A 144,179-nucleotide genomic window follows, 5' to 3' on the forward strand; every position below is an offset into this window, starting at 1 on the left:
CGACTCTCCCGGTGTTAGTTCTAGTAAAAGTAAAAGGTAGTTAGTAAAAGGAGGGAACATCAGGGGGCTTGCCGGAGATCTCCAAGGAAAAGTTTGGTATGCAAACTTAATCAGTTCATAACAGTAGTCACTATGTGACCCACGACGTGTGAGCAGTAAAGGTAGCCTGGCGCACTACAAATATAAGCGGGAGAATGTTATCATTGCAAAGTGGTCAGGCTAATGTCTTGTGTTTATTCCACGATACATATGGATAAGCTGTTTGATTTATAAATATTAGAATATTTTCACATTTCACTTACCCTGCTGTGCATGCACAAAGCTGTTCCTCAATTTGTGTGTTTCCCATTTGAATATTCAGCGTATGAGGCAGCTGCTTGCGCTGAGACCTAACGTTATAGACTTTAGCTTAAATTTTGATGAAATTATTCTCTAATCGTTTGCATATTATGTCGTGGATATAGCCCTCGAATGCATACTGCAGTCTTGTTCTCTCAAATTTTCACCTGTTCGCTAAAAATGACTAATTATCTCCTTAGGAATGTCTGAAACCAGTGCATACATACTGTAATAGACGTGCCAGGCGCAAAAGCTTGACAGGCGTAGCAACAGTAACTAAGGAGGGCGGGGCTTAGCGAAGGGTCAATTGAGCCTCATTTAATAAAAACTCTTGAGTCATTAATCATATGCTATATAGGCTACAAAAAAAGAAAGATGGAATGTATGCATGTAATATGAATTAATTTATGTAGCCTAATAATGGCAAATTATTTTTAAGTTTTGTGTTATAAGTGATACTTAAGTAAAATAATTGTTGAAAAAGCCAAGACAACAGTGACAGCTGCTAAAGTTTCAGCATCCATCTTTGTGGTGTCTGTCTCCATGGCAATAGATTTGCTCCTCTCTGATTGGCTACTGCCAACTGTCCATTGCCCTAATTAGTTGCCCTGTGTCTCACCTGGTTCCCCATTGACAGCAACATTGCCCGGCAACATTGCTCAAAAAGTTGCCCCATGTATCATCCCCTTAAGACAGGTTGTAGCCTAAAGCTTTCAGCAGCAATGTGGATTGATGTAATTGGCAGACGGGGTGCGCTGCAAATTCAAACAAGAGAACAAATCAAAAGCATCAGAATAGCATTGCTTTACCAAACGGCCTTTAAAGGGGTCATGAACTGAGAAATAAAATTTTCCTTGAGCTTTTGACAAATAAAAGGTCATCATACTATAAGTATATCCTGTAAGTTTCAGAACTGAAAACGTCCTTGTTAGTCCAAAAACGGCTCCTATTATAACGAAGCCCAGATAATGACTTATTGTGGAATGTGCCTATAGATAGGTGAAAGAACATCAAGGCCTACTTTATCACTGCATCTTTGGCCCCGCCCACTTAGTGAGATGACGAGGAGAGAACAGAGATACAGGATCACTGGACTAAAATAACATTAACTTCCAGAGGATCCTAATGCTAGAATTTTGGCTATTTATTTTTAACAATGTGAATGTCTCAGTTGAGCATTATTTATTTGTATTCAGTACATTTCACTGTGGATACTTTGGTAAATCAGTCGCAATTTCGGCGCAGGCTTTGCAAACAGACTTTTACGAAATGGACTCAACAGTAATCCGACAACATGTAAGTCACTGGGTTAATTCTAATGCTTGATCTGTGACCAGTGATTTCTGATATGTAATGATTCATGTACAATCAAATGTTATTTGTCTACGTTTCAGTAAATCAAACCAGTGACTAAACAGTCAATTCTCATTGTTTCTATAAGTAGGATGAAAATAATCTGTTATTTAAACAAATTAAATTATATATAGAAAGTGTTCAAAGAACGTTCCCTTTACACTTCAATGCTTCCAAACTTCTGTTATAATCAATTAATCTCTTGTTTACATTGTGTTTGCGCTGTTAGTTATGAGGAAAGCATTCGTAAATGTGCAGAAATCGATTTGCTATGACAAGATCACTGCATTCATGCACTCAACAACCTGCAACTTTTCATGCCACGATCTAAATATAATGCTAAAATCAAAACTTTTTTACGAGTAGTTAACCTTGAGATCTGTAATAGTAAAAACGTGCTAAAAGTTTTCGAGAGAATTCCACATGTAATATTTAGCTATTACATATGCTAAGATGTTAGTCAATCACAGTGTTTACGCTGAAGTCTCACAGCAGACACGCCCTTAAAAGAGAGCATTCAAAAAAGCTTTTTATTTCTAAATTATGACCATTTTTGATGTAAAAGTCACACTAACATTATAAGCGCACCACAGGAAACATGATAAAACAATAAACCAATGCAGTTCATGACTTATTTAAATGGCCGGAAGCATTGTGCACATCAAAAACAGGCAAAGCAACAAATTAATATTCTATCATCCTAGCTTTTTACAGAAAATATTCAGATGTAATTCTCTTTGTAATCGTATAGATTTTCATAAGTAACTAATTTAATTACACATTTTTTCTCAGTAACTGTAACAGATTGCAGTTACATTTATTTTGTAAATAAATTATGTAGCACCGCTAGATGCAAGTAGTTACTCCCCAACACTGCTCATAAGGGTCAAAGACAAATAAGTGTCCGTACTAAAGAAAAGGGAACATATTTTAAAAATGTAGTGCCAAGATCTTATAAATGTGCTTTTATTATGTTGGTTTCAAATGGTTTGTAAAAAGTTTAACAAATTCTCAGCAATTTAAGTTTTCAAGAAAAAAAAAGAATTTTCCTTACACTTGAATATTCCTTCCTTACACTTGAATATGTGAGAGTAGCTACACATCTTTGTATTAAAAGTTTTTTTTTAAACTATATTAAAAAAAACAACAACGTTTTTTGGAAAAAATAATATAATAAATAATAAAATGAACAGTTATAAAATAATAATAAAAAACATTATTATATATGTATTATTATATATTATTATATATATATATATATGGGTATACGATTTTCTTCATTATGACATCAGGACAGTTTTATAACTTTATTTTTTACTTTATGCCTCACAAAAAAAGTATTCTGTGTTATAAAATAAAAAAGAATAAAAATAAAAAACAATCCACACTAAAACATGTACCTGTTTTGATTTGATTTAAGTTACTACATGCGTATTTGTGCACACTGAAGTTTGTGTGTCCGAATGCGTCGCTGCTTACAGAAGTGTGTGTGTGTGTGTGTGTGTGTGTTGCAGCAGGAGTGGCTTTGACGTGCTCATCCATCAGCACAGCGAGCTGAGGTCTCCGTCAGAGCGGCAGGGATACAGTGGGCCGCAGGGAGGGGAGGTGTCACTCTTAAACAGGATATATGGCCTCTCACTGAGACACAAATTACAGAGTAAATACATTATGGTGCTGCAGGACTTCCCCACTGCAACATCTCTTTACTTGCTGCGGCCCAGCGAATGCACACAGTCCCGCATTAGACGGCTCCACACCGCATACGCAATCACATTAGAACGGCCTGCCAACACCCCATACAGTCACATTACACAGTCTCGGGAACTGTCATGCAATCACCGCCGGAATAAAATGAACTCGCTGGATCTAAATGTTGATCGACCCACCACACAGCGAACAAATTTAAGCACCGCATTCAGCTCCCAAAGCATACCGGATTCAAGATGGTCTCCAACTAGCATATATCCCAGTGATGGCTTTCAAGGATACAGTGTGATCCATCATAATCCACCCGGCCTCTGCACTTTGAGGGAAAATTGCCCTGTCTGCTGTATTTTTTCTCCTTTTTTTCCCTAATTAAAGGAATAGCTGGATTCAATAAAATTCAATCGGCAGCATTTGTGGCATAATGCTGATTACCACAAAAAAATGATTCACACTCATCCCCCCTTACTTGGAAAAAAAACCCTCACTGGGTTAGTGAGGCACTTACAGTGGAAGTGAAGGGGGCCAATATTTTGGTGTGAAAAACATGATTTTAGTGTGAAAAACATAATTTGCTTACCTTACCATTCAAAAGCTTGGTGTCCAGAAGCCTTTAATGTTCACCAAGACTGCATTTATGTGATCAAAAACACAGCCAAAAACAGTAATTCTGTGACATGTTATTACAGTTTAAAATAAGTGTTTCCTATGTGAATATATTTTAAAATGAAAAGCTGAATTTTCAGCATCATTACTCCAGTCTTCAGTGTCCCTTCAGAAATCATTCTAATATGATGAATTGATGCTCAAGAAACATTTCTTATTATTATCAATGTTAAAAAACATGTTTTTGTGGAAACTGTGACTTTTTTTCCCCTCAGGATTATTTGATGAATAGAAAGCCAAAAAAAGAACAGAATTGATTTGAGGTAGAAATCTTTTGTGACATTATAAATGTATTTTGCTCAGTTTAATGCATCCTTGCGGAGTAACTTATTGTTAGTGCCTTTATAAAATTCACTTTTCTGATAAAAAACAAAAACAAAAAAACTATTTACTTCCACTGTGAGGGCCAAGTAATGCTACAAATTATGCATCAAATGCTGTTAAGAACCTGGAATATTCCTTTAAAACAACAACAAACTCCTGTGCGATATCAATCCTGCTGGCCACCAACGTAAATGAACCAGTGTGGCGGTCAGTGCAATCCATTCATCAAAAGCCCACAAGCGCTTCATGTTTTCACCATCTAATAAAGACTGATGTCCAACAAGAGGCTCAGGATTTCACAACCACCTTAAAAAGCAAAAAAAAAAAAGAAAAAGAAAAGAAATAATACTACTGTATCATTTGCAGACTGTCAAAACAGAGCATCTTCCTCGACAATCAGTAAACAATTCTCCATCTATAAAATATGATTTTTTAACTTGGGGAGCGGTTTGACATGAATTATGCCCCGTTTGTTTGAAGCACAGCTATAATTTTCATAACTACACCCACTGATAATAAAGTGCCACGGGTGGCTGTCTGTCACCTTGCTGGCATTCTGTGACAGATGACATCCTGCTTGGTTTATTCCCAGCTCTCTGCTCTCGTCTCATGCCCTCAGCGAATCACAGCAGCGCCCCGCAAAAGCACAAACATGCTCGACGTGAAATTAAGCTTCTTTTTTTTTTTTTTTTTTGTGCCTCCGCCGCTGTCAGATAATGCGCCAAGGATGACGGTGACTTGTTTTACGACCTCATTTCTCGTTTTCAAACCTGCAGCTTCACTCTGTATTTTCCTTTGTGACTTCGCCTATGAGAACAGACAGGGCAGGGTGTGCAGAACGTACGTAGACAAATGGGCTCTCACTTTCGTGTTTATAGATACCAGAGAGAAACAAAGATGACCAATGAGACAGAGGGGAATAGGTCAAGCGGAATCTTTAATTGGAGCACCAAAGGAATTAATTTAAAGTAGCGTAAAATATCATCGTATATTATTTTGGAATTACTGCTGACAGTGTGTGCAGGTTTCTCTGAGGCAAGGAGCACAGTCCAGGGTGAGCGGACAATTAGATCCAGATAGGCTGATCTGTGCTGAGTTTTCCTCCAATTATCTCTGGTGTAAACCACAGGGAGGGGGTGGGATGATCCTAGCCCTTAGCGAATAATGATGTACAAATGAGTGCAGGGAGGGGAAGGGGGCAGGAATGAGAGAAGAGTCCACGGCGACTCCATGTGTGAGGCCGGTCTGTATATAGGAAGGGAAAGATCTCTTCCCTCTCAGTGGTTTTTCCTAGACAATTACACAATAAATAGTGAACAAATGGAAACTTCTGCTGACATCTCTCAGATGTGCTGTCTGGGGAAGACAACTCTCAACATCAAAAACTGTGTTCAGATTTGCCAAGATAAGGAAATCAAAAAGATTTTGACGTGAACTCAAACATCTCTCATTAAAAATCTACTAAATGGCAAAACTATTCACATTAAACATGTAATTTTTTTTCTCTGTTTTGTTGAAACCTAGCTAAGAACGCCATTAAAGGTGCCATATAGTTAAAGGAGCTGTATGTAAGAAATGTATTTCAATTAATCATAAAATGGCCCTGATATGTCACTAGACATTAATAAATCATGTTCATTTCAAATACTTATATCACTGACAACAGTAGTACGGCCAGGATATTGTCATTTAAAAAGTGAAGTTGCAGCCCTCAACTGATGTTGATGTTGTCATCTTGTGTTTTGGCCTGATGCCCCACCCTCCACCTATCTACCAATCACAAAGTCAGTAGTGTTTCGGCATCCGGGTTGCCAGCTCTGCTCTAGTTACCACAGCTACGTTCCTGCTGGATCCTGCAGCCTATCTGGCAACCTTGAGTCAGGGGGGAGGGGGAGGGGATACACCGCTCTACAGTAATTTGAAAGTGATTGCAGTACCAGTTTTGGCCACAATCTTACATACAGCTCCTTTAACATTAGTTAAAGCATTAACTAACATGAACTAACAATGAGCAATATTTGTTATAGTATTTTTTAAATCTTTGTTAACATTAGTTAGGCTTAAATTAGGCATTAAAACAGATACAACTTTTGATTTTAATAATGTATTAGTAAATGTTGACATTAACAAGATTAAGAAATGCTTTAGAATTATTTTTCATAATTAGTTCATGTTAACTATATGTTAACTTAAACGTAATCGTGAAACAGACGCCTTAAAATTAATTAGATATACAATATGGTATGATTACATATTCATATTTAACTCTTTCCCAGACAGCGTTTTTAAAAAAAAAGTTGCCAGCAATCATTTTCACGAAACTTTCCTGGCCCTCAGAATATTTTGTTGTATGAATATCTGAACATGCATTATATAAAAAGAAAGAACAGAGCCTCTGCTTAAAAAAAATAATTTTATTCTAGCTTCATTTTTTATCAACACTTGAATGTAAGTTTAATTTTAAAAAAGCAACATTTTGAACAAAAAGCTGAGAAAAACGTGTTTCTTTAAATACTACAAGCTTTTAGATTAAAGACGCATCTTTTCGGCCAGGCATTCATATAATATTTTTAATCTTACAGTTCAAACTACAATCCGGCCTCTAGTTCATAAATGCCAGAGGAGAACTGGCCCCCGACTGAGCCTGGGTTCTCCCAAGGTTTTTTTTTTCTCCATTAGGTCACCTGATGGAGTTTTAGGACACCATTAGGTCACTTGATGGAGTTTTTTTCGGTTTCTTGCCACTGTTGCCTCTGGCTTGCTCAGTTGGGGATATTTTGGGGATATTTAATTTTATTTTATCAATCAATAAATTCCACTAGAAACAAACCTTGTTGTATTATTTTATTTTAATTTAATACTGTGAAGCTGCTTTGATACAATCTGTATTGTGAAAAGCGCTATACAAATATACTTGATTTTTATTTATTTTTTATTTTTTATCGCTTGTTTCTGCTTCTTCTTCTGTGTTTTGATCCGAAGATTATGCACTCTTTCAGAAGATGTGTAATAGCACCCTCTACCGTATAACAGTGAAACAGGGATTCATACATTTTGGGGCATTTCGCCCGGGGGGCGGGGTTACGTCCTGCGTCACATCTCTCATGCGGGTTCTCGTCGACCAGGGTCAGCGCGCACCAGCGGGGACCCGTCAAAGATTATATAGTTTTTCCAACTGTCTCTGGACTCGTCTGTTGAGTGGGAAGTTAACGTTACCCTGTGTACATCTTTTTGCACGATGGAGGGTAAGTTTTTAATCATGTTAGATTGTTTTCCTGTTTAGTTAAGATTTCGACTGTTAGATAGAGTTAGATAGATTAGCTAGATAGAGCAATCTTGACCAACTTCAAATTACGTGGTGCAAACCTGTCCTCTTTTGGTGAAAATAGTTATTGTAAGACTTTTGTAAAACTTTTTTTAAAAACTTTTTTTTAGCACTGCTTCACCTGTAGTCTTACAGAAGCCTCATCTGGTTTGCACCCCTGGTTTGTGTTAACAAAATATTAATGTTTTATAGATCACAGAGAGCAACACAGAAGGCGCACCAGGTCTCCTGACAGACAGAAAAGTCCCTCATGCTTTCCTAATGGGCAACACAAGCAACGCCTGGGTCAAGAAGCCTGGTGAATAGGACCTGTACTGAAGGATCAGCACAGCCACACTGCTTCACTATGTCTTGTGACTGCCCTGTGAATGAGTCTGGTTCTTCAGCGTTGTGGTCAAACTGGAGGTCTGGGGGGTTCAAAGCCAGGTGTCATGACAGCTCTCTCTTTTCCCTACAGGTGTCAGGAGTAGGATGGCTTACCGTGAGGTCTTGAGAGGCGTGTCAGGTTTCAGCCGTTGGAGGCCCACCAGTTAGATGACCCCCTGTGTGAGTGTTGCCAGAGATGGGTGAAGCCCTACCATGTGGATCTCCACAGGAAGGAGAGGTATGGTAGTGGTGGGGTGTGTGAGTGACACCCCTGTGCACCCAGCGCATGGACAGGCCTCCTGAAGCGTAGGAGTCTGTGACAGGGTGCTTTCCATAGTGGTTGAGGATGTACTCTGATGGTGATGCCAACTAGACTGGTGCTTTGGCGTTGAGCACAGGGGTGTCTCTCACACACCCCACCACTACCATACCTCTCCTTCCTGTGGAGATCCACATGCTAGGGCTTCACCCATCTCTGGCAACACTCACACAGGGGGTCATCTAACTGGTGGGCCTCCAACGGCTGAAACCTGACACGCCTCTCAAGACCTCACGGTAAGCCATCCTACTCCTGACACCTGTAGGGAAAAGAGAGAGCTGTCATGACACCTGGCTTTGAACCCCCCAGACCTCCAGTTTGACCACAACGCTGAAGAACCAGACTCATTCACAGGGCAGTCACAAGACATAGTGAAGCAGAACCAGGGTGGCTGCGCACCATCACTCTTAAAACAATCAACAGACATACACACAAGAGTTGCTTTGTAAATAGGTGTTTCTTTTTCTTTCTTTTTTTTTGTTTCTTTCTTTTTTTGTTTCTTTCTTTTTTTTGTGTGTGTTTATTTTGTATGATTACTTCACACATGTATTTGTACTCTGCTAACTAATGCTGATCCATGTGTTGTTGGTAAGGGATTGGGGGTGGGGGTGGGGGTGGGGGGATTTGACAAATGGTGTATATATTTCCCTATGTTGAAAACATTGCATAAAAAAAACAAAAAAACAAAACACATACACACCATACACAAACAATTAACACACCATGCACACCATGAAATATTATTTTTTAATTGACTTGATAACGGCTTAAGGTTAACAACCTTTTTTTTTACTGTGTATTTGTATTTGATTTAACTATTTCACTACCTGCATGAATGGGCTGTCCTGACTCATTGATTAATTTTATTAATTAAATGTTCTATTTATTGTGTATTGACATGATTAAAATCTTGCATTAAGGCCTGTTTCTATTTCATAATTCCACCTGTAATAGCAGTATTGAGTCTAATTAGTCGTTACTGCTTGAATCACCTAAAGAAGAAACATGAACTGGTTAACTGGAGTTTACTGGAAGTTTACTTTTCTTTTCTGCAATACAATAAGTAGGCCTAACTTTATCGAGGTAAAAGTTTCCCCGCTGTCACCAGACGTAGGTCTAGGAGTGGAGAGAAGAGTGACAAAATCACGGTAGGACTGTGCAAACAAAGTAGGCTATCTGTCTAGCATTGCCATGTCAGTGTATTGATTCATTGTCCCTTCATAGTTTGTAAGAGACATTTCAGGTTGGATGTATTTAATAAACTGAGCGAAGCCTATTCATCTGTTAATATGAAACGCGACTTGGCCATTGTAATTAAGGCTACAGCACATCTGATCTTGTACAACTTAAACCCTTGGTAGCTAGGTAACGATAAACAAACTGAAAGACCGCAATTCCTGATTTCGCTTTCGTTCACTAAACAAAGACTATGGAAATTAAACATCACTTTTCCATCAAAAAACGTGTTGTAAAAAACATAACTTATTAGATTTAAGACCTAGGTTCGCTAGCTAGTTCTGTGCCTGCCTGTGTGTGTGCGCTATGGTGCGCGCTGACCCTGGTCGATGAGAACCCGCATGAGAGATGTGACGTAGGACGTAACCCCGCCCCCCGGGCGAGATGCCCCAAAATTTATGAATCCCAGTGAAAACACAGAAAGCCGGAAAATTCCATCAATGGAATAACCGACTTCAGTGGTGCTGCCTTCATGTCGTGTAAGAAATAAAACAGCAACAATTTCATTGGTTGGCATATCTTCAGGTATTTCTCACATGACGAACCACAAGTGTGTTCTAGATCAACTTTGGAACACACTTGAAAGCAACTTTCATTCGCAATTGATTGACAGATGAACTGTGTTGTTGTTAACGTCCTCCTGTAGTCAATAATTGTATCCCTTAACTCATCTTTGATCACCAAAATTACATATTTAAATGTTTTTTCCTTGCAATGGTGTTGACATGAATTTGTACATGGTTTGTCTTATTATTAAAAACACCACATAGCATATAAACAACATTAAAAGCTTGATTTTCACCACAGGGGGACTAAATTTAAATATTTATATATGAATGCCTCATTATATCTGTATATACCTTTTTTTTCCACCTTGTGAAAGAATTATAAGTATAGGCCTATATTAAAATTATGGCATCTTTGAACATTTTATCTGGTCATAAGATGATTGAGGCTCTGTATTTGCAATATGGAGAGTAATAGACTCCGTTCATAATTCATTTTTAGGTTTGAATTTTATGGGTGAAAATAGACGAAGCAGGTTATCTCACAGAAAGCCTTTCATTTATGCAGGCCTATAAAATGATGAATTCATCTCATCCCCAAACCCGAAGCTTAAGTGGGTTTTTTCCCTCAAGATCACCTCTTTATAAAGCCGCTGGGAGAGGGTTAGCACTGGACCATTTTCTCTCTGCGCTGTAAGGTAAGAGAGTGTTTCGTTCATGATATGAATCTCATTTGAAGCAGCCGGAAACATTGCTTTGCATGAGTGGCCCTATTGCACGACTGACGTGAGGAACGCAGCGATTTGTCACCCGCTTCCCGTGCTTCTGCAAAAGAGCTCGCGAGTAAACGCTCCGTAACGGCTACAAAACAGCCTGAACCATAACAGGCCATTAAAGTTACCTCACCATGAAGAGAGATTACACCACCTTCTGAGGAATAAAGGTGAGAGAGATTTCTGCCTTAACTGAAACCTTTCAGTAATATGGCCTCATGCAAGGTAGACAGCTAGACGCCATGTTTAATCTTGTTCTGCCGTCTTATAGTGTGTCTGATTTTCAATCTCGAAAATGGTTCACATCACTTTTGTCCAATTTGGAGATACATGGCTCAACAGTAAGGTTTCTTTTCTGCTTGCCTATCAAAATTATTATTACATATATATATATATATATATATATATATATATATATATATATATATATATATATATATATATATATTAGTGCTGTCAAAACGATTAATCACGATTAATCTCATCTAACATAAAATATGTCTGTAAATATCTATATGCACACACACACACCCACAAACTTTTATGTCAGATTAATCACGATTAATCGATTTTTTTACACACACAATATATGTATATATGTACAAGAAGCTATAAAATGATGCCTTTCTGGTCTTCAGCAAGCGTTCTGTGTGACTGTATTGTCTTATTTGGTGTTGTCTGTCTGTTTTCACAAAAGCACGACTGTGATTTGCTCCTTCTCAGGACGCTCCGCTCCCGCCTGGCTCTGTTCGATGAATCAGGCCAGGGTCGCACTCCCCGTGGATCGGGACCCGCATCTGTTGAGACGGCTTCGGCCCTTTCTCAGCAATCAGCAGCCAGCTCCATTGGTCCCGTTCAAGAGTCGGAAGTCCGCTCTTCATCTGCCCAGGATGAGGACCCGATGCTCGAACTATCTGGCTCCGAGGAGTTCGATATTTTGGGCATTGAGGCAGGAGAGGACTCGCCATCTCATTCTCCTGCCTTCGAGGAACTGCTGGAGGTTGTGACCAGGGAAGTGGACAAATGAAATATTGAATGGCCATCAGAGAAGCAGGAACCGGCCAAAAAAAGCAAACTAGATGAACGCTTCCTGCAAACCTGATCGCAGCCTTCGTGCCGGAGCCTCCCTTTCTTCACCGATCTCCACACCGAGGTGTCGGTGTCCACGTATATTCCTCCATTGTGGGCTCGAAAGAGAACAGCTATGGGGTGATGCTGTGGGTGGAAGAGACACTCGCTTCCTATCTTTCACCCGACGCTGCATCATCCCTGAGAGCTCCGGCGCTCCCCTCCAAGCCCTGCCGTACTACATCGGCCTTGGTGGGGAAGGCATATATGGCGGCGGGTCGGGCTGGTGGATGCCTGCATACAATGGGGTTATTACAGGCATACCAGGCCAATCTGCTCAAAGAGGTGGATGACAGCGGGGAGGTCGCCCTCGACGATATTACTGTACTTCATCAAGTGGTTGACTTGTCTCTCCATGCTACTAAGGAGACGACCCACGCCATTGGCCGCTCCATGGCAGCACTAGTAGCTACGGAGAGACACCTGTGGCTGAACCTGTCGGACATTGGAGAGAAGGACAGGGCCTTCCTCCTCGATGCCCCACTTTTGCCTTCTACTCTTTTCGGTGACAATACTGTCGTCGAGAGGTTTCAGGAGGCGAAGCGACAGTCAGCTGCATTTAAACAGCTTATCCCCCACCGTCGTTCCAGATCGAGCCAGCCGCCAGCTCCTTGCAGAGAGTGTTGCCTCTCGTGCTCCCCCACAAAAGGCCTGGGGCCAGAGATAACACTCTCAGCCGAAGTCCTCCAAACCGAAGGCAGATCTGAGGACCGTCATTCAGGTGAGGAAGGCTTCGGCGAAGAGGCCCTGACGCGATGCGCAGGCCTCTGAGGGCGGTCCCCCACCCGAGGCCAGTCCCGAGAGACTGGTCCCTCTAGTAGTGTATTTAAACACCTGGAAAGGTCTTCAAAATATATCTCAGTGGGTCCTGCGCACAGTGGAAAAAGGGTACAGAATTCAGTTCGAGTTTTGTCCACCGGAATTCAGCGGGGTGGTTCACATGCTTGTCAGCCGACCGAGGGTCGGGTCATGGAACAAGACGTTCAGTCCCTCTTAGCGAAAGAAGCCATAGAGCAGATTCCTCTTCAAGAAAGGGAATCCGGGTTCTAGAGAAGATCCCTAATGTGTTGATTCTCGACGCAGGGAACGTCTCGTTCTGCATCCCTCGGCCACACTTCTTGCGCTCCTGAGAACGACTTGCTTTGACCTATCAGAAGCTGATGCTGTTGCGATCCGGCGCCCTTTTATAGCTTCCGCATCACTGTCAGATGTGGCGTCATGAGTGACGTAATGGCGCAACACCAATCGAGATTGGACTAGTTCCATACAGGCTTCAGACGCATCACGCTGAAGGTGTTCCCCAATGTGTCGATTCTCGACGCAGCGTCTGAGAAGGGAACGAGGGTTACAGTCATAACCCGAGACGTTTTCACACATATAAATGCTTTTCAGCACAGACCAGGGTCGCACTCCCCGTGGATCGGGACCCGCATCTGTTGAGACGGCTTCGGCCCTTTCTCAGCAATCAGCAGCCAGCTCCATTGGTCCCGTTCAAGAGTCGGAAGTCCGCTCTTCATCTGCCCAGGATGAGGACCCGATGCTCGAACTATCTGGCTCCGAGGAGTTCGATATTTTGGGCATTGAGGCAGGAGAGGACTCGCCATCTCATTCTCCTGCCTTCGAGGAACTGCTGGAGGTTGTGACCAGGGAAGTGGACAAATGAAATATTGAATGGCCATCAGAGAAGCAGGAACCGGCCAAAAAAAGCAAACTAGATGAACGCTTCCTGCAAACCTGATCGCAGCCTTCGTGCCGGAGCCTCCCTTTCTTCACCGATCTCCACACCGAGGTGTCGGTGTCCACGTATATTCCTCCATTGTGGGCTCGAAAGAGAACAGCTATGGGGTGATGCTGTGGGTGGAAGAGACACTCGCTTCCTATCTTTCACCCGACGCTGCATCATCCCTGAGAGCTCCGGCGCTCCCCTCCAAGCCCTGCCGTACTACATCGGCCTTGGTGGGGAAGGCATATATGGCGGCGGGTCGGGCTGGTGGATGCCTGCATACAATGGGGTTATTACAGGCATACCAGGCCGATCTGCTCAAAGAGGTGGATGACAGCGGGGAGGTCGCCCTCGACGATATTACTGTACTTCATCAAGTGGTTGACTTGTCTCTCCATGCTACTAAGGAGACGACCCACGCCATTGGCCGCTCCATGGCAGCACTAGTAGCTACGGAGAGACACCTGTGGCTGAACCTGTCGGACATTGGAGAGAAGGACAGGGCCTTCCTCCTCGATGCCCCACTTTTGCCTTCTACTCTTTTCGGTGACAATACTGTCGTCGAGAGGTTTCAGGAGGCGAAGCGACAGTCAGCTGCATTTAAACAGCTTATCCCCCACCGTCGTTCCAGATCGAGCCAGCCGCCAGCTCCTTGCAGAGAGTGTTGCCTCTCGTGCTCCCCCACAAAAGGCCTGGGGCCAGAGATAACACTCTCAGCCGAAGTCCTCCAAACCGAAGGCAGATCTGAGGACCGTCATTCAGGTGAGGAAGGCTTCGGCGAAGAGGCCCTGACGCGATGCGCAGGCCTCTGAGGGCGGTCCCCCACCCGAGGCCAGTCCCGAGAGACTGGTCCCTCTAGTAGTGTATTTAAACACCTGGAAAGGTCTTCAAAATATATCTCAGTGGGTCCTGCGCACAGTGGAAAAAGGGTACAGAATTCAGTTCGAGTTTTGTCCACCGGAATTCAGCGGGGTGGTTCACATGCTTGTCAGCCGACCGAGGGTCGGGTCATGGAACAAGACGTTCAGTCCCTCTTAGCGAAAGAAGCCATAGAGCAGATTCCTCTTCAAGAAAGGGAATCCGGGTTCTACAGCCGGTACTACATAGTTCCCAAAAAGGATGAGGGGTTACGTCCTATAATAGATCTCATGGTGTTGAATCGGTCTCTGAGGAGATTCAGATTCAAAATGCTAACCATACCTATTATCGTGAGTCAGATCAGGTCCGAGGACTGGTTTGTCACGATAGATCTAAAAGACGTGTATTTCCACATATCCATCCTTCCCCATCACAGGAAGATTCTGAGGTTCGCTTTTGGTGGAAAAGCGTATCAATACTGAGTTCTTCCATTCGGCCTAGCATTGTCACCTCCCACCTTCACAAAATGCATGGATCCTGCTCTAGCTCCACTGAGACTTCAGGGCATTCGTATTCTCAATTACATCGATGACTGGCTCATTCTGGCACAGTCAGAGGAGATGGTGGATCAACATCGAGATGTTGTTCTGAGCCATCTGAGGTGCTTGGGGTTGAGACTCACTGTCAAGAAAAGTTCACTAATTTCTCTTCAGAGAACGACATTCCTGGGGGTAGTGTGGGATTCAGTTATGATGCGGGCACAGTTGTCTCCTGCTTGTATAAATCTCTACTGGCAGCAGCGTCCAATGTAATATCTTTTGGCCTGCTGTATATGAGGGCCCTGCAGTGGTGGCTCAGGACCAGAGGGTTTCCCCGAGGGGGAACCCATTTTGCATGATTAAAGTAACACGCAGATGCCATTGTTCTTTGGTCATGTGGAAGAAACCATGGTTCCTGTCCCAAGGCCCTGTGTTGGGAGCACCGTGTCAGAGAAAAATAGTGACCACGGATGCGTCCCTCACAGGCTGGGGAGCGGTCATGGAGGGCCGCTACACCAGGGCTCCATGGAAGGACCACCATCTCTCGTGGCACATCAATTGCCTGGAGATGTTGGCAGTATTTCTGGCTCTCAGACATTTCCTTCCGGACCTCAGAGGTCATCATGTTCTAGTACGAACAGACAATATGTCGGTGGTCTCATACATAAATCGACAAGGGGGCTTGAGATCGCGCCCTCTATGCAGACTGGCGCACCAGGTTCTTCTGTGGTCCCTGGGCAAACTACTCTCAATCAGAGCAATGTTTATTCCCGGGGACAAAATGTGGGGGCAGACAGGGGGCTGAGGCCCGGGAAATGGAGACTCCACCCCGAGATGGTGGAATTGAAATGGAGGAAGTTCGGTCAGGCGAAAGTGGATCTGTTCGCCTCTCACGAGAACACACACTGTCCGCTCTGGTTTTCTGTTACGCATCCAGCTCCCCTGGGACTGGATGCCATGGTGTAGGCGTGGCTGAAGCAACGCCTGTACACATTTCCCCCGATCGCTCTGCTCCCAGGGGGTTCTAGAGAAGATCCCTAATGTGTTGATTCTCGACGCAGGGAACGTCTCGTTCTGCATCCCTCGGCCACACTTCTTGCGCTCCTGAGAACGACTTGCTTTGACCTATCAGAAGCTGATGCTGTTGCGATCCGGCGCCCTTTTATAGCTTCCGCATCACTGTCAGATGTGGCGTCATGAGTGACGTAATGGCGCAACACCAATCGAGATTGGACTAGTTCCATACAGGCTTCAGACGCATCACGCTGAAGGTGTTCCCCAATGTGTCGATTCTCGACGCAGCGTCTGAGAAGGGAACGAGGGTTACAGTCATAACCCGAGACGTTTTCACACATATAAATGCTTTTCAGCACAGATTAGTGTACTTTGCAAATAAAATCTTCAATAATAGCTGGAAATTACACAGTTATTATAATTACAGACTGGCCAGCAGGTCATGCTTATTGCAAAGCCCTGATAAACATGAAATATAATTATGTATGTTAATTTCACTTCTCTTTCGATTCTCCTTGTCTCCCTGCTTTGAACAGGCTTGGTGAAATCATTTGTGGTCACACAAGCAGTGGAATAAAAATATTCATAATTTTGCATTGCTGAAAATACAGAATAGTATTAAACACAGCTCTTTGTACATGGTCCCTTATTGTGTACTTCTAAAAATTGATATAAAATATATATAAACAAAAAATGTTGTTCTTGTGAAAAAATGTTCTCTCTGTTGTGAAAATCACAAAGCTCACAATTCGACCTCCATTCTGTTGCTTTCAATGGCAAGTCCATCTCTGATTGAAACAAAATTACAACCCATTGAACAGACTGTACATCTTATCCCCCACAGTATCGTTTTCATTTGCGAAAATGAAATATGGTGTCTCTCCTGAATAAGGACCATCGCTATTATCTTGTTCTCTGTCAAAACCTCTGCTTTTTTCTTGCAGAATTATACCAACGCAAACAACAGCAATTGACTTTGGATGTAGCTGCTTTATTCATTTTAATTTTCTGACTGTCTGAGAAACCTGGCCGCACTCGTCAGCTTCACTTCAGACACATTCACAATGATGAGAAAGAGAGAGAGAGTAGAGCTCCACTGGCATCCTCCATCTCACAAGAACAAAAAGGAAATACAAGTTTAGTCAAGTGTGAAGGGAGTACTCATTATAAAAGTGAAACATGTCAGTTTTGGTGTAAGAAATACATTTAAAATGCATTTGACTTCCTGGTTCTCTCCAGACAATGGAGCACTTTTACATTACATAATTAGTGTTGCTTGGAAAAAAGGGGCTCATTTTCACACTTTAAAACTCTTTATGAAGTCAACATATCCTCTGGAGAATATTCTCCATTCCATCATGAAATCTTTGGGAGTTCAGCTGAGAGGTTATCAAGTCTCACTTTTCCCCCAATTTCCTCCCCAGAACAAAAGACTTTCCGTCTCCTGGCAACAAAAGAACAAATTTATGGAGAGTGGAAGAGAAGAAATGTGACAGCATGTGGGACCCAAAACATATGCTTTATTTTTATTTTTTACCGAGACTATTCAAAGTCCCTCAACCGTTTCTTCAAAAAACACATCATGCGCTGAATAATGGCTTTGAGACTCGCCATTATCTTGAATTCAATGTGTTGTTGTTTTGAGGCACAATCTGCACTATCGTAATTGGACAGCCAGGGCCTAGTGTGTAGTTCTTGTCTGAAAACACAGCAAGTCAGACCTGTGAGTTAGTGAACTGGGAGAGATACTTCTCCTGGGAGAAACAGGGACAGTGGAAGAAAACTAGCCGAAAAAAGTGACTCTGCACTCTGGGTTTCGAGATGGAACCTCCAATTCCACATAGCTTTAGAAGATCCAGTCTGAGAAGCAACAAAGTAGATGGGCTGAAATTGGCTGGATGCCGAGGGAGAGAGGTGTATTGTTAGGGCTACGGCGAAGCCTCGCTGCCTGAGGAGGGAGACAATGATCTTCAATTACCAACAACTCTCAGTCCAATTTACAGCGGACATGAGAAGAGGAAGGACGAAAGAATTGTCTTCAGAGGAGAGCTTTGGGTTGTAGAGGATGAAACTTTCTAGAGAGAGCTGCGAACTGAGAAAAAGGTGAGATTTTTTTGTGTGGCTAAGTGGATCGACATATAGAAAAGTGAATGGGAGCCTGTTAATTAGATGACGGACACAGAGAAAGGGTGGTTTTAATTAGGAGGGAATCGATTGCGAAAGGAAGAAAGTTTTATTCAAAAGGGAGAGTGGAGGAAAAAATGTGAGCTTTAATGAGACTGCAAGATCAGAGCTTGAGCGAGAGGGAGGATAGCACGTTTTTTTTTTTAACCGAGGTAGATGGGAAACGACATTGGGAAGTGCCTGTCATTAATGGCTGTGACTGTCATTAAAATACATTAATGTATTTTATATCTCTTTCACTATAGGCCAAGACGCACATGCTGGAAGTCAAACTTCAGCAGATCTGAGAAGAAAAAAAAAAAACCAAAGAGTGCGCTTCACAAACAAAACATTGTAAGGCTTCATTGGTGGAGTAAATCAAAAGCGATTTGCATTATCCACCGAGACCCGCTCGCTTTTCTCCCTAAATCACGTGCATCCAGCCTAAGATATAACCGGAGATATAACCACAGACCTAAGCTACGTCTACATTAATCCGGATACATTTGAAGTTTTAGTTTAAAAACGCTCTCCATCCACACTAGCGGTTTCAGGCGTTTTCAGTAATAAAAACGTGTTCTCAGTGTGGACGGAAGGCCAAAACGGAGAGAAAAAGATGCGTTTTCAAACGAAAACGTATTAGTCCAAAAGCACGGCAATTATACTTTGATATGGAAGGATTGAAAGAGCAGAAAATGAGTGACTGGGATTGATCAGAGTCTCCCATGGCTAAGATCAGCTGATGCCACTCAGCCACCCAGGTGTGTGCTTAATCAACACACTTCTCCTTTAGGTTTCACGTCGGACAGAAGGAGCAGGTCCGCCGGGAGACCGCCTGTCAGTATTCATCTTCTAAATGAGAGCCCTCTTCCCCACTCCATCATGTAGCCTGTCTCTTCTTCTCTGGGATCTGCCAGTTCTGCTCTCCCAGCAGCTACAACATTTCTCAACAAAACGCCGTGTTTTCCAACTGTACCCTGACTGTCTTTACAAAGCCATCAAGCAAGTGCAGGAGAGCCGCCTCTGCACCCTTAGAGGAAGAGGAAGAACTATAGCTCACCGTGCCTGTAGGGCTCATTCAGGTGCATAACAATATCCGACAAACCTCTAGAATAAATGCAAATGATGTTGCTACACAAAACGGCGTTGAAGTAATCCGGCCCTACTCGCGCAAGATAAATATGTAAAAGCGGCTCTGATTAGGCTCTCAACTGAACTCCTTCCCAAATAAAGCACTTCTCTCTACCATTAGCGGCATGTTTTGTGTACTAACTCCGTATGGCATTCAATAAAATCGTTCGGAGCAGCTGTACACATGATGTTTAATTGCACCCCCAGTGTTTACAACAAAAAGATCCATCTTTTCTTTGCTCTCCATTTCCTTGCCTTTACCATCGTACCTCATGAGCATCTGCTTCTATCCACTTTGTCTGAGTAAGTTTCTCATGGGAGAATCTTCATGTTGCAATATCGAATCTTCTCTTAATTTGAAAAGTTTATATTTTCTCTAACTTTCCTTTTAGGTTTCAGTTGCATACTGAAGAAGAAAAAAAAACGCTATTGCCTGACTGGACCCTTTTCCCATAGGATTAGAGGAAAAAAATAAAGGCTGCCCACAAGTGTAGATGCAACGGAGGATAGATGCAGAAATACACAATGTGCTTCTGGAGAAGAAAGGTATTATCAAACACCAACTATCATCTAAATCATTTTTTTTTTAATAAAAAGGATACGTCCTTCGAGATTTGAGTTTGTTTCCTCTTTTTTCAGATTAGAAAGGAAATCTGTATAGGAATTTTCCACTAAAATGGCTAAAAAATATCAGAGGAGGGTAACGATGTGATAAATGACACATCCAAGGTGTAAATTGTGATTCATTAACATTAATTGACACCTGTAAGCAAAGAACCTCGTTTTTTTGTCATGCTTAATGCGATGTGTCACAAGTGTGATGTAGTAAACATAAACAGCTATCATATTTGCTAACCTGTCTAAATGCCAGGATATTTTAAATCAATTTCTGCCACACAATAAAAAGTGTTTATTGCATAGTTTTGTTTTCTACAGGGTGTCAAGGCTTTGCAGATGCTAACCAGACCTATTAATGCAAAACGTCAGACAAGCATCAGGAAACTATATGCTATACATTAGTCTAAATCATGATGATCAGCTGGAGAGGAATAATTAATATGGCTGCACTGTGAGGTGATTGAAAGTGCCATGATAGTTTCTAGGAAAACTTAATGGAGAATGGAAAAGCATAATGCACCCAGATGGTGTAGTTACCATGCCTACCAGTAGGGGCTAACCTAACAAGCCAAACCTTCAACCTTTGTTAAAATTCCACAAGATTGTCAGGCATTTGTGGATTTCAATCATAATCAGTGGATTAATTTGACACAAATTATGGTTGTTCACGGAGACAGACAGCATCACTTCCATAATTGACCGCATTGCCCCTAGCTGGTGTCAGTAGATTTGCATCACTTTCAGGCATCACACAAAGCCTGAACAAGTGACAAAAACATGACCAGGATCCAGTCTCATCATTACTATAGCACAAACTGCCTCCTTGTGAAAGGATATGCAAATGATGTTTTTATTGAGGAGCATGTTCTGATAATCTACCCAATCAGTGTGAGAGGAGGCTTATATATATTATATATATATATATATATATAGAGCTGATTTACCTCTATTCCACGACAGTTTTTCCAGCATCCCTCCTCCACCTCAATTCCTCACTCTCAATTATTCCAAACCCAGCTCTGGGGGAGTGTTCTGGGTTCGGACCAAATTTCAAGCTCGGAGCCCTCTTCTTGGACAGCATGCCAAATACACATATTTTATACTATATCTGATTATATGTAAGTCTGAACTCATGAAGTAAAATTCATGCAGTACTAATCTGCATTTATTTTGAATGTAGTAAATATTACAATCAAAGCCATTAAATCATATCAAGATACAATATTATTAGACTGTGGTGATGTGTCTTTAAATGGATATTTCACCCAAAAATGTTAATTTTGTCATAATTTACACACCCTCATGTCATTTCCAAACCTGTCCAAAGCAACATTAGACCCCCATGTGTACTGTATGTAGTTTTTCGAAATATCTTCTATGTTCAACAGAACAAAGAAAGTCATACTGGTTTAAATTACATGAAGGTGATGACAGATTTTTAAAAACTGTTATCATTTTACATTTGTATTTATATACTGTACAAAACACTATCCCCTTAGTCCCTGACTAGAATGCATGTTTGAGCTGTTTTAACAAAGAAACTATCCTGAAATATGTCACTGCCATTGTTTTGTCTTGAGATGCACACCAGTAATGTTTTTTTTTTCTAAGGTAAGGTCTAATCCTGGTTTATCTAAGCTCTGTCTGTGAAACCAGGCCTAAAGATTTATAGGATGCATTTAAGGATGTTAATTGGAACATAATTGTTTTTATGTTGTGTATTTAAATACCTTTTGCACATCTGAAAAATTTAAATACTGAATAAAGTAGAAACTTTTTTTTTTGTCTGACAAAAACATAGATTATCAGTAGGCACGTCTCCATTACAGATTTGCGCAAAACTTTTGCAATTTTTTCTAAATGTCGATAAAAAACTATTGCGAAATGACGGCGTTTCCATTAACTGATGTTATGCGACTAAAACTTCATTTTTCCTCTCGCGATAAGTAAAATCATTCCAAAAAACCATGGTAACGGATGTTGGTAGGTTTATGTATATCCCAGCCACTGCACTAGCCATTATTATTAATTGAAGGAGATGTGTTTTCCAAGCATTAATGGTAAGGAGCGACCCTTATTATACTTGTGAGCGGCACATATGAGGTGTTTCTGGGTGTTTCTCCCTCATATCTGCTTCGAGGTCTTGATTGTGGCATTTATTTGAGGTTTAGAATCCATTATTCCTGTAATTCTTTTGCCTTTTATGAATTTAATAAAGAGCTCTGTCTCGTATTCTGTCCAAACATACCGCGTCATCTACGTCAGGTGACCTGTAAATGCGCAAAAACTTTTTCCATTGCAGTTTTGCGAAATATTTCTTTTTCGAATTGCCTGAAAAACCACCTCATGTGAGCGTAAAAACTTTTTTGCGATAAATGGGAGTTTTTGCGAAATTGACGTGTTTCCATTGGGCGTATTTTCAATTCGCAATTTCAATTTGTGTGTGATGTCACAGTTTCATACAGTAGATGACAAATGAGAGTTTGCAAGGTGCAAAATGTTGTTAGAAATCTGTGACTTTCAACACAGACATATTTTTTTTCATATAGACATAAGAGCTAAAACCTTGAGGTACAGAACATAAATATTCACACATGCATATAAATACATGCAGCAGGTGACTCAGACATTGTTGAATGCGTGTATGCCAGTGGATTGAAAAGCTGTTTTAATTCCATTTGGCCAGAGACTTGCAGTAAATTAGATTAATGTTAAAGTGTCATGTTTCCAGGATTAGAAAATGAATTCAAACGAGTCTCTAGGTGTGATGCTCAGCAGGTGGGCTGGGAAAGTGTTGAGCTACCTCTCTTGACGCCACCGTTGATTCGCCGCTCTCCGCCGTGTCTTTGCGATTTCAATAATCCTGTTTTAACAACCCGACAAACACGCGTCAATAAAATATGACTTTTAATAGTAGCTCCTGTTGGACTACTCCACAAATGTGACTCTTATAGTACACTATAACTCTCTCTCGCTGCCAGGCATAAGCTATTGGCCGTTTTTATCAAGCAGAAAACCACAGACGAGGCTGTGAACGAGTGCGAGAAGGACAAGTAGTTATTCAGAAAGTGATTTTCCACTTGAACATACAGGAGAAGCCTCCTGAGGCCTAAGCAACTGTGGAAAGGGGGCGTTTAGGCCCAATGAATGGGTGAGGAGGCACTACTATGAGGTGTGGCGTACGGTCGCTGTGTTTGTCAGGGCTGATGGATGGCTCTAGGCTGTTTCGGGATCATAGATGATTGGAAGATTGAATCCAGGTGGGACGTAATCGGGTGTTAAATGAGACAAAGAGACGTTTTATTGACGCAATTGGGCACCAAAGGAGTGTAGTAGCCCACCTTCCGCAAACAAAAATGGTCGTGCATGTGTGATTATGCTGTTTTGATGTGCGATGTTGCATGTGCCCACGGTTCCCAAACATCTCCACTGTGCTTATTGACTTTGCACATAAACCTTTTTAATGATGATGCTGTTTAAATTGCACCATTGATTTTAATGCGCCAATTACACCTATAGTGTATCAGAGTCGATATGTAGGACAGCGGTACAAATAGCTGAATATGAGAGGGCTTTAGTCCAGCAATTTTCTATGAGTCTTAAGTGCCTGCGATCTGTAAAACACCTCACTTTCCTGAAAAAAAAATCTGCAATCAATACTGTGGAGAAAACCTTTTTAAGGCTTGCAGCTACATGCGTTTTCTGCTGAATGAAAAAATAATCAAGTTTTTTAAGCACCTGCAGGAAAAACACGACGCCTTTAGCAACATTACGGAAAAGGCCGTGAATCTGCGCGCCATAGATCTACGTGCCTGCTTATTTTGGCACGATTGTAAGTATTTTTCTTTTAGAGGCGCGAATGTGTCGTGTGATAGGAGGGGACGGCGGGAGGCGGCGGGTTGAGATACGGCATTATTTGACAGTGTTTAATTGGAGAGTACATTTGAGAAGCAGCCGTCCCCGCCGCTGGCTTTGCTTCTAATTGCCAGCAGCACTGCGCTTAACGAAGCGAGCGAAAACGAGCGTGGGTGAGGGAGAGAGCGAGGAACAGAAAGAGAGAGGGGCCAGGTTTCCACGGCAACAGCAGATCAACAGTAGGCAGTAGCCGAGGGGGTAGTTTCATCTTGAAGAAAGACCCCTCTCTACTTAGACTCCCTCTTCAACAGGAAACAAATGCCCCAGCCGCACGTAAACAAAACACCAGCGAAACGGCTCCTTTTAAAGCTCAGCCTGCAGAGAGCGAGGCGAAGTGAAAACCTATCCATTAGAAGGAGATTAATGAAAAAAACTCAGTGGGTGCTCCCTTCGCAGCCTCGGTTAAATAAGCCGCTTCGAGGATCCCTGTCTGCGAAATGTGCTTCTATGTGGTCAAGAACCACTATCATCCCTGATCTCAATTATTATTCATGCAGCTTTGCTCGTTTCATCCGCCGTCCTCGGGAACGTGTACGCTGTAGGTGATGTCAACAAGAAGCTGAAGAACACCAGCAATCTGATTCATTAATCCTGACTGTTGAGTATCTGGTATTAAATGCTAATCCTTCGCCTTGGTGTAGTTCTCCTGAAGACCATTAGAGGGCAGTTTGGCCTTCTAATCTAAACTATCCTGATCTTACGCTTGCTTTTCCCACAGTTGTCTCTTTACTCACAAATACTTGCTCTTGAGTATTTACCTCATTTTCCATCTTGTACGTTTGATATTCTTTTTAACTTGTTTATGACTCTCGCTTTTTCCCAGCGTTTGTTCGCTGGCTCACATCCATTTATTTTTATCTGTGAAAGCTATCATTTCAGAGATGCGCAAATTACATCGTGGCATATCTATAAAGACAGTGCACCAAATGAAAGCCGGATTGATTTATTGTCTTTCATCTCAGCGTTATCATCTTTATGGCTTCGTCTTTATTGTGCTGTCGAGTACTGGGAGGTCTTGGGTGTAACGGTTTAACTCCTTGTAGAGGAGAGAATTAGGTTTCAGAGACTGAGAAAATTCAGGGTCTTGCGTTTTTTTGATCATTAATATTGATGGACAGCTTTTTGTGAAGTGAGAGCTTCACATTACTAGATCTCACATTCGCTATTCTGTTCTATTAAGTTCCTGTCAGTCTGGCGGAACTGTAACCTTTTCCTCTTTCTCTGTTTACACAGGCGAAGAGACCCAGAGAGAGAGAAAAAAAAAAATGAGTCTTATATCTTTGTCAGATCAATTTGCTTTATTAATGAAAAAGCTTTATGGAGAGATCACAGTCCCTAGATTCATTCTTAAACAATGACTCACCAAGCAAATGAATTTCTTTGTTTTTTTTTCTTCACTCATTTTATTACAAACTTTGCAAGGACTTATTACAAGGGGTTTGTTTTCAACATGCGGAAACGGAACAAAACGAAACACATGGGAATCAAACAAACAAGTCGGATCGGACAATCCACTGTTCACAATAAACATAAAATCTGATAAAGCCCTCGGTGACAGGAGCCAGTGAATGACTACGGTGCAGGCATACGACGGCCACATTCACACTGACTCGGCAAAAAAGATCGATCCATCCAAGGCATGATGTGCACATCTCAATAAACACTTTACGATTTTTATATGCCATCGGCTTTTGTTGTAAGATTTAAAAAGCTTCACTTGCATGTACATAAAACTGTACAAAAACAGATCATCACAAGCATTTTTATTCCTATATAAATATAACCAACAGTTAAGGATAACAAGTTTTGAACTCTCCTGCAAAAGACATACTTTCAAGGCAGCTGTCTTCAGTTTGGGGTGAACGGTGAAGATGAGTTTTGTGCAGTGAACGTCGCTTTTGTTCTCTTTTGAACCGGCACTAACATTTCAGCAAGAACAGTAAACGGTTTCTACCAATTATCTTTGGAATTCATGCTCAACTCGTCGCCTGCTTGACACCACACACGGGGGGATGTGGAGAGCTATGTACAGAACGCTTTCTAAGAGATGTTTACCACAAACACCAGTTTTCGTTATTCTATGAAGAAAAGTCTCGCTCTAAGGACGAAGAAAAGACTCCCTCGTTCGATACGGTCGTCTCGTCACATCCAGACATCTAACAGCGAAAGAGCACAAATCTAAACACCAGTTTAAAAAACAACCACGAGAAGTGGACATTCCTCCGTCCGTCCTCCGGCATTTTGGCCGAAAGGATTCTAGGAGACTAGCCTTAGAATTACTAGGAATAAAAAAAAAGCCAGAGGAGTCGAAACCTGCAATTCAGACTATCTGACTCAGGCTGGCATCGGAGTGGAGGAAGGTCAAAGCCTGCTTCACTCAGAGTTTGAATAGATGAAAGCCTTTAAGTGGTGGTAGAGTTTTGTGGTCATCTCTATCTTTTAGCCGTGTTAAGTCCAGGTCAGCGATCTCACACGTTCGCCTGGGCAGAGCGTGGTTTGCAGTGGAGAGGAGGGAAAGCGAAGCTGGGCTAATTACGCTATATCATGACTCTCGTTGGATTTTTTTTCCCCTCCCCTATCAGAGTCACTAAATGGCTTCGAAAACAGCATAATGTGCTTTCTTTCCTTAGGGCGGGATAATCATTCGCCTTATTTAATCATGGCTACGTCCAGTAATTTCCATACGTTTCAGCCTTAATTATTCGGCGAGATGTGCTGAAGGCATTCGCGATGAGGTAAGTGCAGTGAAAAAATGCGACTCGCTTAAACAATTGAAGCGCTTTTGGACTGGGATCTTTTCCGTGATCTGTGCTTCCTTTGGGGGGCTGGAGTATTCGCATATGCCAACTGCACTACACTCATTACTCACCCCAATTAAGGAAATGCCCATTGCAGTACACCTCTTCAACCCTCCCGGCAGACACACGCGCTCGCCCGAGCACCGGGATCTGGGCAGGGACTGTGCTGCAGCAGGTGAGGAAAAAGTAGCGATGTCGAGGCGATGCACTGTGATGCAGTAGTAATGATAATGTCCATCAGATAGATGGTCCTTGAGCACAATAGATAGTCATTGTCAAAATGGTCCCCCAGAGATTCTCTCAAACATGGAGGGAGACACAGCTTTAGAGCAGGTTAGATAGTCAGCACAGTGTCAAAGAAAAAAGAAAAAAAGCCCCAAAAAGCAACCAACCCGAAGAAATACCCAATTGATGGAGGACAGAACATTTATGTGAAAAAGACAAAAAAAGAAAAGTGGCTGAAAAGATGGTGATGTGATCGTTTGTAACATTTGTCTTTTTTTTTTTTTTGATTGTGGAAAAAAAACATGCACAATTGACATGCGAAAGACAAGACAGGATTATCAGTCTAATTTGTCCATTGTGATTGTTATATACAACTGTTTTAAGGCATTAATACATTTGTTCATCAAACAAAGTCTAAATAGGACACAAAGGTTTCATTTAAAACGGTAAAAACTATGTAAACCAAGGACTGTGAATATGCAATTTGATGGAGATGAGGCGCGTCTGTGGACTTCACATACCATTGAGTTAACGAAATGATACTGATAATTTGAGGGGAGGCAGGTGGTCTCCTCCTCACTGAGGCTGTGCTGTGTGAGCCGTAGGCGTCTCCTCGAGTGCCAGGCAGCGTTTGCACTACACCGTGGGAGTTCAGGGGAGATTCACAGTGCCAAAAAAACACAAGTTCTGCCACATGACACAAAAGTATGCACGCAGATTCTCATCTGTTGAATAGCGTGTTAATGTGCCAGAAGCCACATGTGTTACTTTTCGTGACAGTAGGTCCCCTGACGCACAAACGCACACACCGGCATATGCTAAGGTCTGTCATAGCGAGTTAATCGCTGTTAAACCCACCGCCCTCCCTCGCCAAGCGCACACTTACACACAAACTATACACCGGTTTCAGTGTGCACATGGACACACAGCACCGCAGGTGAGGATCTGGGTCCTAGTCGGACACACCGTCAGGAAATCTTCCAATCCAACTCGTCTAATCACGTTCCCATCTGGCCATTACAAACGTTCAGACCCTCAAAAGCAGCAGTAAACACACACTTCAGGTGTTCAGGCTGATTTAGATGTAACTTTTTATTTTTTTTTTTATTTTTTTTTTTTACTATTTTTCAACTCAAGCCGGATAGTGATATTCATATATACACCATACAAATGTATTTACAGCGTTTTACATGTATAAAGACTGCTCTCCTCTGAGGACAGGATCAAGTAAAGAGTGTTAGACACTCTATGTGGCTCAAGATCCTTTTACAGCAGTATCTCCTGCCCACTACAGCACTTGGTAATCTAGTAAAAGAACCCATGAACATTCCGTAGGCTAGCGAAGCTAAAAGTCGGTTAGTCACGTAAAAGTATTTATCGGTTGTTTTTAATGGTATGCAAAAAAACAGTACAAATAGTTCCAAAAGAAATAACGTGTTAAAAGTGATAATAAATAGATGCATGAATGAATGAATGAATGAATAAATAAATAATAAAATAAATAAATAAATCTACTCTGATGACAATAGCGTATTTTTCCACTATTCAATTGATATTTTATCCTGTCGCAGATCTGATGTTCTCTTCTTGCAACCATGTCTCTGTAACTTCTGATGTGTGTCAATCACAGATGGTGGGTGTGGTTATCTCACAGGTATATCTCTCTTTTCGAGGCGTGATTGGAGGGGGGGCTGGTAGGCGGGAACTCTGATGTCACCCTCAGAGGCACCTCCTCTAGTGGGGCGTGGTCACTGGGGGTGTGGTCACTACTGGAGTAGGCACTACGGGAAGGTGGGAGGCGTGGCCTGTTCTCCTCTCCTCCCAACCTCACGCTCCCATTGGCCAGGCGTCCCAGGCTCCCCCTCTCCTGATAAGGCACAAACGTGGACAGTTTAGGGGGGTTGCGTGTCTTGCGGACGGGCGAAGGCTGACCGGGCATCCAACAGGCATCTGAGTGACCAAGCTCGCTGCACTCCTGGCTGCAGTTTCCCGTCATGGCAACATCAGGCAATGAGCGAATATCTGCAAGAGGAAGGCACACACAAAAAAGGAAGTCTTTAATGATCACAGTAAATGATTTTAAAGAACAACAAATCAAAACTTGTTTTGATACACTTGAGTTCATCTCTACTGGGTTAGTCACAGAGACACTGCAGTTCACCTAGCGTCAAATGCAAGCAACTAACAGGGAATACACAAAGAGCTGCCAGTGGTTGCTATGCACTGTGGTGTGGTTGCTATGTGAGAGACAGTTGTTGCTATGCACAGTGCTGTTGTTATGTACTGCACACTGGGATTTCTTCAGTGGCTACTGTGGGTCAGATTCGTCTGGGTTGATGTGAATGAAAATGGTTTCTTCAAAGTGTTGGTATGTCGATTGACGGTTGCTACTCTGTGTGAAATTATTTTCATGATATGTCATCCCAACTTTTTTCTTCTGTCAAATCAACTTATTATGAATTATGTGGTTCAGACAAAATAATATTTTGAGTTTCTGTTAATTAAACCAATCTCCTTCTTTGTATTACCTAAAAAAAATGATTTCAATGAACTCAAAATTTTAAGGTATGCCCACATACATAAATGGAAAGTGCAATTAGCTTTTCACTGCATTTACAACCCTTAGACTGCAAACCCCTGATATACATGTCTTGAATATTTATGTACTTATACACATACAGGCACGCCTGCATTCGGTATCCTATTTCAACGCTAAATGAGACCCACTAAGGCCCCTGAAGGAAAATTCAGTGCTAAGGCTTATTGATTGGCAGGTCTGAAATTAGTGAGCCTCTGATTGCTATTCATTTTCCATTCCACTGTTCCCTAATTAATTAAATAGGGCCGAGACCCAGTGACCTCATTCCCAGTGACAGAGCCACACACAGAGCTACATTAACACACACACCCTGTAATCCACCAACCACATGCGCTCTTTCTCAGGAGCCGTTCGCTCCGTGTACATGTTCCTCACCCCTGTACTTTCACACCAGAGGTTCTCAACCTCACAGTCTTTATTTTATTCTTCTGTAATTGTTTCTCTAATATCAGGAGAGTTTAATATTACCATGACAGGTAGAGATCCATATGTGTTAGATATAGATTGGGGTCGCTAAAGACCCGAATATGTAATAATGATATGTAATAAACATTCATGCATTTAAGGGATAAAGGTAATATTTCAGATTTTTGTTTGTATTTTCAGTTTCTTTGGATACTGTCATTAAAATATGAAATAATTTTTTAGACGACTTGAAGGAGATCCCATAATAATTTAAAATGGCTTTACACTAGTAACCAAAAATATGATATTTTATTATATGATTAATATGAAAATTAAAAAAAAAAAAAAATTAAATATATTTTTCATTATCTCTAAGGGGGACACCTAACTTAAAATTATATTGATCATCTAAATCTAAATATGGAAAATGGAAAAGACAGATTACTATTTATTATAATGCCAATTATTGTGCCTTTAGCACCTGCTGTTGGGGATAAAGGCACAATAATGGACACATTTCCACTTTCATAATTGATATATTTCCACATTCATAGTGAAACAAGGATGTGTATGAAAGTACTGCGTAGAGTTGTGTCATCTAGTGGTTTAGAGGTAGCACTATATTTTACAGTCCTGTTCCCCATGTACATATGTTCTTATTATAGTTATTACAACAACTGGGTAATAACTAGATCCTAACCCGGAACTTGCCCCTAAACCTAACATTAACCCATGTAGTTACCTTATATTAACCAGTACTTTCTTAGGTAAGTATACTGTAAGTACACGCAAGTGTGCGTACTGTAACATAAAGTGCAAACAGATTAGATGAGAATAAAATCAAATGTTCCTTTTACTCCAATCTGCCTTTAGCACAGTTGTATCCTAAAGTTAAGGTCAATTATTGAATTGCATTACAACACCTCTAAAAAGTGAAAACTAAAACATCCAAAAGATCATTTGGGAATCAAATTGCATGTCTTATTTATTTACAAATATTTATCGGTTATGAAAGCAGAATCCTTGAGAAGCCTCAGAATCGCTAAATTATATATGGTTCCCATCCCTATTCGCACATATTTTGGATCCTAAAAAAAAATTGGTTGCGGAACGTTGAGAACCTCTGATCTGCACACTCCTGCCTGCCATGTTACCTTTCTCTCCACTTTGGATTCATTCTCGCCACAGCTCCAAACTACTTCATCTTCCAGAGACAGAGAAAATAAAGAGAAAAGTAGTGGAGACCCTTAAATGTGCAAGAGATCTACAGATGGCATCCCTGAGGCAGACGCCGGGGCCCAGGGGACGTACATCCACTGGCCTTGAACATCTATGCAGCTTTAATGCACTCATTAAAAAGAGCTCTGTAAGGCTCCACAGGCACAACATAACTGACAGTTCTCTCCGCACGAAAACACAGCACTGACCCCACCAAAGAGAGCGTGCCGCACAAACGTAGGCTTCAAAAAAACTCCCAATAAGCAGGAGCCGACATGGTCAATACATCAAAGAGGTCTGGAATGGTGTAAAAGAGGGCGTTTACTGGAGGAGGAAAGAGGCTTTATATCTCACCAAGCGGAATAGATCAACTCGCCCCTCTGGAACAAACACATTAGAGTCCTGCAGTCCTGTTTGTGTGTGTGTGAGGGCTAAAGTGTGTGGGAGAAAAAGTGTGTGGTGAACTCGGAGAATAATCAAGTGTGTGTGTTAGAGGGATAGGATATGCGTAGGATCGTGTGCATGTGTGTTAAATGGCGCTACTGTCTGTGTTTGTAAAGTAAGAGTGTGTGTGTGCATGTGTTTGTGCAATAGAGATGTGTGTGCTACAGATGGTGTTTGAAAGGTGAGGCGTTGGGAGGGTGAAAATGTGTGCGTGTGATGTTCTTGTAGGCAGGTGTGAAAACAGTTTTTCTTTCATCTTATTTCTTCCAATTATTATTACTAAAATTGTAGAATAGCCAATCACTTGTTTATAAATGCAGATTTCATATTCTAATCTTTCTGTAGTTGTGTAGTTCTGAAAAGTGGAAAAGAAATCATGGATTTCTGGTAGATGTGAGCATGTTAGACGACATGGAATCAAAACTTTCCTAAATTTATCTGTTCGTTAATTTGTCTGCTTTCATTTGGAAAATGTTAAATTAAAGAAGTATATTTTAATAAACAAATACTGCAGTTATGACTCTTAAGTTCTGATTGGATGAGCCACATTTGACGTCTTTTTAAAACGCTCATACACAACCTTCAAATCAGGTAATTAATATGCTACATTAGGTATTAATGCACTAATTTTCATCATTCGGAATAAATCCAATATGATTTCAAATTCTGAAAGTCCTGTTTATGAACCCTAAATGTTGCAATCCGATTCACATATTCGTTTACATGTGGATTACATGTATTCCGACATAAAACTTCAAACGGCATGTTTAAAACATCGCAATAATGCCACCGGAGCTACCGTGACTATAATTGTTGTTTTTGCATTAATGACACATCTAAAACGAAAGCAGACATATTTGTCAGAAGAGCTTTTTTTCTTTCTTTCTTTTTTTTGCAAATATTTAGCAAATATGCAGTCTCCTCCACTGACCAAGGCATGAGTGAATAAACGTACAGGTTTGTAACCTTGTCTACACCGATTCACTGATATGTAGGCTATCTTAATTTAATATCTTAATAGCCTACTTACAGTACCATATAGCCTACTGTTTTATTTAGGTTTAATGGGCATAGTAATAATAATAATAATAAATAAAGACACAATCAGTGAATGGATTTAAAAGGCAGTGAGATGGATGGATACATTTTTTTTGTTCTTACATATTCTTACTTATGATACAATCAGCAAGTATGTTTACATGTACTTTACACAGGTTTTATTCAGCTGGACTAAACCAATAATTATTTTATTTTTTTAAATGTCAAGTAAATGCTTTAGTCAGACTGAAAATTACAACTCACAGACCTAGATTATGTGATTGTAGCTTGACTTTGGCATTAATTGTCAGATGATGACTGTAGCTCGATTATTATAACTGCCTTTCAAAGTGTACTTACTGTAATGCAAAGCTTCGAGTAGTTTAATTGTTACTGCTTATATAGCTTACTGAAATGACATTCATAAATGTCATTGGAGTGTGTTTTGATGTTTACTGTGGTTGGCATTGCGTATGGGGTTTGGACCACACTTTGGTATTCTCTCTATGCAACAAAAGCTTAAAACCATCCAGGTTTACAGCCTTAATCACAGCACACAACCTGGAAGAGACCAAAGGAAAAGCAGAAAAAAGGAAAGATGAAAGAGCACAAAAATGGTAAACTGCGCGCTACAGGCGCTTCGCCGTGACCACCTTAACATGCAAAACTTGCCCGTCCTTTCGTTTAAAGACGTATGTAAGGGTGGGTTTGCAGTGTTCTTGCATCAGGGAACCAGTGGGATGACTGGTCCCGTGGATCTGTGGCAGGTTTCCTCTCTGTCTGATCTCCAGCCGAGGGGTAGTGGGGAGGGGAAACGGGCATGTTGCTCTTCCTGAGATTTCACAGAACACCTCCTGTTTGATCCAGCATGCACACTTTCTAACGTACCCTCAGCCTTTTGCCCTCTCTCTGTCTCTCTGATCCTGTTTTTTTCCAGTGCTTTTGCCCAATGACTCTACCTTGCTTTTCTCCTTTTATTCTCCCACCCCTTCCTTTTCTCTTTTACTTTCTCTCCAGTCTGCCACATTTTTCTCTCCTTTCTTTACCCCCCTCCATCCTCTACCTGCTGCTTCTGAGTGCGCCGCTGTGCTCTAATCAGCTGGAAATTACAGTCCAGTTCACGGAAAAGCAGGGCAGATGAAAAGAATCTGTCTGACTCCCCGATTGTCCACGGTTTTAATCAAATGTGCAAAATTCTCAGGTAATTATAAGAATCTATTACCAGAAATCAGGTGCCCTGTGGTTAACCACGAAAGAAACAATGATGTCTGTATTTCTGTAATAATTTGTGGCAGCCGTCTTCTTGCCGAGGGAAAATGACACAGCTTGGTTTTGCCTGACATGCTGAGGTTATTATCAGACACAGAAGCTCCTCTAACAAGCTGGCACTGCTGAGTATATCATGTTCCTCTCTGGAGCAACCAGGAAAGACAAAAGAAAATGAGAGAAATCAGCCGAGAAAATAACACAAAATAAGACAGATCTTTCACGTAATGGCAAAGGCATTCCAGGAAGGATCCGTATTTAAGAAGCAATGATGGCAAATTTTCAGGTGCTGAAACCTTATGGATGTCTATTATCCCAGTTTTGTTTCAGTGACAAGGACATTTCTGTTTCTCCATGACGGTATAGGTCATTTCTCAGTTACACATAGCACAATGCACATAGCACCCTTTTGAGGGCACAGCAAGTAACATTTCAACCAACTGATCATGTCTACCCACCCTTCAATCTCCACCGCCTCAGCATGGGGCTTTTGTTAAGCTAATCTCGGCCTCTACATTTTTCACTCAAGAAAGTGCAAAAAAAGATTTCAAGGAAGATTTGATTCATTATTGAACACAGCACTACTCTATTTTTGTACTTGTAAGAAAAGTGTGTTGATTGCAGCTCGGAGCGTTCGAGTTACAGTTGTATTCGGTCTCTGTTTTCCTCCTCTTGTGTTCGGTGTGCCGTGACAAACCTTTCCGTTTGAGAATGAATAGAATGGATGAGAAGATTCTTTTAGAAGATCCTTTAAAGAGAGAAGAAAGAGAGAGAGGTTGGAAAGTGGTGCGGCCATTTTGATGAACTGATTAGCAACACGCTTCTGCCAGGTCCTCCTGGTGGGCAGCAATTTTTGGGCTAGGGATCATTTTCCTCTTGGCGCCGGAGCGGCGCTGCTTGGCTGTAGCATGTCCTGGGTTTTATTATGGTGATTGCTGGCATTTGTATGGTCGTATCTGGCTTTGATGCAACCCACTTTGGCACTATCAGTTTGCTGTTGGATTATGGGGTAACAATTAAAGTCTGGCTTTCTGATGTGTGACTGTATAATCACAAAGCATTAGAGCATGGAGCGAATGGGCATTGGTGTGTATGGCCACATCAATAAGTGCAAGGGGAAGCGAGCGTGTTTTTTTTCTGCGGATTTACGACATATGTTTGACTGCAAGGACCGTGTTGCCTTCGGCTTGCTGGTGAAGATGGAGAGCGGCCGCAGTGGACTTGCTCCTCTCACCACTGCTGAAAATAAGGAAGTACATGTCAGAGCCACACAGCTCCGCTCCCTCTAGTGCCATCCATCATGGCAGGCCAGTTCAGTAGTTAGAGAGCGCTTCGCTGGCTCTCTGTATGTATGTGTGTGTGTGTGAGATGGAGGTATGAGCCCCAGGGCCTTTTTTGCCTGTATGAGCAGCCCAACTGGGGTGGAAGAGGATTTGGCCGCAAGCCAGCAGTCTCTCAAAAGTGCCCTTTGCTCTACCTGCTCTAAGAGAGCTTTTCTGTGCAAGGCATTGCGGTGCAGAGGTGCTGCATGGGTTTTGATGGCGCCTAACCCCTTCTTGATCATCTAATGCAGTGCTTCTCAAACCTGTCCTGGGGACACCATTGCACATTTTGGATGTATCCATCATCAGACACACCCAATTCAAGTCTTGCAGTCTGTACTAATGGGCCCAATTTAAACGATCTAAGCGCCTGGTCTAAAGCGGCGCACTTAGGGCGTGTCCGAATCCACTTTTGCTAGTTTAACGACGGGAAAAATGGTCTAAAAGGGTTGTCCCTATTCTCTTAATGAGTAATGGGTGTGTTTTGGGTGTAACGTGCAATAAACCCATCAGAGTCTCATCTCCCATTCCCTTTAAAAGCCAGTTGCACTTGCGCCATGGCGGATTCGCTATTTACATGGCGGAATTTGCAAGCGGAAAGACTGAATACGTCTCCAGAGAGGAAACGGAGGTTAAATCGCGCAAGCAGACCATCTACAGGACAAGCCAGATTCCACCATATCTTTAATATTTGGCATGTTTATGTGGTGCTGCACATCCCTGTGTGTGTAACAAACAGACTGTATGTGTGTTGTGCACCCGCCTATAGGCGCATATTACTAATGCGCCCTTTAAATAACAACATAAATATTGCGCCATTGACTTTAGACCAGGTTTTTGTTGGTCAATGGCACAGTCTATTTCAGTTTCCTCAAAGTAGTGACCACCAACAATGCGGCTGAACACACCTCGTTTTCAGACCAGCACACCCATGGGTGCACAAATGGGCGCAAATGTATTTGCTATTTAAACAACGTGGCGCAGGACGTGAAAATGATAACTGCGTCGGGCTGAATCTAGCAAAAAACACTTGCTTCGCGCCTGGCGCCACATTGCACTGGGTATAGGATAGGGCCCAATGAGCTGATGAGCTGAATCAGATGTGTTAGATGAGGGAGACATGTAAAATGTGCAGTGGTGGGGAGTCACCAGGACAAGTTTGAGAAGCACAGATCTAATGGACCATTTTCACATTTCACTGGGTTCTCAAAAGAAGAAATCGTCATAGCTGGGTAAACTTCTTTGGTGGTGAACGGAAGCTACTGCAAATATAATTCTTGAGTTCCCATTTACTGAAATAGCAAAAGAAAAAATATATGATGGCATTTCTCTGACTTTACAAAACAGGTAAAAAATATTGAGAAATTGATTGCGTTGGTCAGAAGAGAAAAGACATCAAATTTTCGCACAGCAGCATTAACCATTTTTTCTGTAATTTAAAAGGATAATTCACCCAAAAATGACTGTAATCACATCACTTTACTTTAGTTAATCTTATAAACACAAATCAAGATATTTTAAATGAAACATTTCCGTCCCTCCTTCAGGTAACCAAAACTTCCAAAGATCCAAAAAGGTGTCGTTAAACAAATCCATATGAATTGAGAGGTTTAATCAAAGTCTTGTGAATAGATACAATCACTTTATCTGATGAACAGATTTCATTTTTATGTGTGTGTGTGTGTGTGTGTTTTGGTTACTTGGACTTTTTAAATGGAGAGATCAAAACTTCTCAGGCTTCATTAAAACATATCTTAATTTGAATCTAGAAGATTAACATAAGTGTAAATGATGACAAATTTTCATTTTTGGGTGAACTATCCAAGGTAACATAGCACAAGTGTAGTGTTATAAATGAAGATTATTTTATTTTAAAATTGCTAGGGGTAATTGCATAATCACAGCCTGTGAAAAGGGTCCATTGGTTTTGGACTTTGGACTAACCCACTAACAGCGACTGCGGAGCTCAGATATGTTGTTCTTTCCTCTTTGTTTCGAGCTAATCCTCTGTCCGGCTTCACCTCATCACATCCCATTGGCCAGTGTCCTGCAACGTCAGTCTCTACAACTGTGCATATACAAAAACTGTTGAGTATTTTTATGAGCTTTCTTAAAATTATCCCCCGCGTCTCTATAATGTCTAACAGTTCCCCTCACTCTTCTATATTGTCAACTTCCCCAACTTTGCGTGTTATTTATTGGGTTATATTGTGCTATGTGTATTGTAATGTTCTCCATCTGTCAGATCATCAAAGGTGTTTATTGTGTGAGCAATCCACATGGCAGTATAATAAGTTTCACTTCTGATTAGCATACAGGCACACACACACTCACAAGAATACATCCTAATGTTCCCAGAGAGCACGCTCAAATCGACCGCCCACAAAAAGAATATTGAATCTATTGAAACTCGCTGCAAAAAAAAAAAAAAACTTTTGAAGCACCAACATTTCAGCTTTACTGATGTTTATAAATTAACTCATATCTCACACCCATTAAATAAATCATAACGGAATGATATATTATTGAACTTTCACGCTGGATTAAACAACTTCTGGCTGGGCCACATGAGCAGATCAAGATGAAATTTGGATCAGAGATGAATTATATGTAGCATGAAGATGAGGAATCTTGCCGCAGTGAAAGTGTGCTTTGTAACACCATAGTTCGATATACAACATCCAGCCAGGCCTGTCAGTCCACATGATGTAACTTAAGGGAAAAATTGGGCGTTATTTGCAGGAAAATGAGCGAGGAGCAGGCGAGAGGTTTGAAAGGGCTTATTTGTGCTTTATTGTAATGTGACATGATGAGGGTATAATCAGTTTCATTGAGGCGCAAAACGAAGGCTGATGTTGACGTTCCGTGAAGGCGATAATCATCTAATTTTTATCTATGATCAGCTCACATTGCCGAGACCCCATCAAGCCCTGAACCCGCCGCTGTACTTTGAATGATCCACTTTGTCCTAATGACAGATGTTATCTGCACCACTTGGGCCAATCGCCTCGTAGTCATTATAGACAATCCTGGGTAAACGTCTCAGCAATGTGTGAAGGGAGGGCTGAGTAAAAAACGGACGCTTGGAGAGGAGGAATAGAGTAAATGCACCCGAATATATAACGCAGATCAGATTGGACCACAGATGCTCACTGTTTATTTTAGAAAATAAACAGCTAAATAAAATTGTAATAAATTAATTTGTTGAAGTCATTCATATCTACATCTTGGAGTATTCCTTTTATTCCGTTACGAGCTGAAACGAAGTTGCATTGAGCTGGAAGATGCCCTTTGGTTTGGTTTTTAATGCGTTGAGCTTTCAGAATAAAAGCTTTAGAAGAGGAAAACTGATTAAATAAAGCAAACATTTCTTTATTTTTTAAAAAGAAAAACATGTTGAAAAGTTAGTCTTCAAACAATTCCACCTACATGTAAAATAAACTAATAAAAAAAAAACTAAAAGAAAACAGCAGTGAATACAAGCATTTCTTACCAAGCAATGGTAAGAAAATGTGCATATCTGCAACAGACTTTTTAGTCCTATAAATACATATTAAAATCTACTGCAGATATGCATGTTTAGATGTGTGATTCTATATGCGTCTCACATTTACTGTAGATGCGTGAGTCTATGAATGTCTTTTCAAGTGTATTCATGACTTTCTGTTTAGCTATTTTATTCAGTTTGATCTATGGCTTTCTTTTGAATGTAAGAAATGTAAGTTCTTCTTCCCTGATATATGGAGTATGCAGTGATTAAAAGAAAATATCATATTGGCACCTCATGCCAAAAGGTTACCAACTGCTGGTCTAGAACCAACACAGAGCATGAACCATCTACGGAAATGTTAATTTGCATTGTGCAGAGATGAGTTCCAAGTTAAGCTGAATCAATATACTATAATGGCATTCCACAATGCTCATTATAACAGAAAATCATTTAGACTTTTCTGTTAAAAGATAATATAGAATTATTATTAATAATAATAATTAACAAAACTACAGATACAGACACAGTTACATGACATTGGTGTGATAGAATAACTAACCAATCTGTGTTAAGTTAAAATCTTTAAAGTAATGTCATGACCACGCAAGGCTGGAAAACCCTGTTGCTTTCCCATAAAGGTCCGTTCACACCAAGGATAACTAATATAACTCTAACTATTACATTTGAATCACTGCTCTAATTCTATGAGAATAATGAAGTCCACACCACAGCTATAATGATAATGACACAGAGAAACAATATCAGTGGAATCATTTTCAGAATGATTTTTTTTTCAGCTGATGAATGATAAAAACATTCAATCAGAATCCATCAAATTTTAAAGAGTATGAGCATTTAAAATAGATGTGCGTTTTCATTATAGTAATCTTTATAGTTACAACCTTTAGTGTAGGATACTATAAAATGACTTAACACAAAGAACAATTCTTACTAAAATTACTAGATCTGCCTAGAACAGCAGTCTCAATTGTTAAAATTGTTAAAATGTGTTTTAAACATGGTCTGCACATTTTTGCTTTTAATCACCACACAGCCTCATTCACTTTTCCTTAACAAAAAAGTGATGAGTTGAAATTATTTTTTTAACCAGAACACTCCTTTAACCCTTAAATGCAAGAATGTTTCGAAAATCAGCGACCCGGATCTATATCTAACATGGATGGATCCGTATTCGCGATCTCAAACATATTCTCAAAACTATCATTTTCAACATCTTCAAAATCAATATTTTGATTGCTGACACCATCAATCAAGTGACAGTGAAACTAATATTTTATTGCGTTTAGTATTTCAAGTTTGCCATTTCAAGTTTTGCTGATGATACTTCCTATTCTTTTGTTTTCTGCCTGCGGTAACTATGAGTGAAACGTCACTTCATCATTGTGTATCAGACACTGCCACCTTGTGGAAAAAAGGTGAATTGCACGTATTCAGTCATCAAAGATTCAATTATTGTTGTGCAAAAAATAAAATAAAATACACTTTTACACACCTCAGGTCATTAGCACCCCAATAATTTTTTTACCACAAAAAAAAAGAAAAGAAAAAAAAGAATGGAAAACCTGGCATTCTTTTATAATTTTATATATTTTCTTTTTATATTGTTTATTTGAGTAATACTAAGAAGGTTGATGTCTAACTTTAAAAAAATTAATGAGGAGGAGGGTAGTGAATGACGTCCCGGGTCACTAAAGACCCGAGATATGCGGTTATTATTATTTAATATTTTTAATTTAATATTTAAGTATTAAACCGTGCGTGACCCACTCTCTCGATCTTTCTGCAGCCTGTTTGCAGTCATCCAAAGCTCTGCAACACAGATACATCTGATCCCTGGTTGGATATTTTTTTTCCTGTCACAGCACTGTAACTGTAAACGGCGCAGTACAGAACAATAAAGAGGGTAGAATTGAATGATAGCACAATGAGCACAATAGCTGTGCTGGAACCTACTGGCATTAAGGCCAGCGAGCCACTGACAGCTCACCTCTGGAGGGTAAACAGAACCAGGACACATTGTTTCACCCCTCCCCCCTCCACCTGAAACAACCACCAGAAAAAAAAAAGAAAGAAATACTGTCCGAAAAATCCAGAGCATCACATGCGCCTCTCTCGTGGGGAAGGTTGAGCAGAGAGCAGAGAGCAGAGAGGCTGGCTCGGGCCTCTGCAATCAATTCTACTAACAGGCAGGGACTCTGACAAGGCCCAACGCCATCTGTCTGAACAGAGCCGTGCCCCGCGTCGTCACGCCACGCTGGCACCCGGGCAACAGCCCAAGCTGGCACCCACAAGACAAACAAGCCCCCTCAGACTAACACTCTGTTCTTCAGTCTGTCCCTCTCACTTCCTCTCTTTCAACACACACATTGTCACATACAGAACAAACAAAGACATGTCATCTTTGGTACACCCAACAAACTAGTGAACGATCACACATAAACACAAATCACTCACAAAACAAGACCGACCGCCACAGCGGCGCGAGATCTGAATGCGTCGTGCGATTGAACGTGCGAAAAATGAGCTCGGGACACAATGAAAAATGATTTCATTAAAATCCAGCGCTTGAAACTAAGAGAGAAGCTGTCAGCGGAGTTCAAAAGACACGTTACATTATTAGGACTTCATAAGGCACTGAAACATCACAGGAACAAAGAAGAAAGAAAAAAAATCACACAGCATTGCTAAAGTTCCTCATCATTATGCAAATGCCATTTTATTCCATTTTATCTCTGTCTCTTTTTCCACTCTGGCCATATGTGCTGTGGCTCATGTTGGGGCTTCAAACGGAGGCTCAGCCAGGCCACATGCAAATACCCCCATCTGGGGATCAAACAGCCCAACCTGATCGTTCGACACGCTGTGGGCCCTGGGATCTGGTCAAACGTCACCGTTGACCTGTGTAAAACTCCCAGCGAGCTCTCGGGGAGGAAACCTGTGCACTTTACTCTCCCTTTGGGACCGTACACTTGGCGAGTGAGTGCTTGTCTTAAAGAGTACAAAAGCAATCTAACAGGAGTAGGACCCAATATCAGTGCCTTAGAGACCAACCGTTCTGACAATCGTGTCTAATGAGCCTTTAAAAGCGTTTCTGAGAGTCAAATTATTCCAGACGCACGCAAGACTGGATTGTCGTTAGAAAACTGCGATGTTCGATACAAGAAAAAAAAAAAACATGCTTGATAGTTCCTTCATAAATCAAAATTAGCAGCCCTAATCAGAGTCAAACTACCACTTATCAGGAAGGAATGATTCATCAGCATCAATCCCTCCTCTTTTTCCTTCTCTCTCGAGTGGAGGAAGTGAATTGGAAGCCGCAATAAAGAGAAAATCAGCATTTGCGAGCATGTCATTGTTCGCTGGCTGTCACTCAGATTGCCTACATAAATGAGTTCTGTACACCTGGCTCGTCCAATCAAACGAGTCCAATTAAGAGAGAAGATTAAAACTCTGAACCTGTTATGGAAGACGTCCTGCACCGCTAGCGCTGCCAGTCTCGAAAAATCAAAATCAAGCCTTTCAGAACTGGGTGCACCTGTACGCATTAGTCCAGAAATCAGTATTTTGGGTGGCCTCCATGTTGCCGTACTAATAATACAGAATAGCATTTAGAGTAAAGCACAAGCTGTTATAGTACACTGAAATTGTGTTGTCGCCACTGTGGTTTCTATACAGGCGAGTTCATTTGAAATGAATTTACTGTAACTCAAGCAGATGGGGCCACATACGAACACACTAACAGCTGAAAACAACCACTGATGAGATCTGCAAGGAAAAAGTGTCCCGTCGGATTCTGTAGACTTTTGATTTCATGTTCATTTTTCATCATAATGCTAATATGATACTAATAAGCATTAGCCAGCACTTTAACTAATGATGCTCATCAATTCTAATAATGTCCACGATGATGACAGATTTATTGAAAGATTGCATTCAATACAACTAAAAAGGCTGACAATCATTCAGTCCAAGGGAAGCGACGACTTTTTCCTGTTTATTAACTATGGAGTCTTAAATGATTTGTAATTAACATTAATCTAATTATTATACAGCACTGTATCATTCATCTGCCTACATATGGTGATGCAGCAATGCAAATTACTCATCGCTACATAAATATGTATGGCTGCTTGGGCAAATGTTCATTTAACAAAATCAATGCTTTTCTACAGAGTTGGTTAATGGGAAGTCTTTAGCCAGGCTCTGAAGCAGGGCACAGAAAAAAAAAAAAAGAAAAATAAATTTGCAGCAAATATTTCTCAGTGTACTTCATCTCAAGTGACTCTTTAAAATGTTAAAAACAGTTGCTGTGATTAATTGCAAATGTATGCAAACATCTCTTTTAAATAATATTGCCCTTACCATCTGCCTTCTGTAACTCATCTGGTTCTACTTGCACCGTCCACAACGAGCGGGATTCGAACCGGTGTTTCCGGCATGGGAGGCAGGCACGCTAAAAAGAACCCTAAAGACGGCAGTCTCTAGCGTCAGTTGCTAGTGTGCCTCTTGAGGCCAAGGGAGTGAGGTTTACTCACACAGCTCTTACTAGCTGGCCTCCATTACACTCACCTCCCTAAACCTCACTCCCATCCGGGTCACGGCACCAATTTAACCCCTCCGGTTCTACTTGCACCGTCCGCTCCGAGCAGGATTTGAAGCGCTGTTTCCGGTTTGGGAGGCAGGAGCGCTAACAAGGACGCTAAAGACCGCAGGCTCTAGCGTCAGTCTCTAGTGTGCCTCTTGAGGCCAGGGAAGTGAGGTTTACTCGCACAACACTTACTAGCTGGCTAGTAACCCCCCCCCCCCCCAATACTCACTAACATCCTGGTCACAGCACTAGGTGTTTCCGCCATGGAAGACATGAGCGTTAAAAAGAACGCTAAAGACAACAGTCTTCCATGGGCAGTAATAGCATGACGTTAATTGGGCCAGGCAAGTAGTTTTGTAAATAATGCATAATGTATGGTAACACTTTTTTTTACAGTGTCCTTGTTACATATTTTACATGTACTTACTATAATAGATACAACAGTATATTATGCATAATTATATGCCACTAACTAACCCTAAACCAAATCCTAAAAACCTAACCATAAGTACACATTGCTAATTAATATTATTCAGTACTTGAATGTATAATTACACTGTAACAAGGACACCTTAAAATAAAGTGTAAGCTAATCTATTTTAAGCCTCATTTAAATAGCAATGAGTTGTGTTTACATAGAAAAAAAAGTATGTTTCTTTATTTAAATACAGTGCCATGCTAGTTTAGCCTAGTTAAACTGGATAGCGGGTGGTTAAAGGGATAGTTCACCCAAAATGATGTTGTGTTTGGCTGAAAGAAGAAAGTCATATACACCTAGAATGGCTTGAGGGTGAGTAAATGATGGGATAATTTTTTTTGATGGGCGAACGAACCCTTTAATGCAGGTTTTTACACTTAAATAGTGTGCACAAAAGGTTTTTTTTTTTTTTTTTTGGATTTGCACCACAGTACTTTAATATAAGGAAGATCAGGGAAACATAGTACAGAACAAAAAGCAAGTGCAACCTAAAAACCAGAGCTAATGTTAACGCCAAAATGAGAACTATAGAAATCAATAGTAAAAGATCATGTTACATGAAAATCAAATTGTGTATCACAGATCTCAGGAAGCCCGTCTGAGCCTTTTCTCTAAGGAGAAAAGCCTTGAGCAAAAGAGAGAGCCAGATTGAAAGAGAAGAGAGACAAAAACGAGAGCCAACAAGGGGAAGACAGAGAGTGATAGAGAGACAGAAAAAGATACACAGACTCAGCGAGACAGGTAGACAGACAGAAAAAGGGAAAGGGAGAGGGAGAGGGAGAGGGAGGGGGAGAGGGAGAGGGAGGGGGAGGGGGAGGGGGAGAAAGAGAGAACAAAACAGAAAACATTTTCCTTCCACTAAATCACTGAATCCCAGAATTTAAGACCATCACCCCTTCTCTCCCCCACCATATACCACCAAATTACATCATACACTTCAATCTGATCCAGGATCAAAGGGGAATTGCGCGGGTGCCATGGAAACACACTTCAAAGACTTCCTCTTCCAGCATCCAGTGTAAACCTCTGCAACTGACTGGTGTTCGCACAGAAGAGACGGCGGGGTTTGTTGACTTCTTAAGAATAAGAATATGTCTGACAACTGCCTGAGCTCAAATTTGATATTTACTGATGGAACAATATAACTCTGCTGCAAACTGCATAATGAGAACTGTCAAAAGTGTACATTTTTGCATTACATTGATGTTAGAGAGAAGTGTGTTTTCTCTAGCACAAAATAAGACTTGATTAGCATGTTAGCATGTTAGAATTCACAGAAGTGCAGGTTGTGATGTCACAAAATGGCGTCGGCTTGTCTCGTGAATATAAATAAGGTTATGCACAAACAATTTAACATAATCTTGTACTGTTTTAAAGTGGTCCAATCACCTCGCCACATATTTTATCTGATCTGCCACTGTCGTTCCTGGGATTTTGCAGGACAGTGGATAAGTGCACGGATCAGAAATTGAACAATAACTGACTTCATGGTCCAGTTTTCTAACTGTGAGTTCTAGTCCACACTAATACAACTTTTTATATCAGGACTGGGTTGACATTTGTTTGCATTTTCTCTTGTGATGTCACTAGAATGGATGTAGCGATTCGCTGAAAAGCAACATATTAGAGTGCAAGTGTGAGAGATGTATGCTGGAGAGAAAATGCTGCTGTCACTTTCCACAACTGATAAGAAACACAACCAACAAATTTCAGCACCGTATTGTCGCTCATTACAACACACACTAACCAAACAAATCCATACTGAAGAAATTGGAGATGTGTTAGATACATCCCTGCCACAAGCTTTCATAAAGTTGTGGAAACATTCAAAATCGACACTGCTTGGAAAATGGAACACAAAGCAAAATGCACACCGCAAAAATTATCTCTGTTGTTTATTAAAGCTATAAACCCTGTGAAGCTGTGGTTTACAGTGAATTTAGAACAGCTAAGGGACGTTGTTAGGTGTGAGAATAAGCGGAATAGCTGCCAAGAAACACACACGCGCAGTCGCGCAGTAATACTGATGTAATGAGGTCACATGTGTATGTTTGTAAAGTAATTTTCAATGACTTTGAGCCCCAATGGCATCCAATCAGCATCAAGGACTGGAACTATCCGTTTTATAATAGGTTTTTTTATTTTTATACTGCATTAAAGGAATGTTACAGCTTAAATAAGTTACTCTAAAAATGCTGGGTTGTTTTAACCCATGTTTGGGTCAAATATGGATAAACCCAACCGTTGGTTTAAATTTTTAAAATACATTTTAAAACCCAATGGTCCATATCTGATCCAAACATGGGTTGAAACAACCCAGCATTTCTTTTATTAACAGCATGTATAATTTTATTTTTAATTATAATATATTCTATATTCTATATTTTGATTCAGATCATATCAACTAGTGATTATACGGAGGATATAATGCGAAATTACCCTTAAAATCGGATTATTGCTTCTGATTGGCTGATTATCGGTGATTTAGCGACAGCTTGTGTTAATTCCATTTTCATTTAGATTAACTAAAATAACAAACTAAAAACTAAAATGTAATAAAAAAACGTACAACTAAAACAACAAAAGTACAACAACTTAAAATGAAAATGAAAACACAAAATATAAAAATAAAATCTAATTCAAAATATTAACAAAAACTATAATTATTTCATAAATAATATAGAAATAATCTGTATAACACTGATTTGTTGCTGGACAGTGCAAAGTTTACTTTATTTTGTAGTAAAAATTTCCCATTTGCTATGGGACAGTTCAAATATTTAAATGACAATATTTTAAAAATACTACTATTATATTATTATAATTCAGTATACATTACATAATATACTGGTCACCCCACTCCTGGAAAAAATAATAATAATAATTCTGTTGACCAATAACGTCAAACTGTGATCGACAGTTTGTAGCTGTTGTGTTGAAAGCAATGCACTGTATATGCATATTATAAATCACTAGGCTCTCCTATGTGCTGCGTAACACTGTCAAGATGACACCGATCAATCATTAGTCGATTGACAGATGAGAGGTGTAGTGACAGGCTGAAACATTAGCGGCGCTCTTGGTACGTCAGTTTGCGGTCTTATGGATGGATTAGAGGTATCATATATTTGGGCTCTGTATTGATAGCTGCTAACAATGGTTGTTGTGTCAAATATCCCGTGAAGGGCATGTGAAATATTACATCTGCCATTTGCTCAGCCTGAGAGATGGACGATATTCGACACGTTGTCCAGGGCTGGAGAAACGATATGTTTAGAGTTGCAGTCGTTCACTGAATCGGTCACAGGCTGCAGGTGTTCACTGTATATCTAAAATAGGCAAGAGAACAATGCATTGTGTTCCAGGACTGTCATTGAGAATTGAGAATCTACAGAGGCGGTAACAAAGGTCAGAGCAAATCATAAAACACCATCGTTTCCTGCATGAAGGGGCCAACATCAGCAACATAAAAAAAGGAGACTTTTTATAACCAAAGGCCAAACTGCTTCGGGGATCCGCAGTGTCATTTCTGTTGTGGGCCACAGACGCACAGGAACGGTGTGTGTGTGTGAAGTTCACATATTGCTTTTCATCTAGCTTAAACGGAGTGACACACCGAGCACTCCACCCCCCTCACCCCAACCCCCCACCTGTCAATCAGCCCAACGGCAGCGAACAAAACCCTCCACCAGCCCTGCTTGTCACCCTGTCACTCAAATCCCACCGCAAAAATAAATAGGGGGCAGGAAGCAGCACCGTACGGTAGATGGCTCGAGGGGTGGGGGGAGCAGGAACAACAGCCTTTTTAAAATCATTTTCTCCTCCGTAATCTCCCTGAGGTGAGAATCACATTTTAATTAGGTCTACCTCTGGTTAACAGTTCCCCTCCCTGCCTGATCAGTGTACGTGGCCACCCGCCGGTGCTGTCAGACTCGCTCACTCGCAGATCAAACTGGATCAAATCAAAGATGCCAACAATCCTCAGTCCTTCTCACTCTCGTGACACTACCCCAAAACACAACGCAAGTTTATGCCACGTTAGTCTTTAAAGGAGTCTAAAAAACACAAAAACATAAACATTTTGTGATTTTCTTCCTCACCCTTATGCTTTTGTTGTTGTCCCACAGAATACACACAAAAAGCGTTGGTAGACTTCAACAGGACTAACAAAACCACTACAAAAGTTTCAAAGACCAAAGTCAATTTAAGTCAAACTTGTTATTTTACGCTTCATCTCCACTTGTGCTGTGAGTTTGGGTCACTTATAATTATTATTATGAAATACTTTTATTTTACAGTACGATAGTATTATTAATTATTAGTGAAAATTTATAAAAAGATTATATTAAATATCAATATGAAAAAATTAAATACCATTTTGGCCGATAATTTTCCCTGGCCGAAATGTCAGTGGATCCCTAATTATTATGGTAATAATAATAATAATAATAATAATAATAATACATATATATATATATATTTCTTTCATTTGTATATATATATATATATATATATATATATATATATATATTATTATTATTATTATTATTAAAATTAGTAATAATAATTATGTAAAAATAACAATATTAATATTTATCATTATTATTGTTGTTGAATAATCATATTCTATGGGTTCCATTAGAAAAGTGGCCTGAAAATTTTTAATTGTTTAAACAAAAACAACAATAAAACCATCTTGGTGATTTTTTTTCACTATATCCTCATTCTAAACTTGATTTTAACTCCACATTTTAAAGCTCACCTTTTGGTCACCTCTTTGTCACCTTTTGCATCTCTAATGAGTTTGCATCCCTGACTGATAATGCTTCATATTTGAGACCCATGGTGTAGATAAAGATTATCAGTGAATAATGACTTACATTTCTGTTCATCATACAAACCTATTGAATGGCTTCAGAAGACTGATATAAAAAAAGTCTTAGGTTACGTATGTAACCCGGTTCCCTGAGAGGGGAACGAGATGCCACTCGAAAGGGAATCTCATTTTTAAAAATACCAGAATACAGGTTTTGAACAACATGAGGGTGAGGGAATGATCAAATAATATTTTTTTATATTTTGTATCTTATTCTGATATTGTTTGGGGTGGAATATGCCTTTCAAAGGCCCTTTATTCACATATTCCCGGAGATATTGGCCAAGCACCATCATGCAAAATCATGCATAACACATCAGACATAGGTGAGACCCACAAGGCAATGTACAAACAGAAGGTCATGTGTTCATTTGCCGGTGGATTTTCTCTGCAGAACACAGAGCCAGTCACATGCGGTGCTGACATTTCACTTCCTAAACGGTTCCCCTAGAATCCGATGCATGTCTGTGGGTCTGGCAGACTCCCCCTACACATGGAGTAGGTTCCCATTGTGAAATCAACAGGACGTTGTGTTTCACAGAGCATGTTAAAACACTGATGTGAGAAGACTGAAGTACATTTCACAGCTAAAAATGTTAACACAAGCTCACAGAAGCATCCAGAGGAATATCAGCATGTTCATTCAGCACAACAGCCCAAATAGAGAAAAACTGAAGGAGATAGGTGCGAAAAAGTGGTATTATGGAAGCATTGCTGTTGTAATGAAGATTAAATTGAACAGGGACAAATTCGCGAGGGCAACATTTAAAATGGCAGCTGCTGAGAGGATGTTTCTGGTTATGAGAACGACAATATAAATGAATTACAGAAAGCATGTCTAATACGTCTCCTGCGGAATTTAGTAATGGCTGAGCGGTATTGACGTTAGACTATCCTGCTTAGTCCTTGCGTTTTCTTTTTTTGGTTTCGCTTTCCGTCTTATTGTTTTATGACCCCAGCAGCTGCTGCGAGAGCAGTTTGGCTTCAGCAAAGAAGCTGTTTACAATCAGCACACTGTTGTCTGGGCAGACGTCAAAGTGCAGATTTATTTGGAGACCAAAAGCTCCATTAGTCTGAGTTTTTAATTAGCACACTTGTGTGAGAGGGTCATTAAGAATGATTTGCTGTTGTGATTGAGGGCTTGCTGATAGGCAAGACACAGACCCTGCTGAGTCTGCTTCTGACCCCAAACGCATAGATCTAGATGCGGCCAAAACAAAGCAGCGTTGACGAAAAAAACAAAAAAAACACTCGGACTTTGCACTGAATCCAGTGCTACCCTGCTAAATGAGATGTAACAGAAGTCTAAAGCTCCTACCAGTTTCTGGGTGTTCCATCTCTCCGATGCTGCCATCAGGGGTGGTCCTTTCGTAGTGGTCCTCAGGAAGGGCGAGGGGGCCGATACGGGGTCCTGAAGAGCTCTTGCTGCTGGGGGTCTCGGACTCCTCCAAGCCACTGTCATAGTAACTTTGCTGAGAGGAGTCGTGCTGATCTTGCACGGGATTGGCTGTGGAGAACGTCACTCTGCGATGCGGGAGCTGCAATTGAGAGGAAAGAGGGGCCTTCAGTCACACAACAATCTAATTATAACTTTAGGCCCCAAAACTAGGCTAATTGACCACTAAATTTGTAATATCACACTTCAGCAGACGGGCATTTTCAATATGTAATTTCCAGAGGGGCGGCTAATGAGGAAACGTTTTGTTCAAATTGAGGGGAAATGGTAAAGAGGGAATCACTTATTATTAGTATCTCTTGGCAGAGGGGGAAAGCATTATAATTATCCTTTGATATCACTGCTTAGGTGACCACATTGTTTTTCACAAGGCCAATGAGGGCAATCACTCGTGCTGAAATACAGAAGCGCAGAGCTCATAAAACAGTGGAAATCACAGAATCCTGCAGAAAAGCCTCCATTCCCAATTCCGTGTGAGCTCAAAGCTCAACAACTGCAGGGAGGGATCGATAGTGCCAGGCTGCACACACGTACAAACACACACACTCAGACTGGCATACAGAACCATTTTAGAGTAGGAATTAGGGCCATTAAGAGAGCAATTTCAGTTCATATAAAAAGCCCATTAACACGGCCATTTAAAACATATAGAGAGGCCATTATTAAGGCTACGTACTTCACATCCCAAAGTTGTGAGGCTTTCTGTTCCCTCTTCTAATTCAGCATGTTTATTTATAAGCTCATTCATCAATTTGTATCCACATTATTTTCTTGACTTCTCCCGAAAACTAATGTCCAAATTGTTTAGAAGTGCATTGCACATACAAATATTGTTAATCTGTACATTTGCATAGCAAGTCATGCAAGGTATTGCTCATTTACATTCATGACAGGGTTGTGCAGTATATCCGCAGCACAATTCTAAAAATCCAACACCGAGAAGAAAACGACAGCATACTCTCCAAACAGTGTCACTGATGTTCACTTCAAGTATAGACAGCTTTGTTAATTATAATGGGAGCGATTTTGTTTGGATGTGTTGCATTGAGCTGCATGCATCAGGTGTAACTAATATATATATATATATATATATATATATATATATATATATATATATATATATATATATATATATATATATAAAATATGCACACACAAACACACATTAATGTTGTATGTAACATATTAATGTTGTAATATATATTATAATACATACATTTAGTGGTTGGATTTCCAGCAACATTAACTATATTGTGATACACTGTATACTGTTACCATGATATACAATTACTTGTACTGTGATACAAAATCTTGGTCATTATATACATCCCCTGATTTCATCATACATACACTTCCACTGAACATTTGTACTTTGTACTCTCTCACGCTCATGTGAGTTGTAGGCCTGTTCTTCGTGTGCTCCCTTGTGGCCTGGTATTTACGGCTAGTGAGGCACTGAAGTGCGTAGACGAAAATTCTCACTGCACAGTAATTACTTCGACTTCCTTAGCAAACTCAGACATGGACTCGCAGCATGAGTCCCTCTGTTGTCAAAGCTTTCATTCAACGATTGTGTGCGTGTGTGGAAGAGAGAAAGAGATACAAAGGAGAACCATGGGTCTTTTTGTCTTGGGGCAGAAACTTTTTAATGTATTTCCTTTTTTAATTTTCTTATTAATTTGTAGTCTTTGATGTGCAAGGGACTGCATGCACACCATTCTTTGGGTGGCACACGTTTTAGTCACTGTTTTATCTTTTGTAAAATGTGCTTATCGTGCTTTGTAGAAAATGCAAATGGAACTGCTTGATCACTGTAAAGGGATGTAGTGATTACAAGGCCACATGTAGTATGCAAATTGTAGTGTTTGATCTACAGTAAGGGACTTTGAAAAGAAAAATCCTCAAGTGTGGTTTTATTAGGGAAAGCACATTATAATGGTTATGATATTTTAATTGCTAATATCATTGCCATCCCAGGTACCATCCTGGAATAATGCCATTCTCGGTGACTGGAATTGTACTTCAGACACGTTGCTATTTAAACCTAAGAGAGGCATTTAGTTATTTAAATATGGATTCTTGCTTAAACTGCTCCTACAGGCATTGCTCACGAGTCAGCACTTTTATCCCCCCTTAGCGCTGGAAGCTGCAGCTCTGCAGTTCTGCAGATGGGATATAGTCTTAGCACCAAGTCCAGTCTCTCTCCCTCCAGGGGGAGCACTGCAGATCTGGGAGGGGGGTTGTTGTAGTAGGGGTCTCAGCAAAGCAGGACCAAGATAAAGGAACAGAGCATTGGCTCTCAATGCAATAAATTCCAGTCTAGCTGGCTTGAGTTTTGCACTGATGCCTGGAGTAAAGTGATCCCTGATTAGAATCGACCTGCATGGATTCTGATGACTGTGAATTGGATAAGTGGAGTTTGGTACTTTGGAGAGAGAGGGTCTCATAATAGAATGGATTGGGAGAAGAGCTGGAGAGAGAATCTTAAGATTGTAGAGGGACCTGGAGTGGGCAGAGTCTTGGATTGGAGAGTGAGTGCCTTGGACTGGGCAGAGAATATTGGACAGGACAGAGAGTCTTGGATTGAAGATGGTCCTGGATTGGAGAGAGGGACTTGGACCAGACAGAGAGTCTTGCTTTGGAGAGACAGCCTATAACTAGGCAGGGAGTCTTGGATTGGAAAGGGTTTTGAATTAGAGAGAGAAGTTTGGACCAGGCATACAGTCTTGCTTTGGAGAAAGAGGCAAGAATTAAGCAGGGAGCATAGGATTGGAGAGGGTCTTGGACTGGAGACTGTAACTGGAGAGGGTGAGTGCTAATCTGCTGTCTCCAGGACAGAAATTGAGAATTGTTAAAAGGGTTACCGGGACTGGCTGTTAAACTGGACTTGAAACCAAAAAAAGGTTGAATTACCTTTTGCAAAAATGACTCGACAAAATAGAAAAGAAAGACAACGAGGCCCTGAAGGAATTTGAATAAAAAAATAAACAGACCGTGGACATGGGGAAAATGGAATAATAAAAACATGCAAAACTGAATATAGACTGAATATAGAATATAATCCCCGCACAGATATGACATCAAAATGAAGTCCCATGAACAGAGACAGAGGGAAAAAATGCCGTTTGCGGGGCTTGGGTGTTGTGCCTCTGAGCGGATAATGGAGTGCCACCTGATTTCTGTCTTTTCATCATGCACAAGGTGTGGTTTGAGGTGAAATACTCCACAAATGTATAGCCGATACACAGGGTGGTTTAAGCTGCAGGCAGGGCGGCGAGGCTGAGCTTTTCCTACCAGTGATTCATTCAGCCTATTACTCCTGCATGCTGTCATACCAAATGGCGTGAACTATGAGATTTGTCATTAGAAGTGGCAGCTCGATCCCCTGTACTCTGCGTACGGCCAATGCAGGCTTTTACTGTGTCAGTGCTGTTGCAGCTTCAAACCCTGTACCAGTTTTAAACATTCTGCTTTAGGAGTGCGGCTTTCTAGGCAGGGAGGGAGATCTATCGAGGGAGAAGCTCTCATGTCTCTAATGCACAGAGGGGTTTGTATCTACCGAGCTTTGCTGGTGCAATTAGCCACTAGTGAATGCTAAACAAGTATGACAATAGCTTTCTCCTGCCTTCTCTCATTTCAATCACCTGCTCTTCTTCTTTTTCTTGGTTCATGTCTTGACTTTTTTCCTCTTTTTCGTGACTACCCCCTCCATTCTGTTTTATTCTCCAACACATTTGCAGAGTGCCCCCTCCCCAACTCCACATTTCTCCCTCCCTGTGTCTCTTTGATAAGTCTGGACTCTTTGAAGACCCTCGTGTCACACTTCTTGCCTCCAAGCTATTGCACCTAAAAAAAAAAAAAGGAAGAAACACAACTCTAAAAGATGGAAGAGGAAAGAGCCAAGGAGGTGAGAGTCGGATGGAAAATAAGAACGGATCCTTATGTGCCTAACACCCCCCCGCTCTCTGTGATTTTATGCTGGCTGCATCTCTTCCGAGGTGCACTCCTTCATTGTCATGTTTGTTTGCGCAGCTCATTTTTCCTCTGCTCTACATGCCTTCTGAAGCAGCGGCTCATTGATCCTCGCACACGCCTGCAGCCCTGCAGCCTGAACGCTCGCTCAGATCCTCTTTGACTAACGCATGGCGGCAAGAGTTCACCCACCGACTTTAACCAAGCGAGAGCACAGAGGTTCACACTACATCTCCTACTCAGTGTGGGTGCACAAGGGCAGGAAAGATCTCTAAATTAACCATAGGACAGCAGCTGAGAAAACAACCTTCAATAGCTACCACATAATATATCACAACAGACAGCACAACAGACCTTTCCAGACACGTCATTGAAAAGTCTATACAAATAGTTGGTTTTAATGCCTGAAAAATGGCAAAAAGAAAACTGCAAAAAGTCAAATAAAAAACAGCAGTACTGTACTTTACTTCAGTGATCTAGGGCAAAAGTTTTAAACCAGGAACCACTATTCTACCAAATAATAGAATTTCAGCAGATAAAATCACTCCTCATGTTTGGAGGTGAGACAGGAGATAACACAATATTATACAAAAACCTCTATAATCACTACGCTATGCAATGAGTGTGTGAAGTGAATGAGTATAAACTCTGAATGCAAAGAGCGCAAATCAAACAGCTTCTGTTGCCAAGCTTGGCAAGAGTAATATAATCTAAAATACTTAAAATACTAATCTTATACTATCTTATCTAATACTATTTCATACAGTATGTCTATTTAAACGATTTAAACCTTGTATGATATGATATGATACACGAATGAATGAAACAAGCATAGCATGATCACAAATCAAATCAAATTGCATTGCCATCTCTGCGCGTCTCTCAGAAACCAGCTCTTGGTCAAGAGTAATATCAAATAAGATACTGAATCATACACATTTCTACTTGTTACTTGATATGTCTATTTAAACATTTTAAACCTTGTACAATATGATAGGCTACATGATATTTATCGTCTCACTCTCTCTTGGAGATGACAAGCATTTATTGTATTCTTTATCATTTGTTCTAATTTGCATTTGTTTGCATAATAAAATAAATAAAAAATTCAACTTCCATGTTCTCTTTTTTCCCCCCCTTTTATTTAACATTTAGTATTATTGTTTTAATTAGAAGATATTTAAATATTAATTTAATTATTATGATCAGGAAACTGATTATGAGCCGGAAATCGAACTCATGTCGCCTGAAGCACAACCGAACAAATTTTTTATTTCTACATACAAATTGGGGTCTTAACCACAATTCAGGAAAAGGGAGTTAGTTTGAAAATCTTGAAAATCCTGCTTATCATTTAATCACCCTCATGTCATTCCAAATCTGTATGTATTCTGCAGAACACAAAAGAAGATATTTTGAAGAACTTTCGGGTGAATGTGCTTAAATAGTATATTAATTAACTTAATAATATTTATTTCTAGCCTTATTCACAAAACTCAGCTCTATTTGAACTGTGCTATTACCACCCACAGAAAGGCAGGTTGGAAACATAATGTTATGACAAAGAGACGTTTGTGCACATTTTCTATTGATCATGGCAGCAGTTGTTAATCAAATGATGATCACATTATAAAGAGAATGACGCCTTTATGATTTACATAATTCTTAAGTGAATTGACCACTAAAACAAGACAGCACGGGCAATTAAATGACAGACACAATATATTCTTAGTGAATTTTCCTGGTGTTAATTTTTTTCTTTTGCATAAATGCTAATGACAACATGATGATTAAAATACTTTAATATACAAATACTGTTGAAAAAAACAGGACAAGAAAAACATTGCAAGATATTATTGGACTTATTGAACATATTTATGTCTAAAGGCAAAAACTGACAGCTAAAAAAAGCTATAAAAATCGTATACATTATATAATGTAGCAAGGTCTTAATTAAATTGTTCTTAAATGAATTAATCTACCTTTTTTATAGTGTGTCCCTGGGATGAAAGAGTCTGTGTGAGGGATTTGCAATGTTTTAAAAGCAATGGTCTAGACCAACTTTGGAATGGCTAGAATGAGATCACAATGGCTGTCATTGTTGACCTTGCTGTGAACCCATAACCTTTCAAACTCTTCGGCCTCCTGTCTATCAGTGAGACGAGATATGAAACAAACACTCCAATCTTCACTCCTTATAACACTCTCCCATCTCACCTTTACTTTCTTCACACCATCTACATTTTAACCTTTCTCTACTCCCAGTTCCTTCACACCCTCTATATTTTACCTTTCTCTCCTCCCTTTTCTCACCTGGCATCTGTCACTCCCTCTCTGCCTCCCTCACAATCTCTCCATCTCTCCCCCAGCCCACCTCTCTGGAACTGTAGGCCGCCATTTGGGATTTGGAGGAAATTGAATTGAATTATGAAGGAATTTCTCTGCAGTTCGATTGGCATCATTTCCCCCCTCACAATAGAACATCATTCTCATATCTCTTCGTGTGAGAGAATGAAAATAGGCCCGGGCACCATTCTCTCTCTCATCCTATTAAATTGAATTTTTCATATCAGAGGGCACCCGAGACATCTGCCGATTCTTTTAATGCTGGGGAGAAAAACCCATTTCATAACATATGAGAGGTACCTGCGATTTTCAATGTGAAAAATCAGACTTCCTGCGAGAAGAGTGCGGATCCTTCACAGGATAACATAAAATAATAACACCGGTCTCTTTTACAACATTAGAAGTGGAGCTCTGTCAGTGGTGCGTAAGTGTCAAGTTTTCTGAATATTACCATTTAATCCGGGTGGATCAGGCAGCTGTATTTCTGCAATAAGTCTTTATCCAGAGGGATCCACTGGTCGGCCTTACTGCAAGTGTTTGCATTCAGAGGTAGGCAAACACTTGGGCTTGGTTTCCTAAATTGCATTTCATTTGGGCTGTGTTCTGAAAGTCCTTGTTTTGAAAATATTGAGTGACAGTGGGAGAGGCAGTCGGAATATTAAACCACGATGTGGAGGTGGAATGGAAAGGAGAGAGGCACAAAAAAGAGGGGGAAAAGCACTCGAGAAATTAATCCTCAGTATCCACTCCCAAGTGGACACCTTTTTCCTTCTTAAACCTCCATTTCAGAGTTAATATCTCAGTCCCTAAAGCTCCTGGCTGGAAGGCATGCATGGAGCTCAGCCTTAAATTGCTTTAAGGACCTGATATATAATGGGATTGTGGGGAGAGATGACAAAGCTCTCAAGCTTGCGATAGACTTTAGGAGTTCCCTCTGGAATTGTTTTTGCATCACTATTAATAGGCTATGATGGAATAGCTCGGAAGGTAGTTCACAGTTAAAAATTATGCTACTAAAGACAATTGCTGTATTACAGTGGTTCTCAAAGTGTGGGATGAGTATTGTAGAAATGCTGTAAAGGTGGTGTGGGAGACTGCCCTAGTTCTCAAATCTTGTACATTTTTACACATTTAAATCTGACGCATTGACAATAAACATGAGAACCAATGAAAAGTGGGCACGGTTTCTCCTCCTCCTATGGTGTTGCAATGCTTATGTAAACAAAGACGTTCTAGCATGGATCATTAACACTATAAAGACTGCTGTATCGTATTTGATACTTAAATTTGTTGTACACAATCTATTCCATGCCTTCTGTCATCAGATTGATAGTTATACTAGTTTAGCAAGTAAAATGGCCCTCAGTATCATTCTAAAAATGTTCACCTTTAGGCCGTGTACACGTTTCTTTTTTATGTGAAACCTTTAATATTTTTTTATAAAATAAGCATTAGAGTGTTAGTAATATTTTTAGTAATATTGGATTGAAGCAACTAAAATTTACTTGATTAAAGTCATGTGAAAATGTGAGTATCAAATATGATCAGGCATTTTGAGGAATGTTTATTTACACATCTCTAAATCATCATTGTATTGCATTGCATTATAGTTCTTGCCCCCATAATAAAAACTACAGAGTTTTGATCATAAAACTAAGAACTTAAATATCATCTTACTAGGACATATTATTGGGAGATTTGTGAAAACTGATATTTATATGCATTAAATGATTTACATTACAAGCTATCATAATTTCCTATTTTGGCCACATACATATCAGCAATTGCACCAAATTGCATATGTGTATGCTTCTGAATAAAACTGAGGTGTTTTTCCCTCTCGAGAATCATACTACTGTATATGAGATGTATCAAATATGATTTTTTGGAGGGCAAGATTGGCAGTAAACAATGACTTAAATTCTGGTCTGTTCCTCACACAAATCAATACCAAAAATGAGCACCACTGCTGTAGATCTATACATTTTCCGTACATTCTAATTTAAAAGAAATGACTAACCACACTCTGAATTTCCTCAACATATAAAATAAGAGAGACTATCTTAAAGAATAATGTTTAATTAGAAGCCAGAGAGCTCTTTCATCTCTTGCTCAGAGCTCTATGCTATGGCAATGGAACTAGGACAAAATTCCTTTATTGATCCATTTGAGCAAACCCGTGGTTTGGCAGCTGCCTAACTGTGTTCAACCATATGTAAAAATGACTCTTAGAAAAATTCTTTATCAGCAGCGAGGCCGGCTCGCTCATGTGATTTCTCCCTTCGCTTCCGAAATCAGAAGGATGTCTTGTACGGAGTTCTGTTTGCAAATATCAAAGGAATTGATGGAGTCGATGATTCTGCTCACATCTCATCCTTCGCCCACTTTAGCCAGTGGGTGAAACACACGGCGGAGAGCTGATGAATTCAAAGCTCTGTCCTCTTAATGAATTAAAAGCTGATTACAGATGGGTGAGTATAGCTCTGGCTACAGCTGGGCCTGCAAGTGAGCTGAGGGAAGGAGAGAGAGAGCGAGAGAGGTAAGTCTCTAAAGAAGAAAACAGTGCGGGATAAAAAAAAAACCCACTGCCGTAAGCCAGAAACAAACTATCTTGTGAAGCCTGGTAATCAGAAAGCATTGATCCGACATTTCCAATTAAGTGAGGACGCATGTAGAGTTGAGGAGTTTGTGATTACGCATTCATGCGTGTGCGTGCAAGGCAAAGTGTTTGTCTGTGCTTAGTGTGGTGTGATAATGGCTTGAAAGTCAAGACATTCTCTCGCTCCCCTCTCTCGCTCTGTTTCTGTGCATTATCTGAATTCAAACTAAAACAAGCGAACCAAAGTTTTACACTGTACCATGTAATAAATGAATGTGGCAGCAGTTAATGCATACAAGAGCACCCATGCAGGGGATGTGCAACAACAGATTTCCTCAAAAATGTACTCTGAGTTCAAACGGCTATCAAATTCTACATATCAAACATATTTAGTAGACTTAAGGCATGTTTGTTTGTAGATGTAATGCTGCATAAAAGCCTGACTTAATTATGCCTGCTCTGACTCACTTCAGCCTCTAATATCAAAGTATATGGTTATCAGTGTTGGGGAAAGTTACTTGTTACAAAAATATGTTACAAAATTGCATCACTCCATAAAAAATAACTTTTTATGAGCTATGTTACTTCTGCATTACTTTTTCTCACCTGGGGCTGGACTTGCTTGTTTGTTTTTTAAGAACAAAAAAAAAGAGTTATATTTTTGGCCCTTTGGTGTAAAGGCCCTTTTACACCAAATAAATATCCTCAGGCTGAAATAAATGCAAATTCATGTCTGTACATTAGAGGGCGCAACTCAAACAAACCTTTCAGCTGTGCAAAAGAATAATACACAGAAGAAGAAAGTTTGCATTTCATTGTTTTTATTCATTTTGAGTAACACTGAATGTTTTGGTGCAAGTGAGATGAGTAAATGCTGACATTTAGTCTAGAACTACAATAACCATCATGTTTACACAGCGCACACAATGTCTCTGCACCTTACTTCCAATCTGTCAGTCAATAAATGGGAAAACAAAGTACCTTATGTTACTTGAATTATCAGTAGGCTAATTATTCAGTAGTTGTGTATGACGCATTTTGGAAGTAAAATAAAACATTTTCTTACTTGCAGAGCAATACATATTAAGTATCTGCATAGTCTTCTTTATTGACTCGTGCTGGCTACTTGACAAGTCATAATTCATAAATGATGTCAGACTGAATCTCCTGTGTATGTGCGTTAACTCAAAAGATTGGCTAATTTGAAAATTCAACCTTTTCCACTAGAATTTAAACATAATTTAACTCCAAATAAACAAATTCCACAGATTTACTCCCAGCTCAAAAAGTGTGAGAAAGTTTGGCAGGTGTTGGCCTACACAAGTATTTTATCAGCTTTATTTTATCATCAAGAGGGCCAAACTTAGCAGGTTTCACAACATTTCAACACTTAGTTTGCTAATTAATATTAATATGCTTGAGGGTCCTGTCACCTGCTCCCTCAACAGTGGATAAAACAGGGATTGAAAAGTACCAACCTTCTGGGGACTAGAGTTTTCTTTTGCAGAGGAACTCATCTCCAATTTTTTTGTTTGTTTTGGATTTGGTTCAAAGATAGCCCGTCGTTTCTCATGGAAATTAAGTGAGTCAGCTAGTTGGGGATTAGAATAGCAGATGGGAGAGAAAGGAGGCTTCTCCAAGCTGCAAACTTAAATCTACATTCGTTTTATTGGAGATGTTTTCAGCCAATCAGTATGTTGGGATTTGAGGCAATGGCTTTACTAGGCTTTATAGGGGGTTTTGTAGGTCAGTGGACTAATCGGGAGCCAGAGGTGATATTCTGCAGCGTACAATGACCTCCATTACACTACTGCAGGACATTAAAAGAAATAGTGAGAGAGAGACAGAGATACCCATTAGTCCCATGTTAAAGCAACTCATTTCAGTACATTTCTGACCACAAACTCCGAGGCAGATTGGAAGCAGAGCCTGGCCTTAGTCTGTATGTAACACGGCACTTCCGTGGCCATAAAGCTCCAGGGACCTTATCAGTGCAGTGATCGTGTCAAATACACAGAGCGCTTTCAACTCTTCTAAAACATCCACAGACTCACACTCCAACTGTAACTGGGATAGACATTCACAATTGGCTTGGAAAAAAGAAACAGAACAAAATCATAAAAAGGACCTGACACATGGTCTCGATCCCTGCGGACACGCCACATTTTCCAGTCTGAAAACCTGGGCAACAGTGTGTGTTATAACCACTTCCAGCTAATACGGATCAACAATTACAAAAGCTACAAGCTACAAAAATGCACAGAAAAGCACCATAAAGCTTTATAGTGTTATTTGCTTAAAATCTCGCCTTCTATGATATATTTGGTTTAAATATATTCAGATATGACCAAGATGCTATTTTGCATGCTACTATAAATTTAAAGTCATTTAAATCAAACTTGAGATATTTTCAAAAAGTAGTTGACAACAACTACTTAATCTTTTTGAATGTATTATAACTAATATACTAGAGCATTTTCTTGGCAGACAAACATGTAAACTAAGTTTACTGCTTAAAACAAACTATTGCTTAAGGGAGAACAAAGTGTTTCTCTAAAAAGTTACTTTTTTCCCATTAAAAAAACAAAAACAACTTAAAACGTTACTAAAAAATGTATGTAAATTAGAAGTTTTAGTTAATTACTCCTCAACAATGGTGCCAGGTTTAACATCAATGACATCACACATTGTGTCTTGACGCATCTATATTGAATGTACACAAATACAAACAAGATTTAAAAGCAACAGCATCAAGGGCATTCTGCTATATACTTTGTTCTATGGAAGAAGAGAAAAATCACATGGTATTGGCAGCAGTAAATCATGACACAGTTTACATCTTTGAACTATATTTATAAATCTATCAAAACCAGCCCAATCTATAACAGGTAATGTGAACCACAAGATACATACTTTTTGGTCTCTTGTAGGAAGCATGAGAAAGATTTTTTTTCACCTAATACTGTTATTATTATCATAGCTGAGTCTGTTTTGAGTATGTGGGTCACATGATTTGGTTCAAATTTTCTGCGCTCCTTTTGTCAGCCTGACCTAAAACCCACACATTCGTCCGTGGTGCTGTACATTCTGACTTTGTGGAAAGTAGTTGTATATTAATCTTACTTTGCTTCAGTAAAACAAGCAATGTGAACAATGTGAACATTGTCTTAAGATGCTTAAAAAGAATAGGTCATGCAATTCATGCTGTTATTTAGCACATTTTGAAACATCTGTATCCCCCGAGATACGTTTCCAGATTATAGGGTAAGAAAAAAGGTTCATCCACAATACTGACAATGTGTATTTAGAGTGTCCAACCCTGTTCCTGGAGGGCTACCATCCTGCAGAGTTTAGCTCCAACCCCAATCAAACACACACAAACCTGCTAAAAGTCTTCAGATGTACTTGTAAATTACATGCATGTATGTTTGATAAGGATTGGAGGTAAATTCTGCAAGACAGCGGCCATAAAGCCAGGATTGACCAGCCCTAAGGTTAAAGATGAGACAGTTCAGCAGTGCAAAAACACAAGAAATTGAAATGCCTCAATTTTAGTACACTTAGACAATGCAGCATATTTTTCATATTACATATTTTTGCATCACATAAAACACAAAAATATTGGTGACCATGGCAACTTATCCTGGGACATACAACTCATAAAATTCAAAACATATAAAATATATCAAAACATTTCTTTGAATTTTTACCTGAGTCTAGATGATATAAAAAATTACATGAAATGAATTTTTGCTGATCATTTCCACTCTTACTTGTATAAGGGTTAAATTATAAGAAAAAAATTATACATTACATAATGTATATATTTTAAAAAACATACCACTCTGAAACGTCCTGTGAAATACATGCTTGCAAAGTCTGTGCATGAAATATGTTCAGCATGATCATCTTGTTCAGAACCTTGTCAGGGTTTGAATCAGGGTCGAATTGGTTTGAAATTAACATTAATATTTACGCTAGAGAAGAACTCACTGTTATGGAGGGGAGGGAGATTTCCCAAACACTATGCTAAGCTGTGCCAATCACAACACACTAGGCCAGCTAACCAATCACAGCACATTTCCTATTTCGGAAGGAGGGGCTTCATCGAAAATGACATGTTCAACCAGACTGGGGAGAGAGGTGCTGTAATAATGTAAAATATGTGAACAATAATGTGTTTTTTGAACAATCAAGCATGAAAACATATTCTAGTACACCCCAAAAACAAACTCATGACTTCGTAAAAGGGAATAATAGAAACCCTTTAACAAAGCTATAGAGACATATAGTATGTATATGGTATACATAATCTCTTATGATTAAATATGTTCATGAAATTTCCATCACTATTTTTAAAATCCCTAATATGCAGGTTTTTCCAGGTAAAATAATTTACATTTTTAATTTACAATCTTATTTACAATAATATTTTCTTACATGTACTGAGGCTGCGTCTACATTTAATCCTACATTAATTTACATTTGAATACAGCATTTTCATTTCAAAATGTTCTCCGTCCACACTAGCATTTTCCAAAAGTTTATCTTCCACACTGAAACTTCGGAAAACGCTAAATTCACCTTACTGCGCATGCGTAGAGTTGTCGCAATTTTTCTGGGAGTAACATTTTATTTAGCAAAACATCTCACCATTCACTGATGTGTCTATATAGAACGTCTCGGTTACGTATGTAACCCTCGTTCCCTGAAGGAGGGAACGGAGACGAATGGGGGTTTCGCTAGAGAGCCCTATCACCTTTGAGTTATTAGAAACTGAGCCAATGGTATAAAAATACCATGGGTCTGCGGAATTTGCATCGCAGACTCCGCCGCGCGGGTATAAAAGGCGAGTGCAATCTCCCATTATGTTTCTGCTTCGCAGGGTCCGCAAGGTCATGGTGCGCAGGGATCGCAGCCACATAAACCTTCAGGGTGGAAGAAGACAGTCTTTGTTCCAACCTTTCTTGGAGGAAGGAGAGCACAGACCTGATCGGCATTTTCTGGGATCTTCTCTGCGAGAGGAATACCAGGTGACGAAGAGGTTCCACTTCAGAGCATAGGCGTGTCCCGTGGACAAGGCTCTAGCTGAAGTGATGGTAGCCACCACCTGAGGTGGTAGGGTACTCAAACGTGCCAAAGGGTGCCCCGTTTCTGAGTAAGGAGGTCCTTCCTCAGAGGAATTGGCCAGGGAGGGGCTGTGCGAGGATCACCAGTTTGGAGAACCAAGTACAGGTGGGCCAATGAGGCGCAACCAAAAGGACCTGCTCCTCGTCCTCCCTGATCTTGCACAGGACCTGTGCAAGAAGGCTCACTGGGGGAAACACATACTTGCGGAGGCCACCCTGATGGTTGATGTACGCTACTGTCGCCATGCCCTCCAGCAACGTCGGAAAACGGTGCAGAGCTAGACGTACGGCCAGCAACTCGAGACAATATGCCAAAAAACTTGTGTTCGCTAACCTGGCCTCGAGAGTGTGCTAGAATCAGCCAGTCGTTGAGATAGTTCAGGATGCGAACCCCGTGTTGCCTGAGTGGCACAAGAGCTGCCTCGATGACCTTCGTGAAGATGCGAGGAGACAGGGCCAACCCGAATGGAAGTACCATGTACTGATATGCCTGCCCCTCGAAAGCAAACTGTAGAAACGGTCTGTGGAGAGGAAGGATGGAGACATGAAAGTACGTGTCCTTCAGGTCGATCGCTGCAAACCAATCCAACGGACGAACGCATTCGATCAACATCTTGAATAGAAGCCTGTGAAGGGTTCGGTTCAAGACACGCGGGTTCAGGATTGGTCGTAACCCACTGCTCTTCTTGGGTACAATGAAGTAGGGGCTGTAGAAGCCGGACTTCATCTCAGCTGGAGGGACGGTCTCGATTGCACACTTCGCCAGTAGGGTGGCAACCTCCGCACGCATGACAGGGGCATTGCCACCCACCATGGTTTAGCGGACTCTCCAGCAGGGAGGAGACCGTGCAAACTGAATTGCATAGCCGATTGGGAAGCTCTAGCCAGACTTTCAATGGGCTTTGGCCACGAGAGTGGACTCGATCATTGCTCTGATGAAGGTGAAGGAGAAGTACATCAACACTTCGGCTCCGAAGCAGAAACATAATGCGAGATTGCACTCGCGGCTCCTTTTATACCCACGCGGTGGGTCGGAGTTTGCGATGCAAATTCCGCAGACCCATGGTATTTTCATACCATTGGCTCGTTTTCTAATGACTCGAAGGTTATAGGGCTCTCTAGCGAAACCCCCATTCGTCAGTCTCTGACGTAACTCGTGGTGACTGACTGAAAGGGAACTATAGAACTATAAAACATAGAACATCTATAGAACATAACAGGCACAATAGCGAGTTATCCATCAGTTCAATAAGCATTACTTGACTAAACATGCATCAGTGCTAGTTTCCAGGAGACACTGTTAGCACCAGTTTTTTTTCTTCTTTTTTTTTCGTAACACACTGTACTGTAACTGTGTGTGCTGGTTCATAAAGAACACTCTCTTTGATCACACATTCACATTGTCCGTTAATGCATTATAATACATTAACTTACTGCAGTAGCCATTGCTCCTTTGAACTCTAAGCATCAACTAAAGCTATAGGCAGCTCTGGGAACATAATGAGTGGCCGTTATAACTCAAACCTTTTCAATAATTGAAATTCAGTCTGACTTGTGATGAAGGCGCACACATACTGTTGAAGTGCATAACAACAAAACAGGCTTTGATTAAAGATACATCTATGCCAACTTGGAAATAAATCACAGTCTTTATGCTGGCAACAATCCAGTATGTTCATTCTCACCCTACGCACATAAACATTTGCATACACTAAAGTTGGATCGATACCAACATTTTGGCTTCATTACTATACCATCCTCTGTTTCTTTAGTACTGATACTAAATCAATACTTTATGCAACAAATAAACAGCCTCGGGCAACTGATGAAATTAAACTAGGGCTCTGAGCAAATTCAGTCAAATGTTAATAATAATTTAAGATTAATCTCAGAATTTTTGTAGATAACATTACTGTCTTCAGTTACTTTTTAAAGAAAACAAAATGTCCACGCAATTCATTTGGATGACAAACATAGCGGAATAATTCTCTTGCATTAAACCGTAAAGGAAATGCCAACACTCAATGCAAATCTGTTCTAATTAGCTAATATAATAATATAACAACTTTTACCACACATATCTAAAGTAAGTGTGTTTTTTTTTACTGCTGCTGCTGTATGATGCTGCCTTCTTAATGTTTTACAAAAATATATTTTTGTACTTGAGAGTCAATGATAATTAAATTCCACCATACAATGAGTGCAAATGACTTCACTTTTCTAAACATCCCATCTGGATTTGATTCATGGATAAATTACAGAATGAAACAGTGATAATGTCAAATCCGCTAGTGCAAAAAAACACATTTAATGAATCTCGTGGGTAATCACATTAACATACGCTTCAACGTCACACTTCCTGCACTGCTGAACTGTGCTGAATAGCGGCACATTGTCATCCGCCTCAGGTTCCGAAATTTGCAAAAGCGATAATAATCACAGTGAAATTGTGGTACTGCGGTACTTTTTAGTAATGATATGCCATGGAACTCTATGCATACACGCACACATACATTCTCGTAGCAAAGCCGTCACATTTGAGTGACTTCTGTTCATATTTCTGTTAAAGTGTTTACTCATTGGTCGAAATGAGAGATTGATTGAATCTTGAAACCACCTACCAAAGAGACACTCAATCAGGCTGAAACATTATTAAAACATCAAACGACTTCAACACTCCTCCCCTTTTATTCAACTTCACACAAAGGCAAAACACAATTCATTTTCTCTGCATCTCTCCCACACATATGCTGACGTACACCCACTGCCCCCATCTTCATAGTTAATACATCAAACAGCATTAGCTCACAGTACTGGAAGGCCTCAGACAGACATGTTTCTGACAGACCATGATATCTCTCCCTTTCATACACACAAACACACACATATACACAATGTGCTGCCAGTGTGTAGATTGTATCTGTGTTACTAGGCTTGTGTAATATCAAGTTGAAAGTGATGTGCTGTCTTACCTGCCAGTATAAACTGCTGTAGGAAGAGCCAATGAAAAACAAACTGACAAGCATCAAGATCTTTAGTTCAAATTTTTGAAAGCTCATATGAATCTATAAGGCTTCATTATCATCACTTATTATCACTGTCCATCAGGGACGGAGAGAAATGCGTCAGTGTTCACAAAAGGCCTCATTATCAGGCTTTACATATATGGCTAACACATCCATATTCATGAGTGTATCTTTTTTATCCGTTTGTAATGAAGGTTTGGATTAGAATGCTCCTGAACAAGCTTTATTGGCTCTTAAACCCATAAAGGCCTTTGGCGTCTAATGAAATGACCAGGTGGTCCATTAGATTTCCCCTAAAAAAAGACATTAATTAGTTCATGAGCTGAATAAAACTCCATGTAATTAACACTGATGGACGGAGCTCTCGTCCATTTTCCCTTTTCATGGAAAATAGCGCATGGTGTCCGTCCTCTTTTATTTCATCAGCGCCGTAATTATGCTATTGATATTCATTATTAGTTTTCAAACAAGCCTTTGTAAATGCTGCAGGGTTGTTAAATCTAAGTAGCCAAAAATAAACAAGCCCCATTGTGGACCCGCTTTCACGCTCCACCCAAGTCTGGCCTCGGTTTCTTATTTTTCAGTGTCGATTTGCTATATTCAACTTCACATGCAAGAATAAAGGAGATATTTTCTGTGTTCCACCTCAACTTTACCTCTCAGTAGGCATTAGAAAGGAATACCAGTGCTCTATGAAGTCCTAAATGCGCCCTGACAATCTGAGACCCACTTGTTATGCCAACTTGGTATTAGCACTGACACGGTACTATTTGGAAGCTGAAGTGGTGTTATCTTCAATTACCTGATCATTCTCTGAGTGAGCAGGTAATCCATGGAAAAGAGCGTTTGGTTTTAAGGATAGAGAATGTGTCGACAACGTCTCTATTTTTTCACTCTGTTTTCCCCATCGTCCTCAGTGGACACGTTTCATTAGCCTAAACCAGCTGCGGTAGGAAACTCATTGCAATGACGCTTAGTAGATGGATTTCTCGTGTTTGAGAGCCATCCAGAGAGATATCCAGAGAGACTTCCTTCGGCCTTGAACATGGGTGAGTGGGAGTGATTTGAAGTGTAAATGCATAAATGCGCCCGTCGCTTCTGAAAAGCGGGGACCAAACAATCACATCACATGACTGCACTTTGGTGTCTCTGAAGCATCTGAAAAAGAAATGAGTGTGGGCCATTATCTTTAACCCTCCAACAGTGCAGACACAACATCTTCTCGAATATAACCCGTCGAAGTCCTTCCCCCAAGACTGTGTTCAATAACGCAGCTCCTAACATCAGATTAATGAGGCCTGCCTGGCATGTGCACCAAACTCTCTCTTAATAACAGCACATTTTTTTGTGCTCTGCAGAACAACGCAGACCAATTTAGCAGAACTGAAGCTGCCTGAATTCTCCATAAATCTCCTCCGTCATTTGGGCTGTCACCGCGGAATCTTTATGGGGATGCCGAGATAGCCCGGCGAATCTCCCTGGACCTATTTGCGATCTACTCGACTGACTAAAGGTGTTTCAAGGAGCGTGTGCATGTCTGACTAGGCAGCGTGTTCGCCTGCCTGTCTCTCCTCATTGCTACCCACGAGAAAATGTGAGGCTTGATTTAATTTCCACTTTGTTTTCGGTGATCTGTGTCATTCCAGTTAAAGATGTCGCATGTCTGTGGACCCATCTCACCTCCGGCAGCTCGGTGACATTTTCAGAGCTGCTTTCATCAGTGTCTATCTGACAGGCTTTCTTTTCTCAATGCTCTCCACAAACATATAAGGAAAATGTATGAAAAGACACAGCCCCTTGCGCTTTACCAGAGTTCCTATCAAAGAACCCCACATTAACTTGTCAAGCTGAAAATAAATAATATATTGAATTTAAATAAAAAGGGCAAAGACGCCAGTGTTGGCAGCTAGTGTGGCAGTGCTTTGATCCACTTCATCAAATATAGAGCGTTTCGTTCCTCCTCTTCCACTCTCCCTTGCATTCTGTCTATCTATATTGAGCCTGCGCTCTCTGCATTGTTTAAATGACAATCCTGTAGAAAAAAAAAGGTTTCGAAACCGATAAAGAAGGAAATGCTTTCCCGCCCTCTGAATCTGGCTCGTTTTTTTTTTTTTTTTTAATTTGCATGGATGTCTGATGTGGGGATAAGTCACATGAAAGGCAGTGGCATTTTCAGGTGAGGTAGATAATGAAGAGGATGTGAAGAAGGGCTGCAACTGCCAGCATCTTCCCGCTATGAATGCCGGTCCGGTGAATAATGCTTCCATTTCCCTGCTGGCATTTTAGTGGCATTTTGATGTGAGTGCGTGAAGGGTCCCAGGAGAGAGGGGAGGAGAAATCCAATAGAGATAAAACTCCCTCTTCTCTGTGTGCATTTATAGTTATGACAAACATCAAAGATCAATATCAATGCTTGGTCTTCAGTTGGCTGATGAAGGAGAAAGACTTCTAAGAAAATCTGATCGATTGTGATGCATAAGGTTCCATTTGCACTCTTTGTACCTACCTTAATGCTTTCTGATCGTGTGTGAAAATAAAGTGGGGGCTAATAATTTGGTCAGTTCTCTTAGGATGCTCCTCAGGCCTCTGCAAAGGGTTTTTGCTGGGCTTGTTTTCAATGGTTACGTAATGGGAATCGAGCAATGCCGTGTGACTTCAGAAGAGAGAGGAAGAAGAGAGAGAGTGAGTTAAAGAGAGAGAGGTTTCCTTCCTCCCCTCTTGCTTTATTTATGAGGGCTGCTGTTGCTCTCGTGGCTCTGATTCATGAATGGAAGGGAGAGAGGAGAAAAGAGCAGAAGAGAGGAGTGAACACCATGAGCCACTCCAGAAACTACTTCCAAGCTCATCGCTCACACTCCACTTCCCTTTACTACACAGCCAATTCAGGTATGAGGATTTGCTCACCTGATGATGCTTTTGGCTTTCGGTGAAGAGTTCCTTTCGTTTGCCGTGAAAGTTGCTTTCAGAATTAAGTACTTGGCATACAAGTGGCATCAGCTTAAATGAGGAAAAAAAAACGAAATCTCCCAAATTTATCAAAACTATGTTTCAAGAATATATTTCAAAACAACAAAAGAGTCTGACAACAATAGTATCATAAATCTCTTCAGCTCAAATCATGCACAAACAATTATATTGTTCAGGTTGGTACCTTTAATGTGCTTGCACACTCTACAGTAAACAAACTCCATCAAAAATGCAATAGAGTGCAACAGTCAGGTTCTGGAAGTAAAAAACTTTTAATTTTTGATTTTCTGTATAAACCTTTCTAGACAGACCCACATTGAGCTTCAAAGTTATTAATTCTGTTGAAGCCATCAGTCAACTTTTGATTTTTTAAAACATCGTATTTAATAGCCAAATGTGTGTGTATGTGTTTTTCCTGGGCAAAAGTATATTTTAATATATTAGAAAATGTTCAAAATGATCAAAGCTGAATTTTCAGCATCATTACTCCAGTCTTCAGTGTCACTGATCCTTCAGAAATTATTCTAATATAATGATTTGGTGCTCAAGAAACATTTCTTCTTATTATCAATGTTGAAAAAAAATTTCTACTTAATATTTATTTGTGGAAATCTTGATATACTACCATTTAAAATTTTGGGGTAAGTAAGATTAAAAAAAAAGAATATTTTTATTCAGCATTAATTTTATCAAAACTGACAGTAAAGACATTTATAATGTTACAATTTTTTTTTTTTTTTTTTTATTACGTTCTTTTGAATTTTGTATTCATCAAAGAATTCAGAAAAAAAAAAATCACGGATTCCACAAAAAAAAAAAAAACACTTTTTTGAGCAGAACTTTTGTCAACATTGATAATAATAAGAAATGTTTATTGAGCAGAAAATCATCATATTAGAATGATTTCTGGAGGATCACGTGACACTGAAGACTGGTGTAATGATGCTGAAAATTCAGCTTTGACACCACTGGAATAAATTTAATTTTAAAATATATTAAAATCAAAAACATTTATTCTTAATTGTAATATAATTTCACACTATTGCTGTTTTTACTGTACTTTTGACAAACAAATGCAGTCTTGGTGAGCATTAGAGACTTCTTTCAAAGATGTAAAAAAAAAATCGTAAGGATTGCAAACTCTTGACTTTAATGTATCAGTATACATTAAAAGAGCAACAAATATTGTAGTATACTTTTGGAGTGTTTTAGAATGTAATAGTAGGTTTGAATTGTTCACCCCTCTCCATTTCTTTTTGTCACTGACAATTCCTGCTTGTGACAGCTGTTTTGGATCCATTTTATTTTATTTTATTTTATTTTATTTTATATATATATTATATATATATATATATATATATATATAATCCAAGTGTCTCTGGTGGTTACTACACAGATGGACTTCTTTGTCATTCGGTAAATGGGACCGTATCCAAAGTGGGTGCCGCCGGGGAGGCCGAAGGGACTCTAAGGTTTGTCTTATTTCTCCCTCGGCCTGCTTAGCAAAATGACAACCCTGACTAAAACTCACATTAAGGAGGCAGAATCTGTCCGGGCAGCCTTGTGGCAGCGAGCTAGCCAAACACACTCTTCCCTCATCATGACATCTTCATCTCAACAGCCTCTCAAAGAGAAGAGTGACTTGTCTTTCACTCTCTTTGACTCACTTCCTTCCTCCAAGTCTGCATCTCTCTCTCCTTCTCTCTTGGCTCTGCAGTGTGCATGTCACTCACTGTCGGCTGGGTGGAAGCTCATGTCTGACATGCTTCCATTAGTAGAAAGACTGTTCAATTACCTCAGCTCACGATGTTTAAACCCTGCCAATTACTGATACATCTTCCATCTAAATTATGCATACACAGGGCTGGGCTGCTGCGTGTAATGATTTTCCCCTTTTGACACCGTGCTGTGTCGAGACCAGCGCGCCTGCAGTCGGAGGGAAGGTTTATCCAGATGCCCGTGCTCGCTGGTGTGCCGGTAGATCCCAGTTTAGTATCTCGCTTTGGTGTATCTTGTGCTCATTTAGTCTGATGCCTTTCACAACGGCAGCTTTCTGAAATCACTGGCACAAAGCTTGCCGTCTTCAAACTGGCACACTATCTCTCTGTATGTGCTCGGCACATCTCTTCTCATCCCACTGTCTCCTAGCAACCTCGGCTGTCTCCGGCCCATGAGGCTCCCTCGTATCTTCACTCGGCATGACTTATCCCCCTTTATTCTACCCTCCACCCCCTCTGCTAGTTGACCTCTATTCCGCTTTTGGGATGTGACCCCATCTCTTGCATGAGTACTCTCTCTGTACCATCTCAATCCAAGGCTACTCTAACCTCTCTCTTCAGTTTGCTTGTTTCTTTCGTACACCGTCTCACTCCATCTCCGACTATAACTCCTTCTAAGGCACCCTATAGTTAATCTCTGATCTTGAAACCACCACATATATCCAGACCCCAGTGTTCCTGTAAAAGACAACATAAAACGCCATTCGAGATGCATTTAACTTCTGTAACATGGCATTTCTGAGTAAAGCCCGACATAGGTTGAGGGAATAAAGTAGGGCAGGACTTTATTTTATCCACTGGGAATAGATTGGATTGTAAAAAAAGGGTGTTACATGCCAGAAAGGCACCAAAGAATGCAAATTTCTTTCAATGTCTTAATAATAATTTATCTACTGGTTAACATTATCCAGTAGCCCTCAAGGCTGAAAAGAAAAGCTGTTTCAGAGTTTGATGAAGGCACTATGAAGATATTTTGTTTCTTTGGAACAATATGCAATGAATCATACTTAATTCTGCCAGAAATATTAATTAAGAAAGTAAATAAAGTAAATTTGGTTGATTTTAAAGACATGATATTGCATTTGCACTGCATTTACCACTCATAATGTGACATATTTCTGAGTGAATTACAATTCAGAAAGAAATAATGCAAGGCAGGATTAGTTTGAATCCATCAGGATTTGATTGGATCGTGATCCCTAGGCTGTTATATTAATGGTTATTTTTCCCACCTGCACAGCCATAGTTATATGAGCAGAAAAAGTTTATTAAATTTTGATGAAAGCAAATGTTGTGAATGAAAATAAACATATTTCTTTAGAATAGCATGACCCAATGAGTCACGTATAATAAGACTAGTAACAATTAAGAAAGTAACTATAAAATCTGATCTATAGGACCAACAAAGCTGATCCAGGAGCATGTTTGGTGAACTTCTTGTACTCACTTTCACCAACATGGCATTCTTATAAATTCCTTCACTTTTCTTTCTAAGTAATTTCGACTGTGAGGCAAGCAAGCATTATTACCAGTGGAATAAAGGAGAATAAACTGAATTACTTTCAAATCATCAAAGTTCCTCATAAGTAATTGTTTCTGAGTCAGTGACCACGGGCATCGGGGTGGGGGGTATGTGGCCAAGTGATGGCCTTCAACCAAATAAGCCTGCAGCAGTGCTTGCAAGTGCATACTGCCCTATTATGGACAAATGCACAAAGAGCTTGGATTAAATTACATTAAATTCAGACAGACTTCATCACACAGCACCCCTACACACAGCTAATACAGGCCATATCAAATGAGCTCTGAATCACTTCCAAATCAGCACTCTGATTAAATACGCTTGCTCTATCAATAAGCAGCCGCCTTAAATCAAACACAAATGAGCATGAGACTAAAGACACAGACTTCAAGGCAAAGATCACCCCCAACCCCCCCACCCCAAAAAAAAAAAATTAAAATTCAAAATCAAAAGAACTTGTAAAGAATAAAATACAGAAAAAAACAACAACTTTTTACAGAAATCAGACAACTATCAGAATTATTATAAAAATCAGATTGAACTTTAAAACACAAAGTCATTATTAAATACACAATAGCTTTTAATAGCAATATCGCCAAATTCATTTGTTTTTGTTTGTGAAAATGAAATTAAAGAGCCAAGAGTAAGCTTTTTAGTTTTTCTTTGAGAAAATAGAACAACCAATCAAAGCATTTCAAACTCATATTATGTCATTCAGAAAAACAGAAACTGTGGCACAATCTTCATAGACATACAGAACATTACTGAACATTTCTGGATTCACCAACTAACCATCCACTGAAATTCTATTATATATCATATACAGTAACATGATACTTTTATATATAATAAAAACAAAAATTAATTTCACATGATACTCTCTCTCTCTCTCTCTCTCTCTCTCTCTCTCTCTCTATATATATATATATATATATATAAAAAATAAAATAAAAAGCCTTTTTTGGATAATTTTACATTTTGTGCTATGACAAATAAATTTGTAAATGTTTCTATTTCCTTTACACATTGGCTGATGCATCATCACCTTGCACATGCTAAACTTATTTATGTCATGACAACTCTTGGAGTGATTGGCATGGTAATGGGTATGACAATGTTGTATGTTTGGTCTTGGCGGAATAGATCTGCTATGCTGCTGCTGCTGCTGCTATAGGTTATTGCTGCTGCTGAGGGACTTGCTACTGCCAATACATACATGGCATGCTGCTGTGAGCAAGTAAGACATGTTGCTGCTGTACAATAGCGTACATTAATTACCCGTAGCAGATCTATACAGGTGGAGCTGGGGAAGGTGGAGGGTTTCTGAAAGCGCGCTGCACTGCTAACGCAAATGCTACCCAAGTATTTGAAGGTTAAGCAGCTGGCTCATTGGCTACTGATACGGCAGGAACCAATCAGCTGTGCCCTATAGATAACGATGTGATAATGAACAGGTGAGTAAAATGACCTATTAGCCTGCACCATCTAGAGTTTCATGCCAGAACTTTGTATATATCTTAGATAAATATTGAAAAAGCAGGTTGTTCGAATAAGCACAACTGGCATGAGAAAGATTGAAATGGAGTTCAACTGCAATCCAATTATAATATTGTAATGCATTGCAATGTATTGCATCGAAATATACTTATTGCAATGTGTACTTTATTATGAAGTTGTCTACACTACCCTGCCCTAATTCCAACCATGCCTAATGGTTCAAAACATACCAGTATCACTTTGAAAAAGTATTTCAGTGACGGTTAAGAAAAACAACAGTTGCAAATAAAGATCTTTCCTCCACGAGCAGCGCTTTAAAGATTAAGAAGGGAAGCTCATTTCATATGCTGCGTTTGAGGTTCTCAGTCACAGTCAATTCAGGCGGATTGCCCTAAGACTTGTGGAGGCTCAAGCTGTGATGCTCTGGCAGAGGTGGTATAGGGGGCTGCTTCCCTCCCCGGCTGTGCTTCCATTGAGATGGGTAATGTAGAACACAGTCAGGGCAGGCTGGTTAAAATCCCAGCTGTGTTGCAATGGCAACAATCAAATGCAGGACAAAAGTGGTTCATACTTCATTTGGACCCCAGCTGGGTACCAGGGCGATGCCGGAAAACAGGACAGCTCAGCCCACACCCTTGCGAAACCCCAGCTGTGATGGAGAAATAAAGCCGAGGGGTGATACAGATGTGTCCCCCTAGCCATGTACTCCAAGCTGTAATGGAGGGGACAGGGTTCCCCTACACTGGAGCCAATCCATGCCTCCGTAATGATACCATCTTCAACAACAAAGCTCGAACACAGAAAAATGGACCAGAGTGTGTTCTGCCAATATATCACTGATATGCTACTTTTTCCTCTTTCCACAAGCCACAAAACTGGCACAGACAGGTTTTTAGAAAACATGGCCAAAGCGACCAACGAGTTGAAGCTAATAATTAGCTTTATCAGACAATGACATGGGTCGTCTAAGAGGGCGCATCTCCCTCTTTGGATAACAATAGCAGACAATATGTTCCAGCTCAGGAGAAATCTCTAGCGGGGATTGCCTGCTTCATATAATACTTGTCAAATCCCGGTTGACACTTCATATGGACTGCTAATCAGAAACAATCCATCCCTGGGCGAGACCCTGCAGTTTCCACAAATCTTTTTGTTGTGTGGACAAAAACCCACAGAGCTGCTGCTCGGACTTCACATTTCTGGTCTTTTGTTTACTCTGACATTAATCCAAAAGGGAAAGAGTGGGGAAGATATGAATTTCTAAACAGGTATTCAGTGCGAAGAAAGCTAAATGACTGCTGAAAGACAGCAAACAAGGATAACGAGAGTACGAAAAACTGGTAAATAAAACAAATGGAAATAGACTGTCTATTTTCAGGACTGGTGCTCCAGAGACTCGTGCCTCCACACCGCTTTCTCTAGTCTGATATTTTTAGATGGAAATTGGAGTGTGAGTATGACATTGTTTCGCATACCTAACAATTATGCCTTGGGAAGTTTGCCACCCAGTTAAGGTGTGAGTAGTTCCCCATCTCCTGATAAGCCTTTAAAAATGTCAGACTTGGGAAAAAATAGGCATGTGCTGCACAGATTCCATTTGACATGAATGTTTTGTGTACAACTGGTCCACAAAATAGAACATTTTGTGCTGTACAGGGGTGTTTTGTAAATATGAATGGGGTAGCAGCTGAAGATTAAGGTACGGGTAAAAGTTTGATTAGAGATTGTGCTTTTCTTTTGTGTTCAGCATCAAAAGAAACCAAAAGACAGTCATCTGCTTTTAGAACATGATTAAATAAGTATAGCAATTCAGACCAATTTTGTCTGAAGTGTTCATGTATTAGCAAAGTAATGAAAACATCTGCCTCTCCAAGGTCTTTAAGGGCTGCAATAAATGCTGAAGAACCATGATAGTCTTACAAACAATCTAACACATAATTGCACGCCACAGTGAACACTAGATAATTTTAAACACTCGCTGAAACCCCTCTCAAAGGGGCCGAATCCAATCTCCAAAACTCTCCCATTTCATGCTATACTGCATTTTGGTATTGTTAATTACCTTCTATCATCCTTTTGAAAACAGCCAATATTATTATTATAATTTTTTTTTGCAATCTACCAGAGGCTATCTTTAGCTACCACTCTTTTAGTGTGCCGGTTATGGATGTAGTAGTCTATGCAATTGTGTCAGGGTTCTGTCACTCCAGTTGGTCTGGATATTCATTCTTGTCTGTTTTGTCTTTTGTTGTGAGCATGCAAGTTGAGTGCTCATTCCCTCACCGTGTGCTCTTGTCAGGGCTTGTGTAGCATGTGGCTTGTGAGGGTTTAGGGTGGTCATGTTTTCTGTGAGCACATGGTTTCTGTCATGTTTGTTGTACTATGTGCTCCCCAGTCTTGACCCCGCCCTCCTTGTTATCTTATTATTAATTTACCCACCCTGTCCACCCTCGTTATCCTCCTCATTTGCTTCCTTATTTATTGTCCCTGTGTTCTCGGTCTTGTGCTAGATGTTGTCGAATGTCCCTGGTGTTTCCTTATTGTGTCCCGCTCAGCCCTTTCCTGCCTTGCTGTGTTGGTGGATCTTGTGTTTCCATACAGAGTTTTTTTTTTTTTTTTTTTTTTACTATTTAAATAAATCCCATCATCTCCTGTGTTTGAGTCCTGGCCTCAGTCCTTACACCAAACCTGACAATTTGGAGCAGAGACTGGTGTGCTGCTAAGCGAAGCGGTTGAGCTGTGTGACGCAGTCGTGTGTTCCCGGTTATGAAGTGTAGAGGCTTTAGCGGACTGGCCCATCGCATTAGCGTTACCACAGTGAGCATGGAGAGGGGGAGATAGACAGGCTCAGTGAGCATCAGGGTGGCCCTGCTCTTCTCTTCTTATCAGCCTGCAGTGCTTGCAATCCAAAAAAAAAAAAATGCAAAGAAGGGAGGGAAAAGCATGAAGTGCAAGAGAGAGAGAGAGAGAGAGAAAGAGAGAGAGAAAACAAGTGCAGATGTAGCCAAGCAATTAATAGTTGCCTTGCCTGGCATTTAAATTCAAAACTCAAGCAAAAATATCTATTATAAGGATGGTAATTATAGATAGAAAAGAGCTTCCTCACTCAACCTCTTACCCCAAACCTAAAATCCCATTTGGACTGGACCATATTATTTTAAATACATATTAAGAAGTCACTGCTGGTATCAGAATATGTAATACAATATGCTCCCTTTCCATTTATTAATTGGAGTCTGAACTGAATTAAAGGTTTCTTGTATCTTAGCTCCATATTTAAGGCATTAAGGTGATGATACACAGGGTAAATTTTTAGGCAATGTTGCTGGGCAATGTTGCCATCAACGGGCAACCAGATGAGACAAAGGGCCCACGACTGATCTAAATTATCCAGATAGAAATTTATTGCTCCTTTTCAATAGGAAAGTGCCCAAGCAACAATCGCTCGGCAAGATTGCCCAGCAACATTGCTCAAAAAGTGGGGTGTATCATCGCCTTTAGGGTTTTTGAGCATCAAGGCCATTATTATTATTATTGATAATAATAACTTAATTTTTATTAAGAAAATGAATACAAATATATTTATAATTGTTAAGAATTTTATACTTTGTACAAAAATATTTCACATACAAATTTTTCGAGGTGGCATTATTAATATAAAAAACATATCAATTCAAGAAATGCGCACAACTCTGATTCAGACCTATTTCTGAATTAAGTGTTTAGTGTTACTCATGCCACACATTGAGACCTTGCCTTGAGCCATTTCTTCAGGGACACGATGAACACAAAGACATTTCAAAAGAAGCAGACAAAGACAATATACGCTGGAGACAGAGGGAAAAGAGTGACAGAGGGAGAAGGGAAGAGGGAGAAAAGAGTGTTAACGGGGGACAGCACTTGGAGGAGAAAAGGTTATGGTTAATTTGTCACTGTCCGATTGGTTTGCCTTTTCCTTATAACAGCAAGCATGAATCCTTTTCCTAAACCCCCACACTTAGCATACTCTCTTAGCCTGAGGAGGAGCTTTATAGGATATCCTCTATCCTGTTCTACAGAGCTTCTCGAGGATCCTTTTGATTATCTTTAGCCTGGCCGAGTAGTTTATTTAAACTCGATAAAAGAGAAAAGATCTTTGTTTTAAATGGGAGACAAACCTCTTAATCTCACAAATACTGAGCCGGACAGCTGACCCTGTCATGCTCTAGCGGAAGTACAGGACTATGGATGGGCCATGAGGGCAGTGAGGTTGGCTCGATTTTTATATACATGTTGTTAAAGTCCCCTTGTGTTGAAAATCCAGCTTTTAATGTTGTTTATATGTCTATGTGTTGTTTTTAATATGTTTTTTAGACAAACCATGTCCAAATTCATAAGTCAACACCATTGCTGAGTATTTTCTCCTTAAAACTGCAGTGAACCAAAGACAGTCTCATGAAATCGCTGGTGTTTCTGACGTCACAAGCTACCTTGTAACCAATCACGTCAACGTGTGATCGTCAACGAGTGGATATCTGGGGTGCGTTTCCCGAAAGCATCGTTGGCCAACTATGGTCGCAAGTTCATCGCAATGTCCATTGAACTCTATTGGTAACGAGGGAACTTGCGACCATAGTTGGCTAACGATGCTTTCGGGAAACGCACCCCTGAGCTGTTGTGAGTGAGTGGGGGTGGGGCTAATTTGCATATTCATAGAAAAGCGTATACTAAATGAGGCAAGGGTGTAGAGTTACATTCAAGCTATTTTAAGGCAGGAAGCATTTTTTTTCCAAAGAATAAATATTTAAATATGTCATTTTCGTAATGGTTTAAGGGATAAAATGATTGATTGCAGGGGACTTTAAAATATTTGCGATATACAAGACTAGGTTTTCTTCTTCTTCTATGAAACAGAGGTGGTAACAGCTAGAAAAATATAGCCCTCCCTCCCTCTTATGTTCTCTTACAATTTTTCTCTATCCTGCTGGGACTGATATGGCTGTAGGATGTGAGGAAGGCCACAGCTGAGGTAGCAGTCCAGCATGCACAAACTCATTTATTGGTATTGTGTGTCCACTCAAAGAGCATCACTGTGTAATGAATGGTAGAGCACAGCATCTGCAATAAACTCTCTCTCTGTGTCTTTCAAATTCACTTCCAATGGAGCTTTAATGGTGTGACTGTCCAAACTACAATATTACCAATGCAATGTAGAGCAATTTCTGAATATAACACAATTATTTCTACCTCACTTTCATGGTGCACGGTCAAGCAGGTGACCCGCAGGCTGCCGGTTCAGACTCCAACTGGGAACGAATGGAGTATTTTCCAGCAGCTAGATAATTAACCTGAATTCTTCTGTTTATCCAAGCGCATAATGGACAACTGAGAGCCATGTCAGCGACTGCAGATAAGGGCATCTGCTCTGCATTCTGATTACAGTCATAGAAATAACGCTGATAATGATGTGTTATTATCATCAATTATCTTCTCATATTATGGAAACAGAAAAACATAAGTAAAAGAGATTGGATGTTTGTCTAATCTATGCTGACAGTGCAGCAATTGCGTGTTGTCTGTGTTGCCGAGGTTCGTGGCTTGAGAATGCTAGGGCAAGAAAATCTCACGCGAAACATGTCCGCCATGGTGCGAGATGACAGAGCTAATGATGACAATCATCCTTTCCCTAAAGGACCACCATCTGTGCATCAACTTCGTGGTTTTATCCCATTTTCTGGCTTTTTTTTAAAAGCCCTTTAATTGGATTTCATCATCCTGACAAGTGCTTTTGGACAGATAATTATCACTGGTGCATTGTCCAGTGCTATCTCTGCCTCTCTTCTCAGTGGCCTTTGTGTTTAAACATGCCTTCTATCCAGATAAGAGCGTGAGACTGCCATGCAAATAATCATCTCTGAATGTGCTTTAGAGCACTCACCCGAAGAATCTCTTACCATGGGAAATAAAGGATTAGACTGCAGTGGACGCTCTCTCTGCGTGTCTCGTCTCTCGTTTTCTCTCTTGCTCTCTGTCACACCAGTTGGTAGTTATTAGTCGGACAAGGGATTCCAACATTGTGGAAAATATTGGATCTGGATTAAGTATAGCCATGTTATTCAACACCAGTGACCATATCTGCAGGGGGGTGGGGGAAAAGCTTCCGGAATCAATGTTGTAAGAAATATCATCCATTTAAATAGAAATCAACACCCCGTACACAGACCAATATAAAATTACAAATGTACCATTCCTTGATCCCAGGGGGATTTGAGCATGTTTTACCACATCGTCAAGTTGAACCTAAAAAGTTTATCTCGCAGACGACTACAACTGAAGACTGATTCTTCGGGGCACTCAAAGAGCCGGCTTGTGTCTGAACGCATTCAACGCTCCTTTCTTTTCCCCCTAATCCTGGAATATATTCGGGTTGACGCTGTTGCTTTTGAGACTACTACAATGAGGCGCATCAGAACAATTCACATTGTCAGAAGCTCTTCTTTCTCACCCCATTTTATAGACTTATGCAATTAAGCCTTGTTCCTTTTACTGCCAACATGAAACAGCAGCAAACATAATTTCTGCCACTGCCAAAAAGCCAGAGAGAGCTCAATATTCATGAAATATTCTAATATCCTACCTTCCCAGTGGGGTGAAGACAGTGAGAGAAATAATGATCACTGCTCATGTCAGCCAGCAAAAGCAAGAGAGAGAATTATGCAACAGCATATCTCCTCTGCACTTTTTTGTAGTTTCGCACTTTTTTTTTACCGGTAAGTGGATTATTCTCCAATCCAGGACACAAGAAAATTAATGTTTTCCATCATGACTACGCATAGTTTTGAAGCCTCGGATATTAAACTAGGCCTTAAACTGAAGATGTGGGTTGAACAATTTCAGCATAATTGGTTTGCTGGTTTCTCCAAAACTGCACTATGTAGCAGTTCTCTTCAGGGGTGGAGATAAAGAGAGGAAGATGTTATTAGGACTTGCATTTTGACGGGGTCAGGAGTTGAGTCTGCTCGTTGACACCTCAGTACAAGCGAGGCCGTCTTGGGGCTGTCGAGAGGCTTGACTGACAAGCCTCTGACGATGAATGCTGGATTTGAAGAATTGATTTAGTTGTATCTTCTTGTTTGTTTGTGCCAGGGTGTGATGCATGATTGAGTCACTGACAGCTCAAAACCAGAGAATTAGAGCAACACGTCATAGCTGCAGGTTTCTTCATTTCCTGCCATTCTTCCTTTACACAAAGCATGCCCTGTTGATTTCCAATGGAAATTGCAATCATGACAGGATTATACTTGCAGTAAGTGAAATTAACAGTAGGTTTATAAAAGTAAAGCTTTACCAAGTCTGCCCCCAGGCGTCTTTTCTGCTGTGACACGTATCATGGCCAAATATGAAACCGCGTTTTCTCTTGGTAGTTTGTAACTTGCATTATATATGAATGAAGCGTCTGAATAATGAAACTTGATTGTAAGTGTAACAACACACCACTGCAAGGCTGTTAAGGTGTGAATACGTGTGTGAATGTATCCCTCTCTAATGGAACTTAATGGATTGTGTTCAGATCTCTACCACTTTAATGGTGTGAGATGTTTGAGAGGCCTTTGTCCTCGCTTCACTCTCTGCAGTTGAAACTTTCCTCCTGACCCACAGGCGAGACTGGGGCCAGTGTCCACTAAACCGATTCCTGTTGGATTTAGAGTTCTTGAAAATGCAGTAAAATGGCTGCCATATTTGGGGTTTCTTCCTCTCTGACAAAAACATCTTAGACTGGCATGACTCTTCAGGTTAGTTCATGCTGGTTTTGTGCTACTCAACCTGGTTAGTTTAGCTGGTCAAGCTAGTTATGAAGCCTAGTGGGAAGGTCAACTTCCAAAACATATATTAGCAGCGATCCTGGTGGTTTCCTCAGCGCTTCTTGAAATGAATTATTGTTAGCGAGATGGCAAAACAAGATCTTCTCAGTCTGTCAAATATGAAAATCATATTAAAGAAATGGAAATATATGAGACTTGGGGAATCCTCAGTCTTCGGGAGACTGTTTGCCTTTTTATTTATAGTGTCTTCCATTTTAATATCATCAATACTTCCACATAAGCCTCAGCAAATGCAGAGCTGTTGCCCATTTCTCCATGGCAACACATCGAATGGAGAAATGTGCTTCACAGTTATCATGCAAAGCCCATGACGAGACAATTACATCATGCAAAGTTGATTTTTCATCACACCGAGAGAATGAGTCACTTCATTACTGACACCTCAGAAATCTGATTGGCCTTGTTGGCCTTTGAATGAGCAAAATAACTTATATTTGCATAGTGAAAGATAAAGCGAGACAAAGGCAGGGAGATAGAACACAAAAGACAGAACTAAAAACTGAAGCAAAAGTACATTGTAAAAAGTAATTATATTTTATCTAGCATACAGTGCTTATTTGAATCACAGATACTAATAAATGTGAATTTGTTTGAATCTACATTAAAACCCTGACAATTTTCCCTCAAATGTTGCCCCAACTAGCCTAAATAAAGTTGCATTCACAAAGAGTTTCTTGTTGTACAATAGTGTCAGTGATGCATTTAAATGCACATCAGAGATGTTTCTCTCTTCTCAGTGCCAAGAGACTATGTTGCCAGATTTCACTACAAAAACCCAGCATCTAAATATGGGGGAAAAATGCCTCAACAAAATATGTCTAAATAATACCGTACAGCCACAAAACACCAAATTATGGTTAGCACTGTAACTCATTGCAATTTTGAAGGGTTTTATATAAAACACACACATAGAGAGATTTAGGAATTTAGGTATGAGCTTATTTCTTCAATAAATACTCACTGATTGTGTTTTTTTTTTTTTTTTTTTTAATTCCTGACACTAATAGACACTGCATGGTCAAAAAACAAAAAAAAACACATGGTTGGGAGGGAGCATGAAGATTCATTTTCAGACATGAAATGGCATCAAGAGGTGCATAAACTTTTGGTCAAGATATTGTCTTGACAATGCAAGAGTCAAGCACTCTGTAAAGTCTCCTCCAGCACATTCCAAAGACTTTCAATGAATTTAAGGTCTGGACTTAGAGGTGCCAATTCATGTGTGAACAAGATTCTTCATGCTCCCTCCCAACCATTCTTTCTCAATTTGAACCTGATGAATCTTGGCTCCTACAGAATTTTCATTTTTGGGTGAACTATCCCTTTAAAGACAATTCAAGACATTTGTTGACAGAACCTAAAAAAGTTTTTTTTTTTTTTTTTTTTTTTTTTTTACCAATTGCTTTTTACATTGTAAATCTGCCAATGTTCAGGAAAACAAGTAAAACCACTCAGATGGGATAGAGGAAGACTGAAAGAAAGAGAATCATCTAAGAGTTACAGCAGCAGGAGAGAAATGGCATAGCACATTACTGAGAGAAGCATTGGTGCTAAGCTGCTTATTGATAAAAGCACTAATCTGCCTGGCGGAAGGTAAAGGAGGCTGGAATGAGCAGTGATAAAATATTTGAGCTAAAGGCAATGCCATTCAGGAAGCTGAGCCTCTACATAGCTTTACCTAAAGGAGCTTCTCATTTTTTATTAAGTGCGATTCTGACCATCGGTGGCTCACAGAATGCGTTCCTGTCAGCAGTGAAATGAAACGGGGCACAGAATACAACTACCACTGCCTTTCATCTGCTCAGGCAAACAGCTAGAGAGAATTTCACTGTCTATAAGCCTGTCACGATTATTACATAATTAGCTGATTGTGAATGTTGTGCACTTTAAATTCCAATCACATATGACCATCCAAATTTGTAATAAGCCAATGTAGAAATGCCATGAAATGTCTTTTTTACGGTACTTTTTATCAATATAGCACCATAATGTATTATCCAGGTTGGCTGGGTTCCTGTGTTAATGAAAAGTGGACTATAATGATCGCTATTATTTGTATGACAATTGTTCATAATTGTGTCAGCCCACCCTATCTATATTCATCCTTATTGTAGCTTTCTCTTCTCATATTATAAGCAAGAATGTAATATGATGAAATCAGAGATGCTGTGCCTCTGGCGCAGTGAAAAAAAAAATGACACCGCTTCGTAAACACCCATGTAGAAAAATGCTTCTCAGACAACATTCGCATAAATTAGGCTCCTTGTGGTTGTGTGCAGAAATATATTTGGGAGGAAATGAATCTGACTGTGAACACTTGCATATTACCATAATCATTATCATTATTGTCATCCTCGTCTTCGACGACACTATCATTAGTCGCACATCTGTGTGCTGCTGTGGTGCACTGCGCTTCGCTGTCAAACTGCTCAACAACATCAGCCATCTCCTTCGGTGACAGAGACACAGTCTCCTGCCAGTGAAGCACCTCCTGAGTTGGGGCTGTAATCCCATTTAACAGGTAATCATTGGGATGTTAGATTAAAATCGCCAACAAAGCATATAAGGACTGGACCAGAGGCATAAAGATTTACGCAGGCATTTCCACTACTCAAATCCCAAGTTTTTGAAAGAGTTTATGTCCTTTTGAGATTTAGGTAGAGGGGAGAGAGAGACAGAGAGAGATGATCCAATTCTACTGTGTCAGCTCTGCAGGTCCCATCCCAGTGTGCTTGTCAAGATCATGAGAATCGATTAGCCCAAACTTAAAATGTCATGTCGGTCTCATTTATTTGAAGTAGAGATCCAACAGAGTGGTGATATCTAGTGAATCAGTTTGGCAGAAGCACCGGCTTGAACATACTAAAATTGGTTGTTGGCCAAAATGTGGTTTGACTACAAAATGGCAAAGAAAGAACTGTAAAGAACTTTGTGGTTATACAGTCTTATCACTACCGGACAAGATTACTCATTTGGAATATGTCTGCCCAGTGCACTAAATCCCTGAGCACTTGTCTAGGTCAATCGATTCTGAAGTGTCAGCCAAGACCAGTCAGTCCATAAGTGCCTGCAGAGACTTGTTAGTCCCAGAGAGACCCTCTCGTGAGACTCTGTACAAACAAGAATGCATATCTGACCCTTCCTGTTGTCTAGATGGCATCTGCCGTGTTGACACAAGTGCACCAGCTGTAGTTGAAATGGAATTGCCTTATTGTGCTAATTTCCCTCAGTATGAGTGATCTCAGTAGAATATCATTGCAAAGTATTCCTTGATAATTGCTTAGTTGTTTGCTCCTGCAGGCTGGGGGAAGGGAGGGTGCCTTGAAATCTTGAATTTCTGTAAGTGCAGCAGTTGTCTTCACACTGAGCATGAGCCTGTGAGGCCTTCGCACCTGACAGTAGATTGGTCCACCGAGAGGGAGCTGAGTGCCGGCAGTATTGTGCTCTAATGAGGAGCAGTCTGAGGGTATTATGGGCTGTATTCACTGAGGGGAGATCTGAGAGGGTGGGCGCCAGGTTTGAGGTTTACGGCTGCATTCTGCTATGGATATTAGCCAGAGCTGGGTTGAGCAGATGCTCAAAATGTGGGATTCTGGGAAGGGCCTTGAGGCAGCCTCCATAAAGGCAGGGCTGCCTCACATAGAGAATATGTGAGCAGGAGATGAGCCATACAAAGAGCAGGGGGCTCTAAAGGTACTGAATATACAGTATCTTGGTAGTACCAGGGCTGATTTATGGCCACGTTGGATTCGTTATATAGAGTGCATAATGTACTAAAGTGAAGAAGAAAAAGAGAGAAATACAATGAAAGAATGCTCTGTAGAGAGGTAACATTTTTTATGGTAGATCCTCTTATCTTAAAGCTTTGCTTGCCAGAGAATATGAGACGTGTGTGGTAGATATGAAGATAGGGAGATGGAGTGGAGATAGCAGGAAAAGGCTTGGCTTGGAGCTATTTTTCAGCTACAATGCTTTGCTAGCCTTCACTTCACTGCTTTTACTTAGTTTTGCAATCCCCTGGATGGTAAAGGCAGTCTTGACAGAGTAAGGGTGAGCTGAATCTTATAATCTTATATCATAGTATGAGAAATTTTTATAACATGCTATCTGTATTGTCTGACTGTATCGCAATACTTATTTTTGCTGGGAAATCAAATAAAAAATGGATTAGTGAATTAAAGGTGAAGTGTGATATTTCTGCACCATTAGCTGCATCACACATAATTGCAACCGGTTTAAATGACCCGACTGGCCTGGATATAACACAATGGCTGAACAAATACGTTTGGGAGAGAAGTAACCCGTTTGTCCAACCAGTAAGTGTTTTAAACTTGTTAAGGGCAAACATTGTTTTTGGAGTTGTGTTTGAATAACACCATGAATTCTTAACATTCACATTATGCAAATTATTGGTCAATGACGCCTTTAAATGCCCCGCTTGAGCTGTGTGAGCTGAAGCTTACCAGTGAATCGATAAACTGAAGTGCTTTGTTAGAGATTTGACTCAAACCCAAAACCATCCTACACATATTTATTTAATCAGATATATCTACATAGAATATTACAACTACATGTAACATCTTAGTGAATTTGAATTGCAAGTCAGAATGTGAAAGTCAGTTGTGAATTTAGGAAATTTTAGTGAATTTTGTGTTTAGGAAATGTAATTTATAAAATATTTGTTATTTTCATTTACATTTAAACGAGTATAATAAAAAAAAAAAGAACAGTGCAACACTGGGACTGCATCTAGCTCAATTCTACTGCAAGTAGCGACACACAAAGGGAATCAAACAATCAACCTGTTTTATGAGTGTTCTTCCAACACACTGGCTCTTGCAAACTTAAGAGATGTGTTTCCCTAATTAAAGCACACCCCAAAATCCAACCTGAATCCCTACCTCCCAATCCTCCTCTCTCCAGTTGGAGATGAAGGGCAGTCCACAGTAGAGAGGGGAAAACGGAGTGTTATCTCCATCTAATAAGGCATTTTAATTGTATGGATTTAATTTAAGCACAGATTTACAGCTTCACAAGCTCTCATCACGCCCACTTAAAAATAACTGGGAAGGCCTCTCCCTTGATCCCGACTGTGTGCTAATGTCTCTCACTCAAGGCTGTTCCGGAGAGAGAGGAACATGTCACTAAAAAGGTGTTAGATCTTTGCCATGACCAAGCTAATTATCAGCACTGTACTGGATAAATCCATAGTCCCCTCGGTAACTGTCACACAGTCTAACACATTTGGAGGTTATAGGGAGAGAGTTTTGGGAAGATCTATGAACTGTGAAAGACACATGCACAAACACACCACACAGCAACACATTTAAACAAATCTCTCCTCACGGAGTCAGGCTGTGCCCCTGTGAATTGAGCATTGAGTTTTTTTTTTTCACACCTCAGGATAAGTCTTTCCGAACAAACAAACTCCTCTTAATGAGTTTTTTTTACGGACCAGGAAGGAAAGCAGTGAAGCCAGTCATCACGCTCAATCCTCACTGGCAATAAACGGCAAACAAGGCCACTGTGTTTACACTCATCAGAGCTTAAAGTGGGAGAGCTTGAGCCGAGGCTGTCACACGCACCTGAGCACATTGCCACACGCACGAGTCATCGGTGAGCGTATTACCATTCGCTCTGTCATGCTCCACTCTGCACATCTGTCACTCAGTTTGGCTGAGATTTTAATTTTTTATTTTGGTCAATCTGTTAAGCCTGATGTGGGTTTTGGATGGGATGTAGGGGGTTTCCTCACGAGTTCACATCTGCCAAGAGATGTCACATGAGTCAACATCTGTCCCTTGTTTATGTGCCTATCAGTTAACTCTCACAGATACAAATATCAATTTATGTAATGCATGTCGTCAAGCGGGAATCCGATCAAATAGGCTGACTTGCTGAAAGCAGTCCACACACAGGAACCTCAGCCCACATTCACACAAACGGATTACATGAGTGCATGCAGAAACCTAGAAGTACACTCACACAAACAATACACAGCAATGCAGCACACTCTCCATAGCTGGAGTCTATTGTCACTTCCATGCCATATGCTGTCCATCACGGTGTGGGAGATGCCGTGGGTAACTGTTCTCCCCAGTCAGTGAGTCTGCAAGGCCTGCACTCACCCTGACTGTCATCTAGCATCTGCTGGCTTTATCAAACACCAGACTGGTACTGATGGAGTCAGGACCCATGTGCCCTTGCTTTCCGTCTCCTCTGCCCAGTAAACTTTACTTCCACTCTCACCGGATATTATACTCAATTTTAAATTTCTCACGTTTCCCCTCACTCCACATCATAGAAACAATTGCTTTACACCGAAATTAACATGCTGAATGGGTCAGATTGACATTCCATCTGAACCAAAGAAAATGGCTTTGGACTTGTTCAATAGCAGCAGGTCAGATGGGCACCTCTCACTGGGTAGATCAGATTACATTAGAAATCGGAGAAAGCATGAGCTCTAGCAAATATGGACATTTTACACTCAACCACACTACACTGTACATGAAGTGCAGTGAAATCATTTCATGACTGAACCTTTGTAATTGTCTATTCACAAAGTAAATTGAAGTGCATTTTTACATCACAGACAGTGAATTGGTGACCAGAGTATATATACAGGGAACATGATGTAATACAAGAGTCATTTTTGACATCTTTCAAACAGACAGATTCTTGTATGCCAGATGGTCTTTTCACATTATACACTGGGAATTCATGGAACACATTTATTAAAATGAGAATAATATTTAGCATATATATATATATATATATATATATATATATATATATATATATATATATAATAAAATGTTCATATATCAACACCCACTATTTTAGCACTAGTACCATTCTAAATAATGTTGGAATGACCCATAATAGTAATTGCAAAACCCATTTTTCCCCCATCACCGCATTATACATATAAAATCAGAAAAAGATTGGTACCGTTTTTGTGCTGTATTTTGGTGGATTGGTCTTGTAGCTGTAATCCGAGTACTGGTCTGAGCCGGTGGAGTTGTCATCACCGCCTGTTCCCACAAAGGTGTTGGCAGCAGGGAGCTCCTGGACAGCCTGATGCTTTTGGGAGGCAGATGGGGACTGGGCCTGGAGCTGGATGGAGGGCAATGGGGAATTGGAACGGTAGTGCCTGCCTAGGTCAGGGCTTCCAGGCGGATATGTCAGAGGCAAATGGATCCTGGGGCTGTCGTTGACCCCATCAAGGTTAAATTTCAGACTCTTTTGAAGGCTGACTTCCTCGTCCTCTCCAAGAGGTTTAGGTGACTTTGGTGGCTTACCTTTTTTACCCTTTCTCCCCTTGCCACTTTTTGGCCCTTGCTTGGGGGCATACAAATCTTTGGTCTCCTTCTTGCCAGCCTGATAACCACTCTTTGTTTCTCTTTGAAGGCGATGCCTGATGAAGACCACCACAACAATCACAGTGACCACTCCCGCCACTCCTGCTAGACTGCCATATACAATGTTGCTTCTCTGGGCAGCCAAACCATAATCTGGGTCACCTGCAATGTCCATGTCCAGTGGGGTGTACAAGCTATGCCCCACAAGTGCCTCCACATAACTTACATTAGCAATGGTTTCATTTACGTAAATGTGTACCAAGGCAATAGCATGGCGGGATGGTTTGCCTCTGTCACTCACTTTTATCACCAGTCGATGCAGACCACTATGTTTTCGAGTTAGTTCCTTTGTTAGTGTGATCTCGCCATTAGATGGAGAGATGTAAAAAAGGTCATGTGGATTTCCCCCAGCAATGCTGTATACTAGCTCAGCATTAGAACCAGAATCAATGTCCTCTGCTTCCACCACTTCTACAACACTGTCTGGAGCAGCCATGGGAGAAAGACGCATAAAGGATGAGTTAGATGGTTTAGTGACAACCGGTGCATTATCATTCTCATCGAGAACATTGATGGTCACTCCAACGTAGGATGACCTGGGTGGGTCCCCTCCATCTACAGCTTTCAACCGGAATGTGTAACTGCTCTCTTTCTCTCTGTCAAATGAGATACTGGACAGAATAGTGCCAGTACCATTCTGGATCACAAATTTGCCCACATCCGGTTCCACAGAAAGTTGCACTCGAGCATTCTCACCCTCGTCCATGTCCTGTACTGTTACCATACCAACAGGGCTAAGAGGTGGCATGTTCTCCAAGACTGAGAAGCTGTAGCCACTCAGCATGAACTTTGGATCGTTGTCATTCCGATCAAGTACTTTAATTACAACTGTGGCAGTACCCCTGTGACTCGGAACCCCTTTATCAGCTGCAGTAACACGGAACTCATAGCGCTCCTTGTGCTCGCGATCAAGAGGGCTTCGAGCACATACTTCGCCTGAGCTGGGGTCAATCTCAAAAAGCCCCCTTGTTGAAGAGTCCGCAATAATGCTGTAGACAAGCTCTGCATTAGTGCCACTGTCTGCATCTGAGGCAACTACATCTACCACCTTTTCTCCTGGTTGGTTCTCCTCAGCAAACTCTACTTCAAACAGGGTTGGTGAGAAAATGGGGGAATTGTCATTTGTGTCAGTGACTTGGACTTTCAGCGAGTTAGTGCTGGACAGAGCTGGATTGCCTGAATCCACTGCCACTATCTCCACCCGGTAGTCTCTAACTCTTTCATAGTCCAGGGGTGTTGTGGTCTGCAGAAAGTACTTCCTCTTGTTGTCAACTGATGAATCACTGGCTGGCCGAAGCTGGAAAGGAACATCACCTGCAACCACACAGGTCACCACGGCATTCTCTCCCTCGTCCTTGTCTGAAACCTGTACCAATGCCACTGCTGTGCCAACTGGCATATCCTCTGAAATATTTGCTACTCCATCACTATGGGTCACAAGACCAATGCCTCGAATCTCCACTGCAGGTGCATTGTCATTCTGGTCCGTCACATCAATAGAAACATACGTTTTAGAACTTTTGGGTGAGGGACCTTTGTCTCGTGCAACAACGTAAAATTTCAAATTGTTGATCTCCTCACGATCCAACGGGCCTTTGACATATATGATGCCTGATGAGCGGTCTATCCGGAGCAGTTTTGGCACAGGATCAATGGCCTGGTGTAATGTGTATTCAATCTCGCCATTAGGACCCATGTCTGAATCATTAGCCCTCACCTGCAATCGAAAATATTAAATAAATTGGACTGAAATAAATGAGAATGTAAAACACTAAAATAACAACAAAATAGATTTTACACATAGTCAAGACAATTTACAAAAATAGGACAAGACTGCAAAACAACATTCATTAGACATTGGGCATTACATATTGGGTATTTGAACACAGGGAATCTATTTATATCACAAAACTGGGAACATAGTCAGAGTATTGCATAACAGGATTTCTGGGGCATATGCTATCTATAGAGAGTGGGGTTCCTTAAAAACAAACTATACAGATCATCAGATCATCTCAATAATCTCTTTCAAATTAATCTACATAGTAGATTCAAATAGTTTATAGTAATTTATCTAATTGTTTATTTTTTTTAACCAAATGAGTGTGTTATGTGATGATCAAAATTGATTATTCTAATGATTTAAGAAAGTGAATGTGATAAGTTTGGCCCCGATCCATTGATGTAAAGCATCAAAGTGAAGAACAGACAGCTGGGAGGTTGGGACAGCAGTGCTCATTAACATTTCACACTCAGACATGATGCAATAGACAATTTATCTTGCCTTGTTTGGATCTAAAGGTTGACTTAGCATGTTTGCCATTTTACCTGTAACACGGAGTGTCCGATTGGGCTGTTCTCTGCAACCTCTGCTTCGTAGGAGGATTTTTCAAATGTGGGTGCATTGTCGTTGGCATCAGCAATGACAACCCTCAGCAAGGCACTGCTGTAGCGAGGTGGATTGCCTCCATCCACAGCTTTGATGGTGAGGTCATAGGAGTCTTTTAGCTCTCGATCAAGACTTCCCAACACAATGAGTTGAGGCAATTTTTCACCTCGGTCCTCTGCAACTTGCAGACCAAAGAGTGCTACAGCCTCTGGTCCTGCCGTTAAGGTGTAGTCAGCTACTCCATTCCTCTCTGTATCTTTGTCAGTGGCCAGTGGAATTGAAAAGAGTGACCCCATGTGGGTGTTCTCTGGAACTGAGAGGGTAAGGACAGGTGAGGGGAATTGTGGTGTGTTATCATTGATATCCTGCACTTCAATCCTTCCCTCTATCAGCCGTGGACTCTGATTTTGAATAAGGTCTGTGACGGACACCTCAAACTCCAGAAAGCAGGGCTTGCCTTTATTACGACAATCCTTCAGTGTCTCTCTGTCTATGGGGATCTCAGTGGTAAAGATATCTCCAGTTTTGCCATCCACCCGCAGATAGGGAGCGCCCACCTCCAGTTTGTACAGGTGTCCAGTGTCTGGTAGCCCCTGGTCAGCTGCCAGACTGCCAATCAGTGTGCTCGGAGGCTGTTCCTCATGTACGCGGTATAGAATGCCACCCACCGCACCACTCAGCAAGTCCAGTAACAGTCCCCACAGCAGAAACAACACCACAGGGAGATCCATGGGCCCTCGGAGAGGTAACACCTCAGTCTGCAAAACAGTGTGAAAAACATGTTAAATCATAAACAAGTGTGTCACGCGGTACTCTTTTGAATAAACAGAGAAAAACAAACATCCTTTTTTCTTTTATTTTAACTTACTTTACTGTTGATGGACTAGCCATGGGTGAAAAAAGAAATCACAAAGCACACACTGTTTTGTGTACACATTTTGAGCACTAAATCCAAGGCTAAGAGTTGTAAAAGCTCTCCGGAAAACGGCTCTTCCCCCGACACCACTAAAAGCATCCTCTCTCATTATCTTACATTATTTATCATCCTCATTTTTGAGCAGACAATTACTTGTATGTGACGAAAGGCTTACTGTACAAATGTCGTTCATAAAGGTGTTTGAAACCATGTTAATGTTTTCAACTTCAGCCAATGATTTAGTAGCATAACTGCTACAACAATGCTTCTTTGCTTAAATCTGGAAGTTAAATCATCCCTATTAATACCACACAGGAAAATGTTAATTAGCACCCTTTTGAATGCCTGTCCAAGCTAAGCTGCTTTTGAAAATTAATGATTTAGAACACGTAATAAGACACATCTTAATGGGCTTTTTAATAAGAAGGTATGGGTTACTGTTAGGCTCAAAACAACAGCTCAGCAAGCTTTGTACTATTTGCAACATAAATTAAACCATCTTATACACAGTTTATAATGCACTTTCCTCAACATACCCTTAATCCAATACATATTCACAGCCAGTGATGGGGCTATTATTTTGGATGACTTCCCTTTAATGAAGGTTACACTCATTTGATTGGCCCATAACGTAAAATAGGCAGTTTCTCAATGCAAAGTGCTGATGAGACAAAAGGTACTAAGAATCCTGCTAACACAGCAAAGGAACCATTCAGCATCACAGAAAGTAGGCTGAAAGATTCCCCTCGGAAACACTGGTATATTAAGATGCTGCACTCCCGGGTCACAGAGCACCTAAAGGCCAGCCCTTATCTCAAAGTACAGATTTACTCAAGACAGAGGAAAAATATCTTTCCTATCAAGGCTCACAAGTTTCAAGCTAATTTACACACTGTAATGCTCATGTTTGATTTTCAACCTGCTAGGCCTCCTCATTAATCACTATCCTGTAGTTTAGCATCTGCTTTGATCTGTATTCCCCTGGATCCAGGTTCCTCTCCTTTTTAAGCACTGAATGGTTTTAGAGTTTAATTATTTTCTGAGATGTTGTGCCTTTAAAGAACAGTGGACAGTTTTTTGAGCTGTGGCACTTCATGCTGTGGCCTTTAGAGACTCTATGTTTATATGCAAAACATCCATGTAACGTCTAAAATGGAGCATGAGTAAAAACAGAATCAATACAGGCTTTGCAAGCGGCCATGATCCAAAGGAAAGTAAATAAGTGTTATACAAAATAGCTAAACACAAGAATGCATAGAAATCCAATCAGAAATCCAATTCCTCTGTATCTGTTAAGATTGGGAGTGCAGCGTATTGATGCACTAATTGCCCAGGTATTGATGTGTCCTCTTTTTGCATTTGCAGGGCAGCCTCCTGTCGATGTAGCTGTGCTGATAGTGTATAGGGTAAAAACATGATTAGGGACTGTGGCATAAAGCACTGCCTCTGAAGGCCCAGGCAATAACTTGCACTCATGGCAGTGGGAAGTTGGACCCTAGTAATGTGGTAAGACTTGAACATTGAATCTACTGCTATAGAATAGATGTGTGAAAATACTCATAACGGTTAGTATATGTTGGCCCGTACGTTATGTCCTAGTGAATAAAATGGCATTTTGCAGCTTTTTGGTGCATTGTTTTTTTTTTTTTTTTTTTTTGAATTTATTTTTTGGCTTTAAGTATGCTGCTGCAAATCATTGGTTAGTGCATGTAATTATTTGTAACCACACAATTTAAACTGAATAGAAATCCACTGACGCTGCACTGCCCTACAAAGACAAAGCACAATAACAACACATTTTGTCAAAAGTGGGTTATGACTGAAATTGGATCTCTTAGTCTATGATCTGTCCTCTGACAGACAGGCTGGGCTGAACTTTCCACAGATTCATTGAAAACTGAGTATACATATCAATCAAAAAACTTTGAAGCTATTTCCTCAGTTCCAGCATTGATGTATTTATTGCATTTTGCATTTGTAGGGTGGTTCACAGGGAAGTGAGAACATTTTGTAGAAGAAATGTGTAAGGGGGAGGTTCACTTGCCAGCTTGCTTCCATTGACGAGTTGTAGAAGCCATTGTCATGTTTTCCACTCCCTCAACAGCTACAACAAATTGACACAGATTCATACATGAATCCAGCAAATCATAAAAATAATATTTAAAATGTAACACACGGCAACGCTCTTTACATAAGAGACTCTTCAAACACCCCAAGAGCACAAGCACTTAATCTCATCCTGATATGAGTCTACAAACACTCAACAAACTATTTAAGGGCTGTTGATTTTCAACTCAGAGTGCCTCATGAACAAAGGGTTGTTATAATAGCTCTGAACTCAAGTGTAAGCACCAGAAAACATGTGGATGAAGACATTAAATATACAGTCTGTTTCAAAGACATCAGCTGGTTACATGCTGTGGTGAGGCAAAGAACAGAACATATGCTCACTGTGGACTGCCTCCCTAGTGAACGCTGGTACACCTAAACAATCTAAGCGAAAACCAGCCAAATTCAGCCAGTGTATCAATCTCACACAGCGCTGAGAATATTCAAAGGTCTGTTGAAATTACAGCACAAGCACTTTCAGACTTGTAATTCCAAGCCTTGCTTACACTGCACAATATACCTGCAACAATTTCAGAAATTAACATGGGCGAACTCCATCCTAAACAAGATCGGAAGTCATTCTCGCTCTGCTCTTGAGACTGATAGTTCATGCAGACATTTCATTTTCCCTTAAGTATTGTGACCTTTTATTTTTCAGCAGTGCTGTAAATCATCTGTTATCACATTCATTCACGTTCAACAGGTTTAGCATTTCAGCTCAGTCCAATTAAATCAGTTACCCATATTTGTCCAACCTATGGACAAATGCTGTGCGATTTTACAGACAACTGAATTCAGTAATGACTGTTAATGACTGTTCAGATCATACACTATTTTTTTCTTCTTCTTTTTGGAAGGAAAAATATAAGTTTTGGACCAACACAGGATTTAAAAAAAAAATAAAAAATCATTTGCATAAGGTAATTAAGAATAGTATAATTTCTTATTTGATAACTGCAACAAAAAAAAAAAAAAAAAAAAAAAAAAAAAAAATATATATATATATATATATATATATATATATATATATATATATATATATATATTATTGATGTATGTAACACGGTATATTTACATTTACATTTAGTCATTTAGCAGACGCTTTTATCCAAAGCGACTTACAAATTAGGACTAAATTAAGCGAGTCATCAAGAAGAGGCAAAAACAACGCAAGAAGCAACAATTATATGCAACAGTTACTAATAACAGCAATAATAATTATTAATATTATTATCATCATCATCTTCTTGGGGCTACGAAAGGATTCTATATTTATTTATTTATTAATTATTATTATTTTGTATTTTAAACCCCATTTTGTAGATACACATCCTTTCCTTCGAGCTCAGAGAGGGTTGTGGGTGGAGATGGTGGAAGGGGGAATCCTGTAATCAGCCTTACAGGGATTTGACCAAACATTGATCCTGCTGTTGACCCAGCCAACCCAGGTGGGCGCTCCACTGCGATTTCCTTTATATCTGCAGCCTTGTTGAATACAATCTAACCCTGTGCGGCTAGATGGCGAGTTTTTAAACGACAATAATGTTACATGACTTGCAGTTGCGCGCAGCAAACAGTAGCCTGCATTCAACTGGTCGTTCGTCAACTATCTTTATCGCAGCTGGATTACGAATAAATGTTCTGCAGCTTAAAATGCGTAGCAAAAGATCTGCAGAACCGTTTACTGCGCTATTTAATAAGATTCCTGAATTCGCGTCGTGTCGACTAAAGCGGTAACAAACAAGTGCCATTTGGTTATTTGTGTATAAACATAAGCACTCCGATTGATTCTGGAAAATATAAACGCCATCCGAATGTGGTCAAAATATCGAAATAATAAGGGCTCGCGCACAAATCACTGCCATCAATAGGCTACATTATCTTTCAAAACGCCTGTAGTTTCTGCAATGGCATATCGCCGTGGTGTGTCGAATATTTAAATGTGACCCATCGACATATCGAACCTTCCCCTCAGCTTTATTCATTTTTCAGAGGCGACAATAAAGTTCGTTGCCTACCTTCGTCGATCACTTTTTTTTTTCTCCTGCCAAGACCGAGGCTTCTCGTCTGAGGATCAACTACAGCTGATGTTTCCTTCGAGATTACACGGACCCCTAAACACCTGATTTAAAGAATCCACACATCAAGAAAACATCAAATCCTTCCGTTGGAAAACAATCCATAAGTAGCCGCGCTGTTTTCCACGCCATTCCCACGACTCCGCGTCAGTTTGATAACGTCGGCACTCATTTAAGTGTTAATGAATGAGAAATTACGGCTGATGATGGCTGTTCAAATGTCTTTGCTGTTGTTTCTCAACACAGAAACGGTTCTAAACCGAGCAGCTTCCCTCCGTTTCAGTCCATAAATCCTCAAACACTCGTTTTAGGAGAGTGCAGCTTCTCACAAAATTTGATAGTGCTCCTCGTTATTCTTTACCGAATGATACCATAATCTACCGGAAATAATGTAAAAATGTAACAGTACATGGCAGAACGTATGGATTCGGGTTTACCCCCTTCGGTTTCCTCAGAAGTAGACTATCAACGTAGTTTTGGCACAAGGTTCTTCTCCGCACAGGGTTAATCCTGCATTTCTATGCATGTGAGAGAGTGAGTGGAGAGATTTCTCAGCACCGCGCGCTGTTCCCCTCTAGAAGCGCGCGCAGGCGGACGCGCAGAGCGAGAGGAGGTGGGGCTCTCGCGCGCCACAGGCTGTTTGATGAAAAAGGCACAATTTGGTTTGGAAAATAGTATAATTGTTAATAGCCTAATATACATGGCACATATCTATGTGTGTGTGTGTGTGTGTGTGTGTGTGTCTGTGTTTCATTGCTTCCTATTAGCGGGGTTTTTAGAGTCGTAATATTTCAATGAATTGTCTGAACCGGTTCACAAAACCAGAATCTGACTGAATCGGTCTGAGCAGTTTACGAGTCATTGAACTTTGAACAGGGATCTCGCTCTCTGAACCGAGAAATCATGTGGTCTGAGCTTTGGACTGAACTGAAGATTTGACTGATGGGCCTAATTAAAGTGAGCAAAAATATTAAATGCAAAAATGTAAATTGGCAAATGCATTTTTCTATAGCCTATTTTAATGAGCTGAGTTGGCTGTAAGAAACTGAACTGGCACACACACATAGATTTACAACACATAAAAATAAAAAATAAAAAAAATTCTGAAGTTGGTTCTATGCTACACTAACCATACTTTAACCATAGCATTTGCAGTGAAACTAATGGTAATCAATCCGCCAAAAAAAAAAAAAAAAAAAAAACATGGTTAAGCATATATACTTTTTGAGCCGGTACATTGAAATCGATTCGCGTAGAGATGAGTCGGATCATTTTAGCAAACGTCTGTAGTATCTGTTTTTCATTTAATGAGTTATTAGTTTTAAAGGGGTGGCTTCAACGTTTTTACGCACCGAGACCTTTCTAAGGGTTACACACAGAGCCCTGCTCGTTGTGTCGTTACTTTCTCGTGCGTGGATCATAATCTTGAGCAATTGGGTCGTAAAATGTGATGAGTATTGATCGAGTTGGAATCGCATCCAATGAACAAATACAGTTTGATGCATTCAACAGTTGAGAGCTGAGCGCTCTTTGCTCTTTTGGCGCCACCCACGGGCGTTCGAAAGTACACACGGCTGGCAAAGCGTGTTCACGTTTCCTCTAATCTACCCCATAAATCCACTCCCCCATCGCCCCCGCACACACACACACACACACACACACGCACACACACACACACACACACAGAGCCGCTGTTGTTGTTTTCATGTTGAAAACAGGATGCAAGATTGTGTAACAGTTTGTGTGAAGAGAAAGACTGACCTCATCCATGAATATAGTCTACTGTATAAAAATGAGAACATATAGAAATGAATGGAGATGTGAGTGGTTCAGCTGCATGAATGAAGACCCTCTGCACCAACAGATTGGAAACATCTACTGCTGCATCTACATCATGTAGGCCTCTGTTTATTTCTTGTTTAAATTAGGGTGAGTGGGTGAGCTGAGATGCATGCATTTACATGCAACCAAATGAATCAAATACTCGCTCAATCGGATTAAAAAGCCTTTATGTAAACACCCCAATCGATCCAATTGAGCTCGATCTGAATGGAAATTCTTTGGATTGAAATGGGTGGTGTAGAGTAGACCTGAAATAATCTGATCAATAGGGAAAAAATTAAGCATGCACTTGAACCTGAATATCGGATTTATAAACATCTTGCACACACGCATACGCAGTGCAATGATGCGTATACTGTATTTACATATTTTACATTTTACGATTGTGCCTAAATATTCATGTAAATTTCCTGCACCTGTCATAGACATCCAAATGACGTCCAAAAAATTACCCAGTTCAAAGGTCCAATGTTGAACGTTAATATGACGTCCAAGTTGGGTCATGGTTGGACGTCCAAATAGTGGACCTACTTTGGACGTCAAATAGATGTCCAGAATTGGTCATGGACCGACGGACCCAATATAGACATGATCTGCACGTCTATCCGGCGTCCAATGTTTAGTGGGTATGTTTATTTTTGTCTTTCTTCTCAGGAACTGGTAAGTGGAGAGGACTTAAAGCTAGGGTAGGCAATGTTTTTCATAAACACTTTTTGTCATACAGGTTAAACTCTCTTCACACCCTGATAGCAATTAATAACAGAAGTGGTCTAAATATTAAAAAAATGTACATATACCTTGTGTGGAAGTCAGTACCACACATGTTTGTCCAATCATTGCATTTAGTCTGAATGCAATGATAGGGTGTTCTACCTGCCTGTCGACATATGTCTTTGCATACTTCCCTCCACGCACCATGCTCATGCAGACCTCATGTCATCAGCGTGTTCCATGAGTCTATGCAGAGTTGTAGACACACAAGTAGTATGTCTGAATTCATAGTATTCATAAAACAGTAGGCAAAAAGTACCCTGATGACCTACTACTTCGGTGCGAGATTCTGAAGTGCACATTCGATGGATACTTTACTTTGGCCCTGTCCCAAATGGCACCCTAAACACTTGCAGTCTTCCTACGAGTCTGCACCTTTTTGAACAAAGCTTGCTTCAGTTCAGCTCGGCAAAAGTATGCATCGAGGGTGCATATCAAACAAAAAGTGGGCGCCCTCAAGCACCCTCCTGAAACCGGGCGGCCACAAGACCGTAAGTGAAGTGTGCCATTTGGGTAAGGGCCTATCCCATGAGGCCACGGGAGAGGATTTAAAGCGACACAACTGTCACCATAGGTCACATGACAATGACAACATGGCAGATGTAGTATTTCCAAATTTAATTTATATCACACACATTCATATAGAATGTACTTTTTTAACGAGTTTTGGACTCCGTCACCGAGCACTGCAAACAAACAGAAGCCACCTTTTACAGTTCCTCCTGAACCAAAACAATGAGCTTATGCTGTTGGAATTATGAGATAGCAACCCGTAAAGTTCTACTCGGAGTTGTTCATGTCCTCAGACTTGGATTTATGTATTTCTATGGTCCAGGTTCAGTATTATTGTAATGTTATGTGCTTCGAGACATGAGGTAATTTACGGCGTCTCTTGTGACGCTTTGCAGACTCTACTCTAGCTGTGCACGTTCATGTGTTTTGGAGGAGGCGTGGCTTTGGAGAGCATTCTGAAAGGACAACGCTATCTCACGACCAATTCGTACGAGTGAGGTCGTATGTAGGTCGATCAGGTTGGAAAGGAGGGTGGGATCTTATGCTTTCAAAGCTTCTATTGCTAGCCTCTACGAAACTGCACTCCCTAGTTTTAATATGCTGTAAGAAGCTCTTCTGATATAAATGTCAGCTTTCATTTTAGACGTTATTGCAGTGGTTTTCTCAGATTTTGAATGTGTCGACTGAATCAGATTCTAAAGTTTAGGGTTTATATAAACAGAACTTATTTTTAGAATCTGAAATCAGATCTGAATTCCAAATGAATTCCGACTGAGGAAAATGAGTTAATGTAAATATAGCTAGTGTCTAAAACTTAGGGTGTTTTGTTAGCACAAGTGTTATATTATCATTTAAAAGCCATAATAGTGAAATAATGTCATGCAAATACCAGTGATTTGGTAGTCCTGATTGTATGCTGAAATTTAGTTCTCTCATCTTGGAGTTAAAAATGAACATTTGTGAGGAGCATATTTTAGGTTTAACCTTTTATTTAAGGTTATCATTCACCTAAAACTGAACATTAACTGGCTCTCATGTCTTTTTAAAACTTTTGTATTACACAAAAAGAGTCATTTATAGCAGAAGTTGTTCTCTTCTATACAATATAACTGAAAAATAACTGAAGCTCAAGCAAGATTTTACACAAAATATGATATCTGAATTTAGTCTGAGCACAAGTATGAACTACTTTTATGGTGCTTTTTGTTCTTATTGCAGCTTAACATCTCCTGGTCCCCATCCGCTTTCATGGTACAGAAGGAAATAGCTCAGACATTTTGCTAAACATCTTCTTTAGTGTTTCAAAGGTTTACAACAACACAAGTGGGAGATAACAATGTCAGAATTTCCAATTTTGGCAGAACTATCGCTTTAAGTAGCGAGTCTGCCAAGGCCTTTATTGATTGTCATGAGACCAGCGGAGTAGAAAGTAGAACCTGCTATGCTTAATTCAGAGTTTACATTGCAAAACTGAGGATTCAACTCGATATTTTTAGCCCTGTATGTTTTCAACACGGTAGATGTTTCCAGCGCTGGGTGTAACAGCATGCCACCTGATGCTGTCTGTTAATATCAAGCAGCTCCCACCAGCCGAGGGGAGGTCTGTATGAAAGAAAGACAGCTGGCAGTTTGTCCTTCGGAAAGAGTGCAACAGACGTTTAAGATTTGGTTGGAAACCACACGTTTAATTATTTCCACCATGCTGTGGGGGGTTTATATAACTCAGAGGGGAAGAACAATAGAAGTTGGATTTCTGTATAGAAAAAACTAGTCAAAAATCCCATTTTTGTCTGACCTAAATGCTAAAAATGGTTCATTGTCTTTTCAAGTCTTCTCTATATAGTCATCTTTTATGAAAGATCAATACAAACTTGTTAAACCTAATTATCACAGACACAGCAAAGCTTTGTCGAGCCGCATCTCCCTGGTCTCTGTGCAAACATCAAATCCGATCCATGGTGAACAGCGTTGACAGAACCCAGGAGCTTCCAGAGCGGCTCACTGCAGCAGACCCCGAGCCCAGCCCTTAGGGAGAGGTAGGACTTCTTCTTTTCTGCCAGGCGCTCTGAAGGCAGCCTCTTTCAAAGAGTTCCAGTGTGTGAGCCTTTCTCTCTCCTCTACCAGTCTCTCATTAGCAACAAACAAACAGCTGTCGGGTTACCTCTCTTGGGCTCTCATTAAGCGCTGCCAATCACTCATAAGCCTGTCGCCAGCCAATCAAAGCGAGGCTTCTACCCACGCCGTGCCCGCCTTCACGCAACAGGGAGGAGGTCAGAGGTCAGCTGCGTATGGGCAATCTTTTGCTATATCTTTGTGTATCGTGAGCAGGGCTGCATGATTAATCGAAATAAAGGCAAAATCGCAACATGACCAGTGTTAGGGGTAATGCATTAAAAATAACGTAATCAGATGACTTTTTTCAAGAAACTAATAAAGTAACGCATTACTTTTAAATTTACAACAAATATCTGAGTTACTTTTTCAAATAAGTAACACGTTACTCATTTTTTGATTGACATCTTTCCTGTCCCCATGTTGAGAGAAATCAGGAGGCAGAGGTGTTTTGTGCTCTATGTGAACATTGATGGTTATTGTAGTTTTTGACTAAATGTGAGCATTTACTTATCTCACTTGCACAAAAACAGATTCCGGATTCCTAAAAAAATCAAAACAGTGAAATGCAAATTCAGAATATTACACAAACCTGCAATAATTAAATGTTACATTTAACAAATATACTTTATGTATTTAATCTCACTTTAAATAACTAGTCTGTGCTGCTTACCGTTGATGATCCAATTCGACCATACTAATAAGCAAAAAATGACTTTAGATAAACATCACATTTGTATAAAAAAAATGTTCAGTATTATTTTTATTGTGTGGAACGCCCTCTACTGTAACAGGCTTTTTCAGTTCACTTTTGGTGTAAAAGGGTCTTTACATTTATTTATTTATTTATTTATTTATTTATTTAAAAACAAACAAGCTGAGGCACAACCCACGTAAAGTTGATAATTCCGCGAATAACTGCAATTGCAGATTTCGAACAGAGATGGCGACAAAGAGGAAAAACTACGGACTGCAGCTTTAATAATTAGGTTTTTTGTTGTTGTTGTTGTTTTCCCCTTGTTGAAGTAGCATTAGAAACTAGTAGTAAAAACATCTTTTACAAAATTCCGTTAAATACTCCAGAAACTTGCCTCACAAAAGAAAGTCTACATCCAGATTTTGTATGTCCTGAAACCTGTTCTAATGAAAGGTGAGATACTTTAAAATCACCTATCTTTTGTTCTGTGATTGTGTAATAGCAGTGACTCATTCTTCACACAGTTTGCGATAATGACACCCCCTACTGTCAATCAGTATATTCAGAAATATTCAAAGAGGATAAAACTGCATAATGGCATAGGAAACTCAGAGGGGGATGCAGAGGAGTTGCTTTGGTTAGTGCTCTATTTCACAAGCAAAGCAGTTTGATTATTCCTCTCTTTAGAGCATGAGATGGTTTTGACATTTCCACACAGTGACTTCACAGAATATGCATGCTGATGACATACGCATTGTTCTTCTGCGGCTGAAACTCTCCTTTTCTGTCTCCAACTATCGCGCCGATGAATTAAGTAATGAATGGAAAAGCATAATGTGTGTGGCCATTTTTTTTGTCATTTACACATTAAAACGACTCAGAGAAACTCATGTGAATTAATGCTTCAGCCCTGAGGCTGACTCACGTGACAAGACCGCAGGGAACAATTAACTGGGCTTAGGAACAAAACCAGGCAGGAACCATTTCTACACATTTCAGGGTCAACAGCTTTATGACAGCATAGAGCCAGTGCATGAAGAACAAGACATTCCCGCCCAAGGAACCTGCTAAAGTTGCACCTTTCAAAGGAAGTGGTGGATCCAGCCTTGAACGCTGTACAGGGGAGTAATGTTAAGAGAAGTCACTTTTAGCTCTGAATGTAAGAGCACATTGATATTCAGAGGGTTTGTTGACCTTATGTAAAAGCTATATTTTGGATGACCAAACACTTTCAGCTCTGCCGGCCCCTAAAAAACACCACTTAATGTCCCATTCACACTGACAGCGATATTATTGTTGGAGGTCACTGGGTCGCTATACTGTTGGTTGCTAGTTTCTGCTGCTGCTATGCTAACATTATTGGTTGGCTGCATAACTAGCAAAGAAATTCAACACAGGTATATCTATCTATCTATCTATCTATCTATCTATCTATCTATCTATCTATCTATCTATCTATCTATCCATCCATCCATCCATCCATCCATCCATCCATCCATCCATCCATCCATCCATCCATCCATCCATCCATCCATCCATCCATCCATCCATCCATACATCCATCCATCCATCCATCCATCCATCGGCTTATTGTTCAGTCTGTCCATCTGTATATAATGCTTTCTTTCATTCTGTCTATCTTTCTGTCGTTCTATATATTGTTCTCTCTGTTCAAGAACCCTACAAACATTTAAACTTCAAGGCTTTTAAAACTTTTTTTTCCCCCAAAGCTTTTATCAAGCTAACATTCCGAGTTGGTCTTGGCAAAAATTGCTCTTTTTTTTGAAAATCGAACACAGTTTCTATATAATGAATCTCAGTCCTTTTTACTTGCAATCAAATTTGAATTGCAATTATGCATTGTGTTTGCTACCTCTGTTTATTTTAAGAATCTGATTTTGAATTTAAAAAGGCATTCTCAGTTCAATTGTGAATGGAGCTCAAACATGCTGATCTAAAATGAAATTACAAATATGTTTGCTGGTAAAAAAAGAAAGAAAAAAGATTTCAATTATTATTCTATTATTCTATTTTATCTGAAATCTGTTTTCTTGCTGCTCAAATTTCATTCTGGAGGGGAAAGTGTTGGTATATAAATTACAGCAGTGCATAATTCATCATATCATGAACAAGATGAACAATTATCAATGCATGAATCAAACTCAATGCTGAGACTTTCTGACAGAGTTTCCATGCATAATTATTTCACGCCATGTGAGTAATATCTTTCAATCTTTCATAGATAGATCACATGAGCTCCATTGCTTTCAGACCTATTGGTAGTTGCTGCATCGAGTTGCTGCACATTTGAATGAAGTTAAACTTTTATCACCTTTGTCACATCGCTAGACACTCCCACAACTGCTGCCATCACTCACGTTGACAGAAATCACAAACTCTCATTGAAAATGTATGACTTCTGGTTGCTTCGTTTCTGCAAATCACTGTCACTGTGAAGGCCTCTATACTGACTGGAGATGTTGTGCTACAATAATAAATAATAAACTCTCTGCAGAATACATACTCCGTAATGTTTTATTAGACTTCTACAGAACACATAGAGAGTTGTCATGACTGCCAAACCTCTGATCTTCACCTGAAAGCTTTGAATAAAACAGAACAGAGCATAATGATAGAAAACTCAGCAAGTTTGCTTTTCAAGCTGGCTCACTTTATGGAAGGAAGCTTTACATGATACAGATAACACTTCCTACAATACCATCAAAAACTCTATCATCTGAAGCCTTGCAAGTATAGAGTATTGAGACACTGGCTGTTTCTCTGTGCGGGATTGTCAAAGTGCTGAACAGTTTTATGCCATGTACAGTAGACAAAAATCACTGAGAATGCAAAAATACTATAAACGTATGGGCAAATGCGTAGGCATTTCCAAGGCAGCATTCTGACTGAAATAGAACCTCATAAGTGACTAATTTAGGCAGCAAATTAAATCGTTGGGTCATACAAATAGCGAACCGCAAGACTCAACACACAATTGATTTAAATTAGCATGAAAGGAAAGACACAATACTTTAATTAGCATAAATATACATTGCATATAGGACAATTGGGCTAAAAATGATTTAGAATAACTTATAATATAACTTGTTTATAATCAACTTTGTTCATTGCATTCTGGGATTCCTTTCTCTGTGAAGGATACACACGATGACGCCTTTTAATTTTGGGCAAAAGAAGCCAGCATAATTAAATGGATAGTTCACCCAAAAATGAAAATTAGCCCATGATTTACTCACCCTGAAGCCATGTGTAAATAACATTCTTCTTTCAGACGAATACAATCGGAGTTATATAAAAGAAATTCCTGGCTCTTCCAAGCTTGATAATGGCAGTGAATGGCTGGATGACTTTGGAAGTCCATCAAAGCGCATCTATTCATGATTAAAGTGCTCCACGCGTCTTTGGGGGTTAATAAAGGTCTTCTGAAGTGATGCGATGCGTTCGTGCAACTGTGCGTTCACACCGCCGCCAAGACCAAGCATTCGATCTACGTCAGAGCATCCACAAATCTTTCTACGGCGTCGTTGGCAGGGCGATGGGAGCAGATTGCCTCTCTCGCCGCCCTGCCAACGACGCTGTAGAAAGATTCGTGGACGCTCTGACGTAGATCGAATGATTGGTCTTTTTTTAAACTTTATTCACTGTTAGCCCAGACAAGTTGAATCTACTTAAAAAATGTGAGCAAACTGGTTGCCCTAAAATAATTAAGTAATGGTAACTTAAAAAAAAAATGAGTTAATTTAACTTAAAATGTTTTGTAATATCAATTACTTTGCAGTTATTACACATAGTATATTTAAGTTCAATGTACTAGCCCAACTACTTAAAAAATGTGAGCAAACTGGTTGCCCTAAAATAATCAAGTAATGGTTACTTAAATTTTTTTTTAAAAAAGTATTCTGTTTTATTTTAATTTTCATTTGAAATACAACAAAACATGAATTTTACATGCCCTGAATACATTTTCCTCATAAAACATGAAAAGACAATCACAACAAATTGCACCAAAACTATGTGGTATGTTTACTCTTGACTTCACAGTATTGTCAGTATTTAATTTTAGGTGCCAGCTCACCTTTTCCCAGGCTAAACATTACCTGCTGTTACACTCAAGGTAACAACAGTTCAAACAGGTTCAAACAGTTACACTCTCCGTCTCAACAACAGCTCCTCCAGTGAAATAGAAACAATAGGAAGGAAAATCCAAAAAAAACAACGTACGTCGAACTCGCCGGTCAGGGGTTCAAGCGCGGCGATGTCCGCTGCACGCGAGTGAGAAATCTAGCTAGCTAAAAAACAAACAAACATTGATTTTCACTGCTCACAAACGGAAAACAAATAAACGATAAAAAGGTAAATGTCGGGAAAAACATCCATTGAACTTGCTAAAACAAATGTTCCACTTCCAACTTCTCATCAACAGCTCCTTGAATTCACACCACGACAAAATGGCGTTACCTGACTCGCAACATCAAACCGCTGCGTGGAAGGCGTGGTCAGGAGAAAAACTTCATAATTTGAGTCTTTTTAACTTACATTTATTCACACATTCAAATTATGTACACAAATTAATAGAATCTACTTTTATTTTATTAGTAGCGCAATCAAACTTAAATATTTTAATTAAATTGTAATTGAATTCTTTATTAGATATAAAATCCGGGCTAACAGTGTTTAAACGGGCCGCAAAGCAAACAAGCATGTTGATCGTTATTTTTGTAGAGCAGACTGACCAAGTAGGGTATAAGTTAACCTCATGGAATCTTTTAAATGTAAAAGTAAGAAATTGATCGATGGAAAGAACTTTTATAATGACATGTTTGCTAACGAAATAAACCAGTTAAAAGCCTGTGTGGTGTGGCTTTTGTTGTCATGGTTAAGTCCTAATCTAATTTGCATTTCCGCTGAAAAATAAGCGTTCTAGCATGAAAATGTTGCCTATAAACAGTGCTGCTTGCCTTCTTATCAAATTCACATGATCAATCTCCTCTATTTTGCTTGGGAACTAATGTGGTCAGAACAAAAGTTTACTTGACTGCGTTCTCTGGAATCCTCTCAAGTGGAGGACTTCTACATTCCGATTGGTTGCCGCCGTTTTTTTAATTTTTTAATTTTAATATGTTTTTTTATATGTATAACTCCGATTGTATTCGTCTGAAAGAAGAATATCATATACAGCTAGGATGACTTCAGGGTGAGTAAATCATGGGCTAATTTTTGGGTTAACTATCCCTTTAAGTTCAATAATTTACATTTTGTAACAGTCATCACGTCGAGAGCGTGTACAATTCTGAAGCTCACTGGGTTTTGGAACAGAGCTGAAGTCTTGGCTACCTCAGTGGAGGACTAATTTTCACAGTAGCTCAAATTGCTGAAGCAATGCTTGAAAAAATGTAAATGAATAAATAGTAATGATGATTATAAACCTTTAGCTTTGTTAAATGCAAAGACAAGGATTAATGTGCGTGGCGTTCATCCAAAGGAACATTAGCCAACACAATGTAAAATGGCAAATTCCTGCTTAGAGAACAAGCTAAAATAATTATTTTTCATTAGAGTGCCTCAGACAATGCTGCTTGGAAAAGAAACTGCGTTGGTTGCACTTTGTTTCTACTGTTGGTTATAAAACAAATCTGTCTCTTTCTTTTCCCCATGTCTTATCATAATGACTATATGATGTCCTTTCCTCGTGTTGTGTCCTTCTTCAATATATCATTCACTCTTAAAAATAAAAGAGGGTTTTAGGAGTGATGCCATAGAATAATCATTTTTGGTTCCCAAAGAACCTTCAGTGATTAGTTCTTAAAAGAGTTTTTTTTTTCCCCTTAATGTGATAATCTGAGAGACACTATGAAGAACATTTTGGGCATTAAAATGTTTCCATGGATGTTAAAAAGCTCTTCATGGAACCACAGATGCCAATAAAGTTCTTTTATTTTTAAGAGTGCTGGAAGAGATGTACTATTAGAAGCTGGAACAGAAGCTGTACTATTTTGTCAAAATAAATTTAAAATAAAACACAGAAAAAACTAAAACCAGATGTTTTAAATGCAACAAGTGAACTTAGACATCACAACATATACAATATGAAAACCAGATAACCGTTTTGAGAAGTGTAATCTTGTGAAATTATTGATGTTTTTAAATATTGAGACAAATGTAATCGAAATGTAAAAATAAATGCCTCCATAATTAAATATATCTAAAATCTCTAATTTTGGTTGAAAACTAATGCTACTGGTACATTGTGCTCTTTAAAGGGTTAGTGCACCTCAAAATGAAAATTGTATTGACTCATGTCGTCCCAAACCCTTAAAACTTTAGTTTTTATCTTCGGAACTCAAATGAAGATCTTTTTTAATGAAATCTTGAGCTTTAATGAAATGAGAGCTTTCTGTCCCTCCATTGACAGCCTACGCAACTACCATTTTCAAGACCCAGAAAGGTAGTAAAGATCTTAAAATGAATCCATTTGACTCCAGTGGTTTAACCTCAATTTAACGCGTGTTGGAGATATATAATATTTTGCAAATAAAATTGTCTTCTTTTTTTTTTTTTTTGCACTCGTACCTGTCTGGGGCTTGAAAGTGCTAGTTGCGTAGGCTTTCAGTGGAAGGACAGAAAGCTCTCAGATTTCATTAAAAAAGATCTTCTTTTGTGTTCCGAAGATGAAAGAAAGTCTTATGGATTTGGAACGACACGAGGTTGAGTAATTAATGGCAATTTTCATTTTGAGGTGAACTAACCCTTTAATTACACACAACAAGTTTCATGTTGCTCAAAATTGTAGGCAATTCCTCCTCCCTTTTCCACATAAACTAAAAGATTGAATCAGCTTCAGGACTTGGATTGAAAATGTTTGTGTACATAATACATTTTTATGTAACAGTTTGGAAGTCTCCTTTTTCTCCAATGGCAAGTGTGCTGTTTAAATTTGCCAGTTTCGCCAGAGGCCAGTATTTGTCCTCACTAAAACGGAGCAATAAGAGTCCTGGCAGCACGTACAGGTGTCAAAATCCCCTCGACTCTATATTGTTGAAGTCTAACCGCCACTTTTCTGTGATCTACCCCTGCGAGACACAGAAATTTCAAAAGCAAACACTAAAACCGTATGTGGCCATCGAACGGGCTTGAAGACTCCATAATGCCTCGATCTCTCTAATGAGAGGTCTCTTAACTCGATCCCCCGCAGGTCTCTTTCAGCTCAGACTGACCAGCCACTGCACAAACAGGTCTAAATGAAGTCCTTCATCAAAGGTCTGTCACACCTCAATGCTCTGAGGCGGCGCACGCCCCCACAGATTGTGACAGAGGTGGATGGCGTGGAGGCCTTTTATCGTATTATAGTGTTCAATATGGTATAATAACCCCCATATATCACAGAGTAATTATAACTGGCTTCTACTATATGTCCATTGTAAATCAGTGGGCTACAATCTGTAATGGGAACGATTAGAAATTTCACAGTAACAATGGTGTACTGGAGATGAGTGATTATGTGTCTATTCTTGTAGCAAAAAAAAAACAGAAGAGAAATTGATGGAACAACATGCATTATAGTCATCATTGTCTTTGTTTTGGTCACAATGGGATCCTGAAAACAGAAGAGCTCATTTGCATCGCAAGTGCTACTGATTGCATCTAAAGTGTCTTATAGTTGATACGTCCAAACAATAGAATTGAATATTGGAAGAGTAGCAAGAACATGTTAGGCCAAATCAGGTAATGTATTTTATTGTGTTGTCATGCTTGAAGATGTATTCTTGATGACCATGATTGTAAGGCGTTGTTGGTGGTTACCAGGGCATTGCTATGGGGTTTCTAAGGTCTTCCAAATGGCTCTTATAGAATAGTATATACACACAATAGTATATAAAATGTCACTATGTGAAAAGTTACAATGTTTATTTGCTCCAAAGTTTAATGCAGTGCTGCAGTGATGGCATATTTTTGTAGGCCAACACGACTTGGTTCACTCAGCAAAAACCCGATTGGATTTTTCCATTGACTTTTGGATTATTGAAAAATCGAAAATAAGCTGTGACCAGCAAAAGTTTATGATATTTACACATTTTGTTCATCATGATAATCTTCACAAATGAACACAACTTTTATGAGTTTTGAAGCCTATACAATCGCCAGAAGTAAAAAGCTTCCACTACCACGGGTCGAAAGACTTCAACGTCACCATAAACTCTTCCAGTCTTTCAAAAAGCATTTTCCCTGAAAGTTTGAGTTATAATATTTCACAAGAGGGCAATTATAAACACAATGAGGCTGTGAAAGCGGACTAGTGAGTAGATTAGTTCACCTATTCGGCATGAATAGGTGTAATGTTCAACAACCTCTATTGTCCCATTTAGCCACTTGTCATCAGGCACCTTATTCAAGGCAAGTAGAAGCTTTTAATTAGGATAAATAGTATATAAAAAGATTCAGTGTTTACTGCACAATTCAAATCAGCAAGTGCTGCAGTACTCAAATACAAGCATAATTAAACGTAGTCAAAATAAAAAAGCAATCGAAGAAACGAGAACAAGGTAAACGGTCGCAAGTGAGTCGCAAAGGGTTAAAAGACATTCGATACCCTGAATACAATGAGGCATTGAGTGGACAATAGACTTTAACAAGAGAAATACAATTAGTGTTCTTAGGGGGCGGAGCAGCGTCACACCATTGGCTGCGTGAGTGTGACAAAATGTGTAATTTAATCTGGTTTAAAACTAAATACAATATAAGATAATTAAAGCTTCACATCTCCATAGATATATACTAAATAAATAAGTATAGAGGCAAAATTAACTCTGTGTTGATAAGACATTAATTTGCAAAAGACTTATTTATTAGTTGTTGTTTTTTTTGTTACCTTATCTCTCATTTTACAGGTAAAATGATAACTTCTGAATGTAAACAAGTTATCAGCAAAACCTGTTTCCATCTGAGGCAAGGAAGTGCAATTTGATTGCAGTTCCTTCAACATCGCTGTAGTATTTGATTTATGTAATATAATTGCTTTCTGTTGGTCAGTCTCCACTGACATCTATTAGACAGTTGCTCATGTGATTCTGTCAGTTCATATTGTATTTGTTTTCGTGTTGTTGATAATTGTGTTTGGCCTTTACGTCTCAGAGCAGCAAAACTAAAAACGGTGTGTAATTGATTTTCTTCCTGTTTGAGAGACATCAGCATCTTATTTGCTTTGAGATGCTATTTCCACATCGATGGGGCTATTAGCTATCCAATCTGACATCTCAGATAGGTTTGGGAAAGAAGGAGGGGTGTGTGTGTGTGTGTGTGTGTGTGTGTGTAAACCTGATTGACAGCTCAAAGAGTCTGGTGTTTTGGCTCAAACACTTTGTTATCAACCTGCTTATCACAAGGAGCCTCTACATCTTCACCATCCTTCTTCTCTATACACATACACAGATTTGGTTAATAAATCCATCAAACATATGGGCCTTTTATTTTTCACTCTTAAAAGAAAGCTTCTATATAACCTTATAGGGTTCTGTCAGCAGCTTCATATATAAAACCTTTTAGGGGTTCCCATCATGGGATCATTTTATGGATTTAGTTTGAACTATTTTTTTTAAAATAAAATTAGTTTGAATTAAACAACATATTTCATCACTAGAAAAAACATGAAATGACCTGTTAAACATTAGACATAGACATTTCTCCTTTGATCATATTTACCATACATCATCATATGTTGCTACTTTCAAACCTTTTAATGTATAGATTTTATTCGTATAGACTGCATTATTAAAATATTATTGCATTTTTAAAGTTTTGATGAACAAAGAGTGGAAAAATGTCTTCAACAACAAACAATTTTGTCCCCAATAAAGTTCAGATGTTAGTGTACTTGGTTACCATGGAAACAAAACTGTCAGTGGACAGCCTGCTTGAGAAGAAATATGAGATGTGAAAATTTCACAATTGTCAAATTATGCAAAAAGTATGAAAATATTATTCAATTGTGTGTATTTCAGATACATAATATGCTAGCTGTGACATTAGCCTTAGGAAAACTGTCACAAACAGTTGCATGTAGTTCAAAGATGACAAGGAAGATACGATAAATCCAGTCTTTAATAAATTGACGAGAATCCAAAACCAATTATAAAGATATTCAACCAACTGGTAGACATTAACAATACCCGACAACTGAAAGGAAGACAGGCATGAACTTAAATCTTAGGAATTAAGGAACTGACAATAATTAACAACAAGCACTTGAACTGAATGACAACCTAATCTGTAACCATGACAACAATTAAAACAAGGGAAACAGTGCAAATTGAAAACAAAGTCCAAATGGTCCAAATTTTATTCCAAAAATGTTTAAAGATGACCTTATATTTTCAAATTTCTTTAGTGTATAATGTTGTTGTTTGAGCATGAAAAAGGTCTGCAAAGTTACAAACTGCAAAGTCACTCCAAAGAGAGTTATTTTCTATATCAGTATAAGCACTGTTTATGAACGCCTCGATTGTAATCTTGAGTTTTCTTCCGGGAATGAACATATCACAATATTCCTCATTTAAATAATTCCTGCATAAGGCATACGCAAAAAAGGGTGAATACTGGTTGACTTAGTTAGTAGTGTGTTGAAACTCGCGCTTATGGTAAGCATTTCTGAAACATGCTCAAAGCAACTGACCAATCACAACACAATGGTCCAGCCGACCAATCAGAGCACATTGTGCTTTTCGGGAGGAGGAGCTTCAATGAGACAGGTGTCACGGTGTCAGGTTGTGTTCTCCAGGTGTCCACTAGATGTCCTCCTTCCTCACGGTGTCTGTCACATTTTGAACTACATTCCCCACGATCCTTGTCTCTTCATTGCACTCAGCTGTCCCTTGTCACTAATTATTGCACTCAGCCAATTCCCCATTAGCATTGTCATTTCCCTGTGTATATAACCCTGTCTGTTTTAGTATGTGTCACGGAGTCCTTGTTGTATGTATCACGCCACTTCAGAGGTCTGTTCTTGTCTGTTTGTATTGTTCTTGTTGGATTGCTACTTTGGTTTTGACCCCTGCCTGGACTGTTTATGAGATTGGATTACCCTATTAAATAATACTTACTGCATTTGGATCCTATCCTTGTTTTTGTGTGTGGAATGTGACAACAGGAACTAAACAGAGCATTACAGAAAGACTGGGAAGAGAGGTGCAGCAACAATGTAAAATATCTGAAAAATAATGTGTGTTTTTTTTACATTCAAGCATGAAAACCTATTCTAGTACACTCCAAAATCAAAATCAAGTACTATGGCCTCTTTAAAGCTGCAGTCGGCAAGTCTGGCAGATTGGATCGACTTAGCCAAAATTTTGAATGTTTACAACTCTCATGCCCCTCCCCCACTACCAACGAGCACCCGCCCATCGTCAGTGCGTGTGTACCTGATTTTCTGTGAACGCGTCCGTCTCTTCAGCATCGATCAACACCATGGACTCGGAGGTAGGCTGCCCTGGCTAATCTATCCATAGATAGCAATAACCGAGGAATTGGAAGCTTGTTAGTAGATTTTCTCTCCGCCATCACGCTTCGTACAATCTGCAGGCGAACATCAGGCGTGTCGTGTGCATGTGATATTGTAACGTGCGCGTCAGCGCGAGGGAGAGGGGATCTGTGGCGTGCGTGTGCATGACCTGTGATTGACAGTCAGATCTCACACCCCCCTGCGCTGATTGGACCTGATGAAGCGGGAGCGGTGGATTTTTGCAAAACAAATAACACGCTCCAGGTGGAGTTAGAAGCTCTGTTTTTTTTCTAAAACCACCTTATTTATGTTGTTCTGTCGGATTATAGTGTCGATTTCACTGAATATGATAAAAAAAAAATTTGCCGACGGCAGCTTTAACATTTCTGCCATTCATTTCCATCCTAGAATGATATTAAACACAATACATGATTTGAGATATTATGGAAATGTTCTTGATTTTGCAGAAAAAAAAATCACAAAATTCTCCAAATGAAATATGAATATCTACTGTTGAAATTAGTTATTGGACAAGTTAAACTAGCGAGAGTGTGAAAAGTTTGTTTTAAGAGTTTAGTCAGGGCCAAAGTGCCCATAGCTGGAAACACCTTTCCTTATAAAACATTGAGTCTCTATATTTGCCTCCTCCTTGACTGTGGTTAAATATACAGCGCTGTCCTTGTATCATGTACATTGAACTTATACACTATCTCTATTCTAGTGTCCAGAGGAAGCATCTGCCCGGGAAGTCATGCTCGAGGCAGCTGTGTGTAGGCGATGCTGAAGGCAGCTGGGAAGGAGAGGTGATGAAAGGTTTAGAGAAAAACGCAGCATGCCGAGATGGCTAAAAGCGGAGAGACTGTGGGGAAAGAAACAGGGGCGACTTTTAAGAAACATCTTGTGTGAGCAGAGCAGTGCAAAACTTTCTCGCTCTGCTTTGTAATATCTATTAAGTAGGTTTCCTCTGGCTGCTGGTGAAGCCTCTACAGCAAGCTGACTACTCCAGCCATTTGTCTTGTTGAGTAACACCATGCCAGCCCAGCCAGATGAGCTTTTAAATGACTGTCACTTCACCCTCTATTTCAAACAGCCTCATGTTATGGCATCCTATAGCAATTTACTTTATTTACGCTTCCTGCCTCTGGGTGCTTTCATTTATGGGCCGGATACAAGTTTGGTCAAAAACAGTGAAGAAAGGTTTGGCCTTGTATTTTTCTCAGCCAGTGTACAGTGGTTGAACTCACAGAGGACGAAAAACAGCCCGTAGGAAAAGAAAAATCCCAAATGGGATCTTAATATATCTATTGTTTCTCCTAGACTGCAATAGGATTAAATGGGAAGGAAACCAAGGCTAAAGAAATAGAGGAATAATTGTGGGTTATATAATCGACAGCATTTATGACATAATATTGATTACCACAAAAATGAATTTCGACTTCTCCCTCCTTTTCTTAAAAAAAAAAAAAATCTGGGTAATAGCGAGGCACTTACAATAAGTGATTGGGGCTAATTCATAAACATAGAAATACTCTGTTTCAATGGCCACAAGACATAAGCAATATGCATGTTAAAGTGGTCATATGATGGTTCTAAAAAGAACATTATTTTGTGTATTTGGTTTAATGCAATGTCTTTACGTGGTTTTAGGTTCAAAAAAAGTAGACATATCGTACATTATTGTAGCTCCTCTATGAACCGCCGTCGATTTTTACAAAGCTCATCGTTCTGAAAAGCGCGGTGTGCTCTGATTGGCCAGCGATCTAGTACATCGTGATTGGCCCGAATACCTTAAGCGTGTGACGAAAATGTCACGACCCTTACCATATTTGGAACATCAGCTCCCAAAGCAACAAGGACAGGTGATAATGGCTTACTACCTTATCGGGCCCGAATCTGATCCGGAAAATGCAGATGACTGGGCTGATCGTTCAACTTTGCCGGTGCGACTGGACCAGAACGTATCAGATTGGTAAGGTTTTATTTTATTGGGGACATAATTACTGATTATAATGACTTATACTCTCTTTTTATGAGAATAAAAGTTACGCCTCTTTCTATGTGTATACATTTGGGCGGTGTTATGAAACTCTGCCCCACACACTGACGTAGATTTGTGGGGGCGTGTTTGAACGAAGCGTTTTAGGAAGGCGTGGCTGAGCCTTAACTTTTACAAAGAATATCTCTTTGCATTTGAGACTTTGAGCTTTGGAACTCTGCAGATCTTATACATGCACAAACAGCTACATAACACACTAAAGAAAAAGGAAAACAAGAAATCACATCATATGACCCAATTATTAATTGTGGAAGAAATGTTATCTTTAAGATGTGTGTGACCATCATATGACAGTAAAAGAGCACACACAAACCTTATTCTAATATGGAACTGTATTTGGAATGGTATAAAGGGCATTGGTATGTGACAGGAGGGCCTCCACTCAAGGATAAAATATGATGAACAAGTCTACGAATGTTCCACATACAGTATGGTTAAAACACCATCATTGGCCTAGAAAGATAACATTCTAGGAGTCAAAACTATAAAGGATGAAGGATGCCCTCCCTTCACTGTCACATTCTGTAGCCACTCTGTGACTGTATGACCGCTGGCCTTTTCTTGCAAGAAAATAAACCTCATCAAAGACTTTTGCAAATGTTTGTCTCTTATTATTCAGTGATATAATTTTGTTTGCCACCACATAACCTTTACTAATGTTGTTGGCATGACACCGTGACAACATAAACACTAAACTTGACTGTATAAACGATTATTTACTCATTTTTACAAAAACTTTGCTGACTGTTGAACACAATTTATGCCTTCTGTCATCTGACTGATAGTATATTCTTTTTTTTAGCAAGTAAAAGTCCTTTTAGTATCTTTCTAATCAGAATTTCATCTTACCCTTTGTAACATTATGCCACAAATGCTGTCAAATGAGCTTTTATTGAAAACAATATTCCTTTAAATGTAACATTAAAATGCACATTAACTTTTTTAGCCAACCAATGCGAGATGGGGGCAACTGCTCAGTTATTGTATTTCCCAAAGGAATTGTAGGAGAAATGTCAATGTTGATACTCATATGAAACATATCTTTAAAGTCTCCTGTGTTATGAAAGACCCTTTGAGCCGCACGGTTTTCCTCTGGAGGAGAAAATCATCTCCACAGATCTATTCCAGAGGTGATGAGCTGATTAAAAACACATTATAATTTAATGAGCATGAGTAATAGAGTAAAAAGGAGGAGTTTCTGTTATGAGGGGGAGGGGCCAGTTACAGTAGGTTTTAGATGGAGTGGATTAATTTGGAGAAAAAGAGAGATGGCTTAATTTAGAGAGAACAAAGAATGAGCCTTTTTTTTTTTTTTGGGTGACAATTACCAACATGAGCTGTCAGCCCCTCCAGAGCACAGTAGGTCAAACAGAACATTCTGTGTGTTAATTAAAAAGCTAGTAGATATAAGATGGGTAGTATATGTCCTGTAAAGGTTGTTAAAACATGTCAGTGGAGACAGAGGGCATACAGAGGGATTTTTTTTCTTCTTTTTTCTCAGACATCTATTCTGACATTTCAGCCTAAACTTTAAGCTCTGTGAATTCAATACAAATTCAAGCCCTTTTATATTATTTATGTTCCACTGTGTGAAATAAACAAATAAATTATTATTTTTTTGGACTTCAGCTGTAAAGCTTTGATGCTTTGGGTGTCAAGCAGAAGCCTGACCCTCCTCCGGCTGGATTCAGGACATGACCCACCTTGGTTCTCGTCTGGAGGGGCAAACAGGGCAGAAGCTGTTTGTAGGTTGTAGGACAGACAGGAGAGTTTCAGACTAGAAAGTCATGACTTATGAATTCTGTATGTCGTGACTTTGTGCTTTAGGCATCGGGCAGCTTTGAGAGGAACTTGAGTGCCGACAGAATAACCTCAGTTACACTGTGTCCTCAATGTCCAGTGTTGGAGAATATTACTTTTTAGAGTAAACTGTCACATTATTCTTGAACAGCAGTGTTGCATTTGGCTTGCAGGTGACTGCAATTAAAATTTGAAGTGATGATGTTATCTATTCATTTATTTGTTTGTTTGTATATAACTGTTATTTATTCATATAATTCTATCTTGTTAAAAAAAAATTATTATCGGGAATTTATTTATTTTTCATTTTTAGGGAGACCTTTTATTCTGGGTTTAGTTGATTAGATTTAAAATCTAAAAAAATGTTGGAAATTACATCAAAGTGCAAATAATATTATCCTGCTTTTCCAAATGCATATTATAAGTGACATACAGAGATGGAGTTTGTCTGGAGCAGCATTTACAGTGAATCGAACCGTTCTGTGACACTGAAAACAACCTGGGCCCGGTTTCCCAAAGCGTTCTTATCTCTAAGTAGTTCTTAACCTATTCCTTAACCTCTCTCTTAACCTTATGGGACGGTTCCCGAAACGTTCGTACGCTAAGTATATCTTTTGTAAGTCACACTTTCATAAGGTTGGTCTGGACCACTCTTAGCTTTACCTTATCACTGTTGCAGGTCTATATGAATATAATTCTGAAGTTTTAATACACCCAGACAGTATTAAATTAGGCTAATTCAAGTGTTTTCATGCAAAGAATAAAATTGTCATTACACTGATTGTTGTTAGATTTTTAATTATATTATTATACAATATTATTAATTTAATTAAAACGCTCTTTTAAAGGCCAGTGAAAGCATAGGCTACTGTCAGTTAAGTCCTATTCGGACGCTAATATTGTTTCTCATGGGCTCGTCCGGTATTTTAAACATTTACAGGGGTAAGTCGGTGATTTTAGTGCCGTCCGAATCCATAATATCAGTGTTTTTCTCACCCAACCCGCGTAAAAATCCCTGGCCAAATTAGTACCTTCTGTTTTTTGACAAACAGGTCGTGTGGTAATTTAATTGCCGTCTGAATCCACATCTCTGAGTTTAAACGGTTTAAATCCTTTTTGATCACTGCCGAGCACCGTACGCAAGATGTAAACTTTTATTACTGAAATGCTGGAAAGTATTTACAAGAACAATATTTCATCGCAGCTCCACCTCAGCGAACAGAAATGGGAAAGAGAAGAAGGCACGTACATTTTTGAAAAGGTCATTGTGGCAGCAATATATGTTACAATTTTAAAATATGTAGGCTAGGCTATTATAGGCTATTATAGTTTGGATTATTTTTTATAATATCCAATAATCATAATAAATTGCAATTTCAACTATTTCTGAAGTGCTTCATTTATAAAGATCACCGCTTTCTCACATAAACAGCCCCTGCACGAGAGAATAATTGATTGTCGAGCCATCGATATCAAACAATTCAGCACCATCGCCACGGACAGCGCCGGGTAACGTCGCACGTAAGAAGGTATATCTTAAGCAGCTTCCTAAGGTATGGTTCGGGGAACACACTTAGGAACATAAACACCTTTGGTAAGATATATCTTTCGAGCTCTCTTAGCGCGCTAAGAGTGAGCGTTATCGGGAAACCGGGCCCAGATCATTAACTGCTCGTGTGTAACTGCACACAGTGCCATGCTTCACGCTGAAACACGCAGCGCATCAGACAAAATTGCAACATTTTGTGACTGATTTCATATGTAATCTACTCCATAATAAATAATATGCTTTAATTAATTGTTAGTTTTAATCAACTTTTGAACCCCCTGCAGTTCCCTCACAAACTTAGCAAACTTAGCTATTAGCCAAAGCATCTTATGATTCACTCAGGGAGTATTCTTGCATTCCGTCTGGGCTATTTTTTTTAATTGTTGGGCTAGGTAAACATGCACTTTTCAACCACATATTAGGGTCTGGTCAACAAGTTTTGACTGCGTCTGCTCGATTTCGCAGCAACTCCTGTGTGAACAGCTCTTTACAGGTACTTCATATCTGTTCCCTTGGAATTGAACCCATAACATATTGGTAGCACTTTGCGCCACCAGTTGAGCTACAGTAATTTTACCCCAAAACTGCAGTCCTGCACATCACATAGGCCTACTGCTCATGTCCTCTACACAGCAATTACCACTGAGTAAACAGGAACAATACGGCATGTCTTATCATGTCTCCACTTGCATATCAAAGTGGTTGGAATTCAAATTAGTCAGCTTACTTCGTTTTGAGTTCTCTCTTTCTCAGAGATATGTTTAATGTCTGTGTACATGCTCCCAGCCACGTTTCACCTCTTTCCCTGCCGTGCTGTTTACTCCTCCAGCAGATGCTTGTTTTCCACCTTCTAGGCTATCTGCCATCGGGTTGTTTAGTGGGATTACATCTGTGGGGATCTGCGGTGGGGCTCTCGTCAATCCGACATGGCCAACAGTGATAGAGCTCTGCTTTAATGTCTATCATGCTCATTTTTTACCCACGCACCAAACGCAGAGAAGACAGCCGGCAAAGAAAACAGCATATTAAGCCTCTTAATGATACAGTGGTCTAATGAAATGGTTTGTCAAAAGAAAAAAAAAAAAAGAGAAAAGAAAAATGCTTTTGAATCAATATCACAGATTTGAGTGGATTAGTGCAAACGGTGTCTATTTGCACATTTCTCTAGGTTTGGTATCGTTTTAAGCTGCTTTTTTCCATTAGGATTAATTCTGCCCCTTGGAACGTTATTAATTTATGATTACGGTGTGCGTCTAATTAGTTGTTAACAATGGACTCTTTCTACAAATCCTCAGCTGTTGATACGTTGTTACCCTTTTGTATTTTGCAAATACATCACACCTAGTTTTACAGATTATCAAGTTTGCGGATGTGTTTTCGTCTGAATCGCATGCCTCTCCTAGTCTCATTTGTCAGCTTATCACATACACACTCTCAGAAGTAGCTAAATGTGAGTCCGGACCAGCTTTGAAGATATCATCCCATTTCACTGCCGGAACATCCTGATAATACACAAATTCTCCGACTCCAACTTTTCGGCATTTACTATATGGTACATGTGTATATCTGTTCCCAGGTGCGTTTTGTATTTCACAGGCATCCTCATGTACATTGTATGTACCGTTGGATGTTCGCATTAATATTCACAAATGCGCTCTGAGGAGTTTCACTGTCTTCTGGCTAGGAACAAAGAAAACATTTCCCCAGCAGCCCGAGTGCAGTTTTCCGAGTCGAGGAGAGTGGAAAAACAAAAAAGCACGGCTGGCCCTATTTGCAGAGTAAATGCAGGAATCCACGGTGTTTGAAAAGAGAGAGGAAGAGGGGGTCAGGGGTTAGAAACATAAAGTATTCTGCTTTGATGTAATATGCTCTGTGTTTACATGATCTGTACCTCTTTGATGTTGTAACGGAAAGTGTCAGGAGTGCAGTGTCGAGGTATTATCTGCCGCCGAAGGAGTTACCTTCACCTCTCCGTGAGCAGCACCTTAAGAGAAAGGGTATCCTGAACACAAAATTTCACCTGAACTCTAACCACACATTGTATTCACATTAAAATTGATTCAGATATGTTGGGCTATCTTGAGCCATGGTTTAGCAGTGACATTAGCACACATTGGCATCGTTCACACAGTCAGTGTTCGGGATTCAAAACTGGTGTGACACTCAAATTGTCCTGATCAATATTCATGAACAAAAAACCAAAGGTAAGTAGCTTTTCTATTCTCAAGATAAGTATGAATATCACCTGTAACCATATAGCAGCAGAAATTAGAGTAAATACCGAACATAGTGACTCCAGAACACTCTAAATTCTTATCGCCATTGACGTGATGTTAATTAATTGACAAGTCTAATCGAGGTGCGAGTTCATCTGTCAAATCTTAATTAACCAATTTGAATGCTGTAGAGCAAAACACAAAACTCCCCTTGCTGTCTGCAGCCATTGAGCCCTGGCACTTATATGGGAAATGTGAGTTTGAATCTGATTAGCAACATTTCCTAATTTTCTTTTTTCCTGTCGTTCTTTTACTCCTCAACTGTTTTGTGTGTGTAGATATCATAGCCTACTGGGGAAAAATTACTTTTTAATGAGCTTTTAATTTGTTGTTGTTTATTTGTTTTTCGGCAAAAAATATCCCAAAATCATTGAAACAAGATACATTTACTTGAGAAGCAACACTGCATAAGGTATTATTGTGTCTTTTGTATCTTCTCTTACTGCAGTGGTGGATTTTTTCACTTGTTTGTAACTTGTTTATAAATTAAAATTGTATATATAATTAAAAAAAAAAACATTATCTGAATGTTGTTTCCCAATAATTTTTATTTATTTAAAGAAATAACTTGAAATAAAAAAGATGAATTAGCACGTTGGTAGCATGAATTGGCATGTTTGCTAGCATGTTTCAACACATTGCTAGCATGAATTAGCATTTTGCCAGCATGTTTTAACATATTGCTAACTTTAATTAACATGTTGCCAACATGATTTAGCATTTTGTTAACATGAATTAGCATGTTTTAGCACATTGCTAGCATGATTTAACATGTTGTTAACATGTTTTAGCATACTGCTAACATAAATTAGCATGTCAGATAACATACACTTGTATTAAAAATACATTATCTGAATGTTGTTTGCCAAGTTAATTCCTTATTTAAAGAAATAACTTGAAATAAAAAGATGCATTAGCATGTTACTAGCATGAATTATCATGTTACTAGCATTAATTGGCATATTGCTGGCATGTTTTAGCACATTGCTATCATTTTTTTAATACATTGCTAGCATGTTTTAGCACATCGCTAGCACGATGTAACATGTTGCTAACACGTTTTAGCACATTCCTAGCATAAATTAGCACACTTGTATTAAAAATACATTATCTGAATGTTGCTTCCAAAGTAAATTTATAATTAATGAAATAACTTGAAATAAAAAGATGTTATTTAAGGTAAAACTCTTATTTTAAGGATTTTAACTTGAAAACTCTTCTGTGGAACACAAAAGAAGGCATTTTGAAAGTCAATGGGAAGGTGTTGAAGATTCTTCAGAATATCTTCTTATGTATTCCACAGAAGAAAAAAAACCTTTCTATTTTAAAAGCTTAGTATTATACTTTCAAAAAACAGATACTAAAATGTCTGTGTCCTTATCCTCACCTTCCTGCAGCATTCTCAACCCATGCAGGACACGGCCAGATGTGCCGACCCCCCCTTCAGTGCCTCCTCAGACACACCCTGCGGCATGAGGGGGATGTTCACCCAGAAGAATAAGAGGTGGACAGACCTTACCGTGAACTGTGGAAATGCTCTTCTGAAGACACTGGTTACAGAGGAAAAGGATGTATACTGTAAATATTCCATCTGCTTACGGTTGGAGAAAAGGCCATTAAGACTTGGCAGGGGTTGGGGGTCAAGAAAGGCTCGGAGCTGCGAGAACCAAATATGGAAGCATTCTGACATTTAAAGAGATTGTTCATAGAGAAAATATTTGGAGCACATGAAGTAAACAAAGCCATCATAATTACTCACAGCTAAAAGTAATTGTGCGCCACAACTAGAAAACCTTTAACTTAATTTTCTGTGATAGTATGCAAGGACGCATAATTGTATTGTAACTAAAACATGACATTTTAACAACAAGCCTGTTCCATCTAAAACAAGATCTTACAACCAAATGAGCTGCCTTAAAGGAATAGTTCACTTAAAAATGAAAATTCTGTCATCATTTACTCACCCTCAAGTTGTTTCAAACCTGTATGCATTTCTTTCTTCTGCTGAACACAAAAGAAGATATTTTGAAGAATGTCGGTAACCAAGAGTCGATGGACCCCATTGACTTCCATAGTATTTTTTTTTTCCTACTATGGAAGTCAATGGGGTACAGCAACTGTAAATGATGGCAGAATTTGAATTTTTAAGTTAACTATACCTTTAAAAATAAAGTTTGTAAACCCAGACAATGCTGTATGTAACATTGGTTCAATGATGCAAATGACAGTTTTGTAAAGATTAGATGCTATTTTGACAGGAAGTAACATATTTGTGACCACCTAACAGTTTTAAGGGCAAAGAAATTTCAACTGATTTGAGTTTTGATCTTGTGGTGAGGCAGGTTTTGACTTTTAAAGTTTTAATTTTAGACTTTTTCAGCAAGTTTTGCAATTGCCGAACCTTTACAACCCTGTAAAAGTAGAGACTCATAAACCGTAGACAACGCCGTTCCACCTAAAACAAGGTTCAAAATTGCTGGAGCTTATAAAACACTATAAAACCTTGTAGTAATTTTCTCATTGAGGAGAATATTTGACATATTATTTAAATAGACTCATTTTGTGAAAATGGCCTTTAGTGGATCCCTTCTAAAGTCTAAAGTGGCATTATGAAACTTTTCACTAAAAGCTGTCGATTTTAACAGCGTTTTGAGAACTCATTAAAGGGTTAGTTCACCCAAAAATGAAAATTCTGTCAGTGATTACTCACCCTCATGTTGTTCCAACCCTGTATACTTTCGTTCATCTTCGTAACACAAATTAAGATATTTTTGATGAAATCTGAGAGCTGGCTCACTCCTTCATAGGCTGCTAGGTAATCGATATCTGCCATCCCAGAAAAGTAATGAAATCGTTAAAATAGTCCAAGTGACTACAGTAGCTCAACCTTAAGTTTATCAAGCGACGACAATACTTTTTTGTGCGCAAACCCACCCCAAAAATAACGACTTTATTCAACTATTCATTTTCTTCTGTGTGGGCCTCTGAATGAGTTCACGTAGTGTAACAGCGCAGCGCTTCTGGGTTGTACGTCAGAACGTAGGCTCACTATTGGCCAGCATCACATGCATCACACACATGACCAGCGTCAGCCAATAGTGAGCCTATGTTCTGATGTACAACCCAGAAGCGCTGCGCTGTTACACAGTCTATGAAGGAGTGAGCCAGCTCTCAGATTTAATCAAAAATATCTTAATTTGTGTTCAGAAGAAAGAACGGGGTTGGAACAACATGAGGGTGAGTAATTACTGACAGAATTTTCATTTTTGGGTGAACCAACCCTTTAATGGCACTTGTAGGGTTTTGTATAATCAGGATCTGCAAGGAATTCGTGTCTGGCAATTTCTTAGTAAAAATCCATGAGATGCAGGAGCTGTAGTATCAGAAACTAAATCACTCTACAACACTTTACATTATAGATCCCATGTTGCTTATGCTAATTCATTATTTCTAATTAATATGAATAACAACAACAACAAAGTGTAATTACAGACTGTTCCACGACATAATTATACACATGTAAAAGAGCATGTTCATTATTTTTACTGGACACTTCTATATGTAATTGCGCTGTAAACCCTGCAAAAGTACTCAGGCTGGCCATGGGCGCTCACTACTTATCGTTGAAGGGCAGGAGAGAATTTTCTCTTTGATGAAGGAGACTATAAGCCGCGGTGGGAAATTTATCCAAGGTGCCAGGTTATCACCCTAGCTTTCCTGCAAGAAGTGCCCTGGGAATTTTAATGATGACAAAAAGTCAGGAAAGATTTCTTGAGTTATCTTTGCCCACACTTGCCTCAACAGGTGTTGCTGCCATCAGGTTCACCGACTCCACTGAATGCTTGTAGTCTGATATAGCAATAAGATTTACTTCTTGATAAAAAAAAAAAAAAAACTAATGAAGTTCATGCACAAATGAATTGATGAAAATCTTGCAGAATAGCTCAATTAAATATACGTTTTGTATTCTTTGATGTATAACGAAATGAAGTGTAATTTCATTATTTGACTGGAAAGAGAATATGGAACCCTAGAGAGAGCGTTTTCAAGAATCTCATTTCATAAATCATTTCAGAGCTGTCAAAAGACACTTCAAAATGCCAAACTTTACACTTTAATAGAAATGTTATGTCATTAGAAGTGTTATTTCTGCATGCCTGCAGTAACATTTTTTCACATACAAGAGCTTTGATTTATGAGCAGTTGTTGGTGTTTTCAAGTGAACAAATCGAGAACAAAACAAAACAAAACAAAAAATCTAAGGAAATAGCAACTGAATACAGAGCCAGAACTGAATAAAGAAATAATGTTTATTTTTACCTTTTTTAAACCTTCTTAATGTTGCTGTTTGAGCATGAAAAAGGTCTGCAATGTTACAAAGCACAAAGTCACTCCAGAGGCTAAGCACTAGGGCTGCACGATTAATCACAATTAACATGGAAATCGAGCTTAACCGATTTTGGATTATCGCGATTATGAAATTGCAAAAGCTGTGATTATTTGTTATGCGCAGCTTGTCATTGATGTACGGCTCTGTAAACGCTGCTCCATCTGAAAGCACTGTGAGTTTGAAGCACTGTTTCTGAACTCCCTGAAATGCCTCAAGTAATCTTGAGTTTTCTTCCAGGAATGAACAAATCACAATATTCCTTGTTAAAATAATTCCCCAAGGCATACGCACAATAAAGGGGACAAGTCCTGGTTAAGTTGTGTTAGTAGAGTGTTGAAACTCAAGGTTACGGTAAGGGGCATGACATTTTCCAAACACACTCGAAGTGGTTGAACAATCACAACCCATCCCAGGTAGCAAATTGGAATGGCTGAATCTAGTTGAATTTCAGCTGCGAGTTTGGCCCACATATCACATGGAATTACAGTCCGAGATTGGCCCAAAAGCTACTTGCCGAAAGTAAACCAGATCCATGCCGGAAGCAAACCAAAAGTCATAACTGGCCCATAACAGTACCAGATTCCCCAGATGTCAGCCAGAAATTGGTCAAACTGCCACCAGCTTTCCCCCAGAACTCACCCACAACTGGACCAATATTGTGCCAGAATCCCCAAAACTGCACCAGAAATAATATTCAGCTGACCAATCAGAGCACATCGCACTTTCTGGTAGGATGGGCTTCATAAGGACTGTATATACACACATGCCTCCGGATTCACAGACAAGGCTTAAACCTAGTCCCAGTCTAAAATGCATGTTTGAGCTGTTTTAACTGAAAGCAACATGCATTGACATAACTTCAAATATGTCAGTGCCATTGTTTTGTCTCAAGATGCACACCAGTAATGTGTTTTTTCTAAGGCATGTTTAAAAAAGCTACTTAAATGTCCTAATTGAACCAAGGCCTAATCCTGGCTTAATCTAAGCCCTGTCTGTGAAACCAGATGTATGTATGTATATTTATACTGTATGTGTGTGTGTGTACCTGGTATTCCCTATACGTTACCGGGACTAAACGTCCCCACAAGGATAGTAATACTAGTAAATTTTGACCCTAATGGTAAATTGTTTTGGCCCCCATTAGGAAAACAGCTTATAAATCATACTGATTTAAGTGTTTTGAAAAAGTCAAAAATGCAGAAGGTTTTCTGTAATGGGTTGGTTTAAGGGTAGGGTTAGGGGATAGAACATACAGTTTGTACTGTATAAAAATCATTATGCCTATATGAAAAGTCCCCATAAAACATGAAAACCAGTGCATGTGTGTGTGTGTGTGTGTGCATGTTTGCGAGTGATAGGTCTGTAAGAAATAAAATCTTGTTTGTGGAAAAATGTGCTCTTAATGTGAACAGGCCAAGTCAGTCTTAGCCAGGAACCCTCTCATCCGAGTCCCTGTTAGGCCCAAACAGCTTAACTCTAGTGGATTACCAAAGAGGAGTTGCAGTGTTTTCAGGCTTTTGTTTATTTAAAAACACATCTTTTTGAAAGAGCTTCACAACAGGCCGACAGTGACGGCTAAACGTAGAATCGTGAGCCTGACTGACAGATTTCATTCACACTCTGCTGCTTGTTTCCCCAGGTGCTTTTCAATACCAGGTCATGACATCACCATTCTAAACAGGGAAGTGGGACACTTACCTGGATGCTTCACAGCATGAGTGCATTCACCTGTTCACATCGACGCGGCTGCACTTAAGGCCCGGGTGTGAAAACGCCTCAAGGACGTGTGATTTAAAAAAAAGTGTCCGTGATCGGGACCATGGGGCTGCACGCAAACCCAAGGCAAAACCCAATCACGACGATGAGCCACTTCTGAGGATTCCTCCTTCCATCGCTTTGTTTGTGCTAAGTACAGTGTGACAGGCAAAGAGGCTTAATGAAAAGCAAAGCAGATTGAAGGAATGACAGACGTGACAGGAGTTAATATGCTGGTGATAAAAAGAAATGTAGAGCAGAAACAAACTGTGGTTTTAACCTAATTTAAATGTACATCTTCCCTTTCACTATTCCCAGAGGGGTCACAAACGCATCGACTCGGTTGCCTAGATACATGGCAGAGCAGATTCTGCCAACTAAAATGATTGTACAAAATAAGCAAATCACTCAAACTGATTTGTGATATTAATTTAATGCGTGTCAGACTTGATTCCGTTCGGTAAAGGTCACATTCATTCTTCTGCGTTTCAGGATTGTTGTTCCTTGTTTATTTCTCTAAATAAAGATCTCTGAGCGAGCGAGGATTTGTAAATGTATCGGCCCACGTTTGCGGCGGCTCCTTGTCTCAGCAAATTTAGAATGTCAAACACTGACCTGTGATAAATAGAAGCTTGAGTGAAAATTGCACTCTCTTTTTTCTCTTATTTTCCAAAGGGTAGAGTGCTCTCCTCCAGATATTATCTCAATTGTATGAGTGCGTTCTGTTCGTTTGTTGATTTAATTCATCCAGCAATGGAAATATAACTTGATTAATACATACTAAGGTAAATTATTCTTAACATTTATAGAAGCTTTTCAGAATCGAAACCACTGTGAAAGAATGTGTGGTTGTTATCTTGAAGAGCTATTTTAACTGGATTTAACGCTTTGTGTGACCAGGTGAGAAAACCATCTTAAACCAGACTAACTTAACTGGTCTCCCAGGCTCATCTGTAGACTGGTTTTAGAGGGATTTTGGGAAATTTTCAGCTGGTCAGGCTAGAACACCAGATCGGGCTTAGTGGTATTTTAGCATTATTTATATACTTTTAGAGTATTTGTTAATATTTTAAATGATTAAATGATCATATTTTAAATATTATTTATTTATTTTTTAGTTTTCATTGTAATGTTACATACTTTTGTCATTTTTATTAGTTTTTGTTAATATTTCTATTTAGCTTTAATTTATTTTAATGTTATACTAGTTTAAGTCATTTTAGTATTTCAACTTAGTAATTTTATTTTTTCATCTAATATTTATATTTGATTTGATTTCAACTAAAACAATTTGTAATATTTCTAGTTTTAGTTAACAATAACAACTGAGGGCTGTTCCATAAAACAAGTTTACCAAATAAGCCAGACTTTTTTCAGTTAACCTACAAGGACCTATAACCTACAAGTTTTCTTTTCTTACTGACAGTTTGAATGTATTGTGGTCAACATTTAATTAGATAGTTTAAAAATGTATACAGTTCTCTCTGGTTTTGTTTAAGGCAGCAGTAGTAACTTTTACAGTTATTATTAGAACATTACAATCTAAACAAAATTCTTTTTTCACTAAATCACTAAATAAAAAATGAAAATAGATAATAACAAAAGCACAGACTGAATTTTAACTGGTAAGAGGAACAGACATTTGCTCATCTAAGCTCAGTAATTAGCCTACCCAGCTATAACTACGTTGTGTGGTGAAAGTTGTTACAGCGTTGTCACAATGTTGACATTAAACCACCGTTCAGGGACATTGCTTAAGGTTGTGCCGAGTGTGTCTGGACAACCACTGGATGATATTAGTACTCGTCACTGCCCTGAAGCGCGAAAATCAGCCTTTTAAACCGCCCGTTGGGCTCATCCCAGCAAACACATTTACATTGTGGCAACGTCTGTGGCACGTTGCATTTCTGCTATGGCAACGTCGCTGTCTACGTGCTTGCAACATTGTAACAACGTAGAATTGTAAGACGCGACAGGGCTGTAGCAACGATGTTGCGCGACGTTCAGCAACTGAGAGATGACGTTCTGACAATTTTTTGTTTTTATGCTCTATAGGCCTATAGATATCCCCCATTTAGCATTTTATGTTTCGACGTTAATTTGTAATTAGTCAGATGTTAGATAATTATATATATATATATATATATATATATATACAGTGGGGAGAACAAGTATTTGATACGCTGCCGATTTTGCAGGTTTTCCCACTTACAAAGCATGTAGAAGTCTGTAAGGTACTCTTCAACTGTGAGTGACGGAATCTAAAACAAAAATCCAGAAAATCACATTGTATGATTTTTAAGTAATTAATTTGCATTTTATTGCATGACATAAGTATTTGATACATCAGAAAAGCAGAACTTAATATTTGGTACAGAAACCTTTGTTTGCAATTACAGAGATCATACGTTTCCTGTAGTTCTTGACCAGGTTTGCACACACTGCAGCAGGGATTTTGGCCCACTCTTCCATACAGACCTTCTCCAGATCCTTCAGGTTTCGGGGCTGTCGCTGGGCAATACAGACTTTCAGCTCCCTCCAAAGATTTTCTATTGGGTTCAGGTCTGGAGACTGGCTAGGCCACTCCAGGACCTTGAGATGCTTCTTACGGAGCCACTCCTTAGTTGCCCTGGCTGTGTGTTTCGGGTCGTTGTCATGCTGGAAGACCCAGCCATGACCCATCTTCAATGCTCTTACTGAGGGAAGGAGGTTGTTGGCCAAGATCTCGCGATACATGGCCCCATCCATCCTCCCCTCAGTACGGTGCAGTTATCCTGTCCCCTTTGCAGAAATGCATCCCCAAAGAATGATGTTTCCACCTCCATGCTTCACGGTTGGGATGGTGTTCTTGGGATTGTACTCATCCTTCTTCTTCCTCCAAACACGGCAAGTGGAGTTTAGACCAAAAAGCTCTATTTTTGTCTCATCAGACCACATGACCTTCTCCCATTCCTCCTCTGGATCATCCAGATGGTCATTGGAAAACTTCAGATGGGCCTGGACATGCGCTGGCTTGAGCAGGGAGACCTTGCATGCGCTGCAGGATTTTAATCCATGACGGCGTAGTGTGTTACTAATGGTTTTCTTTGAGACTGTGGTTCCAGCTCTCTTCAGGTCATTGACCAGGTCCTGCCGTGTAGTTCTGGGCTGATCCCTCATCTTCCTCATGATCATTGATGCCTCACAAGGTGAGATCTTGCATGGTGCCCCAGACCGAGGGAGATTGACCGTCATCTTGAACTTCTTCCATTTTCTAATAATTGCGCCAACAGTTGTTGCCTTCTCACCAAGCTGCTTGCCTATTGTCCTGTAGCCCATCCCAGCCTTGTGCAGGTCTACAATTTTATCCCTGATGTCCTTACACAGCTCTCTGGTCTTGGCCATTGTGGAGAGGTTGGAGTCTGTTTGATTGAGTGTGTGGACAGGTGTCTTTTATACAGGTAACAAGTTCAAACAGGTGCAGTTAATACAGGTAATGAGTGGAGAACAGGAGGGCTTCTTAAAGAAAAACTAACAGGTCTGTGAGAGCCGGAATTCTTACTGGTTGGTAGGTGATCAAATACTTATGTCATGCAATAAAATGCAAATTAATTATTTAAAAATCATACAATGGGCCCTATTTTAACGATCTGAAACGCAAGTGTCAAGCGCAAAGCGCAAATAACTTTGTGGGCGGGTCTTGGGCGCTGTTGCTATTTTCCCGGCGGGATAAATGACTCTTGCGCCAGGCGCAAATCTAAAATGGGTTGGTCTGAAGTAGCTTCATTATTCATAGGTGTGGTTTGGGCGTAACGTGAAATAAACCAATCAGAGCGTCATCTCACATTCCCTTTAAGAGCAGACGCGTTTTTTCCATAGCGGATTGCTATTGTAACGGCGGATTTGCCAGGAGCGGTTCACAGCCGAGGAGAGCAACGCTCTCGTCACGGCCGTAAAAGAGAGAAGTTACATTGAAATGGAGAAACCCACCCAAATTAACTTCGGTTAAACAGGCGTATGATAATTTGGGTAAATGTGCAAGCTAGATGTATGCTTTTATAATAAATTGTCTGTCTATCTATCTATCTATCTATCTATCTATCTATCTATCTATCTATCTATCTATCTATCTATCTATCTATCTATCTATCTATCTATATCGCAACGGGCCACTGACTTTAAACTATTTTTTCCTGGTTAGTGGCGCAATTGTTTTCTAAACCTGCAAAATAGCATGAAGGAACGTTTGCGCCACTAACCAGGAAAAAATAGTTTACAATAGTTTAAAAGGTCCTGGAGTGGCCTAGCCAGTCTCCAGACCTGAACCCAATAGAAAATCTTTGGAGGGAGCTGAAAGTCTGTATTGCCCAGCGACAGCCCCGAAACCTGAAGGATCTGGAGAAGGTCTGTATGGAAGAGTGGGCCAAAATCCCTGCTGCAGTGTGTGCAAACCTGGTCAAGAACTACAGGAAACGTATGATCTCTGTAATTGCAAACAAAGGTTTCTGTACCAAATATTAAGTTCTGCTTTTCTGATGTATCAAATACTTATGTCATGCAATAAAATGCAAATTAATTACTTAAAAATCATACAATGTGATTTTCTGGATTTTTGTTTTAGATTCCGTCACTCACAGTTGAAGAGTAAACTATTGTAAACTATTTTTTGCGCTGAACCGCCTCCTTTTTTGCGCTGAACCACCCAGGGAGCACAAGTTCATTCCCTAGTTTAGCGACGTGCTTCTGTGGAGGGAAAAGCGCGCTTAGCACGGGTGCAAAATAGGAATGATACATGCATCGGTGTACAAAGTCAATTGCGCTGGGTGCAAGATAGGGCCCAATGTGTTTTTCTGGATTTTTGTTTTAGATTCCGTCTCTCACAGTTGAAGTGTACCTATGATAAAAATTACAGACCTCTACATGCTTTGTAAGTAGGAAAACCTGCAAAATCAGCAGTGTATAATATACTTGTTCTCCCCACTATATATATTTATATATATACTCTTTTTACTCTTCAAAGTGTACACTATATATATTAAATATTGTTTATCTTTATTATTATTTAATGGGGCTATTAGTAAATTAGCCTAATTATAATCAAAACCGGCAAGTGTACTGAATGTCGCGCAACAACGTTGCTACAGCCGTCGCGTCTTACAATTCTACGTTGTTACAATGTTGCGAGCACGTAGACAGCGACGTTGCCATAGCAGAAATGCAACGTGCCACAGACGTTGCCACAATGTAAATGTGTTTGCTGGGAACGTTCTGTGTTTGCTGGGATTGTGTTGACTGATTCTTCATCGAGCAAGGATACGTGAGTATTGCTTTAATTTAACCTACCTCAGATAAATAAGATAGGCTACGTAATTATTAAAACACAACCTACAACTTCATTTTCTAATGTGACTAAAATAGCCTCGCTCGCACTGTTTAGTTTTTCATTTGATTTGTCATTCGTTTACCGCTGAAAGCGGCCGTCGTCCAGGCGCAGCTCCTGGAGCACGTAGTGAAACTCGCCAAACTGGGTACGCCTCCAGAGGGTCTGGTGGACCCAAGTACGGCGACGATGACCCCTAGCCGCTGTTCTGTTCTGCTCTCTGTTTCGCTTCAAACGTTCGCTTTATACGCGCGAGTGGATTCAAAATGTTCAAGTGTCCAACTAGACGCGATAGAAGCGAATTTGACGCTCAATTCACGTTCGGTGTGAACGCAGCATTACAGAACAAAATACAGAGCAAATTATTTACATTTGATCAACATTTTTATGTAGAAACAATCAATCACTGAAATGGGGTAGGCTACTAGTAACACTTCCACGGATATTCCCAATCATAGCAAGCAAAGCATCTCAACTGATAAAAAACTGAAAAAAGCGCCCGCAGCTAAGTGTTTTCAGCAGAGCGCCTGGCATTTTCAGCTGGCTTAAAACGCTTTGGTGAACACACGGCCACTGGGCTGCTTACGAATAGCGTGCACATCAAATGATATCATTAAACCAGGGTCAAATTAATGGGTTGAGTGAACTTAAATGGTCCTTTATGGAACCGGATTAGCCCCGATTTGTTAGGTTAATTCAAGTCAGGTTTTGTACTGTAATCCCCAATGTTCCTAACACACTTTATGGAACAGGCCTGTAGTCAGACTGGTAGACCAGTTTAAACAAGCTAAGACCAGCAACTCAATTTAGGCTGGATTAATCCTATGTTTTCAGGGATTGTTAGGCTAACTCATGTACATTAGTGTTTTTATATTATTTTTACTTCAATACAACCAATTATTTATACAGCACAATTTAGGTTAGCATTTTGTTTTACAGTATAAACATCAAGAATTACTTTATTAAAAATAATTGTTATTTCTAAATTATGGAGCCTTAATTATGTGTTTATTCCTGTCATATCTCAAAATGTACTGCACAGAACATAGGTTTTCTTTATTAACATTTTTTTTTTCTCTCTGAAACATGACAATAGCTACTATAATGACTTTAAATATGAAAAAATATAAATCAGGTTAAATGTAATTCAATATATTATTTCAGCCACATTAGCCTGAGAGGTTTTAATGTATTGCATTATAAACTGGCAGGAATTCTGACAGGAGCGCTGCAAGCCGAACACTCTGCAAACAAAGATGATGAATACTGAAGAGAGCATGAGCGAGCGATAGAGAGAGGAATAGAGGTTCACATGTGTTCCTTCGGTCCATTTAAGACATGTCCTGTTGGGCAAACCGCACTGCTCTTTCAAGCCTGCCTCACATTTCCATGGCAACACGCAAACCCCCGCTGGCCTCTGCCAGACTCACTGCTCTCGCTCTCTCACCTTCTCCTTCCTTTCGCACACACCCAAACATGCATGAGCACACACACACACACACATTACAGTAGGTGACACCGCACACAACAAACACACTTCCCACGTTTGGCCACAAAATGGTACCACAGAGAAAGTCTAATTAGCATTCAGACGCAGGAAGCTTTATATGTCACAAACAACACACTTATGGCACAGTGATAAGCTGCATTAATTCCAAGGAAAGCAGAAACCTTGGAGTCATGTGTATCTAAGCATGCAGATCTGGCAAATGGCTCAATGCCGAGATAGAATCAGGGCTCAAGGGGGGATCATGCAGACAGGCAGCCGATCACAAGCCCTTCCCTGCGGGGCATAACGGCATTTTCCACGGATGAACTGGGCTGTCGCTGCTCTGTTCGGAGAGCCGAGAGAAGGACAGACGCAGTGTGACAGTCTACCACCTTCTGTAGTGGATGAACGAACTGTGAACCAAGTTGTGTCGCCATTAGTTTTGTACCGAAAGCACATAAAACAAAGATTGAATCACTTCCGCTGATTATGTTGTTTATTTGCGCACACCATCTGCTTTGTTTTAGCACCCAATTTACTAAAAAGGGGCCTTAAAGTCGGCAACAGCTGAACTAGCCTTTTCTTCCCTATTACAATGTGTTATATCTGAGTGAAATGGCTTCTCAAACAAGAAAAGATGTAGGGCGGGACTTGATTTTGTCCATCGGGAATTGATTGGATTGCTGTGGTTTGCTATATACCTTATGTAGCCCCGCCCCTTTTTAGCGCTGCGCTCGTTGTGTTCTGTCTTCCTGTTTGTATTTCCACAGCATGAAGGTAAGATCTTATGGATTTATGAATGAGCCGCTTGTTTTAAAATCTGACATTTGACATCCGATTCAAACATTACAATGCTCATGATAACTTCCGTTAACTCTACAGTAACAAGTAAATCCACTTCACCAGCTAATCACTCTTCGACAGTGATGGCATGGAAATAGCTACCGCAAAAACGGAAGTTTAGAGATAAAATTGTAAAGATGGTCAATTGCTGTAATCAGTCAACATATCAGAGATGAGAAGAGGGAGGATAAGTTTTTTTGATTAAAGGTTGAGAGGGCACATGAATTAAAAAAAATCTAATGATGTACACGGATAATTAATTTATAATAAATACTGTAATATTCCATTAAAAACATTGACAACATTTTTGATTTCATGGTGACATTTACAAGCATTTTTGTATATTGTATACGTTTTTAATTTTAAGCCTGGCATAGAAACATGCCTTTAGTATCATAATATTTATCTTTACTAAGCGCATTTTTTTTTTTTGAGATCAAAAAATAACTGGCAGACCCCCCGCAGCATTGTTTTCGACCCCCTGTTGAAGACCTCTTAACTAAAAGAATCATGCAAATCAGGTAACAATGGAAACACGTATTGCTGAACTCAATTTGCATGGCACTGATTTTTTGTAGGTTGGAGTGCAAGAATGCACCAGGCTTGCAATTTGGCATAGTTTTCTGTTTGTAGACCACTGCCCTACTACTGCGACCCAGGTACACAAATCGGTTCTTTAAAATGCCCCAAGTATGCTGGTTATTAGGGGTGTAACAGTAGCTGTCACTGGGGCGGTACCCTTTCAAAATGTGCACTTTTGTGCCTAAAGAGTACATATTAGTACCTCAAAGGTACATATTGGTACCAAAAGTGTACATATTAGTACCTTAAAGCAGGGCTCAGTTGTTTCGGGATTTCTTCGCTGTATTCTCGCTTTTTGCTCGCAGGTTTCTCTCTAGAGCTCCCCCCACAGCTTCGGAATAGATATTTGACAACACTGTTGTAAAAACTCGTTGGCGATTCTCAGACACCATGGCTAGTAGATCAACGACATCAAAGCAGATGGGACATTCTTTAAAACGTCTTCTTCATTCGGGTTCGAACAGCGTGAGGGAGCACAATAATGACAGCATTTTAGCAGATTTCTTTTGGCCGTAAAGCAATTGTTTACATCGCGAGACCTGATATCACGCGATACTTCCTGACGCGGATTGCGACGCAGTTGCAAGTGCGGATTTTCCGCTCACGGGCACCAGGGGGGTGCGTAACGACCACCATTCAACCCAAAATAAGTAATATAACCATTCCAATGACTCCGAAGCTGTTCAGTTAAGGTAAAAAAGTTACTTAGATCACCTTTAATGGTACATATTAGAACCCTTGTTATAGGGTACCATCCTAGTGGCACCTTTTGTACCATTTTTTCCTGAGAGTGTACACAGAAGTCATGGTTTGATTTAACTCGGTTTTGGGGTCACGCTTTGATATGAGTTCGGTACATCAGAAAGAAAAAGAAAAAAAAAAACATCCTTTTCATTTATTTTGAACAGACAGTAGTGCAAATTATGGTTTGTTCCACCTAGTGGCATTTAGTTCCCCCTGAGGTAGTTGGTACAGCACAGCCTCCTTTAGTGTATTAAGCACTAAGCAGTAAACAGAATGCTCTCTTGCATAGGTCATATTTTTTTTGTAGGGCTGATAAAAAAAAGGGTTTTTGGTCACAATCAGCTACAAAACTGAAAAGCATCTCTGTATCATACAAGTACAAAATAAATAAAATAATGAAAAATAAAACTTGTGCAGATATTAGTTTTTGTTCTGCCTAGCTCCGGTGATTGGCACGTCTGGATGATGTCGTCTGATATGTGTTAGCATTAACAGCACTTGCGGCTTTCCATTTTCAGGACATGCAAATTTCATCACTGGACTATAGTAGCGAGACTTCCACGACACAAATCGGCACAATGCCAAATGATTTCGTCTCATTATTACAGCAGAAACAACTTAAAATACGCCATCATTTATAGTCATACAGATAAGAGTAAGACATTATTCGAGTGTATCCTCACAATAAAAAACAAAATATTGTGCTTTTGTAAAATAAAGAAAACAAACATGATGCCACTTTCTGCCGTCCCGGTTTCCTTTCCGTTAAGTTTGTGGAGCGCACCACAAAAATGAATGGAAACTCAACGTATAGGCTACTAGCAAGCTTTTGCTTGCCGTCTGAACTTTTTGAGTTGGTGCCATAGACTGTAAAAAAATATGGGCATGGTGTCCGTGACATCACCCGTAGGTTTCTGAAGAGCATTTTTAAAGAACAAAGTGGGTGGAGCCGGCAGTCGCCATCTTGGCAGCACGTCACCGCGCATCACTCCCGGATAAACGAAAATGGGCAAAGAGGCGGGATTAGCTGAGCTGACGTGGCGGCTAACAGACAGCAGACAAACAGCTAGTAGTGACAGCAGCGGCAATCCGCCTGTCACTCAAGTGGCCACTCCCTTAATTATGCAGAATTATGCAGAACTTTAAGGCTTAATATGATTTAAACGGATGAGTTATACAAAAATTCACCCCCCTCACAGTTGTCACGAAGGGCAAAATTAGCTATATAGACCAAAACCACTTTTTGGACCAGACTGTAAACATATTTTTTTCCTGCTGTAAAGTTGGGCATATTAACATGGGGGGTATATGGGATTGACTCTCTTTTGGAGCCTGTCTCTAGCGGCCAGTCGATGAATTGCAGTTTAAGTCACTTATACAGTGACAGGAAGGTTGCAGCTTGGTTGGTGCCTAGATTTTTCCTGTTGTGGTGGTTTGCAAACAGTGTTGTGCACGCCCCCTTCTAGATTGGAGTGTGGATTGCCTGTGACTGACTATATTCGTCGCCTGACATGTATGCATCGAACCGTGACATCCAGATTAGTTTTTTTTTCTCACCTATAAATCCTATAATTATGTAACTTTATGAGACAAGTTTATGAGATTACTTTTTCTGAGAAACTTTTTACTGTCACCCCAAGAGAAAGGTGATCATACATGATGTATCTAATTTCTTATGTGTAACAGTGCATACATTGTACAGCCTGTATGCACCCTCATTACTGCAGCCATGATCGCTATAAAAATGTCAGTTTTCAAAATTCAGTTTACCAACTATTTTTCGTCAGCATTAATAGTACACTGTTAAAGTCAGCATGAAACGGAAGTTGCGATATTCTTTCCTCCCCTATTGTGACGCAGATCCAAGTGAAAGGCTTCTCGAACAAGACAAAAATGTAGGACGGAATATGATTTCATGGGGAATTGATTGGATGGTTGTGTTTTGTCATTGCTCTTGTTGCGATCTGCTGGTGAATTTTATTGCATCAGGAAAATAGAACTTTTGTGAATAATGCATGCATAATAAACAAAATTTACATAGAAAGGAGGCATGTTTGCACTCATAAGAATGACGTTTATTTATAGCTCCTGTTTCAACTAGACTGCAGGAATAAGACCCAGATCTTGTGAAGTGGTATCTGAAAATCTAAGCATAGAAAAGGGAATTTACATAGGAAATGTCACAGGAAATGTTTACTCAGAAAGATTGTGTGGAGAAAAGCTATATATCAGAAACATATTTAATACAGATGGCTGGACGCGCGACGCTTCCTTTGCGCTCCTCTGTTCTTTCACTCGTTCACACCCACCGGTCCTGCTCCCCACTGCTATGGAGAAGATGAAAATGATGTGAGCTCGTTAAATTAACAGTCCCCAGTGAAGTCTAATTAGCATGTAATAGGACACCAAATCCAGTGCAGGAGGCTTGTTATTTAAGGATAAAGCTCATCTCTCATTTGAATGCATTTTTCATTAGCTGTGCTAATTAAGTTTCATTAGCATTATTAATTAAACATGAAAAGTTCCTCATCCCCTCGCTATGATTATGTCTGCATTAAAGTGGGGCTGAGTGACAGCACTCTGTGGGGTGGAGAAGGAAATGATTAGTCCCAACACTCAGCATTCAAACTGGTCAAAAGTACCCGGCACCTTTGCCGCCGACATTTCTCTCCCAGCACGATGACTCAGTTTTCACGGCAAGCGAAACGAATCATGTCGTCTGAAGCGCCGGCGCTCCAGTCTTATGAATGTATTTAGACCATTTGAAGATTGATTTTTCCCTGTATATGAATGGAAAACTTACGCAGGTTGAAAGGCCCGTTGATACGGACAAACTAAGTGCTAACAGCATCCAGCAACAACAGCAACAAAAAAGTCATAATAGGCTTCCCGGAATTCATATGGTGGATTATAAGAAAGTGTCAATCAAAAGAGAAGCTGGCTTTGTGCGCACAGGTTTTATTGAGAACAGGCCTGACACCCGTGATTACTCACTCTCAATCACACGGGCTAGTGTCATCACCCGTAGCTGCTAGCAATAAAACCTCCCGCCAACCCCAGAAGAGGTTCTCCGCTGTTCCCCCTTCAAAAAATAAAAAAATAAATCTGGTGCTCGGTTCGGGCTTAGCAGAGCAAGAGCACGGCTCTGTGGAAATTGAGGTGAGTTTCTCAGCGGGAGGCTTGCTCTGAATCTGTTATGGATACCCCCCAAACTCATCTCTCACTAGACTCTGATAAGTGAAACCGAATCGATTTTGCATCTCCCTGGGCTAAGTGTCCTCCCATTGGTCATGCGCAACCCCCCCCCCCCAAACACCCCGCCATCCCATCCCAGAATCCCATACTCTGTGGTTTGCTCCAGTTGCCCTTGGAACAAGCCAGGGTTACTCAGCTAGATTCTGGAGTGGTCTTCGGGTATAGTCATTTGTAATGTAGCCGAAGAGAAACAGTGAGTTTTGGTGTAGTCCACCTCGCAGCTCTCCTTATTTTACAGTACTGCGTGTACGAAGCTCAAACAAAAGCGAACATTTGCTCTGTTTCTCTCACTCAACAACACAGGTGCTTTTGCATTGTTGTCAGGTGGTCCGCAAGGAGGAGAAATCCCTCACCACCTGAACTAAAAATAATCCCAGAGGTGAACAGGCTCTAATTAAAAACTAGAGGCCAGATGTTTTGCCTTCTCTGTTTCTTTTCCCAAATGCTTTCCTTTGGCATCCGTCGACTCTTTTTGCTCTAGCAGCAGCGGCTGCTCACAGATTTGGATGCTCAATAAAGCAACATAACCTGCTTTAATACCCAGCCAAACTGATGGTGTGATTGGGTTTGTTCTGCCACTGATAGCGAAACACGTGCTTCCTCCCAAAAAAAAGTTGATTTTGAATGCAGTGAGCATTTTATCATTTGGCTGATAGGTCCTTTACATGCAATCAGCAAGCAATCACATCCTAAACACATGGCACATGATGATTGGCTTCTGCTGATCCAGCATCCAATGAGATTGCTTGCTCTGCATGGTTCATTGTGTGCTGTAAGCTCACAATGCTCAGAGTTCCTCAGAAACCCTCCACCTCCCCCAGCTCCACCTGCCTAGATCCCCCAGCTCCCCCAGCTCCACCCGCTAAGACCAAATACATTAACACTGCCATTTTCAAATCTTAAAACACACACACACACACACACACACACACACACACACACACACACACACACACACACATATATATATATATATATATATATATATATATATATATGCATCTCTAGGTGCTCCCTTGAGAGCCAGACCAAAAAAGTTTTGTGCCACCCCTGTTAATAACGTGTCCTATTATTATCAATGGTTAAAACTGTTTTTGCTGCTTAAAATAATAATACTTTCAGGATTTGAAATAGAAATCGCCTGTAAAATTGTAAATGTTGTTAATGTCCTGTCCTTTTGATCAGTTGAAGTTTGTTTTAAGCAAAAAACCTCATACATCTATCATAAATGTGATCTAATTAAACCCATGGTCAGACAATTTTTTGCTATAAATAAATCTATAAATAAATCTGCCGGCCCTCTTAGAGCAAACCCCAAGTGAAAAATCAATGTTCTAGATTTCGCCCCATATGAATAAACAGTGCCATGAATTAATAAAGAGATTTGAAAATGTAACAATATCTGGGAGGGATGTTGGTGTGACTGTTTGTGAGGTCTCTGGGGATTGTGGGGTACACAGGATGAGTGGGTGAGTTGTTACCAACTAGAGGGCTATCAGAGGAATACCACTGATGAGACACTTTCATTCTGCATGGCTGCTTGTCTGCGTTGATGAGCTGCACTGATGGCTCACTTTTGATTGGGTTTTGAGAGAGACAGTGGAGAGACCTTTGGGAAAACACGGCTATGTGTGGAGAATAAGAAATTGAGCTGTTTAGATGCTGAATTGGGAGTTCCTGTCTTAATCAGACGTGTGAGTCGTATTAAAGACTCCCCAGTTTTCACACCCAGATTACAGCTGACAGCATTGTCAGTGAAGTTTCATATAGTGCTATGACAAATTATCAATGCTGCTGGTCTAAATGGCCTCCAACACGGGCAGCTGAGGGCATTTATCCGCTTAGGTAATATACTCTGCTCCATTTAAATTTTAGGAACATGGCATAGGTTTAACATTACACAGTGCATTTAGTGCGTAATACTACATGCACACGAGAAAGGGCTCTGACCTGTTCTTTCTTGTTCTCAAGCACAAAATCAGTCACCTTCACCTGGTTCATGCTGTATGTTCTCAATTTTTCAGGATTTTCTCAGTCACAGCAAGTGGTCATGACATCCCGTGAAGTGACCTGGCTTTGAACTCACACCCTGCTTTTGAATTTCCCACACACTAATGTTGACTTTTTCACTCATATCCACTACTAGAAACAGTACAGTCAGATACACAGATGAAGGGATGGATCGATAAATAATTACATAGAAAGTACATATCATATATATAATAAAATGTATTAATTTATAATATAATTGATTTTTATTTGATTTATTTATACAAATTATTTTGTTTATATATAAACATAGTATCCATTTTATATAGAACTAAGAGATTTTTACAGATAGATAGATAGATAGATAGATAGATAGATATTCTTGCTTTTGACTAAAAAAATCATTGTCCAGAAGCATAACAGTAAACTGCAGTTTTGCAGTTTCTGTTTGACCCCTTAAACACAATGTTCGATATTACTGAGATCCGATCTCATCAATTTTGTTTATGAAACTCTATCAACCTCACTGTAGAAAATAATTAAGTCTATAGATCACGAAATAATTGGCCCGCTGTTTATCCTCATTTCGAGGCATTCTGGGAAGAGGAGTTTATCCTTTGATAATTAGCCTCTCAGTGAAAAGCTAAAAAAAATAAACAGAGGTGTTAGTTATGTGTGAAGAAATAATTCCATGCTTTTGATAACTACAGGACACCCTCTAGCAGAGAAACAGTAGCAAAGCTACAGCTAATTAAGGGAGGATTTGGCTGCAAAGCAAGGCTGTTTTTCCATATTACACATAGATTT

At 39.8% G+C, this 144,179-nt stretch overlaps 1 protein-coding gene across 2 annotated transcripts; it reads right to left on the reverse strand.

Moving 5' to 3' along the window:
• Positions 1–25,272: 25,272 nt before the first annotated feature.
• Positions 25,273–98,378, reverse strand: pcdh1a (protocadherin 1a). Of its 2 annotated transcripts, none has more exons than XM_084104844.1 (5): positions 97,779–98,378; positions 92,675–93,493; positions 89,877–92,063; positions 50,087–50,306; positions 25,273–29,045 (listed from the first exon to the last, which is right to left on the reverse strand). In XM_084104844.1, the coding sequence occupies exons 2-5, from the start codon at positions 93,464–93,466 to the stop codon at positions 28,672–28,674; spliced, it is 3,573 nt and encodes a 1,190-aa protein (XP_083960970.1). In that variant the 5' UTR covers positions 93,467–93,493; positions 97,779–98,378; the 3' UTR covers positions 25,273–28,671. The 2 variants fall into 2 exon arrangements, with proteins under 2 accessions (XP_083960970.1, XP_083960971.1); XM_084104845.1 differs by lacking the exon at positions 97,779–98,378 and adding an exon at positions 93,604–93,918.
• Positions 98,379–144,179: the final 45,801 nt, after the last annotated feature.

This window comes from Abramis brama (assembly GCF_963993115.1).
Source record: "Abramis brama genome assembly, chromosome: 25".
NCBI classification, from domain to species: Eukaryota; Metazoa; Chordata; class Actinopteri; order Cypriniformes; family Leuciscidae; genus Abramis; species Abramis brama.

What these genes read in the sequence shown, in the direction of transcription:
- pcdh1a (XM_084104844.1), bottom strand. Translation starts at nt 93,466, where the DNA reads ATGGATCTCCCTGTGGTGTTGTTTCTGCTGTGGGGACTGTTACTGGAC. An exon ending in TCGGACACTCCGTGTTACAG is followed by an intron (nt 92,064 to 92,674) that starts GTAAAATGGCAA and finishes TTTCGATTGCAG; the next exon opens with GTGAGGGCTAATGATTCAGA. An exon ending in CAAAATACAGCACAAAAACG is followed by an intron (nt 50,307 to 89,876) that starts GTACCAATCTTT and finishes TCTCAATTGCAG; the next exon opens with CTCCCGCATCGCAGAGTGAC.